We start from the raw sequence: 143660 nt of genomic DNA, 5'->3' as shown, positions 1-143660 counted from the left end.
TTCAATCCCCGGTCTGGGAGGATCCCACATGCCGTGGTGCAGCTAAGCCTGTGCACCACAACTACTGAGCCTACACTCCAGATCCTGCAAGCCACAACTACTGAAGCCCACACACCTAGAGCCCATGCTCCGCAACAAGAAAAGCCACTGCAATGAGAAGCCCATGCCCCGCAACAGAGTAGTCCGTGCTCACTGCAACTAGAGAAAGCCAATGCGCAGCAACAAAGACCCAATGCAACCAATAACTAACTAAATAAATACATAAATAAATTAATTTTTAAAAAACCTCATTGCATTGCAGCATTATTTACAACAGCCAAGATATGGAAACAATCTAAGTGTCCTAAGTGTCCATTCATTCTTTCCTACAGTTGACTAATATTCATTTATCTATCACATCTTTTTTATCCATTCTTACCATTTGTGACAACATGGATGGGACTTGAGGATATTACACGCTAAGTGAAATAAGACAGATAATGGCAAACACTGTATAATATCACTTATATATGGAATCTAAAAAAACAAAAATTAAAAAACCAAGGACTTCCCTGGTGGTGCCATGAATAAGACTCTGTGCTCTGAATAAGATTCTGTGCTCCCAATGCAGGGGGCCTAGGTTCCATCCCTGGTCTGGGAACTGCATTCCACATGCATGCTGCAACTAAGAGTTCACATGCCCCAACTAAGGAGCCCACATGCCATGACTAAGACCCAGCACAACCAAATAAATACATAAATAAATAAATATTAAAAAAAAAAAAACCCCAAGCTCATATATACAGAGACTAGATCGGTGGTTGCCAGAGATGAGGGCTGGGCAAAATGGGTGAAGGAGGCCAAAAAAGTACAAATTTCCAGCTATAAATAAGTCATGGGAATGTAAAGTACAGCATGGTGCTACAGTTAATAATGCAGCACTGCATATTTGAAAGTTGCTAAGAAAGTAAATCTCAAATGCTTTCATCATAGGACTACCCTGGCAGCCCTGGCAGTCCAGTGGTTAAGATTCCATGCTTCCACTGCAGTGGCCATGGGCTTGATCCCTGGTCAGGGAACTAAGATCCCACATGTCTCACGGTCAGAAAAAAGAAAAGAGAAAAAAAAATGTCCTCATCACAAGAAAAAAAGTTATGTAACTATGTATGGTGATGATATTAACTAGACTTATTGTAGTGATTATTTCACAATATATATAAATATCATATCATTGTGTTGTACATCTGTAACTTCTGTGCAGCTTGTGGGATATTATTTCCCTGACCAGGGATTGAACCCAGGCCCTTGGCAATGAAAGCAAGGAGTCTAACCACTGGACCGCCAGGGAATTCCCCATCTGAAACTAATATAATGTTGTATATCAATTATACCTCAATAAAAGATGATTAAGTCCATCTTCTATATAATTTATTTTTATGTCCTTTTCAATTTTATATACAGTTAGTAATTCAAGGACATATATTTTTTTTAATTTCGTACCATAAAACAAAAAGGATGAAGGCTTGGTGGGAGTATCACATGAGCACAGAAAAAAAATTGGTTTCTGTTAGTTGATGATATTTCACATTTGGTGTCAACCTCACCTAGCAGTCTGATCAGATCAACTGCCTTGATCCTATCAATAAAGAAGGCAAAGATAAATCCAGAAGAACCCCATAGGAGAAACTTTAATACATTCTTTCCTTTTCTTAATCCATTTATTACCAACCACCAAATGGCCTTAATATAATGCTAATCCCTTAGGGTCACACCCCGTTTTACTTTTCTTTACCCTCAGGAAAAAGTACCAAGTCCTTCCTGGTACCACAGGGACTAGTGGGGGCCTGCTATTCCTCCACCCACATCTTGGGCGTTGTGCATGGTTCGCTATATCCAGGTACATTGGCCTTTATTTTTTTTCTATACATCCATGGTATCTCCACGTGGGCCCCCCCCACAAGTTCTTTCAAGACTACCCCAGACACACACGGACCACCTGTTCACATGTGCAGACATGCACTCAATCCCACAGGGACTCAGCCATGGAGCACTGTGGTTAAGACCTTGGCATTCAAAATCAGACTGTCAGGCCTCCATTGTGGAATCAGTGGTTTGACCCGGGGAAGGTATCCATGAGGTTCCCGTGTGTGTCACAGGACTCCAAAAACATCCAGCCTCCTGAATTATTAGGAGAGCTTAATGAGGTGATATAGGAGAAGCACATGCACGATCCTGTAGGGCGTGGGGTAAGCACTCATTTGGTAAGGGTGTGCTAAGTAACTGACACTCACCCTTGCAGTTTCAGCCCCACCCTCATCCTAATCCATCACACAGCAACACTGTCACAAGATTTCGTAAAAACAAACGACTAGAAACCCACACTTAACACGATAACAAAGTCATACAAAAAGGCTTTCACAGCAGTCTCTTTCAGGGACTTCCCTTGTGGTTCAGTGGTGAAGACTCCGCGTGTGCTTCCACTGCAGGGCATTTGATCCCTGGTCCAGGAACTAAGATCCCGCATGCCCTGTAGCCTGGCCAAAAGGGGGAAAAAAATCTCTTTCGATCAGGCCAGGTCTTTGTATAGAGTCCATAACATCAAACCCTTTGGGGCCAGAGCAGTTGTCAAAATAACCATCCCCCATTCCTGGAAAAGCATGTACCTATAAATTTTCCCCATGCACAAAGCTTGAGGATAAAACTGGAAAATTTCCTTTTATTCAGGAAACTCACCTCCTCCAGAAGACTGAACTTCAAGCTGGGCTGACGGCTGAGCTGCTTTCTGAACTGGGTTCATCTGATGTGTCTTCCCAAGGCTCCTCCCTTCTATAGTGTCTGGGACGTAATGTATTTAAAAATGTGATTGGATAAAATGTGCCCATTGACGTAATCCTTTGAATGTTCATCCAGCTCCAGGGTTCTAATACGGTATTACATAACACCTCTGGACCTGGGGCACTAGGCTATAGTGAAGCACACTAACATTTCTGCAGTGAGATGTAACAATAGTCACACTAAGGGGAGATATAAAGCTTAGTCTCACATACGTTCTGATCGAGTTTTTTTTTTTTCTAATTTATGGAACACTTCATAAATTTGCATGTTGTCCTTGTGCAGGAGCCAGTTTCAGTATATGTGCTGCTGAAGTGAGCACTGATCAAGTTTTCTTCCAAGTGAGTCTAATACAAACTTGGTAACACTTTCTAATTTTCCAGGATTTGTGGATGGCGAGTGAGGCAGAGAACAAGTCTAATATTCTCTCCTCCTGTGCCAATCCGCAGCTGGTGAGTCACAGGGTGCCCCAGGACTCCAGAGGACAGGTTCCCAGTCCAGCAAAGAAATGGCAGGGGCTGCAACTAAGATCATTTCCGTGGGAAGAGAGAGAGTGGTGCTTATTTTATGTTGAGAAAGTACATCATTTGAGAGACTTAATGTGAGGACTGAGGATGAAGGTGGAGTTATAATGTGCTAAGGCTCCTGGTTTGAAAATCTGGCTGTCAGGGGGGTCGTGTACTGAGGAGGAAGAAAGGCAACTGGAGGAGATTCTTTGAAACTCAGCTTTTGCATTTCCTGACTCACATGGAGTGAGGGACAACCCCACAGAAGATAAGGGAGAGTATGGGAAACAAAAGGATTGTGTTTGACAAGAAAGGCACTTGTGCGGCAGCCTAGTTGTTACCTGTCTGTTCTTTACTGTCAACTGTATCTAGAATCAAATCACTTTTCACCCTCCACTGTCAGGACCCTCAGCCCTGTCAACCAAAATACAATTAACATTCAAGAAGAAAAAGGAGAATTTTATTCAAGCCAAACTGAAGGTTACAACCCAGGAGACAGACTCTCAGAAGTTCTGAGAACCCCTCCACCTGTTAGAAGTCAAAGGCACAGTCAAACAGATCTCAATGTTTTCTGACCTGCTCAGTGTTCCCTGACACTTTTTTAACTATTTCACAGGTAAATTGTTCCCTAGCTGTTTCTGTAATTTTTGACAGAAAACTTTATAGTCAGTATTAATTGCTTTCAGTGATTTGTACAATCTGTAAATATTTTTCAAAGATAATTTGAAGTCCCTATGAAAGTATTGTCACTGAAAGTACAGGTGATATGATAATCCCTTCCCAATAAGGAGATGACATCATGGAATTCCAAACCTTTATCTTGGGTTCAGATGCCCCTTTCCTCACCTGCACAGATGCTGCCTGGGAACACATGGTCCTGACTGCCAATGTTGTTTGGTAAGTGTCTATCTTTTAGGTAACTCTCACATTCACAAGATAATTATGTCACAGAAAATCCAGTTTAAAACACCAATATAAATCAACTTCTTCTCTCTCTCTCTCTCTCTCTCTCTCTATCATGTTTTCTGGGATTGAAACACGAATATATTTTTGTATATAGAAAAAAATTATGCTTCCTGACAACATGTGATACCACCCCCTCTTTGCCCACTGCTTTGATGCCTGGCATCTCTCCTCTTACCTCACAATTACAGCGTTTATGAAATCTTCCTTCATTTTGCTTTGACTAAGATGCTGCACCTGACAGCATTTACTCTAAAGACTTCACACTGCAGGCATGTGCCCAGCAACTAGATAATGATACTGATCTCAAGGCTCTGAGTAATTACCTGAGGTCTGAGCGACACACATTTGGTTTTATTTTCCTGTGAGCCTGTTGTGCTAAATGGTGTCTTTATGATAGAGTTCTGTCCTCAGGAAAAGAGTTAATATTTATCTCCTGTATAGAGACCTGAAAATCTTATCATTCCCCATGTAAGGAAATGACACGTTGCTTTAATAAAAACAGTATGGCTAATGATTGTGGGGTTTGAAAAAAAAATAATCAAAGACGTCAATATTTTAAGATAGTAATATTATCCTGACATATAATGTAACCAGATGTTAAAATGCCTTGCTGTTCACATTTTGTGATTAGCTTCTGGCTCTCTCTACGCTCTAAGATGTATGTTTATCAGTCTAAATAGATGAGAATACAAACCATAAAATAAAATTCTGATGAGAGAACTTGCCCATAGCCAGGTCAACATCCTTCTCTCTGAGAACAGGAGTCACTTAATTTAGAGCCTCCCTTCATTACCCAAACCCTACGAGCAGGGAGATATCAGGATCCTTTCTTGCCATGTATTGCTGAAGTCTTTAAGAGCTGGAATGATGCATAACCACAGCAACTTCCAGATTTACAGCATTTCCTGGCTTCTATTTAAATAAATTTTATTAGTTTGCATACCATGTCTTCGTACCTGTTTGATATTTAAATTAATTTTTTGATGTGTGTTCCAAAAGATTCCCAAATCGTTGCCCTTCTCATAGTTTACTTCACTGTCCTAATGCTATTGCATATTTTTATTCCATTAGTTCTGCCCAAATTTTGTCCTTTCAATCTTAAGTGGTATTTCTGAAATTATAAAAGGTTAAATTGTAACTGTAAAACTATAAATTTCATTGTGAAAAATGTAACAAATCAATATGTGTATAAATTTAAGGTGAATATTCACTTTGACACCCCCTACCCTGCTCCTTTCCACCTTCTCACCTCTCATAGGAAACCCTGCTTCACTTAGTGAGTATCCTTCTGGTGAATTGATATTCAGTCACTAAGATTTCTCTTAGATCACATCTGCTGATTTATGGCTGAGTGAATTCATCTTCTGCATCTCTTATAAAACATACTAATCAATGTTCAAGGGATATGAATGGACATCAGTAATGAGATATGTTCTTCTCCTACTCACCACCCCCTCACCCGACTCCTGCCAGACTCTTTTTATCACTAGTGTCGTAATGTGTTTACCGAGGCACGTCCTCACTCTTAAATGCATGTTGTTCTCTTTCAGTTACTGGAATATGATTGAGATATATTTTACAAAACATTTATTTACTGAATCCTAAACTGCACAATCATTTTGGAAATAAGATTAGAAAAATATATCATATAAAATGTTATGTATTCAGCACGAGAAATGATTTTCAAAACAATTTAAATTTGTGGATGTTTCGTCTCCTTTCATATGTTCTGTCACATGTGGCTACAAGAGGGAACCTGGGAGAGGCCCGGGAAAACAAAGTTTGTTATACTCACAGTTACACTCACAGGTCCTAGAGACACAGTCACTCATGGCAAGAGGAGGCCACATGGGGAGAGCTCCCCAAGGGAGTGGGCTCAGGCAAGTAGTTGGCGGGGACAGAGCGAGGAGGAGGGGAATGAATCTGTGAGCTAGTGCCTTTCTTGAGGTTCAGGGGGAGCAGACAAAAAAGGGTGAAGGTGGATTTCACTGGAAGGTTTGAATGATCCTTGGTGACAGTCAGGGGGGGCAAGAAGGGGAACTTGTGGCAGCAGCCAGCCTTCTCACTGGTTCCCCTGGTAGGATGTTTATGCCCTGTGTGTGAGGATGTTGAGGCAGCAGGAAAATATGAATTTTTACAATTTACAATATAGCAAGCCAATTTTAAAAAAATCTAAAATTTAAATCATTTGACTATTGGTTTTGAGAGAAAAGACAGATGATACAATTTTTTTTTTTTTTGGCCCCTCACTGCAGCCCATGCAGGATCTTAGTTCCCATACCAGCGATTGAACCTGTGTCCCCTGCAGTGGAAGTGCGGTGTCCTAAGCAGTGGACTGCCAGGAAATGCCCAGTATAATTTCTTATTAGAGGAAACTGACTCTAAAATGAAATTTCGGCAATAGTATGTGTACATATGAAACATCCAATGTCCTTTTCAATCTAACTTGGCTTTTTCTGGTTTTTATAAGAAAATCCTATTTTCCAATGTGGTTTTTTCTAAGAATTGCTTATTCATATACATTTCCCCCAAAAGCACTGAGATTATTATCACTTCTTGTTGTTATATATATTTAGATGTTTTCATTGAGCTTTATTTCTTTGTTTTAGGAATATTTCAGCAAGACATTTTAAAAGTGAAAAAAGTTCTATGTTTATAAACACAAATATGCTAACAATGTTGTAAGTCCTCAAGTTTGGTACATGCTTAGTAATACTTTACTCAGCCAAAATTATAATGCTATATGCACTATTTTCCACTAAGAGATTGGATATTCCTTATGTTCAGATCTAGTATTTATTTATTTTCTCTAAGAGTAAATTTGGAAATACAGCTCTAACAACTTAATTAAATCTCCAAATATTTTAATTGCATATATTAAATAAGTCATTTCTCCAAACTAATTCATCAACTTTTATCATGTATAAACGTCTATAGACTTATCATATAAATACCAGGAAACATAAATCATTTGCAAGTTCCTTGGTCTATTCCATTTTGGCTTTTGCCAGTAGCAACCTGTAGTTATTATCCTTTATATATAGTAAGGCAAGTTCTTGTTGTTAAACTGATGCTTTTTTACAAAAATTTGCATTATTTTCATATCAATAGAGGAATTTCAGAAATGTTAACATTTTCATTGGAATTTTATTCAGTAACATACTTCTTACTGTGAATGGATTTATTAACATTGGGAAATTGGCATCCAGGACAACATTTTTCTCTGCTATTATTTAAAATGAATCCTATGAGTTAAATACAGTTTTTGGTTTTCATTCAATGTTCTCCCCATATTACTTCATTTTAACATTGTTTTCCAAAATTTCACTTATTATTTTTGCTTATACATTTCAAGGAGACTGTTATCAATATAAGGGGAAAAAGTCAGCTGTCCTGATTTTTGACTATTCTAAATTATATTATTGATCCTAATAATAATACCTTTATCTCTCAAGTGCAAAACTATTTCAGTTCTTGATCATGGAAACTGAAATTCATCTCACAGCTATTATTCCCGCCATATTGAAATACAATGCCAGGAAGATGGAGACTCAATAAGGTGCTGTCCAGCATAGTGGTTTCGTGTCTTCACAATTTGAAGATGTGCTCATCTTTCATCATCCAATAGTGAAACATCAGAGCATTAGGAAGGAGGAACTGTTCTCATGAGGAAGTCTCCCCTAAAATGTTGTTGAATTTATTTTTTCTTTCTTAATTTTGCATCTCCTATGTTTTCCCATGATGGATAATGTTTTCATGTGACATCTACAGGTCTTATCTAAAACAGTCCAGTTTTGCGTGCCTGCACAAACACTCTTTTCTGTGAAATATACTCTGTACAGACACTGCAGGCGAAATGGTTGCTATTTACCCTTTATCAGTTTTCTGAACAATGAGTTGCTTCCTTAACATCTTCCAGCATTAACTTCTGTAGTTATTTTTATATCATTTAAAGACAAGGTTTACGTGAGTGAAATTTTTGAAGTTACTACGGTACCAAAATTGTGCAGGAGCAGCTTCTTCAGCTGGAATCCTGTCACATCAGTGTTCTACTTTCTTCCTTCCCTTATATGACAAATAGTTTCAAGATTATCTTGGAAAGTTCCTTTCCTAAATGTGAGTGACATTTTTCTTTCCTCCTTGCAAGACACTCTGTTTACTCATACTGGGTCATGTGTTGACTCCATAAAATGGGTGCTAGACTTAGGCATTGTTGTAGGGTTGTCCAAAATTTCCAGATTTTTGTTCAGTAGAAAGGGAAATGAAATACATATCAATTTAAAATCTAATATTATATGAATTAGAATTGATTGCTTTTATCAAATGCAGATTTTAACTTTTAATCCAGTTCTTTAGTTTTTTTGTTTTTGTTTTTGTTTTTTTTGTTTTTTAATTAATTAATTAATTTATTTATTTAATTTATTTATTGGCTGTGCTGGGTCTTCGTTGCTGCACACGGGCTTTCTCTAGTTGCTGCGAGCGGGGGCTACTCTTCATTGTGGTGCACAGGCTCCTCATTGTAGTGGCTTCTCTTGTTGTGGAGCACGGGCCCTAGGTACGTGGGCTTCAATAGTTGTGGCACATGGGCTCAGTAGTTGTGGCTCACAGGCTCTAGAGCACAGGCTCAATAGTTGTGGCGCACGGGCTTAGTTGCTATGTGGTATGTGGAATCTTCCCAGGGCAGGGCTCGAACCTGTGTCCCCTGCATTGGCAGGTGGATTCTTTACCACTGCGCCACCTAGGAAGTCCTCTTTAGTTTTATATTTGCATTTATTTTGTCACACATATAAACACTTTCCCACTTATATTAACATATTTTATTCTAAAATACTCTATCAATACATCACAGTAAAATATGTAGACAATACATAAGGTTTCTTTGTAGGTAGTTTTGTCTCATATTTTGCCCTTAGGGATATACAGTCAAACTTCTGTATTTTTAATTCACTTGAAGTATTTCCTTTGATATAGAGACCACCATTTGGATAGTCAATCATTTTTTAACCTGTGAATTTAGTGCTTTTAAAACACTTACTTTGCTTTACTATCATTTAATGATTATGTGAAATATGTACACTAGTACAAATAAAACACATTAAAAAGTTTTTTTCCTTAAAAGTCTAGCTTTAAATTCTGCCCCATCCTATATAAATATATGTTCTGTGCCTGTATTTTCATTCCTCCATATACTTGGGAAAACTCCAGCACACTCTACACACAGTTTTGTAGCTGGCTTTTCAATGCATCCAGGTCATAACTTCAGGTCAGTGTAGAGATTCTCTGCACTCAATTTACAGATGTAGAAAACTCTGTTGCACAGATGTGCCATGATGCATTCACCCAGATCCCATAAATAGGCATTACATGTTTCCAGGCAGAAACAGAATCTTCAGGGAGTAACCTCTGCATCCATAAACACATACTTAATGCTCATTTAAATTGAGAAATTACATGTTATGCTTAGCACTGGGGGTTACTCGACATGGTGGTGATGGTAACATATTTCTGTTTGTTTGTTCAACTGCCCATTCCTCTGGCTCCAACGAAAATCAATGTCCCATAGATACTGATGTGATGGCTCCTTCAAAGTGGGAAGTGGGAATTATCTTAGTCACTCAGATGGGAGTGGGACTCCTTGGGAACTCATTCCTCCTTTGTCTTTATAACTTCACTTTGCTCACTGGACACAAGGTGAGACCCACAGACTTGATTCTCAATCAACTAGTCTTAGCCAACTCCTTGGTGCTTTTCTCCAGAGGGATCCCTCATACAATGGCAGCTTTTGGATCAAAACATTTCCTGAATGAGGCTGGATGTAACTTTCTCTTCTATTTGCAAAGGGTGGCCAGAGGGATTTGTCTCAGCACTGCTTCCATCCTCAGTGGCTTCCAAGCCAAAAGGCTTTGCCCCAACTTCTCCAGGTGGATGGAACGCAGGATGAGATCACCAAAGTGCGTTGCCTTCCTTTGCTTCCTTTGCTGGATCTTGCATCTTTTGGTAAATATCCTTTTTCTTTTCAACATGGCTAGTCTAACCCACAGTAAAAACTTTAGTATTAATATAAAAGTAAATTATGGATACTGTTCCTCAGTGAATCCAGACGGAATTATAAGGTTTGTAGTTACAGCCATATTCTTCACAATAGACTTCATAAGTTCAGCCCTCATGGTCTGGGCTAGCAGCTCAATGGTCATTTTCCTGCACAGGCACAAGCAGCGAGTCCAACACATTCATAGCCAAAGCCACTCTTCTAGATGTTCTGCTGAGGCCAAAGCCACATGTATCATCTTGATCCTTGTGAGCTCCTTCTTCTCCTTTTACTCACTGTCTTCTCTTTTGACTCTTTTGATGACTCTATTTGTTATTCCAGGCCAGTGGCTGATTGATCTCTCTATATTTTTGTCTTTATGTTTCCCAACATTCAGCCCCTTTGTGCTTATTTGCAGTGATACTCGTGTCAATTTTAAGACCGTTGTCTTATCTTCTAGGCAAGGAAAACACTTGTTGCTAATTTGGTCGTGATCATTTGACTCTATTCTCTACAGGAAATTCAGTTTCTTTCCCTCATCTGTTAATATTTGGTTGAGTAATAATTTTCACATTTTTGATAGGAATGTATATTCTATGTAGACAGGAACAATTAGGTCCTAAAATTCATATTTCTATGAGGTCTAATATTGTGGTAATTATTTACACAATCAAACCAGCTTTTCTAGCTTCATCAAAAAAAATTTCATGAAATTCTGAAATAGTATTCTAGGAAATTTTTTAGTCTGGGAATTTGGACAAAAATCTCCCACCTTGCAGCTTTTTAAAATTATAAATAACAAGAAATTTGCCATTTTAATAATTTTCAAGTATACAATTCAGTGGCATTACATATATTTGCAAACTTTTGCATCTACCACCACTAGGTTTAATAAAAAAAAAATCAAACCAAAAGGAAAATGTGTACCCATTAAGCAATAATACCTCATTCCCCTGTCCAGCCCCTGAAATCTCTACTTTCAGGCTGTACAAGCTTATCTATTCTAGATATTTCTTACAAGTGGAATCATACAATATTTTTCCTTTCACATCTGGTTTTAATTGTTTTTCATGTTTTCAAGATTCATCATGTTGTGGCATGTATCAGAACTTCAACCTTTTTTATGACTGAAAAATATTCCACTGTATGAAAATATCACTTTTTTAAAATCCTTTCATGTGTCAATCCACATTTGAGTTGTTTCCACCTTTAGGCTATTGTGAATAAGGCTGCTATGAACATTGGTGCACACAAATGTGTTTGAGTCCCTGCTTTCAATTCTTTCAGGTGTATCCCCAGGAGTGGCATTGCTGAGTCCAATGGAATTTCTATACTAAGTTTTAGAGGAAAACTGGTTTTCATATTGTTGAACTGTTTTTTACATTGGAGCTTTTTACATTCCCATCAGCAATGTGCGAGTGTTCCACTTTCTCCACAGCTTCATCAATACTTGCTAGTTTCCCTTTTTTCCCATAGTCACCCTGGTAGATGCAGATTGGTATCTCATGGTTTTGAGTAGAATTTCCCTAGTGTACAATGATGTTGACATATTAAGCAATTTAATCCTGTTTTTCGTGATCCTTTTCCTCTTCTAATTTCTTTGGACCTCCCATCAGTATACAAACATGGACTGATACCTACCTTCCTAACAGGAAAACTCCCTTTCATCCACCACCTCCTTAAAGCTTTATCTATTCCATTTCCTGAGGCTCCTTGGCTCCTCTTCCCCACTGCCCATCCCAGTCAGACTTGCAGCCCACATCTTAAATTCCTTCCCTCACAGTGTCTATTCCATTTCCCAAATAAAGTCAGGGAAAGCCATCTTCTCCATGTGAGTAAACTGCACATAGCAAAACTGGTCTCCAACAGGACGTAGACATAACCTATTAGGAAGAGAGCTAGTATATAACATGACTTCAGCTTGTCATTTTGTGATTTTCCTCCCCCCCTTACTCAGCTCAAAAAACGTTTTACCTAACTCCAGTAAGTCTCTTTCTAGAAGGAGCTCCTACCTCAAATCCGATTTCTTCCAGCCCTTAAATAATTTGGAAGTTTCATGCTGTACTCTGTGGATTTCCATGTAGTCACAGCTCAGGGCAGATGAGGATGCTTGAATTCCTGTGTGGGCCTAACAGAAAATGAGATGTGTGCAATGAAGAGGCCTCAGAAATCTGCTTGGGGGGAGTTCCCCAGCAGTCCAGTGATTAAGACTCCACCCTTCCAACGCAGGGGACAAGGGTTCCATCCCTGGTCAGGGAACAAAGATCCCACATGCTGCATTAAAAAAGTCTGAAAAACGTTTTAAAAAAAAAAGGAAAGAAAGAAAAGAAATCTGCATGGGGTCACCAGGGTGTCTGAAAGAAAACTGTGCCTGTTCAGGGTGAGACTTCACAAGGATGCACAGAGAACTGCTGCTAGGGCTGAGAACTGGCTGGAGGTTATGCAGGCTGCACAATGCTGGCAATATTAGAATTCTGACCAGCCAGAGTGGGGATACCTCCCTGAACACTTTAGGTGGCCCCAGAAAGGCTTCACCTAGGAGTCACAGGGTGTCCTAGTATATATGCTCCTACCCTGGTCAGGCAGCATTGCAGCAGCTGGTGGAGGGACAAGGAGGAAATGAGATCAGCAATGATCCCCTAGCTGTATTGCTTTAGGCTTGAGGGTGTCCTACATCCCCACAAGGGTTTCCTACTTTCTCTTCAAGTAATTTACAACTCTCTCTTTTAATAATGGGAGGGGTTATGCCTCAGCAGAATCTACCATTGAATTGTGTTGCTTTTCCAGATACCCTGACTCTGCGAAGACGCGTAGGTGACGGAGGTGGGTGTGGCGGTCCACTGCCAGCCTACCCTGGATCACAGCGGGGCCTCTCTCAGATGGAGTCCTCCCTGCGCTCCACGCTGGGGGAGGTTCAGGGACAGTCTCTCCCTACTCCCCATCCAAAGGATTCTGGATAGCTCTTTTCCTCTAAGAACAGAAGCGCTCCAAGGCAGTGATGCCACGTGTGAGCTGAGGGCGCATCTTGGAGAGGACAGCCTCGCCTAGACACAGTGGGGGTGGGAGGAGAGCCAGGCTGGGACCGTGCCCGTTGTCCGTGGGCTGAGAGCAGGGGGTTGTGGAAGCCGAAGAAGACACCCAGGCGGAGTGGGCACCTCCGTGGGCGTCTGTAAGGGCATTCCCCTGAGGGTTGAGACTCCATCCCTGGCCCCAGAGTCTCCATCTACTGGCTTTTCACCCAAGGGCAGAATCCCGACTTTCACACGCAGCAGCCAGGGGGCGCCAGCCAGGGCCGCGAGAGAAAAGGGTCGCGAGCTGCCCTGAGGACTCTCCGGGCGGGAGAGTGGGGAGCTGCAGGGACGCTCAAAGGGCCTCCAGACCCCGCGGAAGTTCCTGTGTCTACCAGAGTCCTCCTGAGAAGGGTTAACCTGGAGCCCGCCGAAGGTCTTTCCGGGCCCTTCTGGGCTCCAGGCGCGAGGTCTCCACCACTGCTCCAGGACGAAGGTCCTCACTCCTTCCTCTCACTGAGGTCAGGCGCAGACCCAGGCGCCAGCGACAAGTCCGCGCTACCCTCCGGGGGCACAGTCTCAGCTTTTCGCCTACGAAGCCAACTCCCGACTTTTCCAGGCGACCCGCACGAGAGGCACCGACACATCCGCCAATCCAGATACGGTCAGGTCACCAGCCGTTTTGGGGTCAGAGGTCCGGTTCGAAAAAGGTCCCGACGGTCTCCCACGTAGTCCTCCCACGTAGCCCGCGACCACCCGGGTTCCAGTGGGGGGCCCGCGTGTGTCCTCGAACGTCTACGCAAGCCCTGGACCCCAGTGTGTCCGTAGCCGGCCCCTCACCCGGACACTTGCCGGGACGACTTCCGTACCGCCCCCCAGATTAGACCACCGCCCAGACCACAGGGCCCTAACAGGGCCTCCGGGACTCCGAGATCCCGGTGTGGGCGCCCCTTCTGCGTCTGGTGGGCCCGTGGCAACTACGTTACCCCCAATGCCGGGTGACGCGGCCCTTGATGCGCAGCCAATGAATGCCCGGAAGCAGGGCGTTTCCTCGGTCGCACCAGAGGATCTGGGCGGGACTTCCGGCGTTGCTGTGGTGACCGTCACTGTGGCTGCTCCAATGTCCAGCCTCCATCCGACTCCTTCCGCAGCTCGGAGTCCGGCTCGGGGTGAGCAGAGCGAGGAGGCTTTAGGGCAGACGTTGTCCCCACTGCACAGCAGCGAGTCTGCAGGCCCGCGGTGGTAGACGACGATTGTACACGAGTTGCGTCTCTGTCGCCCGCCATACAGGAGGATGTGAGCAAGTCAAACTGATCAGTGATCCCTGGGCTACCACCTCATTACCTGTCATCTTGCAGACCGGGGACTATGACTTGGGTTGGACACACCTGTGCCTAGTGCTGCTTCTCCCCAGCCATGTAAAGTTGAAAAGTGAGCAGAAAGACCACCAAGTGTGGAATGAGCTGGGTTGTCCTCCCTGACCCCTCCTTCCTATACTCTCACTAGATGTAATAGAGTCCATGGCTAATCCCCTGATTTATACACATAGAAGACAGAATTTCATGCATCCAGGAGAATGTAACTAGAGGAGGAAGTGCACAACCTCCCTACCCCCCATTTATATTAAACAACACGTGCCATATAGAATAAAGGGAGGGAAAAAATAATGAAGAGTTTAAAATCAGCATATTAAAATAATTGGGGAGGGGCTTCCCTGGTGCAGTAGTGGTTAAGAATCTGCCTGCCAATGCAGGGGACACGGGTTCCATCCCTGGTCTGGGCGGATCCCACATGCCGCAGAGCAACTAAGTCCGTTTGTCACAACTACTGAGCCTCTGCTCTAGAGCCCACGAGCCTCAACTATTGAGCCCAGGTGCCACAACTACTGAAGCCTGAGCATCTAGAGCGCATGCTCCACAGTAAGAGAAGCCACCACAATGAGAAGCCTGCGCACCACAATGAAGAGTAGCCCCAGCTCTCCACAATTAGAGAAGACCCAGGGGCAGCATTGAAGACCCAATACAGCCAATTAATTAAAAAAATAATTAGGGAGATAAGGAAAGAAAAAGAGCCACCAGAACAAGATGATATGCTGAAAACAAACAACAAAGCAAATGTTCCTGGGGAAGAGGATAAATCTAAAGACAAGAAAAAGGATGAAAAAAATTTTTGATTAGTAGCAAGATACATGATCAGGTTGAGAAGAACACCTAAAAATCAATGGAAGGCCTCCCCTGCAAGTCCTGTGGATAAGACTCCTCGCTCCCAATGCTGGGCGCCCAGTTCGATCCCTGGTCTGGCATGCATGCTGCAACTAAAGACCCTGGAAGCCACAACTAAGACCCAGTGCAACAAAAATAAATAAATGTTAGAAAAAATAATAATACAAATCAATGTAGGGACTTCTGTGGTGGTCCAGTGATTAAGATTCGGCTCTTTTACTGCAGGGGGCATGGGTCCATCCCTTGTCCGGGAACTAATATCCCGTAAGCTGCATTGTGAGCCCTGCCCCCACCCGCCAAAAAAAAGAAAAGAAAAGAAAAAACAAATCAATGGAAATGAAAAAAGAAATAGGAAGCACAAAATAGCTAAAATTTAACCCGCCATACGAAGTTATGTATATTGCTCTAAGTAATGAGTAAAATCTAAGAAATTTGATGAAAGGGAGGAATTATTGTTATATTTATATGTGATAAAGACACCAAAAGTTAAGTAAAAGTGTATTTATCTTTCAGAGATGGTCACTGAAGTATTTAGGGATGCAGGGATACAGATTCTTGGATTTGCTGTAAGAGGAGAAGATTTGAAAGGGTGACAGGATAGGATTATACATAAAATGAGTTTCGCTATGGATTGGGTCTATTGAAGGCTGTGATGGATTCACACAGTTCGTTATTTCATCCTTTTCAATTTTGTAGATGTTTGGTAGCTTCCATAGCATTTAAAATATCTTATTTCAATAATTACCAAATGTTGACAGTTTGTTTTGTGCTACAATTTTTTTCTTTTGTTCTCTAAAGCACCATATATAACCTTAACAATTTTACAAACTGCAAAATCTGCTTAAAACATTGTATCACTCCCATTTTTTCATTGCTAATAGGTATTTGCCATGACTTTTTTTGGGGGGGAGGGGGCACCATTTTTTTTCTTTAGATCTCTATGGGAGTATAATTGCTTTACAATGTTGTGCCATTTTCCACTGTACAACAAAGTGAATCTGCTGTATTTATACATATATTCCCGTATCCCCTCCTTCTTGAGCCTTCCTCACAGCCTCCCTATCCCACATCTCTAGGTCATCACCAAGCATCGAGTTGATCTCCCTGTGCTATGTAGCAGCTTCCCACTAGCCATCTATTTTACATTTAGCAGTGTATATGATGATTCATGTTTTCTTTTGTTTTAAAGATTTATTTTATTATTTATTTATTATTGTCTGCATTAGGTCTTTGTTGCTATGCAGGAGCTTTCTCTAGTTGTGGTGTGTGGGGGCTACTCTTCCTTGTGATGTGACAGTTTCTCACTTCGGTGGCTTCTCTTGCTGTGGAGCACAGGCTGTAGGTGTGCAGGCTTCAGTAGTTGTGCCACATGGGCTCAGTAGTTGTGGCGCACGGGCTTATTTGCTCTGTGGCTTGTGGGATCTTCCCAGCCCAGGAATCGAACACGTGTCCCCTGCATTGGCAGGCAGATTTTTAAACACTGTGCCACCACAGAAGCCCATGGTTCATGTTTTAAAAGCACATACTTTTACATAATTGATCTACTAGCTTTTCATTTTTGTGTTCATATACAAGCATGTAAGTATATGTATTCATTTCAATGGCATGCAGTAGAGTTTTAGTTCTATTTTTTCAATTGTGCCCATATTTCAGAAATTCATTTTCACTCAAACACTAAATTCCTAATATTTTGCATACTATACACCTAAACAATTTCCTACTTCTGTCTCAGTCACTCTCCATTTCTCTCTCTTACCCTCCCCGCCCCACACACACACACTCATAAACACACACACACAATCAAATACTTTGTGTTACTTGCTCTTGTTAATGAATACATTAACATTGTTAATGAATACATATTAAATAACATTAATGTTAATATCTGACTCTACTAAATATGTTACATTTGAAATTTTCAAAAAATCTGGTAGAATTATGTCTCCCATTATATATAATTATTTTTGTCTTTTTATTAGATATTTAGAAATATCATTTACACTGTAAAATCACACATATTTAGCTGACTGCATTTTTTATTATATTTAAGCTTTCCTTCCTTTGTAAGGACCATGTTTTGTCTCTAATTTTATTTAGTCTGCTTTTAAATTCTTCATTTTTTTTCAGTGTTTTCTCATTAATTTTATTGTTTATTTACCTAACTAAACACATTTTCATAAGGAGTTTTTCCTCATATTTTCAAATGATATTTTCATTTATAGCATTTTTTCAAATATAGCATTCTTTCCAGCTAGAAAACCTGTCAAGTGTTGATTTTTTAAACTTGCATTGGTGTCTAATGTAATCTCATTAATATGAATAGAAATTAATTTCATTCTATAACATTTAGCATTTATACAACTGCATTGTATCCCAATATTAAAACTGGATTCATGTATGCCCATAAATATATTCATGATAATATTTTGTCTCTTTGATTGAGTATGCCAGACATTTAATGTTTAAGTAGTGGTCTCCAGCAATATGATTGCATTTTTTTATTGTATATTGGAGTATAGTTCATTTACAGTGGTGTGTTAGTTACTGCATTTCTATACAATTAAAAGTGCTACTGAGATATAACCATAGTATACCAGAAAAAAAAGGAAGAAAGAAAGACAGAAAAGGAAAAGAAAGGAAAAAATAAAAGTCTGTAATTTTTAGGAATATATGTGTTGTACGGTAGTTTATACCCTTAATATACTGCACGTTTATTTATTACCAAGGTCAGGTAGTGAGAGACCAGATGCTTCACCTAAAACACAGACATCTTTTGCTTACCTATTCATGCTTTTACCTATAGTTTTTGTAATTCTAAAAATTGGGAGTCTCTCAAACAATAATCTGGATGTGATGAGCTGGTAACACAAGTTAAAAAATGACCAGAGATTGGAAACCACAGCCACTTAGGTGGATCTTACATTTTTCCAGATTACATCTTTTCCTACCTGGTTGACTGCACTCCTTTCATTTAGGTCTTCTAATACAGAATGCCTTTACATTGCTTTTCCCGGCTTAAGAAAGATGATGAGAAAGATAGTAGATTATGGGACTTAATGTCATACTATCTAAAAGTGAAAGATTAAACACTGGAAAAGAAAATAATATGATACTTTAGAGAACTGAAGTATTTTTGAAACACTTGGAGAGAACAAATTGTTAGCATTCATTAATTAACGAAATAATATAGTACTATAAAGCAAGTAAACTCCAATAAAAAAGACAGATTTTTTAAAAGACCCTTTTAAAATGTTATCATGGAATTTATCAAACAGCTGAAAAATCAACAAGGATAACATAATGAACCACATGGACCCATGACACAGCTTCATTAGAACCTGTTCACACCAATACTTATTCCACAACAACATCTCTTGTTAGAGAAAATCCCAGACACCTTATCACTCTATCCCTAAATACTTCAGTGAACTTCTGTAAAAGTCAAAGATACGTTTACTTAATTTTACAGTATTTTATCACAGGTAAATATAAATGGTAATTCCTTAATATTATCACAGTTCTGAGAGTTTACTAAATATTTACAGTGGTGTGTTTCTATCTGTGTAATGTAGGTGTATATCTAATATAACATGAAAGACACAAAAAGTAAAAAAATATAGATGAATAGAGATATGATTATAGATATAGGAATAGATCAATTCTGAAGGACACACAAGTTCCTGGGAGGGTAGAGAAAATGTCAGATTAGTTCAAGAATGAGATTATCAAGGTACATTGAAAATCTGATTAAATGTCAGAGTAACATTTGTATTTTGACACCTTAAGTAATTGTGATTACTCCTTATTCCAAAACCCCACAATGTTATTGCCACATCCATTCTTACCTAAGATTTTCAATTCCCTGAATGCAAGATAAATGTGGCTTTCATTGGACTAAATGAGAAAGATGGTAAACAGCCTTCCACCATGATACAAACTTAAAGAAACTGTATTAGACACTTCATTTAACACGAGTTTCTCCAGCCCAAAACAACATCAACCAATGTGCACAAACACACAGCAGCAACTTTTTCTCACACAGACCCCAGGTGTCTATTGAGTGGGAGCTCACCTTCTTTATCTTGTTACTCATCATATACCCGAGTCATGAAGCCTCAGAGGGAAGTCTGACAGCATTGGTGTATTTAGTGAGAGGCAAAGTGAGAGAAGTTTTAGAGAGAATATAACCAAAAGGAGAGAGAAATGTGAGGCATCCCTAAAGCAGGTGGACAAGAGTGTGCACAGGCCTCTTGCTTTGCTCATTTCCAGATTGTATGTATTTCTGCTTATCTATCTGTCTATCTGTCTATCTATCCTCTATCAAAATGTTTGCATAAACCAGAGATCCTGGCAATCTTGACATTGCTGAAGTAATTAATCACTCCGGCCTGCACAGACCTGCACTGATCGGTAATAATGACTGAAATTATCCCTAATCATAGAGGTTCTGTGGAAACACAGGGAGAATCCAAACTAAGTGTCCCTTGCTCTCAGATGGTGGGGAGATAAACTGCCCATTGCTCATCTAAAGTTTCTGCTTTCCAACCTCAAAAGACCATTTTTTGTCATTGTTTAAAAACAGGTTATCCTAGATTTCCTGATAAATAATGACAAATAAATTTGAAAGTTGACTAAAGGAAAGCACAATTTACCAAATTTGGATTTGCTTTCAGGACAGTAACTACTGCGGCAGAATACAGGCAAGCCTGCAAAATGGATATTTAAGCCCAAGGGAAAGGTTTGGGGTTCCGTGATCTCATCTCCTTGCTGCAAAATCATTATCATTTCACCTGTAAAACCAGTCACAATGTCTGCAAGGGGAGTTGAGATTATCTCTGGAAAACATCTGGGATTCTGCAAGCCACTGAAAGCTATTAAAAGTTCCTAATAAAGATATCCAGCAGGAATGGCAGGGACATATGGAAGTGAAACTGCTTTTGAAATGAACAAATAAAACTCCTAAACGATTTACAGTACAGCACAGGGAAATATATTCAATATATTGTAATAACCCATAATGGAAAAAAATTTGAAAAAGAATATATATATATAGTATAATATATAAAAGTATGCATAAAGAATGTATTATATATAACTGAATCGCTTTGCTGTATACCTTAAACATTGTAAATCAACTATACTTCAATAAAAAATAAAATTATTAAAAAAATAAAATCCCAATTGCATGCGAGAAGAGGACTCTGACATGTAATGAGTGAGAGAAGGAAGCCAATCACATGCCCACATTTTTTTTAACCATTGAATTTTATGTGTTTAAACAATTTAACATGGTTCATAGTTTCATCATTATATGAAATATTTATATTTCTACAAAGAAAACAAGATATTTTTCATGAAAGTATAGCTTTGATTTCTGCTCCATCCTTTATATGTCTGTGCCTAAATTTTTATTCCTTGCCTACATGGGAAAAATCAGCATACAAGACACACATTACATAGTCCACCTAATTTTCACTTCAGGTTGCATCCAGTTAGGAACTATAGATCAGAGTGTAGAGATCCTCCCCACTCAATTTACAGGTGTGGAACACTTGCTGTGCATTCGGACCATAGTTCATTCATCTGGGTCCTGAAGATAGATATGTAAACTGTTCCCAGGTAGAACTTTCATGAATAGCCTCTCCACCCATAAGCACACATACTTAATGCTCATTTAAATTGAGAAAATACGTGTTAAGTTCAGTACTGGAGGTTACCTTTCTCTTCATTTTGTTGTAAACCTAAAACTACTCTAAAAATTAAAGTCCAACAAGAAAAAGTTAGCCAGCATTCTTTAAATCTTTCATGGATGAGACTCTCAAATAAATGTAAGGCAGAGAGTGATATCAGCAAAATGGCAGAATGAGACCTGACTTCATACCCACCTCCCCCTACAACAACTGGCATCCATCCATGGACAAAAGTGCCTTTGTGGGAGCTGTGGGATCCAGGAAGGTGATTGTGAAATCCGGTGCAGCCCAAGGATGAGAAGACCCATTCTGAGGAGACAGGCGAGCACTCAGGCAGCTGACTTTCCAACCACAGCGCTGGAGACAGACCCCAAAACAGCTCCCTATCCCTGGAGACCCAGCTACAGCCCTGCTCGACTTGGACTCCATCAGCAGCACCACATGCCAAGGGAATGGGAATCTTGCCCACCCATGCATTAGGTACTAGGCTTACAGACCTCAATCCCGGCTGTGAACCCTGAAGTGGCCCATGAACCTTCTCTGGCCCTTCTTAGCTGCTATCCAGGAGTCCTCGGAGAACAATGATTTAGACAATCATCCATGGAGGAGAGGGTCTTGGTAGGACTCTAGGTCCAGAATTAAAATTCCAGTCCACCACTGGAGCAAAAAAAGTGAAGATTGGACCCATTGAAGAGAATAAGAGAAGCGGGTTGACTTTACCTGTGTCACCCCACCCTGAATGTGGTACAGCCAAGTGCCAAGAGAGGCCTTCTCAGTCACAATTTCTCCAGCGAATGACAGTGAGTGAGTGCTGGCTTCCTGAGCTGTCCAGGATGCTGGCCAAGGCAGCTCATTTCTCTTTCGCCTCATTCAGAGCAGAAAGTTGTGAGCTGCAAGCCTAAGGGGTGGTGAGTGGCTGGCAGAACAGCAGTCGGGGCTCAGAACAAAACATGTCAAAGGGACTCAGATCCTCCTAAGGAAGACTGGACTCCATGGCAAGGTGCACTCATGAGCTGCCGGGGATGTCCCAGCTGCACATCCCCCCAACTGGCTTATGGGAAGGCCCTGAAATCCGTGTACCTCACTGACACCCCACCCCGACCCTGTAGCCAGGACCCTGTGCATGTTGTCCATGGCAGCCAGAGTGAGCTTTTGCAGATGGCTAGTGAGTGCACAGAAAGCCAGCCAAAACCTGTATTCCAGCGAGAGACCAGAAACTTAAGCATTTAGCATCATTCTTTGCCTGGCCTGGGAGGCTAGAAAGAAGGCATACAAGCTTAAGAATCTGGCTGCAAAAGGGAGTAAGTAGTGTGGAGCAAGTGTGTGTGTAGAAGGTCTAAGAAAGTCTCAAAATCATGAGCAGTGCTGAGAGAAGGTATTTCCCAAAGTCAGTCAGTAAAGACTGGAAGAGATGACTGCTACTTCAAATGAGAAGATAATGCTAGACTACAACTAACGTGAAAAATCAAGAAAATAGACGCAGCCAAAGGAGCACAATAATTCTCTAGGAACTGACCCCAAAGACAAGGAATCTGTGATTTACCCAATAAAGAATTCAAAATAGCTGTCTTAAGGAAGCTCAGTGAGCTAGAAGAAAAAGCAGAAAGGTAAGATCCCTGGTGGTCTAGTCGTTAGGATTCCGCGCTTTCACTGCTAGGACCCGGGTTCAATCCCTGGTTGGGGAACTGTGATCCCACAAGACATGCAGACAGCTGAAAAAACCAAAACCAAAAAAACAACGAAAAGACAATTCAATAAATTCAGGAAAACAACACATTAAAAAATGGAGGGAACTACCCTGGTGTTCCAGTGGCTAATACTCCACGCTCCCAGTGCAGAGGCCCAAGGTTCGATCCCTGGTCACGGAACTATATCCCACATGCCACAACTAAACCCTGAACAGTTAAATAAATAAATATATAAGTAAATAAAATTTTTTAAATAGGCAATTTAACAAAGAGATCCTTTAAAACATTCTAAATTCTAAAAAAGAAGCCAAGGTAAGGTCCTAAAAAAGAACCAAAGAGAAATTCTAGAGCTGAAGAATACACTAAATGAAATGAAAAAGGCAATAGAGACCATGAACAGCAGAATGGACAAAGCAGAAGAAAGAAAAAAAGAATACTCCTACACCATTGGCGGGACTGATAATTGGTACAGCCACTGTCAAAAACAGCATGCAGGTTCCTCAAAGTTTTTTCTTTTTAATTTTTTGTTATTGAGGTAACATTCGTTTATAACATTATATGATTCATATGTACAATATTATGTTTCTACTTCTGTATACACTACACATGCTCACCACCAAAACTTTAGTTTCCATTTGTCACCATAGAGTAGATCCCCTTTACCCATTTCTCCCTCCCTTCCCCACCCCCACCAATTCCTGTCTGGTAACCACTAATCTGTTCTCTGTATATACACTTCTGGTTTTGTTTGGTTTGCTTTATTCACTTATTTTGCTGGTTGATCTTTGTATTCCAGATTTGAGTGAAATCATATAGCATTGTCTTTCTTCTATCGGACTTATTTCACTTAGTATAATACCCTCAAGTTACATTCATGTTGTCACAAATGGCAATATTTCACATTTGTTAAGGCTGAGTCGTATTCCATTGTATGTATATATACCTCATTTCTTTCCCCATTCATCCATTGATGGGGGCTTAGATTGTTTCCATATCTTGGTTATTGTAAATATTGCTACCATGAAAATAGGGGAGAAAAAGTCTTTTCAGATTAGTGTTTTTCTATTCTTTGCATAAATGTACAAAAGTGACATAGCTAGATGATATTGTAGTATCACTACTAGTCTTAATTTTTTGAGGAATGTCCATGCTGTTTTCCATAGTAGTTGCACCAATTTACATTCCTACCAACACTGCACGAGGGTTTCCTTTTCCCCTTATCCTTGCCAACATTTGTTAATTCTTACCTTTTTTGATAAAAGCATTCTAACAGGCAAGAGATTTTGATTTGCATTTCCTGAATAATTAATGATTTTGGACATTTTTTGATGTGCCTGTTGCCCATCTGTATGTCTTTGGAAAAGTGTCTATTCAGGTCCTCTGCCCATTTTTCAGTAGAGTTGTTTGGTTATCTGTTGCTGAGTTGTATGGGATCTTTATATATTTTGGATATTAACCCCTTGACTGATGTATGATTTGCAAATATCATCTCTTATTGGATAGGTTGTCTTTTCATGTTGCTGATGGTTTCTTTTGCTGTGCAGAAGTATTTTGTTTCATGTAGTCCCATTTGTTTATTTTTGCTTTTGTTTCTGATGCTTATGGTTTCAGGTCTTATATTCAATTCCTTAATCCATTTTGAGTTAATTTTTCTGTAAGGTTCAAGATAGTGGTCTAGTTTCTTTCTTTCTTTTTCTTTTTTTTTCTTTTATTCTTTTTTTTTTCTTTTTGCATGTGGCTCTCCAATTTTCCCAACACAATTTAATTAAGAGACTATTCTTTCTCCATTTGCTCCTTTGTTGTAAATTAATTGTCCATATATGTGTGGGTTTATTTCTGGGCTCTCAATTGTGTTACTAATCTAGTTCTCTTACTAATCTGTTTTTCTGCCAATACCATGCCATTTTGTTTACTATATCTTTTTTAAAATTATTTATTTATTTATTTATTATTTTTGGCTGCGTTCAGTCTTCATTGCTGTACACAGGCTTTCTCTAGTTGCAGAGAGTGAGGGCTACTCTTCATTGTGGTTCATAGGCTTCTCATTGTGTTCGGTTCTCTTGTTGCAGAGCATGGGCTCTATTTGTGCAGGCTTCAGTAGCTGTGGCTCTTGGGCTTTGTTGCTCTGCAGCATGTGGGATCTTCCCGGACCAAGGATCAAATCTGTGTCCCCTGCATTTGCAGGCTGATTCTTGACCACTGCCCCACAATGGAAATCCATGATTACTATATCTTTGTAACATAGTTTGAAATCAAGGAGTGTGATACCTCCAGCTTTGTTCCCTTTTCTCAGGATTGCTTTGGCCATTTGGGGTCTTTAGTGGTTCCATATAAATTTTAGATTTTTTTGTTCCATTTCTGTGAAAAATGTCCTCGGGATTTTGACATGGGTTGCGTTGAATATGTAGATTTCCTGAGATGATATGGACATTTAAACAATGTTAATTTTTCCAATCCATGAGCATCGAATATCTTTACATTTATTTGTGTTCAATTTCTTTCAACACTCTCTTGTACTTTTCAGGGTCTTTCACTTTCTTGGTTAAATTAATTCCTATGTATTTTTATTCCATTTTTGTGTAGCTGTTCAGTTTTCCCAGCACCACTGCTTGAAGAGACTATCTTTTGTCCATTGTATATTCTTGCCTCCTTTGTCATAGATTAATTGCCCAATAGAAGCACGGTTATATTTATGGGCTTTCTATCCTGTTCCATTGATCTGTCTGTTTTTGTGCCAATTTCGGTTACTGTACCTTTGTGGTATAGTCTGAAGTCAGGGAGCCTGATTCCTCCAGCTCCGTTTTTCTTTCTCAAGGTTGCTTTGGCTACTCTGCGTCTTTTGTGTTTCCATACAATCCTAATTCTTAACAAAGAGTTTATGTAACCTTGCACGCTTTTTTGCCTTTAGAAGCCTCCCCCCAATTGGGGGTCTGGCAGAATACAGTTAAAGTACTTCTTGGATCACTACCTCCCATGCTACAGTCCTAACAAACCCCAAATAAACACCTCTTTATTTTAACCAGGTCTCTGTTGTTGGAAATTTTGGTTAGCGCTCCTCACCTTTTTAAAATATTTGCTGAAGTATCATCCTCCCTATCTCCTAGGCTATAGTTCTCAGCTTGAGTAAAACTGTTTTCTATTCCTATCACAGATCGGTTTGTGAATATTTCCATTGACACTAGATAATAAGAGGCTAGTATCATTCTTCTACTTATTAGATCTCAATGTTTTCTGACCTGCTCAGTGTTCCCTGAGACCTTTTAAATATGTCACAGGTAAATTGTTCCCTAGCTGTTTCTGTAATGTTTCATGGAAAAGGTTATAATCAATATTAATTGCTTTCAATGACTTGTGCAATCTGCAAATGCTTTTCAAAGACAATCTCAAGTCCCTATGGAAGTACTGTCACTGAAAGTACAGGTGACATCATAATCACTTCCCAATAAGGAGATGACATCATGGTATTCCAAACCTTTATCTTGCATTCAGATGCCCTTTTCCACACCTGCACAGATGCTGCCTGGAAACACATGGTCCTGACAGCCAGTGTTATTCGGTAAGTGCCTATTTTTAAGATAACTCTCAGATTCACAGGAGAATTATGTCACAGAAAATCCAGTTTAAAACACCAATATAAATCAATTTCTTCTTCTCTCTCTCTCTCTCTCATGTTTTCTGGGATTGGAACACAAATATACTTTTGTATATAGTGAGAAATTATGCTTCCTGAGAACATTTGATGCTACGAACCACTTTGCCTACTGCTTTGCTGACTGGCGTCTCTCCTCTTTTCTCACAATTACACCATCTATGAAATCTTCCTTCATTTTGCTTTGACTAAGATGCTGCACCTCACAGCATTTACTCTAAAGAGTTCACACTGCAGGCATGTGCCCAGCAACTAGATAATGATGCTGATCTCCCAGCTCTGCGTAATTACCTGAGGTCTGAGTGATACGACTGGAATGCACATTTGGTTTTATTTTCCTGTGAGCCTGTTGTGCTAAATGGTGTCTTTATGATAGAGTTCTGTCCTCAGGAAAAAGAGTTAACATTTATCTCCTGTATAGAGACCTGAAAGTCTTATCATTCCCTACGTAAGAGAATGACATGTTGCTTTAATAAGAACATTATGCCTAATGATTGCGGGGTTTGGAAAAGATAAAAAGAATAACCAAAGACTTCAATATCTTGATAGTACTATTACCCTGACATATAATGTAATCAGATGTTAAAATGCCTTGCTATTCACATTTTGTGATTAGCTTTTTGCTCTCTCTACGCTCTAAGATGTATATTTATCAGTCTAAAAAGATGAGAATACAAACCATAAAATAAAATTCTGATGAGAGAACTTGCGCATAGCCAGGTCAACATCCTTCTCTCTGAGAACAGGAGTCACTTAATTTAGAGCCTCCCTTCATTACCCAAACCCTATGAGCAGGGAGATATCAGGATCCTTTCTTGCCATGTATTGCTGAAGTCTTTAAGAGCTGGAATGATGCATAATCACAGCAACTTCCAGATTTACAGCATTTCCTGGCTTTCTATTTATATAAATTTTATTAGTTTGCATACCATGTCTTCTTACCTATTTTATACTTAAATTAATTTTTTGATGTGTGTTCCTAAAGATTCCCAAATCTTTGCCCTTCTCATAGATTACTTCACTGTCCTAATGCTATTGCATATTTTTATTCCATTAGTTCTGCCCAAATTTCTCCTTTCAATCGTAAATGGTGTTTTCCAAATTATAAAAGGTTAAATTGTAATTGTAAGACTGTAAATTTCATTGTGAAATATGTAACAAATCAATATGTGTATTAATTTAAGGTGAATGTTCACTCTGACACCCCCTACCCTGCTCCTTTCCACCTTCTCAACTCTCATAGGAAACCCTGCTTCACTTAGTGAGTATCCCTCTGGCAAATTGATTTTCAGTCACTAAGATTTCTCTTAGATCACATCTGCTGATTTATGGCTGAGTGAATTCATCTTCTGCATCTCTTATAAAACATGCTAATCAATGTTCAAGGGATATGAATGGACATCAGTAATGAGATATGTTCTTCTCCTACTCACCACCCCCTCACCCGACTCCTGCCAGACTCTTTTTATCACTAGTGTTGTAGTGTGTTTACTGAGGCATGTCCTCACACTTAAATACATATTGTTTTCTTTGAGTTACTGAAATATGATTGAGATATATTTTACAAAGCATTTATTTACTGAATCCTAAACTGCACAATCATTTTGGAAATAAGATTAGAAAAATATATCATATAAAATGTTATGTATTCAGCACGAGAAATGATTTTCAAAACAATTTAAATTTGTGGATGTTTTGTCTCCGTTCATATGTTCTGTCACATGTGGCTACAAGAGGGAACCTGGGAGAGGCCCGGGAAAACAAAGTTTGTTATACTCACAGTTACACTCACAGGTCCTAGAGACACAGTCACTCATGGCAAGAGCAGGCCACGTGGGGAGAGCTCCCCAAGGGAGTGGGCTCAGGCAAGCAGCTGGGAAGGACCAAGAGAGGAGGAGGGGGATGAATCTGTGAGTTAGTGCCTCTCTTGAGGTTCAGGGGGGAGTAGACAAGCAAAGGGTGAAGGGGGATTTCACTGGAAGGTTTGAATGATCCTTGGTGACAGTCAGGGGAGGGCAAGAAGGGGAACTTGTGGCAGGGGCCAGCCTTCTCACTGGTGCACCTGGTTCCCCTGGTAGGATGTTTATGTCCTGTGTGTGAGGATGTTGAGGCAGCAGGAAAATATGAATTTTTACAGTTTACCATATAGCAAGCCAATTTTAAAAAAATCTAAAATTTAAATCATTTGGCTATTGGTTTTGAGAGAAAAGAAAGATGATAGAACTTTTTTTTTTCCCCACACACTGCCCCCCATGCAGGATCTTAGTTCTCCAACCAGGAATGGAATCGAGTCCTCTGCAGTGGAAGTACTGTGCCCTAACCAGTGAACTGCCAGGTAATTCCCAATATAATTTTTTCCAAGGGAAACTGACCCTAAAATCAAATTTCAGCAATAGTATGTGTATATATGAAACATTCAATGTCCTTTTCAATGTAACTTGGCTTTTTCAGGTTTTAATGAGAAAATCCTTTTTTATAATGTGTGATTTTTTTCTAAGAACTGCTTATTCCTATACATTTCCCAAAAAAGCATTGAGATTAGAATCACCTCTTGTTATATATATTTAAATGTTTTCATTGAGCTTTATTTCTTTGTTTTATGAATCTTTCAGCAAAAGATATTATAAAAGTGAAAAAAGTTCTAATTTTTATAAACACAAACATGCTAAAAATATTTACGTCCTCAGGTTTGGTACACACTTAGTAACACTTTATTCCGGCAAAATTATACAGATATACTGCATAGTTTTAGCTAAGATTTTAGCTATTCCTTATGTTTAGATCTAGTATTTATTTATTTTCTCTAAGATTAAAGTTGGAATATAGCTGATGCCTTAATTAAATCTCCAAATATTTTAATAGCATATATTAAGTCATTTCTCCAAACTAATTCATCAACTTTTATCATATATAAAAGTCTACAGACTTATTGTATAAATACATGCAGAGTATTGCCAGTAGCAACCTGTAGTTATTATTATACTTTAAACATAGTAAGGCAAGTTCATGTTGTTAAACTGACTTTTTTACACAAAAATTTGTGTTATTTTGATATCAGTAGAGGAACTACAGAAATGTTAAAATTTTATTGGAATTTTATTCAGTAACATACTTCTTAGAGTGATCAGAATTATTAACATTAGAAAATTGGCATCCCTGACAACATTTTTCTCTGCTGTTATTTAAAATGAATCCTATGATTTAAATACAGTTTTTGGTTTTCATTCAATGTTCTGCCCACATTACTTCATTTTAAAATTCTTTTCCAAAATTTCACTTAGGTATTTTTGCTTATACATTTAAGGAGACTGTTGCCTATATAAAGGAAAAAAAGTTGGCAGTCTTGATTTTTGAGTATTCTAAATTATATTATTGATCCTAATAACAATTCCTTTATTTCTCAAGTGTAAAACCACTTTAGTTCTTGATCATGGAAACTGAAATTCATCTCACAGCTATTATTCCCGCCATATTGAAATGACCATGCCGGGAAGATGGTGACTCAGTAAGTTGCTGTCCAGCTTAGTGGTTTTGTGTCTTCACAATTTGAAGATGTCCTCGTCTTTCATCATCCAATACTGAAACATCAGATCATTAGGAAGGACGAATTGTTCTCATGAGGAAGTCTCCCCTAAAACGTTGAATTTATATTGCATTATCTAATTTTGCACCTCTAAACTTTTCCCATAATAGGTAATTTTTTTTTGTGACATCCACAGGTCTTATCTAAAACAGTCCAGTTCTGTGTGCCTGCACAAACACTCTTTTCTGTGAAATATACTCTGTACAGACACTACATGGGAAATGGTTGCTATTTACCCTTTATCAGTTCTCTGAATAATGAGTTGCTTCCTTAATATCTTCCAGCATTGTTTTGTAGTTATTTTTATATCATTTAAAGGCATAGTTTACATGAGTCAACTTTTTGAAGTTACTACTGTACCAAAATCGTGCAGGAGCAGCTTCTTCAGCTGGAATCCTGTCACATCAGTGTTCTACTTTCTTCCTTCCCTTATATGACAAATAGTTTCAACATTAGCTTGGAAAGTTCCTGTCCTAAAATGTGAATAACTTTTTTTTTTCCTCCAGGCAAGACACTCTATTTACTCATACTGGGTCATATGTTGAGTCCATAAACGGGGTTCTAGAATTAGCCATTGTTGTAGAATTGTCTGAGATTTCCAGATTTTACTTCAATGGAAAGGGAAATGAAACATATCAATTTAAAATATAATACTATGTCAGTTAGTATTGATGGTTTCTGTCAAATGATGATTTTAACTTTTATTCAAATTCTTTGGTTTTATACTTGTATTTATTTTGTCTCACATACAAACTTTCCCACTTATATTAACATATTTTATTCCAAAATACACTATCAATACATTATAGTAAAATATGTAGAAAATACATAAGGTTTCTTTGTAGGTAGTTTCACTTTCATATTTTCCCCTTAAGGATATACAGAAAAAATTCTGTATTTTCAATTCACTTGAAGCATTTCCTTTACATATAGAGACCACCAACTAGATATTTAATCCTTTTTTTAACCTGCGAATTTAGTTTTTTAGAACACTTACTTTGCTTTACTATCATTTAATAATTATGTGAAATATGTACACTAGTAAAAATAAAACACATTAAAAAGTATTTTTCCTTAAAAATCTAGCTTTAAATTCTGCCCCATCCTATATAAATATATGTTTTGTGGCTGTATTATCATTCCTCCATATACTTGGGAAAACTCCACCACGCTCTACACACAGTTTTGTAGCTGGCTTTTAAATGCAGAATGTATCCAGGTCATAAATGCAGATCAGTGTAGGGATTCTCTTCACTCAATTTACAGATGTAGAAAACGCTGTTGCACAGGTGTGCAGTAATGCAATCACCCAGATCCTTTAAATAGGCATTACATGTTTCGAAGTAGAACCAGAATCTTCAGGAGTAACCTCTGCACCCAAACATACTTATGCTTCTTTTTAAAAAAAACTTTTGGCCACAAGTTTCAGCATGTGGGATCCTAGTCCCCTGACCAGGGATCAAACCCAAGCCCTTTGCATGGGCAGTGCAGAGTCTTAACCACTAGACTAAGAGGGAAGTCCTTTATTACTCATTTAAATTGGGAAAGTATGAGTTACACTTAGCACTGGAGGTTGCTCAGCATGGTGGTAATGGTAACATACTTCTTTTTGTTTGTTCAACTGCCCATTCCTCTGGCTCCAACGAAAATCAATATCCCATAGATACTGATGTGATGGCTCCTTCAAAGTGGGAAGTGGGAATTATCTTAGTCACTCAGATGGGAGTGGGACTCCTTGGGAACTCATTCCTCCTTTGTCTTTATAACTTCACTTTGCTCACTGGACACAAGGTGAGACCCACAGACTTGATTCTCAATCAACTAGTCTTAGCCAACTCCTTGGTGCTTTTCTCCAGAGGGATCCCTCATACAATGGCAGCTTTTGGATCAAAACATTTCCTGAATGAGGCTGGATGTAACTTTCTCTTCTATTTGCAAAGGGTGGCCAGAGGGATTTGTTTTAGCACTACTTCCATCCTCAGTGGCTTCCAAGCCATTAGACTTTGCCCCAATTTCTCCAGGTGGATGGAACGCAGGATGAGATCACCAAAGTGCGTTGCCTTCCTTTGCTTCCTTTGCTGGGCCTTGCATCTTTTGGTAAATATCGTCATTCTTTTCCAAATGACTAGTACAACTCACAGTAAAAACTTTAGTATGAATGTAAATTATGGATACTGTTCCTCAGTGAATCCAGACGGAATTATAAGGTTTGTAGTTACAGCCATATTCTTCACAATAGACTTTATAAGTTCAGCCCTCATGGTCTGGGCTAGTGGCTCCATGGTCATTTTCCTGCACAGGCACAAGCAGCGAGTCCAACACATTCACAGCAACAGCCATTCTTCTAGATGTTCTGCTGAGGCCAGAGCCACATGTACCATCTTGATCCTTGTGAGCTCCTTCTTCTCCTTTTACTCACTGTCTTCTCTTTTGACTCTTTTGATGACTCTATTTGTTATTCCAGGCCAGTGGCTGATTGATCTCTCTATATTTTTGTCTTTATGTTTCCCAACATTCAGCCCCTTTGTGCTTATTTGCAGTGATACTCGTGTCAATTTTAAGACCGTTGTCTTATCTTCTAGGCAAGGAAAACACTTGTTGCTAATTTGGTCGTGATCATTTGACTCTATTCGCTACAGGAAATTCCATTTCTTTCACTCATCTATTAATATCTGGTTAACTAATAATTTTCATATTCTTGATAGGAAAGTATATTCTATGTAGAAAGGAACATGTAGGTCCTAAAATTCATTTTCGTACAAGAGGTCTAATATTGTGGGTAAATATTTATACAATGAAATCAGCTTGTCTAGTTGGTTCTTGAAATTCTGAAAAAGTCTAATAGGAAATTTTTCAATTTGGACAAAAATCTCTCACTTTGCAGCTTTCTGGTGTCTGTATGTACAGTCGTAACTTATATATAACCAGAAATTTGCCATTTTAATAATTTTCAAGTATAAAATTCAGTGGTATTAAATTTATCTACAATGTTGTGCATCTACCACCAATAGCTTTTTAAAAAAGAATAATCAAACCAAATAGATACTGTGTACCCATTAAGCAATAATCCCCCATTCCCCTTTGTGTCCAAACCCTGGAAATTTCTAATCTACATTCAGTATGTACAAGCTTGCCTATTCTAGATATTTCTTACAAGTAGAATCATACAATATTTTCCCTTTGATGTCTGGCTTTAATTATTTGTCATGTTTTCAAGATTAGTCATGTTGTGGCATGTATCAGAACTTCATTCCTTTTAAGACTGAATAATATTTCATTGTATGCATGTAGCACATTTTAAAAACCCATTGATGTGTTAATGGACACTTGAATTGTTTCCATCATTTGGCTATTGTGAATAAGGCTGCTATGAACATTGGTGCACACAAATGTGTCTGAGTCCCTGATTTCAGCTCTTTCAGGTGTAACCCCAGGAGTGGAATTGCTGAGTCCAGTGGAATTTCTGTAGTGAGTTTTAGAGGAAAACTGGTTTTCATATTGTTAAACTGTTTTTCACATTGCAGCATTTTACGTTCCCATCAGCAACATGCGAGTGTTCCAATGTCTCCACAGCTTCATCGATACTTGTTATTTTCCATTTTTCCCCCATAGTCATCTGGTAGATGAAGACTGGTATCTCATGGTTTTGATTAGAATTCTCCTAGTGTACATGATGTTGACATATTAAATCCTCTTTTTCATGATCCATTCCTCGTCTATTTTCCCCTCTCTTCTGACTTCCCATCAGTGCACAAACATAGACTGATGCCTACTTTCTTAATGGGAAAACTCTCTTTCATCCGCTACCTCCTTAAAGCTTTATGTATTCCATTTCCTGAGACTCCCTGGCTCCTCCTCCTCACTGCCCATCCCAGTCAGGCTTGCAGCTCACATGTTAAATTCTGTCCCTCACAGTGTCTCTTCCATCCCCCAAATAAAGCCAGGAAAAGCCATCTTTCTCCCTGTGAGTAAACTGCACACAGGAAAACCAATCTCCAACAGGATGTAAACATATCCTATTATGAGGAGAGCTAGTATATAATGTGACTTGAGCCTGTCATTTTGGGATTTTACTCCCCCCTTATTCAGCTCAAAAAATATTTTACCTAACTCCAGTAAGTCTCTTTCTAAAAGGGGCTCCTACCTCAAATCTGATTTCTTCCAGCCTTTAATTAATTTGGAAGCTTCATGCTGTACTCTGTGGATTTCCATGTAGTCACAGCTCAGGGCAGAGGAGAAGGCTTGAATTCCTGTGTGGGCCTGACAGATAATGTGAGCAATGAAGATGCCTCAAAAATCTTTATGGGGTCACCAGGGTTTCTGGAAGAAAACTAAACTGTGCCTGTTCAGGGTGAGATTTGACAAGGGTGCACAGAGAACTGCTGCTAGGGCTGAGAACTGGCTGGAGGTTATGCAGGCTGCACAATGCTGGCAATATTTGTATCTTGACCAGCCAGAGTGGGGATACCTCCCTGAACATCTTAGGTGATCAGTGGAGACCCCAGAAAGGCTTCACCTAGGAGTCACAGGGTGTCCTAGTATATATGCTCCTACCCTGGTCAGGCAGCATTGCAGCAGCTGGTGGAGGAGCCAGGAGAAACTGAGAATACCAACGATCCCCTAGCTGTGTTGGTGTAGGCTTCAGGGTGTCCTACTTCCCCACAAAGGTTTCCTACAATCTCTTCAAGTACTTTGCAACTCTCTCTTTTAATAACAGGATGACTCATGCTTCTACAGAATTGACCATTGAATTGTGATGTTTTTCCACACACCCCTACTCTGGGAGGATGCGTAAGTGAGGGGTGGAGTCCACTGCCAGCCTACCCCGTTCAAAACCCGGCCTCGCTCAGGAGTCCTCCCTGCGCTCCACGCTGGGGGAGGTTCAGGGACAGTCTCTCCCTGCTCCCATTCTAAGGAAATCTGGATAGCTCTTTTCCTCTGGGAACAGAAGCGCTTCAAGGCAGCAATGGCACGTGTGATCTGAGGTCGAATCTTGGAGAGGACAGCGTCGCCTAGACAGTGGGGGTGGGAGGAGAGCCAGGCTGGGACAGTGTCCATTGCCCGTGGGCTGACAGTGACTAAGGCAGGGAGCAGGGGGTTGTGGAAGCCGAAGAAGACACCCAGGCGGAGTGGGCACCTCCGTGGGCGTCTGTAAGGGCATTCCCCTGAGGGTTGAGACTCCATCTCTGGCCCCAAAGTCTCCATCTACCGGCTTTTCACCCAAGGGCAGAATCCCGACTTTCACACGCAGCAGCCAGGGGGCGCCAGCCAGGGCCGCGAGAGAAAAGGGTCGCGAGCTGCCCTGAGGGCTTTCCAGGCGGGAGAGTGGGGAGCTGCAGGGACGCTCAAAGGGCCTCCAGACCCCGCAGAGGCTCCTGTGTCCATCAGAATCTTCCTGGGAAGGGTCACCCTGGAGCCCCCCGAAGGCCTCCCCGGCACTTCTGGGCTCCAGGCGCGAGGTCTCCACCACTGCTCCCAGGACGAAGGTCCTCACTCCTTCCTCTCACTGAGGTCAGGCGCAGACCCAGGCGCCAGCGACAAGTCCGCGCTACCCTCCGGGGGCACAGTCTCAGCTTTTCGCCTACGAAGCCAACTCCCGACTTTTCCAGGCGACCCGCACGAGAGGCACCGACACATCCGCCAATCCAGATACGGTCAGGTCACCAGCCGTTTTGGGGTCAGAGGTCCGGTTCGAAAAAGGTCCCGACGGTCTCCCACGTAGTCCTCCCACGTAGCCCGCGACCACCCGGGTTCCAGTGGGGGGCCCGCGTGTGTCCTCGAACGTCTACGCAAGCCCTGGACCCCAGTGTGTCCGTAGCCGGCCCCTCACCCGGACACTTGCCGGGACGACTTCCGTACCGCCCCCCAGATTAGACCACCGCCCAGACCACAGGGCCCTAACAGGGCCTCCGGGACTCCGAGATCCCGGTGTGGGCGCCCCTTCTGCGTCTGGTGGGCCCGTGGCAACTACGTTACCCCCAATGCCGGGTGACGCGGCCCTTGACGCGCAGCCAATGAATGCCCGGAAGCAGGGCGTTTCCTCGGTCGCACCAGAGGATCTGGGCGGGACTTCCGGCGTTGCTGTGGTGACCGTCACTGTGGCTGCTCCAGTGTCCAGCAGCTATCCGAGTCCTTCAGCAGCGCGTCCTCCGTGACCTCTGGTCCCTACACACTCACTAGCTGTAATAGAGCGCATGGCTAATCCCTTACTTTATACACACAGAAGACAGGATTTCGTGCAGCTAGGAGAAAGTAACTATAGAAGGAGGAAGTGCACAACCCTCCTACTCCCCATTATATTAAACAACACATGCCATCTAGAACAAAGGGACGAAAAGAATAATGAAGAAATTAAAATGAACATATTAAAATGATTAGGGAGGGGCTTCCCTGGTGGTGCAGCGGTTAAGAATCCGCCTTCCAATGCAAAGGACTTAGGTTCCAGCCCTGGTCAGGGAATATCCCACATACCTGGAAGCTGCTAAACTCCTGCACTGCAATTACTGAAGCCCCAGGGCCTAAAGCCAATGCTCTGAAACAAGGGAAGCCACCACAAAGAGAAGCCAATGTACCACAATGAAGAGTAGCCCCAGCTCTCCACAACTAGAGAAAGCCTCCACTCAGCCAATTAATTAATTACTTAATTAAAAAATAATTAGGGAGATAAGGAAGGAAAAAGAACCACCGGAAACGATGATATGCTGAAAAGAGACAAACTAAAAAGCAAGAGTAAATGTTCCTGGGGAAGTCTAAAAAGAAGAAAAAGGATGAAAAAAAATTTTTATGATTAGTAGCAAGATACATGATCAGGTTGAGAATAGCACCTAAAAATCAATGGAAGGACTTCCCTGGAGGTCTTGTGCGTAAGACTCTGTGTTCCCAATGCAGGGGGCCGGGTTCAATCCCTGGTCTAGCATGCATGCCGCAACTAAAGACCCTGGAAGCTGCAACTAATACCCACTACAACAAAAATAATAAATAAACATTTAAAAATAATAATAATAGAAATCAATGTATGGGCTTCCTAGGTGGCGCAGAGGTTGAGAATCCGCCTGCCAATGCAGGGGACAAGAGTCCGATCCCAGCTCCAGGAATATCCCACATGCCATGGAGAAACTAAGCCCGTGCACCACAGCTGCTGAGCCTGCCCTTTAGAGCCCGTGAGCCACAACTATTGAGCCCATGTGCTGCAACTACTAAGCCCACGCAACTAGAGCCCATGCTCCACAACAAGAGAAGCCACGGCAATGAGGAGCCCGCGCACCACAGTGAAGAGTAGCCCCCACTCACCGCAACTAAAAAAAAAAAAAAAAAAAGCCTGCACACAGCAAAAAAAAGACCCAACACAGCCAATAAAATAAATAAATAAATAAATAAATAAATAAATAAATAAATAAATAATTTTTTAAAAATCAATGTAGGGACTTCCATGGGGGTCCAGTAGTTAAGACACCAGCCCTTTCACTGCAGGAAGCACAGGTTCCATCCCTGGTCGGGGAACTAATATCTCCTAAGCCAAACTGCGAGGCCAAAAAAAGAAAAGAATTAGAAAAGAAAAAAAAAAATGAATGGAAACATAAAAGAAATAGAAAGCACAAAATAGCTAAGAATTTAACCTGGCATACAGAGATATCTATATTGCTCTAAATAATGACTAAAATCTAAGAAATTTGATGAAAGGGAGGGATTATTGTTATATTTATATGTGATAAAGGCACCACCTATTTAAGTAAAGGTGTCTTTATCTTCCAGAGATAGTCACTGAAGTATTTAGGGATGCAGGAATACAACTTCTTGGATTTGCTTTAAGAGAAGATTTGAAAGGGTGACAGGATAGGATTATACATAAAGTGAGTTTCACTATGGATTGGGTCTGTTGAAGGCTGTGATGGATTCACACAGTTCATTAATTCATCCTTTTCAATTTTGTAGATGTTTGGTAGCTTCCATAGCATTTAAAATATCTTATTTCAATAATTACCAAATATTGACAGTTTGTTTTCTGCTACAGTTTTATTCTTCTGTTATCTAAGGCACCATATAAAACTTCCACAATTTTACAAACTGCAAAATCTGCTTAAAACATTGTATCACTCCCATTTTTTCATTGCTAGTCGGTATTTGCCATGACTCTTTATTGGGGCAGAGGGGGCCCATTTATTTTTCTTTAGATCTCTATTGGAGTATAATTGCTTTATGATGTTGTGCCAGTTTTCACTGTACAACAAAGTGAATCTGCTGTATTTACACATATATCTCCATATCCCCTCCTTCTTGAGCCTCCCTCCCACACTCTCTATCCCACCCCTCTAGGGCATCATCAAGCATCAAGTTGATCTCCCTGTGCTATGTAGCAGCTTCCCACTAGTCATCTATTTTAAATTTGGTAGTGTATATAATGATTTATGTTTTGTTTAAAGATTTATTTTTATTTATTTATTAATTTATTTTTTTGGCTGCATTGGGTCTTTGTTGCTGCCCAAGGCTTTCTCTAGTTGTGGTGAGCAGGGGCTACTCTTCCTTGCAGTACCAGGGTTTCTCATTGCGGTGGCTTCTCTTGTTCTGGAGCATGGGCTCTAGGCGTATGGACTTCAGTAGTTGTGGCAAATGGGCTCCATAGTTGTGGCTCACAGTCTCTAGAATGCAGGCTCAGTAGTTGCGGTAACCTTGCATGCTTTTTTGCCTTTAGAAGTCTCCCCCCATTTGGAGGTCTGGCAGAATACAGTTAAAGTACTTCTTGGATTACTACCTCCCATGCTACAGTCCTAACAAACCCCAAATAAACACCTCTTTATTTTAACCAGGTCTCTGTTGTTGGAAATTTTGGTTAGCACTCCTCAACTCTTTAAAATATTTGCTGAAGTATCATCCTCCCTATCTCCTAGGCTATAGTTCTCAGCTTGAGTAAAACTGTTTTCTATTCCTATCATAGATTGGTTTGTGAATATTTCCATTGACACTAGATAATGAGAGGCTAGTATCATTCTTTTACTTATTAGATCTCAATGTTTTCTGACCTGCTCAGTGTTCCCTGAGACCTTTTAAATATGTCACAAGTAAATTGTTCCCTAGCTGTTTCTGTAATGTTTCATGGAAAAGGTTATAATCAATATTAATTGCTTTCAATGACTTGTGCAATCTGCAAATGCTTTTCAAAGGCAATCTCAAGTCCCTATGGAAGTACTGTCACTGAAAGTACAGGTGACATGATAATCACTTCCCAATAAGGAGATGACATCATGGTATTCCAAACCTTTATCTTGCGTTCAGATGCCCCTTTCCATACCTGCGCAGATGCTGCCTGAGAACACACGGTCCTGACTGCCAATGTTATTTGGTAAGTGTCTATCTTTTAGGTAACTCTCAGATTCACAGGAGAATTATGTAACAGAAAGTCCAGTTTGAAACACCAATATAAATCAACTTCTCTCTCTCTCTCATTTTCTGGGATTGGAACACGAATATACTTTTGTATATAGTGAGAAATTATGCTTCCTGAGAACATTTGATGCTACCACCCCCTTTGCCCACTGCTTTGATGCCTGGCGTCTCTCCTCTTTTCTCACAATTACACCATCTATGAAATCTTCCTTCATTTTGCTTTGACTAAGATGCTGCACCTCACAGCATTTACTCTAAAGAGTTCACACTGCAGGCATGTGCCCAGCAACTAGATAATGATACTGATCTCCCAGCTCTGAGTAATTAGTTGATCTCTGAGTGATAGGGCTGGAACGCACATTTGGTTTTATTATATTTTCTTGTGAGCCTGCTGTGCTAAATGGTGTCTTTATGATAGAATTCTGTCATCAGCAAAAGAATTAACATTTATCTCCTGTATAGAGACCTGAAAGTCTTATCATTCCCCATGTAAGAAAATGACATGTTGCTTTAATAAAAACAGTATGGCTAATGATTGTGGGGTTTGAAAAAAAAAGAATAATCAAAGACTTTAATATCTTAAGATAGTACAATTACCCTGACATGTAATGTAACCAGATGTTAAAATGCCTTGCTATTCACATTCTGTGATAAACTTCTTGCTCTCTCTACACTCTAAGATGTATGTTTATCAGTCTAAAATGATGAGAATAAAAACCATAAAATAAAAATCTGACGAGAGAACTTGTCCATAACCATGTCTACATCCTTCTCTCTGAGAACAGGAGTCACTTAATTTAGAGCCTCCCTTCATTACCCAAACCCTATGAGCAGGGAGATATCAGGATCCTTTCTTGCCATGTATTGCTGAAGTCTTTAAGAGCTGGAATGATGCATAACCACAGCAACTTCCAGATTTACAGCATTTCCTGGCTTTCTATTTACATAAATTTTATTAGTTTGCATACCATGTCTTCTTACCTATTTTATACTTAAATTAATTTTTTGATGTGTGTTCCTAAAGATTCCCAAATCTTTGCCCTTCTCATAGTTTACTTCACTGTCCTAATGCTATTGCATATTTTTATTCCATTAGTTCTGCCCAAATTTTGTCCTTTCAATCTTAAGTGGTGTTTTCCAAATTATAAAAGGTTAAATTGTTATTGTAAAACTGTATATGTCATTGTGAAATATGTAACAAATCAATACATGTATTAATTTAAGGTGAATGTTCACTCTGACACCCCCTACCCTGCTCCTTTCCACCTTCTTACCTTTCATAGGGAACCCTGCTTCACTTAGTGAGTATCCTTCTGGTGAATTGATATTCAGTCACTAAGATTTCTCTTAGATCACATCTGCTGATTTATGGCTGAGTGAATTCATCTTCTGCATCTCTTATAAAACATACTAATCAATGTTCAAGGGATATGAATGGACATCAGTAATGAGATATGTTCTTCTCCTACTCACCACCCCCTCACCCGACTCCTGCCAGACTCTTTTTATCACTAGTGTTGTAGTGTGTTTACTGAGGCATGTCCTCACACTTAAATACATATTGTTCTCTTTGAGCTACTGAAATATGATTGAGATATATTTTACAGAGCATTTATTTACTGAATCCTAAACTGCACAATCATTTTGGAAATAAGATTAGAAAAATATATCATATAAAATGTTATGTATTCAGCACGAGAAATGATTTTCAAAACAATTTAAATTTGTGGATGTTTTGTCTCCGTTCATATGTTCTGTCACATGTGGCTACAAGAGGGAACCTGGGAGAGGCCCGGGAAAACAAAGTTTGTTATACTCACAGTTACACTCACAGGTCCTAGAGACACAGTCACTCATGGCAAGAGGAGGCCACATGGGGAGAGCTCCCCAAGGGAGTGGGCTCAGGCAAGCAGCTGGGAAGGACCAAGAGAGGAGGAGGGGGATGAATCTGTGAGTTAGTGCCTCTCTTGAGGTTCAGGGGGGAGTAGACAAGCAAAGGGTGAAGGGGGATTTCACTGGAAGGTTTGAATGATCCTTGGTGACAGTCGGGGAGGGCAAGAAGGGGAACTTGTGGCAGGGGCCAGCCTTCTCACTGGTGCACCTGGTTCCCCTGGTGGCATGTTTATGTCCTGTGTGTGAGGATGTTGAGGCAGCAGGAAAATATGAATTTTTACAGTTTACCATATAGCAAGCCAATTTTTTAAAAATCTAAAATTTAAATCATTTGACTATTGGTTTTGAGAGAAAAGACAGATGATACAATTTTTTTTTTTTTTTTTTTTTTTTTTTTTTTTTGCTACACACTGCAGCCCACGCAGGATCTTAGTTTCCATACCAGGGATCGAACCTGTGTCCTCTGCAGTGGAAGTGCAGTGTCCTAAGCAGTGGACTGCCAGGAAATGCTCAGTATAATTTCTTATTAGAGAAAACTGACTGTAAAGTGAAATTTCAGCAATAGTATGTGTATATATGAAACATTCAATGTCCTTTTCAGTGTAACTTGGCCTTTTATGGTTTTTATGAGAAAATCCTATTTTCCAATGTGGTCTTTTTCTAAGAATTGCTTATTCATATACATTTCCCCCAAAAGCACTGAGATTATTATCACTTCTTGTTGTTATATATTTAAATGTTTTCATTGAGCTTTATTTCTTTGTTTTAGGAATATTTCAGCAAAAGATATTATAAAAGTGAAAAAAGTTCTACATTTTATAAACACAAATATGCTAAAAATGTTTTAAGTCCTCAAGTTTGGTACATACTTAGTAATACTTCACTCAGAGAAAATTATAATGCTATACTGCACTATTTTTAGCTAAGAGATTAGGTATTCCTTATGTTTAGATCTGGTATTTATTTTCTCTAAGAGTAAAGTTGGAAATATAGCTCCAATGCCTTAATTAAATCTCCAAATATTTTAATTGCATATATTAAATAAGTCATTTATCCAAACTAATTCATCAACTTTTATCATGTATAAACGTCTATAGACTTATCATATAAATACCTGCAAACACACATAATTTGCAAGTTCCTTGGTCTATTCCATTTTGGCTTTTGCCAGTAGCAACCTGTAGTTATTATATTTTATACATAGTAAGGCAAGTTCATGTTGTTAAACTGATTTTTTTTTACAAAAATTTGTGTAATCTTGATATCAGTAGAGGAACTTCAGAAGGTTAATATTTTCATTGGAATTTTATTCAATAATATACTTCTTAATGTGCATGTAATTATTAACACTGGGAAATTGGCATCCATGACAACATTTTTCTCTTCTGTTATTTAAGATGAATCCTATGAGTTAAATACAGTTTTTAGTTTTCATTCAATGTTCTCCCCACATTACTTCATTTTAATATTGTTTTCCAAAATTTCACTTATTATTTTTGCTTATACATTTCAAGGAGACTGTTACTTATATAAAGGAAAAAAGTTGGCTGTCTTGATTTTTGACTATTCTAAATTATATTATTGATCCTAATAATAATACCTTTATCTCTCAAGTGCAAAACTATTTCAGTTCTTGATCATGGAAACTGAAATTCATCTCACAGCTATTATTCCCGCCATATTGAAATACAATGCCAGGAAGATGGAGACTCAGTAAGGTGCTGTCCAGCATAGTGGTTTCGTGTCTTCACAATTTGAAGATGTGCTCATCTTTCATCATCCAATAGTGAAACATCAGAGCATTAGGAAGGAGGAACTGTTCTCATGAGGAAGTCTCCCCTAAAATGTTGTTGAATTTATTTTTTCTTACTTAATTTTGCATCTCCTATGTTTTCCCATGATGGATAATATTTTCATGTGACACCTACAGGTCTTATCTAAAACAGTCCAGTTTTGCGTGCCTGCACAAACACTCTTTTCTGTGAAATATACTCTGTACAGACACTGCAGGCGAAATGGTTGCTATTTACCCTTTATCAGTTTTCTGAACAATGAGTTGCTTCCTTAACATCTTCCAGCATTAACTTCTGCAGTTATTTTTATATCATTTAAAGACAAGGTTTACGTGAGTGAAATTTTTGAAGTTACTACGGTACCAAAATTGTGCAGGAGCAGCTTCTTCAGCTGGAATCCTTTCACATCAGTGTTCTACTTTCTTCCTTCCCTTATATGAGAAGTAGCTTCAGGATTATCTTGGAAAGTTCCTTTCCTAAATGTGAGTGACATTTTTCTTTCCTCCTTGCAAGACACTCTGTTTACTCATACTGGGTCATATGTTGACTCCGTAAAATGGGTGCTAGACTTAGGCATTGTTGTAGGGTTATCCAAAATTTCCAGATTTTTGTTCAATAGAAAGGGAAATGAAATACATATCAATTTAAAATCTAATATTATATGAGTTAATATTGATTGCTTTTATCAAATGCAGATTTTAACTTTTATTCAAGTTCTTTAGTTTTATATTTACATTTATTTTGTCACATATACAAACACTTTCCCATTTATATTAACATATTTTATTCCAAAATACTCTATCAATACATTACAGTAAAATATGTAGACAATACATAAGGTTTCTTTGTAGGTAGTTTTGTCTCATATTTTGCCCTTAGGGATATACAGTCAAACTTCTGTATTTTTAATTCACTTGAAGTATTTCCTTTGATATAGAGACCACCATTTGGATAGTCAATCATTTTTTAACCTGTGAATTTAGTGCTTTTAAAACACTTACTTTGCTTTACTGTCATTTAATGATTATGTGAAATATGTACACTAGTACAAATAAAACACATTAAAAAGTTCTTTTCCTTAAAAGTCTAGCTTTAAATTCTGCCCCATCCTATATAAATATATGTTCTGTGCCTGTATTTTTCATTCCTCCATATACTTGGGAAAACTCCAGCACACTCTACATACAGTTTTGTAGCTGGCTTTTCAATGCATCCAGGTCATAACTTCAGGTCAGTGTAGAGATTCTCTGCACTCAATTTACAGATGTAGAAAACTCTGTTGCACAGATGTGCCATGATGCATTCACCCAGATCCCATAAATAGGCATTACATGTTTCCAGGCAGAAACAGAATCTTCAGGGAGTAACCTCTGCATCCATAAACACATACTTAATGCTCATTTAAGTTGAGAAATTACATGTTATGCTTAGCACTGGGGGTTACTCGACATGGTGGTGATGGTAACATATTTCTGTTTGTTTGTTCAACTGCCCATTCCTCTGGCTCCAACGAAAATCAATGTCCCATAGATACTGATGTGATGGCTCCTTCAAAGTGGGAAGTGGGAATTATCTTAGTCACTCAGATGGGAGTGGGACTCCTTGGGAACTCATTCCTCCTTTGTCTTTATAACTTCACTTTGCTCACTGGACACAAGGTGAGACCCACAGACTTGATTCTCAATCAACTAGTCTTAGCCAACTCCTTGGTGCTTTTCTCCAGAGGGATCCCTCATACAATGGCAGCTTTTGGATCAAAACATTTCCTGAATGAGGCTGGATGTAACTTTCTCTTCTATTTGCAAAGGGTGGCCAGAGGGATTTGTTTTAGCACTGCTTCCATCCTCAGTGGCTTCCAAGCCATTAGACTTTGCCCCAATTTCTCTAGGTGGATGGAACACAGGATGAGATCACCAAAGTGCGTTGCCTTCCTTTGCTTCCTTTGCTGGATCTTGCATCTTTTGGTAAATATCGTTATTCTTTTCCAAATGACTAGTACAACTCACAGTGAAAACTTTAGTACTAATATGAAAGTAAATTATGGATACTGTTCCTCAGTGAATCCAGACAGAATTACAAGTTTTGTAGTTACAGCCATATTCTTCACAACAGACTTCATAAGTTCAGCCCTCATGGTCTGGGCTAGTGGCTCCATGGTCATTTTCCTCCACAGGCACAAGCAGCGGGTCCAACACATTCACAGCAACAGCCATTCTTCTAGACGTTCTGCTGAAGCCAGAGCCACATGTACCATCTTGATCCTTGTGAGCTCATTCTTCTCCTTTTACTCACTGTCTTCTCTTTTGTCTATTTGGATGACTCTATTTGTTATTCCAGGCCAGTGGCTGATTGATCTCTCTATATTTTTGTCTTTATGTTTCCCAACATTCAGCCCCTTTGTGCTTATTTGCAGTGATACTCGTGTCACTTGTAAGACAGTTGTTTTATCTTCTAGGCAAGGAAAACACTTGCTAATTTGGCTGTGACCATTTGACTCTATTCCCTACAGGAAGTTCTATTTCTTTCCCTCATCTATTAATATTTGAATGACTGATAATTTTCATATTCTTGATAGGAAAGTATATTCTATGTAGACAGGAACAATTAGGTCCTAAAATTCATATTTCTATAAGAGGTCTAATATTGTGGTAATTATTTGTACAATCAAGCCAGCTTTTCTAGCTTCATCTAAAAAACAAGTTCATGGGACTTCCTAGGTGGCACAGTGGTAAAGAATCTGCCTGCCAATGCAGGGGACATGGGTTCAAGCCCTGCCCTGGGAAGATTCCACATGCCACGGAGCAACTAAGCCTGAGTGCCACAACTATTGAGCCTGTGCTCTAGAGCCCGTGGGCCACAACTATTGAGCCCATGTGCCTCAACTTTTGAAGCCCACGCACCTAGAGCCTGTGCTCCAAAACAAGAGAAGCCACTACAATGAGGAGCCTGCGCACCACAATGAAGAGTAGCCCCCACTCGCAGCAACTAGAAAAAGCCCGTGTGCAGCAACAAAGACCCAACGCAGCCAATTAAAAAAAAAAAAAAAGTTCATGACATTCTGAAATAGTCTACTAGTAAATTTTTTAATTTTGGAATTTGGACAAAAGTCTCTCACTTTGCAGCTTTTTAAAATTATATATAACAGGAAATTTGCCATTTTAATAATTTTCAAGTATAAAATTCAGCGGCATTAAATATATTTGCAAACTTTTGCATCGACCACCACTAGCTTTAATAAAAAAATCAAACCAAATGGAAAATGTGTACCCATTAAGCAATAAGCCCCCATTCCCCTCTGTGTCCAGCCCCTGGTAATCTCTACTTTCAGGCTGTACAACCTTGCCTATTCTAGATATTTCTTACAAATGTAATCATACAGTATTTTTCCTTTCACATCTGGCTTTAATTGTTTTTCATGTTTTCAAGATTCATCATGTAGTGGCATGTATCAGAACTTCATTCCTTTTTATGACTAAATAATATTCCATTGTTTGAATGTACCACATTTTAAAAATCCATTTGTGTGTTAATAGACATTTGAGTTGTTTCCACCTTGTGGCTATTGTGAATAACGCTGCTATGAACATTGGTGCACACAAATGTGTTTGAGTCCCTGCTTTCAATTCTTTCAGGTGTATCCCCAGGAGTGGAATTGCTGAGTCCAGTGGAATTTCTGTAGTAAGTTTTAGAGGAAAACTGGTTTTCATATTGTTAAACTGTTTTTCACATTGCAGCATTTTACATTCCCATCATCAATGTGTGAGTGTTCTACTTTCTCCACACTTCATCAATACTTTTTATTTTCCCTTTTTTCCCAATAGTCACTCTGGTAGATGCAGATTAGCAACTCATGGTTTTGATTAGAATTTCCCTAGTGTACAATGATGTTGACATATTAAGTAATTTAATCTGTTTTTCATGATCCTTTTCCTCCCCTATTTTCTTTGGACAGCCCATCAGTGTACAAACATGCAGTGATATATAATTTCCTAACAGGAATACTCCCTTTCATCCACCACCTCCTTAAAGTTTTATCTATTCCATTTCCTGAGGCCCCTTGGCTCCTCTTCCCAGTCAGGGACTGCCCATCCCAGTCAGGCTTGCAGCCCACATCTTAAATTCCTTCCCTCACAGTGTCTATTCCATTCCCCGAAGAAAGTCAGAGGAAGCCATCTTTCTCCCTGAGTAAACTACACATAGCAAAATCAATCTACAACAGATGTTGACATATCCTATTAGGAAGAGAGGTAGTATGACTTGAGCCTTTCATTTTGGGACTTTCCTCCCCCCTTATTCAGCTCAAAAAACTTTTTACCTAACTCCAGTAAGTCTCTTTCTAGAAGGAGCTCCTACCTCAAATCCAATTTCTTCCAGCCTTTAAATAATTTGGAAACATCACACTGTACTCCATGGATTTCCATCTGGTCAGAGCTCAGGAAAGAGGAGGAGGCTTGAATTCCTGTGTGAGCCTGACAGAAAATGGGATGTGAGCAATGAAGACACCTCAGAAATCTGCTAGGGGTGACTTCCCGGGGGGCTAGTGATTAAGACTCCACCCTTCCAAGTGAGGGGACATAGGTTCCATCCCTGGTCGGGGAACTAAGATCCCACATGCTGCATTTAATAAATAAATGAATAAATAAACAAACATCTGAAAAACATAAAAAAGTAAGAAAGAATAAAAGAAACAAAGAAAGAAAAGGAATCTGCATGGGGTCACCAGGGTGTATGGAAGAAAACTGTGCCTGTTCAGGGTAAGACTTGACAAGGATGCACAGAGAACTGCTGCTAGGGCTGAGAACTGGCTGGAGGTTGTGCAGACTTCACAATGCTAGCAATATTAGAATTCTGACCAGACAGGAGAGGGTTCAAGATGGCAGAGTAGGAGGACGTGTGCTCACTCCCTCTTGCAAGAGCACCAGAATTACAACTAACTACTGAACAGTCATCAATAGAAAGACACTGGAACTCACCAAAAAAGACACCCACATCCAGAGACAAAGGAGAAGCCACAGTAAGACAGTAGGAGGGGCGCAATCGTGTTAAAATCAAATCCCATAAATGCTGGGTGGGTAACTCACAAACTGGAGAACAGCTATACCACAGAAGTCCACCCACTAAAGTGAGGGTTCTGAGCCCCATGTCAGGCTTCCCAACCTGGGGGTTCAGCAATGGGGGGAGGAATCCCCAGAGAATCAGACATTGAAAGCCAGCAGGATTTGATTGCAGGACCTTCATAGGACTGGGGAAACGGAGATTCCACTCCTGGAGGGCATACAAAAAATAGTATGCTCACCAGGGCCCAGGGGGAAGGAGAAGTGACCCCATAGGAGATTGAACCAGATCTACCTGCTGGTGTTGGATGCTTGCCTGAGGAGGTGGGGGGGGGGGGAGCTGTGGTTCACCAAAGAGACAGGGACACTGGCGGCAGGGATTCTGGTAAGTGCTCTTTGGTGTGAGCCCTCCCAGAGTCCACCATTAGCTGCACCAAAGAGCCTGTAAGCTGCAGTGCTGGGTAGCCTCAGGCCAAACAACCAACAAGCTGGGAACACAGCCCCACCCATTGGCAGACAAGCAGATTAAAGTTTTACTGAGCTCCGCCCACCCATCCCAACCCACCATCAGTCCCTCCCATCAGGAAGCATGCAGGAGCCTCCTAGATAGCTTCCTCCACAAGAGGGCAGAGAGCAGTATCAGCAGCATTTTGTTCTGTGGAACTGAAAACCACAGCCACAGAAAGATAGAGAAAATGAAAAGGCAGAGGACTTTGTACCAGATGAAGGGACAAGATAAAACACCAGAAAAACAACTCAATGAAGAGGAGATAGGCAACCTTCCAGAAAAAGAATTCAGAATAATGATGGCGAAGATGATCCAGGACTGTTAAAAAGGACTGGATGCAAAGATCGAAAAGCTGCAAGAATAGTTTACCAAACACCTAGAAGAATTAAAGAACAAACAGAGATATGCAACACAATAACAGAAATGAAAAATACACTAGAAGGAACCAATAGCAGATTAACGGAGGCAGAAGGGCGAATAAGTGACCTGGAAGACAGAATGGTGATAATCACTGATGCAGAAGAGAATACAGAGGACTTCCTAGGTGGCGCAGTGGGTAAGAATCTGCCTGCCAATTCAGGGGACACGGGTTGAATCCCTGCCCCAGGAAGATACCACATGCCATGGAGCAACTAAGCCTGTGCGCCACAACTATTGAGCCTGCGCTCTAGAGCCCATGAGCCACAACTATTGAGCCCAGGTGCCACAACTACTGAAGCCCACTTGCCTGGAGCCCATGCTCTGCAACAAGAGAGGCCACCTCAATGAGAAGCCCGTGCACCACAAGGAAGAGTAGCCCTCACTCGCTGCAACTAGAGAAAGCCCGTGTGCAGCAACGAAGACCCAACACAGCCAATAAAATAAATAAATAAATAAATAAATAAATAAAATAAATTTAAAAAAAAAGAGAGAGAATACAGAAAAAAGAATGAAAAGAACTGAAGACAGCCTAAGAGACCTCTGGGACAACATTAAATGCACCAATATTCACATTATACGGGTCCCAGAAGGAGAAGAGAGAGAGAAAGGACCCAAGAAAATATTGAAAGAGATTGTAGTCAAAAACGTCTCTAAAATGGGAAAGGAAATAGCCACCCAAGTCCAGGAAGCACAGAGAGTCCCAGGCAGGATAAACCCAAGGAGGAACACACCAAGACACATACTAGTTAAACTGACAATAATTAAAAACAGAGAAAAGTTATTAAAAGCAACAAGGGAAAAATGACAAATAACATACAAGGGAACTCCCATAAGGTTAACAACTGATTTCTCAGTAGAAACTCTGCAAGCCAGAAGGGAGTGGAATGATATATTTAAAGTGATGAAAGGGAAGAAACTACAAGCAAGAATACTCTTCCCAGCAAGGATCTCATTCAGATTCAACAGAGAAATCAAAAGCTTTACAGACAAGCAAAAGTTAAGAGAATTCAGCACCACCAAATCAGCCCTACAACAAATGCTAAAGGAATTTCTCTAAGTGGGAAACATAAGAGAAGAAAAGGACCTACAAAAACAAAAACAAAACTATTAAGAAAATGGTAATAGGAACATACATATCGATAATTACCTTGAATGTAATGGACTAAATGCACCAACCAAAAGACACAGACTGGCTGAATGGATACAAAAACAAGACCCATCCAACTGTAAAATAGATAGCTAGTGGGAAGTTGCTGTATAACAAAAGGAGATCAACTTGATGATGGGTGATGCCTTAGAGGCCCAGGACAGGGAGGAGGGGAGGGAGTCACGGGAAGGAGGGTATATGGGGATATATGTATAAATACAGCTGATTCACTTTGGTGTACCTCAAAAACTGGTACAAGAGTGTGAAGCAAATATATTCCAATAAAGAGCTTAAAAACAAAAAACAAAAAACAAAAAAACAAGATCCATATATATGCTGTCTACAAGAGACCCACTCCAGACCTAGGGACACATACAGATTGAAAGTGAGGGGATGGAAAAAGATATTCTATGCAAATGGAAATCAAAAGAAAGCTGGAGTAGTGATACTCATATCAGATAGACTTTAAAATAAAAAATGTTGCAAGAGACAAGAAAGGACACTACATAAAGATCAAGGGATCAATCCAAGAAGAAGAGATAACAATTATAAATATATATGCACCCAATATAGGAGCACCTCAATACATAAGGCAAATGCTAAAAACTATGAAAGAGGAAATCGACAGTAACACAATCATAGTGGGGGACTTTAACACCCCACTTACACCAATGGACAGATCATCCAGACAGAAAATTAATAAGGAAACACAAGTTTTAAATGACACAATAAATCAGCTTGATTTAACAGATATTTATAGGACATTACATCCAAAAACAGCAGATTACATGTTCTTCTCAAGTGCACATGAAACATTCTCCAGGATAGATCACATTTTGGGTCATAAATCAAGCACTGGTAAATTTAAGAAAATTGAAATCGTATCAAGCATCTTTTCCAACCACAACGCTATGAGATTAGAAATCAATTACAGGAAAAAAAAACTGTAAAAAACAGAAACACACGGAGGCTAAACAATATGCTACTAAATAACCAACAGATCACTGAAGAAATCAAAGAGGAAATCAAAAAATACCTAGAGACAAATGACAATGAAAACACACGATCCAAAACCTATGGGAAGCAGCAAAAGCAGTTCTAAGAGGGAAGTTTATAGCCATACAATCCTACCTCAAGAAACAAGAAACATCCCAAATAAACAATCTAACCTTACACCTAAAGAAACTAGAGAGAGAAGAGCAAACAAAACCCAAAGTTAGTAGACAGAGAGAAATCATAAAGATCAGAGCAGAAATAAATGAAATAGAAACAAAGAAAACAATAGCAAAAATCAATAAAACTAAAAGCTGGTTCTTTGAGAAGATAAATAAAATTGATAAACCTCTAGCAAGACTCATCAAGAAAAAGAGGGAGAGGACTCAAATCAATAAAATTAGAAATGAAACAGGAGAAGTTACAACAGACACCACAGAAATAAAAAGCACCATAAGAGACTACTACAAGCAACTATATGCCAATAAAATGGACAACTTGGATGAAATGGACAGATTCTTAGAAAGGTATAACCTTTCAAGACTGAATCAGGAAGAAATAGAAAATATGAACAGACCAATCACAAGTCATGAAATTGAAACTGTGATTACAAATCTTCCAACAAACAAAAGTCCAGGGCCAGATAGATTCACAGGTGAATTTTATCAAACATTTAGAGAAGAGCTAACATCCATCCTTCTCAAGCTCCTCCAAAAAATTGCAGAGGAAGGAACACTCCCAAACTCATTCTATGAGGCCCCCATCACTCTGATACCAAAACCAGACAAAGATACTACAAAAAAAGAAAATTGCAGACCAATATTACTGATGAATTTAGATGCAAAAATCCTCAACAAAATACTAGCCAACAGAATCCAACAACACGTTAAAAGGATCATACACCATGATCAAGTGGGGTTTATCCCTGGAATACAAGGATTCTTCAATATACGCAAATCAATCAATGTGATACACCATATTAAGAAATTGAAGGAGAAAAACCACGTGATCATCTCAATAGATGCAGAAAAAGTTTTTGACAAAATGCAACACCTATTTATGATAAAAACTCTCCAGAAGGTGGGCATAGAGGCAACCTACCTCAACATAATAAAGGCCATATACGGGGGCTTCCTAGGTGGCGCAGTGGTTAAGAATCCGCATGCCAATGCAGAGGTCACGGGTTCGATCCCAGCTCCAGGAAGATCCCACATGCCACGGAGCAACTAAGCCCATGTGCCAAAAAATAAATAAATAAATAAAATACATGTCTATTAAAAAAAAAAAAAAGGCCATATACGAAAAACCCACAGCAAACATCATTCTCAATGGTGAAAAATTGAAAGCATTCCCTCTAAGATTAGGAATAAGACAAAGATGTCCATTCTCACCACTACTATTTAACACAGTTTGAAAGTCATTGCCACAGCAATCAGAGAAGAAAAAGAAATAAAAGGAATCCAAATTGGAAAAGAAGTAAAACTGTCACTGTTCACGGATGACATGATACTGTACATAGAAAATCCTAAAGATGCCACCAGAAAACTACTTGAGCTAATCAATGAATTTGGTAAAGTAGCAGGATACAAAATTAACACACAGAAATCTCTTGCATTTCTATACACTAAAAATGAAAGATCAGAAAGAGAAATTAAGGAAACAATCCCATTCACCATTGCAACAAAAAGAATAAAATACCTAGAAATAAACCTAACTACAGGTAAAAGACCTGTACTCAGAAAACTATGAGACACTAATGAAAGCAATCAAAGACGACACAAACAGATGGAGAAATATGCCATGTTCTTGGATTGGAAGAATCAACATTGTGAAAATGATTATACTACCCAAAGCAACTTACAGATTCAATGCAATCCCTATCAAATTACCAATGGCATTTTTCACAGAACTAGAACAAGAAATTTTACAGTTTGTATGGAAATGCAAAAGACTCCGAATAGCCAAAACAATCTTGAGAAGGAAAGACAGAGTTGGTGGAATCAGGCTTCCTGAGTTCAAACTACACTACAAGGCTAAAGTGATCAAGACAGTATAGTACTGGCACAAAAACAGAAATATAGATCAATGGAACAGGCTAGAAAGCCCAGAGATAAACTATGGTCAACTAATCTATGACAAAGGAGGCAAGGATATACAATGGAGAAAAGGCAGCCTCTTCAATAAGTGGTGCTGGGAAAACTGGACAGCTACATATTAAAGCATGAAATTAGAACACTCCCTAACACCATACACAAAAATAAACTCAAAATGGATAAAAGACCTAAATGTAAGGCCAGACACTATAAAACTCCTAGAGGAAAACATAGGAAGAACACTCTTCGACGTAAGTAACAGCAAGATCTTTTTTGACCCACCTCCTAGAGTAATGGAAATAAAAACAAAAATAAATAAGTGGGACTTAATGAAACTTCAAAGCCTCTGCAGAGCAAAGGAAACTATAGGCAAGATGAGAAGACAACTCTCATAATGGGAGAAAATATTTGCAAATGAATCAACAGACAAAGGATTAATTTCCAAAATACATAAACAGTTCATGCAACTCAACATCAAAAAAACAAAGAACCCAATCAAAAAGACCTAAATCAAACAACCCAATCAAAAAGGCAGAAGACCTAAATAGGCATTTCTCCAAAGAAGACATACGGATGGCCAAGATGCACATGAAAAGCTGCTCAACATCACTAATTATTTGAGAAATGCAAATCAAAACTACAATGAGATAATACCTCACACCGGTCAGAATGGGCATCATCAGAAAATCTGCAAACAGTAAATGCTGGAGAGGGTGTAGAGAAAAGGGAATGCTCTTGCACTGTGGGTAGGAATATAAATTGATACAGCCACTATGGAGAACAGTATGGAGGTTCCTTGCAAAACTAAAAATAGTGTTACCATATGACCCAGCAATCCCACTACTGGGCATATACCCAGAGAACACCATAATTCAAAAAGACACATGCACTCCAATGTTCATTGAGGCACTATTTACAATAGCCAGGACATGGAAGCAACCAATTGTCCATCAACAGATGAATGGATAAAAAAGATGTGGTACATACATACAATGGAATATTACTCAGCTGTAAAAAGCAATGAAACTGGGACATTTTTAGAGACATGGATGGACCTAGAGAGTGTTATATAGAGTGAAGTGAGTCAGAAAGAGAAAAACAAATATATATTAACACACATATGCGGAATATAGAAAAATGGTACAAACCAACCGGTTTGCAAGGCAGAAATAGAGACACAGATGTAGAGAAAAAACACATGGACACCAAGTGGGGAAAGCAGAGAGGGTTGGGGGGAGGGGGTTTAACTGGGAGATTGGGATACCAAATTGTACATTCTAAATATATGCAGTTTACTGCATGTTAACTGTATCTCAATAAAAGTTCTTTAAAAAAAGAAAAACAAGAATCCTGACCAGCCAGAGTGAGGATACCTCCCTGAACACCTTAGGTGGTCAGTGGAGACCCCAGAAAGGCTTCACCTAGGAGCGACAGGCTGGCTCTCCTAGTATATATGCTGCTAACCTGGTCAGGCAGCATTGCAGCAGCTGGTGGAGAAGCCAGGAGGAACTATAAGTATCAATTATTCCCTAGCTGTGTTCGCTTAGGCTTGAGGGTGTCCTATTTCTCCACAAAGGTTTCCTACTCTCTTCAAGTAATTTACAACTCTCTCTTTTAATAATGGGATGAGTTATGCTTCAACAGAATCCACCATTGAATTCTGTTGCTTTTCCAGACACCCTGACTCGGTGGCGCGGGTGGGGGGGTCCACTGTCAGTCTACCCCGTCCACGGCGGGGCCTCCCTCAGGAGTACCCAGGCCTAGGCGCAGGCTGATCTATGCTCCACCCTGTGCTCTTCGCTGGGGGGCAGTTCAGCGACAGTCTATCCCTGCTTCCGCTTTCCAAAGGAACTTCGTTAGTTCCTTTTCTCCAGGAAGAGACGCACTTCAAGACGACTATGGCACGTGTGATCTGAGGTCACATCTTGGAGATGACAGCGGCGTCTAGACATAGTGGGCGTGGGAAGAGGGACAGGGTGGAACTCCAGATCCTACAGTGCCCGTTGCCAGTGGGGTGACAGTGACTAAGGCGGGGGGGGGGGCGCGGAAGCCGGTGGAGACACCCACACGGAGTGGACACCTCCGTGGGCGTCTTTAAGGGCATTCCCCTGGGGGCTGAGACTCCATCCCTGGCCCCAAAGTCTCCATTCGTCCCCTTTTCCCGCAAGGGCTGAATTCCGACTTTCACACGCAGCAGCAAGGGGGCGCCAGCCAGGGCCGCCAGAGAAAAGGGTCGCGAGCTGTCCTGAGGGCTTTCCAGGTGGGAGAGTGGGGAGCTGCAGGGACGCTCAAAGGGCCCGAAGACACCGTGGACCCTCCTGTGTCCATCAGAATCCTCCTGGGAAGGGTCACCCTGGAGCCCCCCGAAGGCCTCCTCGGTCCCTCTGGGGCTCCAGGCGCGAGGTCTCCACCGCTCGTGCCAGGAAGAAGGTCCTCACTCCTTCCTCTCACAGAGGTCAGGCGCAGACTCAGGCGCCAGCGACAAGTCCGCGCTACCCTCCGGGGACCGAGTCCCCTCATGACGCTCCCGAGGCAGATTCTCAACTTTTCGCCTACGAAGTCAACTCGCGACCTTTTCAGGCGACCCTCTAGGAGGCGCAGCCAAACCTGCCAACCCAGATCCGGTCAGGTCACAAGCCCGTTTTGAGGTCAGGGGTCGGAGAGAGGTGGAAGCGGCTCTCACACCAGAGAGGGAACTCAGGACGTTTCGCAAAAGGTGCCGACGGCGTCTTCCCCCAACCCCCGCGCCTGGGGAGACCTCCCACGTAGCCCGCTACCAGCCGGGTCCGCGTAGAGGTTCCCAGGTGGGGTCGAAGCGTCGCCAGCTCCTCACCCGGACACATCCCGGAGCAACCTTCGTACCGCCCCACAGGATAGACCGCCGCCCGGACCACAGGGCCCTAACACGGCCTCAGGGACTCCGCGATCCTAGTGTGGGGCGCCCCCTCTGTGGCAGGTGTGGCTTTGGGAACTACGCTACCCACAATGCCAGGGGCCGGGGACCAAGGCGTGCAGCCAATGAACGCCCGGAAGCAGGGCGTTTCCTGGTTCCCACCAGAGGATCTGGGCGGGACTTCCGGCGTGCTGTGGTGGCGGTCACTGTGGCTCCTTCCGTGTCCAGCCGCGACCCGAGCCCTTTAGCAGCGCGGAGTCAGGCCCGGGGTGACCAGAGCGAGGAGGCTCTCGAGGCGATGTTGTCCCCACCGCACAGCGGCGAGTCTTCAGGCCTGCGGCCGTAGATGACGATTGTACACGAGTCCCGAGTCTGTGGCCCGCCTCTTAAGACCCCTTCCTTCCGGACTCTGATGGCGGCGGCGACTCAGAGGGACCCGCCTCAGGTAAACGCTCGTCCTCCGGGCCCTCACCGCCCTCACTCCACCAGACACTGAAGCCCCGCACTCTACTCGGTATAAATCCCTGCACTCTACTCGGTATAAATCCCTGCATCCAGAACAGTGAGGATCTCATGGGTGGAGTCCTCATATCTGAAAACCAGTGTGATGAGATATTCGGAGTGTTACAGGCAGAGGGACCGGCTTATGTAAAGTGGTGGAGGGGCGATCGAGCCAGAATCATTCCCACTTGGAATGACAAGGTGAGAAGTTTTACTTTTAATCACAGGACGCTGGAAGCCATGGAGGGTTGTGAATAGAAGACACACATGGTGTGAGTTAGGCTTTTCAAGTTTTCCACAAGTTGGTCAGAGTAAAAACAGACTGTAAAGGGGATGAAAACACTGAGGCACAGGGAGGTTGAGTCTCAAGATAACAGTTGTAAGAGCACTAAGGACTGAGGCTCAGAGAGAATGCAATCATCCCAGGTCACCTTGCTCCAGTGCTGGACAGGGGTACAGGGAGGCCTGAGCCTCCTGAGCCTGCCATGGTTACATCCCTCTAATGACCTCCCTCTTCCCACAGACTCCCATGACTACAGAAGTGCTTATGGACTGTACAAAGGTGAGTGGAAGATAGTCCAGGCCCTCAATGGTCCTGACCCCACCCTTTGTCTCTGGGATTGTGTCCTGGGATTCTTCCAGTCCATGGACCTGAGGACCCTGAGGAAACCCCAAGCTCACAGTTGGTTGTCTCTTGGAGGCACAATTTGGGACTCTAGGGGAATTGCCTGACCAGAAGGCATATGCCCTAATGCCAGGCTCAGAGTTTAGATGGCGTCTCCCTGCCTGCATACCTGTTGTTGGTATGGGCAGACACGGTGATCTTGATACCATGAGAAGAGAGCAGGTATCTGTGGCCCCAGGGCCTGATATTTCCTCTAAGGTGGGGACATTGGAAGGAAGATGAACAGAGGATAGATGTCTGGGTGAAGGAACTTGGGGTCATAGGAGAGAAGTTGATCATGGAATGATCTGTCCTCACCTTGGCAGGGCTGTGTGACCTTTGAGGATGTGGCCATTTACTTCTCACAGGACGAGTGGGGGCTCCTTGATGAGACTCAGAGATGCCTGTACCACAAGGTTATGCTGGAGAACTTTGCACTTACAGCCTCGATAGGTAAGGCCTTCACCTCTGGGTCCTAGTCTCTATCTTATCTTCTGTCCTCCAGAGGCAGCTCTGTCCTTTCCACAGACAGACCATGGGCTCTGCTAACTTCTGCACTTTCTTGACGTATGTGCTGTGGGTACCAGTGCTGAGCTGTGTGCACTGACCCACCCCAAGTAGTTCTAAGTCCTGCTTACAGGGAAGGATCTAGGATTTAGAAGTCTTGCAGTCAGCCTAAAACAAAGCATTTACCTTGTTTGCCCTCACCCTGGAAAGATGAATGTGTCCAGATCCGTGACACCTGGTGTCCCAGTTCTGATTAAGTCAGTAATTTTAATAATACATATAATTAATATTTAACAATATGTATATATGACATAATTTTTAGTGATGTTAGGTATGGGGTCCTGATGGATGGAACTACAGTATTATAGTAATCCACCATGAGGCACCTTTATTTATTCCATATTTAAGAACAGGCATAATTGGGCTCTAGAATGGAAAAGCAGTGAGGATAATCACCCCTTTATTTATTAGATTTTCTGTAACAAGTTTTAATCCTTGAAGGCCCTGTTTTAACATACATTGGGCTATATTAACTATTTTAACTGGGTGGCCTGTGAGGTACCATTTTATTAAGTCAATTTGTGTCAAAGACTTATGTTAATTTAAATTTATTATTCAGCATGTTAGAACAGCTGTGCCCAATATGGGATATTTGGGGTAACAGATGCTATGACATTGAAAAGTTTAGGAAAAGTTACAGTTCAAGTGAGACATACCTATTTTTCTCTGTTTTGTATTTAGTTACATTCCTAAGAGTATACAGTTATGATGTGTAAAAGTAGTAGAATCCCGGACTTCCTTGGCAGTCCTGTGGTTGAGACTGTGCTTCCACTGCAGCGGTCATGGGTTCAATCCCTGGTCCGGAAATTAAGATCCCGCATGCTGCATGGCCAAAAAAGTAGTGGAATCCTCACATATAATTTGAGCCCCACTAATGATTATGTTTATGAAGTTTGACCATTGGTCCCTTTTAGTAAATGTTAAAGGTTATTTATTCATTTATTTATTTATTTATTTATTTATTTATGTTTAAACCATTTTGTTGAGGAATGATTGACATATGAAAAGGTGCACATATTTCCTCGATACAGCTCAATAAGTGTGGGAATAAGTATACATCCTTGAAACCATCTCCACCATCAAGACCATAAACATAGCCACTACCTTTCCCCCCTTTATTATTATTATCATCATTATTAATTTGTGTGTGTGTGTGTGTGTGTGTATGTGTGTGTGTTAAGAACACTTAGGTTGCTTCCATATCTTAGCTATTGTAAATAATGCTGCAATGAACAGAGGGGTGCATATATCTTTTCAAATTAGTGTCTGTTTTCTTCAGAGAGGTACCCAGAAGTGGAATTGCTGGATTGTATGGTAGTTCTATTTTTAACTTTTTGAGGAGTCTCCATATTGTTTTGCATAATGGCTGCAACAACTTACATTCCCACCAGTAGTGCACAAGGGTTTCCTTTTCTCCACATCCTCACCAACACGTTTTTTTTGTTGTTGTTCATTTGGTAACAGCCATTCTGAGAGGTGATATCTCATGTGGTTTGATTTGCATTTCCTTGATGATTAGTGATGTTGAGCATTGTTTCACGTTTCTGTTGGCCATCTGTATGTCTTCTTTGGGAAAATGTCCATTCACATTCTCTGGTCATTTTTTAATTGGGTTGTTTGTTTGCTTGTTTTTATATTGAGTTTGCATGTAAGTTTTTAACCCATTTTGAGTTGTTTTTGTGTATGGTGTAAGGTAAGGGTCCAATTTCATTCTTTTGTATGTAGATATCCAGTTTTCCCAGCACCATTTATTAAACAGGTTACTCTTTTCTATTTTGTATTCTTGGCCCTCTTGTCAAACATTAGTTGACCATATGTGCAAAGGGTTATTTCTGTGCTCGCTGTTCTGTTCCATTGGTCTATGTGTCTGTTTTTATGCCAGTGCTATACTATTTTGATATTATAGCTTTGTAATATATAATTTGAAATCAAGAAGTGTGATGCCTCTAGCTTTGTTCTTCTTGCCCAAGAATGCCTTGGCTATTCAGGGTCTTTTGTGGTTCCATATGAATCTTAGGATTGTTTTTTCTGCTTTGGTGAAAAATGCCATTGGAATTTTGAAAAGGGCTGCACTGAGCCTATAGACTGCTTTGGGTAGTATTTTTAAGAATATTAATTTTGCCAATCCATGAACAGAGGATATCTTTCCATTTATTTGTGTCTTTAATATTTTTCATCAGTGTTTTATAGTTTTCAGTGTAAATATATTTCACCTCCTTGTTTAAATCTATTCCTGAGGGTGTTTTTTGTTTGTTTGGTTTGGTTTGGTTTGATTTGTTTTTTGCCATCGTAAAAGGAATTGGTTCTTAGTTTCTTTTTTGCATAGTTTGTTTTTAGGGTATAGAAATGCAACTGATTTTTGTATGTTGATTTTGTATCCTGCAACTTCACTGAATTTGTTTATTCTAATGTGTTTTTGGTGTAGTCTTCACGGTTTTCTCTATGTAAGATTATGTAATCCACAAAGAGATGATTTTATGTCTTCCTTTCTGGTTTGGATGGCTTTATTTCTTTTTCTTACCCAGTTACTCTGCTTTGCACTTCTAGTACTGTGTTGAATAGAGGTTGTGAGAGTGGTTAACTTTGTTATGTTCCTGATCTTTGCAAAAAAGCTTTCAGCTTTTCACCATTGGGTATGATCTTGGTTGTGGGCTTGTCATATATGGCCTTTATTATGTTGTATATTCTTTCTGTATCAAGTTTGTTGAGAGTCTGTATGTGAAAGGATGTTAAACTTTGGAATATGCTTTTTCTGTATCTCTTGAGATGACTATCTGATTTTTTATCCTTTTTCTGTTAATATGGTATATCACATTTATTGTGTTTGTTGTAACATCTTTGCATCCCAAGGGTAAATCCCAGTTGAACATGTTGTATGAGCCTTTTAATGTGCTATTGAGTTTGGTTTACTGTATTTTGTTGAGGATTTTTGCATCTATGTTCATCAAGGATACTGGCCTTTGGTTTTCTTGTGTTGTAGTGTTCTTATCTGACTTTAGTGTAAGGGTGATACTAGCTTTGTAAAATGAGTTTTGATGTGTTCCCTCCTCTTCAGTGTTTTGGCACTATAAACCAAATGGATCTAACAGACATATATAAACATGGCCACTGTTTCCCTAGCCATGAAGGTTTTTTAAGATGTCAAAACATCATATTATACAGAAAGTTAAAAAAAGAAAACATGATTAATACTCTCCCACCATAATCATCATGATTCACAAATATTTCTCTTCTTTCAGTTTGTTTGCATGGAGCAGAGAATAAAGAGACACCTTCTGAGCAAAATGTTTCTCTAGAAGCTCTGTCACAGGTCAGGACTCCAAAGGTAGGTCCATTCAGCCAGAAGGCTCACCCCTGTGAGAAATGTGTTGCAATCCTGAAAGACATTTTGCACCTGGGTGACCTACCTGGGCAGAGACCATACTTGATTGGGGCATGTGCAAACCTACAACAGCTTCAGAAGCATTGCAGTGCAGAGAAAAGTGATGTGGATAGAGAATCATTTGTAAAGAGCCACATAGTCCATGTATCAGGGCATCCCTTCACCTGTAGGAAGGTTGGAGAGGACTTCTCAGCCACTTTGGGTCTTCTCCATCACCAGATCACTCCCACCAGTGAGAAACCCAACAAAATCACCAAGTGCAGAGAGGCCTTTCATGGTAGAAAAAGTCATTACAAGTTGCATGAATGTGAGAAAGCATCCAGCCACAAACACAGTCTTGTTTACCACCCAAGAGTCTCTACTAGGAAAAGAGTTTATGAGTCTAGCAAATATGGGAAAGCCTTCCTCTGTAAGTACTCACTGGTTCGGCTGCAGAGAGTCCACACTGGAGAAAGGCCTTACGAGTGCAGTGCATGTGGAAAATCTTTTAGGCAAAGAGCCACCCTCATTATACACCAGAGAGTTCACACTGGAGAAAGGCCTTATAAATGTGGTGAGTGTGGAAAATCCTTTAGTCAGTGCTCCAATCTTATTGAACACTGCAGAACTCACAGTGGAGAAAGGCCTTATGAGTGTGAGGAATGTGGAAAAGCCTTTGGGTGCAAATCCAATCTTGTTCGGCACCAGAGAACCCACACTGGAGAAAAGCCTTATGAGTGCAGCGAATGTGGGAAATTCTTTAGACAAAGCTTCACCCTTGTTCAACACCGGAGAATTCACACCACCGCAAGACCTTATGTATGTGTCCAGTGTGGGAAATCCTTTAGCCAAAGAGCCACTCTCATTAGACACCAGAGAGTTCACACTCGTGAAAGGCCTTATGAGTGTGGGGAATGTGGGAAAGCCTTTGGATCCAAATCCAAACTCGATCGGCATAACAGAAGTCACACTGGAGAAAGGCCTTATGAGTGTGCTGAATGTGGAAAATCTTTCAGACAAAGCTACAGCCTTGTTGAACACCAGCGAATTCACAGTAGAACAAGGCCCTTTGAGTGTGGCCAGTGTGGGAAGTCCTTTAGCAGAAGAGCCATCTTCACCAAACACCAGAGAATTCACACTGGAGAAAGGCCTTATAAATGTGATGAGTGTGGGAAATCCTTTAGTCGAAGCACCAGCCTTATTCAGCACTGCAGTATTCACACTGGAGCAAGGCCTTATGAGTGTGGGCAGTGTGGGAAATCCTTTAGGCAAAAGTCTGTTCTCATTCAACACCAGGTAGTTCATACTGGAGAAAGGCCTTATGAATGTGGTAAATGTGGCAAATCCTTTAGCCAACGCTCCAGCCTCAATCTCCACCGAAAATTTCACACCAGGGAGAGACCCCATGAACGCAGGAAGTATGGAAAATCCTTTACTCCAAACAGCTAACACTGTTTAGTACCAGGAAGCCCACACTTTGAGAAAAGCCTTAGACCTGAAGGAATGTGCTGTCTCCTTGTTCATTATAACAGCACTGGACAGCTTTCATGAGGGAGCCATCTGCCTGAAATTGAACCCCACACCTGCAAACATCCCACATCCATCGGGATGAAATTCCCCATGAGTTCCAGGCATCTGTGAGGCTTACAGGAGCTATGTTGAATGTTCTAAACTCCCCAGGGCCCTTGTCAGAGTTACACCGCTGCAGTTTTTCTGGTAGAATCCATCTCACCTCTCCTACCTTGTGCAGTATTTCCTCAGCCACCCTGATGTGCTAACACAATGCAAATGTCTGTGCTCTCTCCCATTCCCTGGAGGAAATCTTGAGTCATCTGTGCCCTTACATTTTCCTATTTCCATTTGATTAAGTATGAATCTGACCCTTCATCTAAATTGTTGGTTTTACATGACACTTGTGGTTGATTTTCCTGCCTCCAAGTCACCAACTGGTAATTGCCACCCCACCCCACTTCCCCACCATTGCTCTGGTTTGTGCAGCAATAAAGGTCTTAGTGTTTAATCTACCTTTAATCTTTGGGGTTGTATTCACTATTGAGGGGCAGGTGGGAAACAGAATTGGCCTGTTTTTATGAAGGGATGAACAGCTTTCATGGGCCCTCAGCTTCGTGTGCCTCAACAGGGACATTACAATGACAGGAGAGTAGTTTTCATTCCAGTTTTGGCCTAATTTGGATTGCTTCCCAAGATTTCCTAGGAACTAAAGCAGTGCTTTGTGGCCCTAATGTGTGTTTGGTAAGCCTGCGTATTATGTGATCACAGGTTCCCTGAGGAGGGGTCACTGGTTTTGGCAAGCTCCAGGGCCTTTGGGACAGCCATGAATTTGTTCCCATATTCCCAGAGGGTGTCCTATAATGCCCAGCACTATTGATGGGAAGCTTTTCACCAGATTCTACAAAGGAGACAAGTGTCCTGATGTTCTGTGGACTGGAATCCCTCCTCAGACTACAAGAGCCAGGTTTCAACCATAATTGGTACTGAAATCCTGGGTAGGATTCATGGTCAGTGGAAGAGCCTGCAGTAGATTAAATGGAGTGTGCCTCTTCTAATGTGTATCCGTAAATCTTCCAGTGACTATGGTTCTGAGGAATCATAGCCCCTCCAGAGCTGTGTACCTCCTATAGCTGATCATTGTCAGCAAATAATCTAAAAGTTTTGTGAATTTCCGTTCTTTCTGGGCTGGTCACCTCAAGCCCGTTGCTATAAAGGCAGAGAAATGAGAACAGAGAATGGAGATTCTGTTGTCCAGGGATGTGGCTTTTGTGGTCCAGCCAGTGGTCCTCTTGTACCAGACTGCAGCAGCCTTCATTGCTTGCCAGTATTTCCTGCACTGATTCAGGGCTGCCCTTCCCCAGGAATGGGAAAAAATAGAGCGGAGTCAGTACTAAGTTGTTAAACCTCCTGATTTCCAGAAAGAGTAGGAGGACCAGACTTTTTATTTATTTTTTTTTCTGAGCCATTTTTTTAGAAACTTTATTGAGGCATAATTGACATGCAGTAACCCATACATATTTAAGGTGTATAGTTTGAAAATTTTTGCCATACATATAAGGCCATAAAACCATCAGAATCATGATAATGAACATAACCATGATTTACCTCATGCCCCTTTTCACTCTCTCGTCCTTCCCAAGCCTGCAGGAGTCCAGTGATTTACTACCTTCAACAGTAAATTAGTTTGCATCATCTAGAATTTTACTTGAATTATAGTGTTTGCTGTTTTTTAAAAAATATTTTTCGTACTGCCTAATTATTTTGAAATTCATCAATGTTACTTGTATGAATAGTTCATTTTTTTTATTGTTGAGTAGTATTTTTCTCTATGGATATGCTACTATGTGTTTATCCACCCGTCTGCTCATGGGCAGTTGTGTTGTTTCCAGTTTGGTGGTGTTAGAAATAAAGCTGCAATGAACATAGGCATACAGTTCTTTATATGAATATGTGTTTTAGTTTTCTCGTGCCTATACTTCAGAGTATGTGAATGTTTCAATATTTAAGAAATGGCCAAATTGTGATCTAAACTGGTTGGACCCATCTGTGTTCCCACCAACAGTATATGAGAGCTCCTGTTCCTCCACATCCTGCCAATACTCAGTATTGTCAGTCTATTTAATTTTAGCTGTTTTAATAGGGACGTAATGGCATCTCACTGTGATTTTAATTGTAGTTCTCTGATATTTCATGATGTCGAGCATTTTTTTCCTGTTTATTTGCCACTTGTATGTCTTCTTTAATGACTGTTAATACCAGTTGCTTGTCTTGAAATGGATTTTGGCTGATGTTTCCCTTTTCGTTAATAAATAAAAGACATATGTCTAACAAAGATGTGTTGGAACTTCACTCATTCTTCAGCAGTGATGTGTCACCTTTACTAAAAGGCAGTATTGTTTTTGAATACTATCAGAATATTTCCTCAATTTTTTGGTGCTATTCACAGTATATTATACTGAGTATAACACTCGCTGAGGCCATGTACTTTCAAGCATTATCTACCTTCTTAACATATTCTGCACCACTTTCCTAAGCCTAGCCATTTAGTCAAATAAACAAGGCCCGTTTTTTTAGTTTTTCAGTTTCTTTGGTGTATGTATGCCTATCCTGGCCAAGTTCAAGTTGACAAAAGGGTCTCACTAAACATGGATTTGGGAAGAGTGTGCAGTAGCACAATATTGTATTCCCACCACACTGCTACAGTGATCACAAGTAATTTCAGGAGTATATATGAGTAAAACATAGTAAAATAATTTGGAAGTGATAACTCGAGTATTTATTATATTTACTTTGTAAAATAACTTTATTGAAGTAACATAATAGTCTTCTAATAAATTGTGTATCTTTAAAGTGTGTGATGTGTTCTGATACATGCTTAAAACCCTGAAACCAAAAGTTTCCTCCGCCCTTTGTAGGACCCTTCCCCTTGGCTTGGGGGAAAGAGCAAAGGTGCCAGGCCTTAGAACAGACCAGGGATCCCAGCCCCCTGGAGGGACCAAGGCCCTCGCTTTCCCCAGAGTCAGGTTGGGCGTCATTGAACCTGTGAGGCGGATGCCAGGAGGGGGTGGTGGATCGAGGCCTGACCAGAGCCAGTCTGACATTCCAGATCAGGGGGTGGGTGTGCGCTGTGGGAATAGAGGCTACCCGACTGCCCGGGTCCCCCTGCTTGCCTAGGACCCACCCCCAGCTTGTCACTCCACTTTAATTTTCTACCAGGAATCCCTCCCCTTACCTCACCTTGCTATTTATTGCTGTAATTTATTGTACTCAAGTATGCTGCATAACAGACCTGGGGGGGTGGGCAGGTGGGGAGTAGGGAGGATCCCCAGGGCTCCCGCCCACTTAGCGGCCTGGTGGGGCCAGGTGCTCAGGGGAGCCTCTCTGCCCCGCAACCCATCACTTGCTTTCCCCCTCCACCGTTGGGGAATCCCAGGTGGGGCCCTGACCCTTTCACAAATATTGATACCTCGAGGGGGAGGGGGAGGGATAGGGTTTAGTTGTTTTCTTTAACTGGAACTGGAAGAGGGATCAAGTTCTGCTACACGCCCTTCCCAGGAAGAGGGGACCGTGATTGCACTCCTGTACTGGCCACCGCCACTAACAGTCATCACACTGAGGTCATGGCCCTCGAGAGTTTGGATAAATTCAGGTAAAAGCTGCAGATACGCAGCCCTCAATGTCATAGTAAAGCCGTTCACCGATCTCGCCATTCAGAAGCCTGCAGGCTTAATGCACAGTGACAAGAAACTGTTATGTTATGATCTTTTCATTAAAAGATTGATTGAAACAAAAATTTCCTCTGCCCTTTTTAATCCATCCCGCCTAATATAAAATTGATAGGACATATTCTACCCTTTGTAAGGGGCATTTTCAAATACATACGTGAAATGAATGTTATGAAGCCCCGTGACCCCATCATTATTGATCAAGTCATGGCCATTCTTGTTTCATCTGTCCCCAAATTTTTTTTTTTTTTTTTTTTTGGCTGCCTTGGGTCTCCGTTGCTACCCACCGGCTTTCTCTAGCTGTGGAGAGCGGGGGCTACTCTTCCTTACTGTGCGTGGGCTTCTCAGTGCTGTGGCTTCTCTTTTTGAGGCACCCAGACTCCAGGCGCAGGGGCTTCAGAATTTGTGGTGCGAGGCTCAGTAGTTGTGGCTCCCCAGCTCTAGAGCGCAGGTTGGGTAGTTGTGGTGCACGGACTTAGTTGCTCTGCAGCATGTGGGATTTTCTGGGACCAGGGATCAAACCCCTGTCCCCTGCATCGGCAGGCAGATCCTTAACCACTGTGCCACCAGGGAAATCCCTGTCCTCATGCATATTGCTGGGTTGTTTTACTTATAATCCCAACATCTTGTTCAAAGCCTAATCTCTTCAGAATGTAATTCCAAAATAACTTTTCCTAATAACTTTTTCAGACAAAATTTTTAGGGGTTATAAAATATATTGTCGGTGCTCAGGTTTGTTCGGTTTCTTTTCTTCAATTTTCCAAAAAACTATGTTTGTTCTTTAAGACTGTCAGATCCAAAATGGATCTTTATAACTTTTAGGAGATGTATCTGGGAAGTCTCAATCCACATATCAATCACTTCATTTTTTAAAATTCATGGACCATTCATTCGTTGAAGTTGCTCAGTCATTTGCCCATCAGAATTTGCCATGTTCTGGATTTGTTGTGTGTGTGTGTGTTCTCTGCCCTGGGCTCTGCGGTGCACGGTCCTTCCAGCGTCCAGGTCCGCGCTGGAAAAAGCACCCGCTGGGGGCTCCCAGTCAGTCAGCCCAGCGCCCTGGAGGACCGAACCACTCTCACCACCCCAGCTCGGACTTCCGCTGCGCCAAGAAGCTCACCCCACCCGGTTCCCCGGAACTTACGATCTTGTCCACAAAACGTGCCCCCTCCCCGGGGCCCCGGAGCCCCAGCTCAGAACAAGTCTAATGATCCCGTCAGACATCCTTTCCTGGAGCTTCTGCCAGAATTTGACACTAACACTAATATCCTCACATCAGCAAGGACAAATAATAATAAATGCGCTCTTTTCATTTAAAAAGCTCAAAACAAAACACTACAAAAACAAAAAAACCCAGCATGTGAAGCCGGTTATCCTACCGCAGTGAGAACGCGGAGTCCTAACCACTGGACCGCCAGGGAATTCCCCTATTCTCTTACTTTGGACACCCCCCCCCCCCCCACCTCCCGCTTGCAAACGCAGTGACAATCCTAGTATTGCTCTGGGCCCGGGGGCTTGGGCGAGGGGCTGAGGGCCTGCTACCACCGTACACACTTAAGTAGGACTCAAATCGTAAATGGGGGTGGGAGCGCATTCCTTCCGAGATCGCGGCTTACCCCCTTGCAGTCAGGTACCTGTTTCTTCTATACCTGAGCCCCAGAATTGTTCTGCCTCTCTCCGTACACTGGGAAAAAGATGCCCCCCACCCCACTCCCCGCACCGCACCCGGGGCACCAGGGTCCGCCTAGAACACGTGCGAGTAATCCGGACGCTTCGCGCTGCCGCGTCCGCCCCGCGCTGCACCTCCGCGCCGGCTGTACCAGCCAGCAGCTCCCGCCTGCTCCTCCCCCAAATACCCAAAGAAGGAAGTGCCCAAATTAGGTAGCGCCCAAAAGAAGGCTACGTAGTCAGGTTTTACGGACTTCCCTTGCTGTCTTGGGGGAGGTCATCCCCGAATTCCCCCACTCTGGGGGATCCACGAGACCTAACTCCCCATTGCTTAAACGCTCCCATGATAGGGGGCCAGAAGCAGACGAGAGGCAGGGGCTGAGAGAGCTGCGGGGGCGGCAAAGGGGCCGTAGAGGTGCCCTGGCCCGCGAGTCATCCCTCCAGCGCCGCGATGGTTTACCCCAGTGACGTGCGGGCTCCTTCATAACAGGCTGTTACTAAAGCGTGGAGGCAGAGCTGCACGCTCCCTGCTTCTGGTTTGCTCTCTGGGCAGGCGCGGACCCCTAGGCGCCGGCCTGCTGGCCAGGGGCAACGCTCCGCCCCCCGGCTCCGCCCCGCGGGCTTCCACCCACAGCCATCCTGAATTCTTTGGGATTCAGCAACAGCTACCGCGTGGCGTCATCCCGCTACTGCAGCGCCTCCCGGGCCGGAGACAGTTTCTCCTGCTGTCACTCCCTGGCCGACTCCTCCGGCACCGGCTCTCCCGACCATGCGCAAGAAGGCTGGGCTCGCGGGGCCCGCCGCTTGGGGTCCCTCCTTCGCCGGGGAGGGAGGCTGCCCCGGCCGGAGCAGCGCGGTTCAGAGCGCCCGCCCGCGCGCTGTGGCTGGTGCCCGGCGGGAGGCGAGCAGACGTGCCAGGCGGAGACTCGCTCCCTGGAGCCCGGCTCCCCGGGGAGGCGGCAGAAAGTGGGCGTCCTCCCTCCGCGGGCAGCAGGCGGGCGCGGCGGGGAGGAGGGGAAGCGGGTGGGTGTGCTAGGCGGTCCACTGATGGGAAGCAAGTGCAGCCCGGAGACTCTGGAGGGGCTCCTGCGTCAGTGCAGAAGTCGAGTACGTTTATCGCAACCCCCTTTCGAGCGAGGGATGCTGAGGGAATAATGCGAACGCCCTCGCAGGCTGGAAGAGAAAGGCAGTGCGCGGCAGAATTCTTAGGAGGAAAGGGGAAACCTTCCGTTCGGGACGAGGGGACAGAATTCTTGGGAGGAAAGGGGAGACTTTCCATCCAAGACGAGGAGCATATAAAAAGCAACCAGCAGTCCATAGCAGGACTGTTTCTCTTCCCTCCCTCGCTCTGCTGCAGGTGGCACTGAGAACTCGGCTCGCCCCACCTGTGTCCAGAACCTGCAAGCCCCCCTCAGCTTTCCCCTTCTCTTTCCTTCTAGGACTTGCGCACAGACCTGGCCGTCTCCGGTGCCAACCACATCCCAAGGGTGACTGCCATCCGGACCAGACCAGACCTGCAGTGGCTGGTACGGCCCACCCAGGTCTTCTTGACTACCCCATCAGATGAGATTCCGCACCTATACGGAGTTCTTCCGGCCGGGGCGGGGCTTATTCCATGACGACCATGGCAGGAGGCAGAGCTCAGGGCATTGGCAGGAAGGGCATGGTGGAACAGATGAGGACCTGGTGGGCACCTTCTCTCTGTAGGGAGGCTGGGGTGGCAGCATGGGAGGAAATGAGGAGCACGGTGGATAGAATGAGGCCACTGATGGAATTCAGGACACATCCTAAACAGGGAACCCTGGCTCAAAGTTTTTCCATCCCAAGTCAGACTCTGATACTTCCAGCTCAAGAAGGAGCCTAATAGTTTATTCTCTAATAGGTTCCTATCTCATGCTTGTAGACTGGGCTCTTCTTTGTCTTGCTGAGGACCTTGTAAAAAAGAAAAATTTTCATATCTATTTTAATATTTTTGTTTGGTATGTTTATTTTCTTAAACAATGTCTTTTTATGGTCCTATAGTTGATTTACAATGTGTTAGTTTCTGGTGTATTGAATCACTTTGTTGTACATATATTAAAATAGATATGAAAAAATATGTAAAATATATACATATATTTTATAAAATTATATATATAAAACATATTCTCTTTCAGATTCTTTTCCACTATAAGTTGTTACAGGATATTGAATATGGTTCCCTATGTTATACAATAACTCCTGTTGGTTATCTCTTTTATATATAGCGATATGTATTTGTTAATCCCATACTCCTAATTTATATACATCTTTATCCATTCCTCTATAGATGGACACTTGGGTTGCTTCCATGTCTTGGCTATTGTTTACAGTGCTGTTATAAACATTGGGGTGCATGTATCTTTTCCAATTAGAGTTTTCTCTGGACATATGCCCAGGAATAGGACTGCTGGATCATATGGTAGCTCTATTTTTAGTTTTGTAAGGAATCGCCATACTGTTCCCCATAGTAGCTCCACCAATTTACATTCCCACCAACAATATAGGGGAGTTCCTTTTTCTCCACACCCTCTCCAGCATGTATTACTTGTAGACTTTTTGATGATGGGCATTCAGACCGTTGTGAGGTTAGCACCTCATTGTAAGTTTGATTTGCCTTTCTCTAATAATTAGCGATGTTGAACATCTTTTCATGTCCCTGTTGGCCATCTGTATATCTTCTTTGGAGAAATTTCTTTTTTTTTTTCTTTTTTGTTTTTTGTTTTTTGGCCACGCCACACAGTTTCTGGGATCTTAGTTCCCAGACCAGGGATAAAACCTGGGCCACAGCAGTGAAATCGCCAGGTCCTAACCACTGGACCACCAGGGAATTCCCATTTTGTCCATTATTCAATTGGGTTGTTTGTTTTTTTTATACCGAGCTGTATGAACTGTTTTTATATTTTGGGAATTAAGCCCTTGTTGGTCACATTGTTTGCAGATGTTTTCTCCCAGTCTGTAGGTTGTCCTTTTCATTTTGTTTATGGTTTCTTTTGCTGTACAAAAGCTTCTAAGTTTCGTTAGGTCCCATTTGTTTACTTTTGCTTTTCTTTCATCTTGGGAGACTGCCCTAAGAAATCATTGCTACAGGGACTTCCTAGGTGGCACAGTGGTTAAGAATCTGCCTGCCAGTGCAGGGGACATGCTTTGGGCCCTGCCCCAGGAAGATACCACATACCATGGAGCAACTAAGCCCATGCACCACAACTATTGAGCCTGTGATCTGGAGCCCGTGAGCCACAACTATTGAGCCCATGTGCCACAACTACTGAAGCCCCCACTCCTAGAGCCCATATGCTGCAGCAAGAGAAGCCACTACAATGAGAAGCCAGAGCACCACAATGAAGAGTAGCCCCTGCTCACCACAACTAAAGAAAGCCCTCGCGCAGCAATGAAGACCCAACACAGCCAATAAAAAAATAAGTCCAATAAATAAATTAATTAATTTAAAAAAAATCATTGCTACAATATATGTCAAAGCATGTTTTGCCTATGTTCTCTTCTAGCAGTTTTATGGTGTCATGCCTTATATTTAAGTCTTTAAGCCATTTTGAGTGTGTTTTTGTGCATGGTGTGAAGGAGTGTTCTAACTTCATTGATTTACATGTGGCTGTCCAGCTTTCCCAACACAACTTGCTGAAGAGACTGTCTTTTCTTCATTGTATATTCTTGCCTCCTTTGTTGAAGATTGATTGTAGGGGTATGGGTTTATTTCTGGGCTGTGTGTTCTGTTCCATTGATCTATATGTCTGTTTTTGTGCCGATACTATGCTGTTTTGATTACTGTAGCTTTGTAGTAGTGTCTTAAGTCTGGAAGAGTTATGCTTCCAGCTTTGTTCTTTTTCTGAGGGTCTTATTTTAATGTAAGTCACACCCAGCTGCAACTGTAGGTCAGATATGGCTTCACAGAAGTGCCAGGAAGCTGAGAAGCTGCAGAGTCAGTTTCACTGGGGGTGGTGCATGGCCATGATGGCAGACACTGTTACTCAATGTTGCTCTTTCAAAGTTATTTTTCTAGATGTCCCCAGAAGAAAAGAATGGGAGCTGGCAATTCACTCCAAGCAGGATAAATCCTATGGGTCACTCCTTTTTCAAATTTAAGGGGAACAGAAAAGGGAAGAAAGGAAGGGAGGGAGGGAGGGAGGGAGACAAAAAACTTTTAAGGGGAAAGCTGGAGATTGGGCATAAGTGAGCAGGGTCCTGAGTATAGAGGAGATAGACCAACTGCAAGATGGGAAGCCTGCTCTGTGGACTAATATTGTCAACTTGCTGTTCAGATTTTATCTCTTCCATTGACTAGCTGTGTGGTCTTGGGCATGTTACTTAATCTCTCTATGCCTTCATTTCCCCATCTGTAAAATGGGGATATTCAGAGTACTTCCCTCATCAAGTTTGGAGGAATACCTGTGCTGACAGATGTAGGACATTTAAAAAAGCAACAAGCATGCAGTTAGATTTAATAAACATTAGCTACTATCCTTACTATGGAGAGCCCTGTTGTGTGACATTTATTTATTTATTTATTTATTTATTTATTTGTCAGCACTGCCCGGCTTACGGGGTCTCAGTTCCCTGACCAGGGATTAAACCCAGGCCATGGCAATGAAAGCCCAGAATCCTAACCACAAGGCCACCGGGGAACTCCCTTGTGTGACTTTTTAAATGAAACTAAAGTCAATGACAATATGAGATCCTCTACAATCTCTCCCTCATCATGCCCCATAAAGCCAAATGTGCTACTAATTTGGAAATAGCTTGCCTGTTGAGCACAGAATCTATCGTTTTAACTTGTTCTCATCCGCAGAAGGTGTTCCAATTCATTATTAGCTTCTTGGCAGTTAAAGCACAGGCCTTTCCTGGTGTTGGTAATAGTGCCTAATAAACACCATCACTTGAGGACTCACCCACTGAGTGAAACAAGTCCCTGTTCTGGGCATCATCAGCTGCAGAATCTTCTCTCCCTTTCCCCTCAGTGGCCCAGCATCATCTCATTGAGGGCGAGCTGCTCCAACCACTATGGCTGGTCTAAGATTGTGAGCATGCGCACAGCCACCTCCTTTCCTCTCTACTCCCTGGGCTCCCACCCACACAGCCTCTCTCCCACCTCATCTCTCTCTCAGTGGGGTGAGTGTCTGCAGGATTCATGAGTCTAAAAAAGGCACTGTTGGGGCATCCCTGGTGGTCCAGTAGTTAAGACTCCAAGCTCCCAATGCAAGGGACCGGGTTCAATACCTGGTTGGAGAACTAGATCCCTCATGCATGCCGCAACTAAGAGTTTGCATGCCACAACTAAAAAAGATTACACAGGCAGCAACTAAGGCCCAGTACACCTGAAATAAATAAATAAATATTTTTTAAACATTTTTAAATGTTTAAAAAAAATGCACTGTTGAAAACTTGAAAAGTTTCCCAGAAAATGCCTGTATGTTCCACCTCCCCCATAGCTACTTTACTCCTGGGTTAGTATCAGTACTATTTTATTATCATGAGGCAACTCTGAGAACAGGGACAGATCACTTAGAACACACACATGCACACACCCACAGATGCCTTGAAAGTGTAGAAAAGGTAGACTCTACCTTAATAAAGCTGAGTATATGAAAATGTGAGTATGAAAACAGATGATTTGAGTGGTGATTAACCATCTTTTAAAAATTTACTTCCTGGGACTTCTCTGGTGGTCCAGTGAGTAAGACTCCATGCTCCCAGTGCAGGGGGCCTGGGTTCGATCCCTGGTTGTGGAACTAGATCCTACCTGCATGCAACAACTAAGACCCTGTGCAGCCTAAATAAATATTTTTAAAAATTAAAAAAAAAACTTATTTCCTATCCGAGGTCTGTATTTGAGATTTAATTAAGCAGCCTCTATCAGTGCATTTGACATCTGATTTCTAATATGGGACTTCCTCTGATCCCATCTCTGTTTCCTCAGAAATACCAAGTGTCAGTTACCACCAGAATTGCTGAGTTGAATTTCTTGACCCAAGGTGGTCTACTCTAATGCGGTCAAGCGTTAGGTGCTCAGCATGCTGGGTTCTCTTCTGGGCCCAAGGCCTGCTTTCCCCGGCATGGAACAGCTGAGGGAGCAGCCAGCCTAGGGGGACGCAGCCATGAGGCTTCGCTGGCCATGGTACAGTCACAGCTGTCTTGGTTCTTCCTTGACAGGAGGGGGCAAAGGCACGGATGGAGGCCTGGAGTCATCCATGAAGGACACTGAGTTTCACAGGCAAGGGCTCCCACTGCCCCACATATGCATGGTGGCATTCAGAAAAGGCAGGGCACAGCAGTGGGACAGGACAGGCCCCTCTGTCAAGGGCTTTGGAAACATAGGATTGCAGGCCCACTGCTGTTATTCATGGTCTGATTTCCCAAACCTGGTCTTTTCTCTTCAACTTCATCAACATTTCCCACCAACCCTATCCCTCATGTCATCTGAGGAACATTTAGCTCTGAAATGTGGCTTCTGCCCAAATCAGTCATTCATTCAACAAATACTTGTCCTGCAGGCTGAGCAGTGCTCCAGGTAAGGACCTGCATTGTCCTTGTCCTCTCCAAGCCTGTGGTCTAGGCTAAAGCATTTGGGTAAGGGCAGGGCAGAGTGAAGATCACTGAAGCATCCCAAACTCCTAATTTATCTCCCCCAACCCCTTTAACCATAGCTTTGTTTTCTATGTCTGTGAGTCCGTTTTGTAAATAAGTTCATTTATATCATATTTTTTAAGATTCCACATATAAATGATATCATATGGCATTTGTCTTTCTCTGACTTACTTCACTTAGCATGATCATCTCTAGTTTCATCCATGTTGCTGCAAATGACATTACTTCATTCTTTTTTTTTTTTATGGCTGAGGAATATTCCATTGTGTATATATTGTCTTCTGGCTTTCTTTTCTTTTCTTTTCTTTTTTTTTTTGTTGGGGGGGAACCTTTATTGAGATACAGTTAACATACAATAAACTGCATATATTTAGAGCACACAATTTGGTGTCCCAATCTCCCAATTCATTCCCCCCCAACCCTCCCTGCTTTCCCCACTTGGTGTTCATATGTTTGTTCTCTACATCTGTGTCTCTATTTCCATTTTCTGGCTTTCTTGATGGAATGCTCCTGAGGTTTTCTTTCTAGAATGCTTTACAAGTGTTTTGGCCAGTAGAAGAGAAAGGTCTTCAACACCTTTCAAAGAGCAGCTAAGAAAAAGTACCTAGTTTACTAGTTATGGGAGCCCATCTGCTCTGGTAGTTGCCAGTGACAGAAAATGCAAACCAGCAACATGAGCACCCAGCCTCAGGCCTCACATTCTTTCAGGCTCTGCAGCATTTGGGTAAACTGCCAAGTTTATCAGTTGATTCTAAATGACGCAGAGTTTGAGAACCATAACTCTAGGCCATTCACAGTGACAAGCTCACCATCACTAAGAGAAAACACAGTTGGAAAGCTATTGCAATGCCAGAAATAATTCAACTTAATACAGACTAGCCAAAACCAGGAAATACAGCAAATGTCATGCAGTTGACTAGCCCAGCCTTCTTACGTGTTTTCTCTCCAAATAAATTATCTGAGATCAGTAGGGACACCGGAGGCATCTTCCCCCACAGCAAGTTATAATTGACAGATTCCTCTAATAGAAATGTTTCCATTCATTCTGGAAAAATTATTTTCTCTATTTTTTTTTGTGGTTTTCAGCTCCAGTCCAGGAAATGTTTACGTTTACAATAAATCATCCAGAAAAGAAAGTTGCATGTTATGCATATCTCTGCAAGATTTCCACTGTCCCCTCTATCAACCAGAATTCTTGTTCAAACAATGCACTGATGGCCTAACAAATCTGTTATAAAGAATGAATTGATTTATGTCCTATTCCTCTAGACCAGTACTAGTTATGTGATTCCCTTAGGAAAAGTAAATAAAATTGACTCCAATTGTTTCCTTATTTCACGGAACTCTATTTTCAAAAGGGGTTCCATGTCTATACATCCAAAATTTAGAAAACTGTGATCTTCATTGCCAACTCATTTTTGGCATAGTAAGTTTTCCAAGTGTTCAACAGTCTAAGGTGTAGATCTATTTGTACATTCTGAACATTATATTATTTTTTATTTTTCTTTTTTGTACTTTATAACTTCTGAAGTATATTAAACGTTTAGTAAGTTATGTCTACATACAATTTTTAAATACTTTAAAAACATTTTTATAAAATGTATTTTAAGTATATTCTTCTAATTAGAGCTGCTTGCCCTATCACTCCCAATTGATAAAGGACCTCTATTTTTCTGTGATATATTGACGTAATTTCCTCTCTTTTTTTTTTTTTGGCCCATGGGCTTAGTTGCTCCATGGCATGTGGGATCTTCCTGGAGCAGGGATCAAACCCATGTCCTCTGCATTGGCAAGCGGATTCTTAACCACTGTGCCACCTAGGAAGCCCAATTTCCTCTTTATCAGCTAGTAATATGAGACTTTGCCCTTCCTTGCCCCCAATTATGTATAATCTGGTCATATTCTTCCAAGTTAACTTTTGGGATTGGAGTCATGTGGGGAGAGGTTTGAGGTGAAAGAGTCCATTGTGAACAGCATGGAGCTTCAACTGAGGATGGACAACTCAGCAAAAGGCCTGAATGAAAGTAGGATTCAACAGTGCACCTGTTTAGGCCTGTAGCTCTCCTTCTGGAAAAAGATTCAAATACAAATTTAGTTACTTTAATAGATACAGAGCTATGTAGATTACCTATTGTTTCTTGAGTCAGTATTGGCAATTTGTGCCTTTTAAGGACTTTGTCCGTTTTATTTACACAACTGAATTTACCAGCATAAAAGAATTAATAATATTTCCTCACTATCCTTTTAATACCTGTAGAATCTGCAGTGATGTCACCTCCCACATTACTGGTAGTCGAAAATTGTGTATTTCCCTTTTTCTTCTGATCTGCTTCGGCAGAGGTTTATTAATTTTATTCATTTTTAAAGCTTTGAGTTTCACTAATATTCTCTGTAGTGTTTTAAAAATTGTATTCATATTTGGTTTGATATGTATTAATTTCTTTTGCTTTCTCTGGATTTCTTTTCTTTTCCCAGTTTCTAAAAGTGGAATCTAAAGTCCTTGATTTCAGACCTTTATTATTTTTCTCTATAAGTGTTAAAAACGGGAAAAATTTCCCCTGAAAGAAAACACCAATAAACTGCTCCCTGCCAGGGCTGCTCCAACCCAGCTGCCCTTCCAAGGCACTCTCCAGGGAGTGCCACTGGTCCTGGCCTGCTCCAGAACAAGCAGCTGTCCTCCTTTTATTTCATCCTAATGTGAATACTTTAATAATGGGTCAAAGGCTTAGTATTTCTATAAAGATCTTTGTAGATGTTATTTATAAGATTAAGAAGGATTGCTTCTATCCTTAGTTTGATACCTAAGTGTAATAGCTATGAATGATATGCAAATTGAAACTTAAAAAATCCCATTCACAATGTCATCAGATGTAGAAAATACCTGGGGATGTTTAAGTTACACAAGACTTATAAACATAAAACTAAAAAACACTGCTAATAAAAATTAAGATCTATATAAAAGCAGATGTATCATGTTTATGGATTGGGATGCTTAGTATTTCTTTCTAAATTGAAGACTAAATGCAATTTCAGTCAAAATCCCAGTAGGTTTTAGGGATGTACAAATTGACAAGTGGATTCTAAAATTCTTATGGAAAGGCAAAGGACCAAGAACTGCCATAACAACTTTGAAAAAGAAAGTCCAAGGAGTACAAGACTTTGATTTCAAGGCATATTATAAAAACAAATTATTCAACACATGAAACTATTGGCCATAAATAAAGGAGATAAATGCAACAGAAGAGAAAGTCCAGAAATAAACATACACATATGATTGATCTTCAATGAAGAAACAAAAGCAATTCAGTGGCGAAGGTATTTAAGTCAATATCATTGCAGAAAAAAAATTACTGCAGCAATTCAGTATCCATGTTTTAAAAAAGAATTTCTAGAGAACATGAGTAGGCAGGGTTTGGTTTGAGGGGTTTGGGGTCCTGTTTCCGCCACCACCCCTTGGGGCCAGGGTGGAGCTGATATTCCGGATCCAGAGAGACTGCGGTGCCCAAGAGGCTGCCTCTGAAGAAGGCTGTCATTTCCACAGGCCAGAAGGGGAGCTCAGTGCGTTCCAGTGTGTGAGACTCAGCGCCCCTCTCCCACTCCCCGCAGGCTTTCCTCCCGCCATGGCTGAACTAATCCAGAAGAAGCTACAAGGAGAGGTGGAGAAATATCAACAGCTACAGAAAAACTTGAGTAAATCCATGTCAGGTAGGCAGAAACTAGAGGCACAACTAACAGAAAATAACATCGTGAAGGAGGAACAGGCCTTGCTGGATGGGTCCAACGTGGTCTTTAAACTCCTGGGTCTTGTGCTGGTCAAACAGGAGCTGGGAGAAGCTCGGGCAACAGTGGGGAAAAGGCTGGACTACATCACAGCTGAGATTAAGCGATAGGAATCCCAGCTCTGGGACCTAGAGTGGCAGTCAGAGCAACAGAGGGAGACCCTTGCTCAGCTGCAGCAGAAGTCCCAGTGGGCCCAGGTGGCAAAGGCAGGGGCTCCTGGGAAGGCCTGACCCCGTCCTGGGGGGAAGGGGAGGGGACGGAATGAGGCAGCTGTAGGGTCTACACTGTAGCTAATAAAATGTGAAAATCCCTGGCCGTTTTCTGACCGGCCACTTCTATAGTAATTGTCTCCATCCATTCCCCTGGTCCCTTCCATTTCATATGTTTATCACCTGCATTACTCCCTCAGGTTCAGATTCTTGCACTGGAATCTGTGTGTGGCAAAGCAACCCCTCTTTCTTGAGACTAAAATCTGAAATGTCTCAAACCTAATTCTTGCCTGTGTATGCAACCCTTAACTCTCCCTTATCTTGGCTGGAAACATGAAGACGGCATTTACAACACAATAATTTTAGGGAAAGTGAGTTTAATTGAAGAACTCACAATTCTATAATCCCAGAATGAAACATGGTCATGACCCTCCTTTGCTATGATTTCTTGTCATCCTCAAAATAGCCTTGGCATCTTAGTTCTTTTTAGTCTTTCTTCCTAGAATTTGTTTGACTATAGCTTAAACTGATTTCAAATTCCAGCACATAATGAGCTGTAATATTGTAAGGCCTCCAAGTTTGTACATTGTCCACAATGTTGTTCTTCCATTTCTTTGTCCTAAAATTGTTTCTTACAAATTCAGAGCTGGGGGTGTTCTTCAAGCTGATCAGTTTAATTGGGTGGCTAGTACTTGATATGGGTTTGTAACAAGTAAGGAGAAAAATGTAAGAGCAAATAAAGGGACCAGGGATGGAGACGTTGCTGGGGAGGAATAAACCATTCTGAGGGGAAAAAAAAAGTTTCCAATAATGAAATGAAAATGAATCGTTTACATCAATAAAAAACCTAAACTGTAAAAGTTAGAGAAGGCACAAGAGGGCAGACAGCAGAATCAAGCAGTATCAGCACTATTTCATCTTGTGGAACTGAAAATCACAGCCACAGAAAGAGAAAATGAAAAGGCAAAAGACTTTGTACCAGATGAAGGGACAAGATAAAACACCAGAAAAACAACTAAATAAAGAGGAGATAGGCACTCTTCCGGAAAAAGAATTCAGAATAATGATGGTGAAGATGATCCAGGACTTTGAAAAAAGACTGGATGCAAAGATCGAAAAGCTGCAAGAAAAGTTTACCAAAGACCTAGAAGAATTAAAGAACAAACAAACAGAGATATGCAACACAATAATGGAAATGAAAAATACACTGGAAGGAACCAATAGCAGATTAACTGAGGCAGAAGGATGAATAAGTGACCTGGAAGACAAAATGGTGATAATCACTGATGCGGAAAAGAATAAAGAAAAAAGAATGAAAAGAACTGAAGACAGCCTAAGAGACCTCTGGGACAACATTAAACGCACCAACATTCGCATTATAGGGGTCCCAGAAGGAGAAGAGAGAGAGAAAGGACCTGAGAAAATACTGGAAGAGATTATAGTTGAAAACTTCCCTCACATGGGAAAGGAAATAGCTACCCAAGTCCATGAAGCGCAGAGAGTCCCAGGCAGGATAAACCCAAGCAGAAACACGCCAAGACATACAGTAGTCAAATTGACAAAAATTAAAGACAGAGAAAAGTTATTAAAAGCAACAAGGGAAGAACAACAAATAACATACAAGGGAACTCCCACCAGGTTAACAGCTGATTTCTCAGCAGAAACTCTACAAGCCAGAAGGGAGTGGCACGATATGATTAAAATGATGAAAGGGAAGAACCTACAACCAAGAATACTCTACCCAGCAAGGATCTCATTCAGATTCGAGGGAGAAATCAAAAGCTTTACAGACAAGCAACAGCTGGGGGAGTTCAGCACCACCAAACCAGCCTTACAACGGGTGCTGAAGGAACTTCTCTAGGTGGGAGGCATAGGAAAAGAGAAGGACCTACAAAAACAAACCCAAAACGATTAAGAGAATGGTAATAGGAACATACATATCGATAATCACCTTGAATGTGGGTGGACTGGATGCGCCAACCGAGGGACACAGACTGGCTGGGTGCATGCAGGAATGGGACCCACGTATAGGCTGTCTCCAGGGGACCCAATTCAGACCTGGGGATGCATGCAGACTGAGAGCGAGGGGATGGAAAGGGATGTTCCGTGCAGATGGAGGTCGGAGGAGGGCTGGAGTAGCAATACTCGTATCAGATAAAATAGACTTTAAAATAAAAAATGTTACAAGAGACAAGGAAGGACACTACATAAAGATTGAGGGATCAATCCAAGAAGAAGAGATAACAATTATAAATATGTATGCGCCCAGTATGGGAGCACCTCAATACATAGGGCAGGTGCTGACAACTATGAAAGAGGAAATTGACAGTAACACAATCATAGTGGGGGACTTTAACACCCCACTTACACCAATGGACAGATCATCCAGACAGAAAATTAATAAGGAAACACAAGTTTTAAATGACACAATATATCAGCTGGATTTAATAGATATCTATAGGACATTACATCCATAAACAGCGGATTACACATTCTTCTCAAGTGCACATGGGACATTCTCCAGGATAGATCAACAAAAAAAAAAAAGTTACAGAAGGAAAAATTCGGTCTTTAAATTTGGGAAATATTTTTCATTTACAACAACAAAAGCATAAACAGTGGAATAAACGGACCAATTAAACTCCATTAAAATTAAGAAATTCTTCTCTGGAAATGACAAGACCAATTCTGGAAGAATGTATTGAGAAATATTTCCACTAAAGGACCTTAATCAAAAATCTATGAAGAAATGTCAAAACTCAGTAATTAAGATGACAATTCATATGGACAGAAATTTCAAAAAACCAAATATGAATAGAAATTATCACGTGCAAAACCACTCAGCACTGTCATTAGAAAAATGCAAGTTGAAATCACTAGGTATCACTATCCACCTACAACATCCCAATAGAATCTTGGGTTCTGCTGCTTCTGGTGAGTCTGTAACAAGATACTACCACTCTAGAAAAGTTTAACTGGCCCAACATGAATTAAACATTCACCTACTCTATGTGCTGCTAGATATTAATTCAAGAAAAACATAAGTCCAGAAGGCATTTCCCCAATGTGAACTTCCTTGTTTTTTATGAACTAGGAGCTGCCTATAAAGAACTACACTGAAGGTTTTTCTCTAGTGTGGATTCCCTGGTGGGCAATAAGACTTCTTCTGTAGACAAAGGCTTCTCCACATCCACTGCACATATAAGGCCTTTCTCCAGTGTGGATTCTCTGGTGGACAACAAGACTTCTTCTGTACACAAAGGCTTCTCCACATCTACTGCACATATGTGGCCTTTCCCCAGTGTGGATTCTCTGGTGCTCAAGAAGACTTGTTTTGTAACTGAAAGGCTTCCCACATTCATTGCAATTAAAAGGCTTTTCTCCAGTGTGGACTGTTCGGTGCCGAACAAGCGTATACTTGAGCTTAAAGGCTTTCCCACATTCATTACACTCATAGGGTCTTTCTCCAGTGTGAATTCTCTGGTGCTCAACAAGTTTAATTTTGACCTTGAAAGCTTTCCCACATTCACTGCACTCATAAGGCCTTTCTGCAGTGTGAACATTCTGGTGTTTACTGAGGGCAGAGCTGCTTGTAAAGAACTTCCCACATTTACATCCATAAGCCTTTTCTCCAGTATGAATTCTCTTATGCACAACAAGACTTCCTTTGTAGACATAGGCTTTCCCACATTCACTGCACATATAGGGCTTTTCTCCAGTGTGGATTCGTTGGTGATCAAGAAGCCTTTTTTTAAAGACAAAGGACTTTCCACATCTGCTACACCCATAAGGCCTTTCACCAGTGTGGATTCTCTGGTGCAAAAGTTTATTTTTATAAAGGAAGGACTTCCCATATTCACTGCTCTTATGTGGATTTTCTCCAGCATGGACTTTTTGATGCTTAACAAGTGTACCCTTTCGGAGAAAGGCTTTCCCACATTGATTACACTCATAGGGTCTTTTTCCAGTGTGGATTCTCTGGTGCTCAACAAGTTTATATTTGTGGGCAAAGACTTTCCCACAATTAGAGCACTCATAAAGCCTTTTTCCTGCGTGAACCTTTCTATGGCGAATAAGACTGGAGCTGTCACAGTCACTACACTCATAGGGTTTTTCTCCAGTGTGAACTCTCAGGTGCTCCGTGAATTTATACTTATTGAAGGCTTTGCCACATTCGCTGCACTCACAACAACCTTGCCGAGGGTGAGGGACTGCCCTGCTCTGCCTACTTCTACATGGATGCTCTCCATGGTGGGAAGGCTGGTGCTGGGGAAAGCCCAGGCTGCCTAGGAAACACTTCTCAACCTCTCTGCATGTGAATATACTGTCAGGTAAAAAGACTTTGCAGTTTGTCACAGGCACGGTGCTATTCTCCTTCCTTCTGAGATGTTTCTCTCCACTGGGTTGCTCCTGGTGGTGCCGTAGGTGAGAACTGAACATTTTCCCATGAGCCCCAGAAGAGGATGGTTTCAGCCCAGGATGCACTCCTTGGTGCTCGGCCAGGGACAAAACATCTTTCTCTACCGGGGCACATGTATCTGAAGTAAGAGTCTTCAGGATAGATGGGTCTGGACTTGGAATCCTGTTTTGTGTCATTTGTCCTACAGAAAAACACAGTTCAGAAGCAGCCTCCTCAGTATCTGCTCCACGCCAACACCCTGAAAACACAAAAATGCTGATAACGTGTATGGAGACTTTGGTGGGACAAGAGCCCATTACAAACCTGAGCATGACACACGTAGGAATAAGTCCATGGGTTTGTTACCAAAACAGGGGAGGAAGGGTCAAGTGGTAGAAGGGGATACTGTGCAATACTGGGCCTCTGATGATCACAGAACCCAAAATGTCTCAAATCAGCAAGAGCACAGCATACAGGATATGGCACTGTGCCAGGAGGAGAGGCCAGAACAACCCACTCCTCGGCCAGTGGCTTTCAGCCGGACTTTCTGGTGCTGACAAGTGTCAGCTCCGTAGAATGTGTGTCTAAATCCAGGAAAATGAAATTACACCTGACTGCCTGGTGTTCAAAGACAATATAAGTAAACATGCACCTCTCATAACACATTAAGGATATACACATATAATATACAAAATACGTAAAATAGGAGAACATTGCAGGGAGAGGGAAAGGAGAGATGTGGAGAACCCTAAGGTAGAAAACAGAGGAGTCAGAAATCACAGTAGAAATGAAATGTGGGCAAGTGTCAAAATGGGGAGGAAAGAAAGAAAAGAAAAAAGTATGACCATGATGAGTGTTGGCACTGAAAGAGGAGCAAGCAAAGGACACATCCCTGTAGGATGAGGACTCATTGGTGATATAATGCCTTCCTACAGCCCCTACTCGCCAGGCCCAGGATCCAGTTAACCCTCTTCCTAGGACTAGAGAGCTGCCTACCTCCTCAGGCATCCAGGGCTGCCTCCACCCCTCAGCTTAGGTGGGGTGACTATGAAACCTACCAGATTAACGTCCTTAGAGGAAAATAGGGCAGTTACGAGAAAGACACTGGCCCACAGTGAACCAAACAATAACATTTCCAGGAAAAATATTTATTAGTAGAAGCACTTGAGGAGAATCTTGCAAAAATAATGTAGTGTGGACCACAAATGCTGACCATGTAAGTGTCTGTGACTCCTGACACAGACAGTGCACAGGAAAGGAGGCGGCAGAACCGAGACACAGACCTTCCACACAGCTGAACAGTCAACACACCAAGCGGTGGCAAAGCTAAGTGGCATCAGTCAGGCAGATGTCAAGCCTCTGAGACCAAAACCTTCTGTGAAAGGTTTCAGGGCATATGGTACAGAGCTGACCACACACAGGGTGGGGAAATGCAGCTCAAAGGCCAGGGAATCGGGGAAGTAAGCAGTGTCCAAGGTCCAGGCTGGGAAGGAAGGAGGGAGCCATGCAGAGAGAAGGGTGTAGTCCAGTGCAGAGCGACGGTGGGAACATGAGTCCTTACCCAGGGAGGCTATGAGTGACAGATTCTCCAGCATCACATCACAGTACAGGAGTCTCTGAGCATCATTAAGGAGCCCCCACTCCTCCTGGGAGAAGGACACAGCCACATCCTCAAAGATCACATGGCCCTGTCATGAGGGGGATAGAGGAGTTCACAGCGGCCTCTATCACCAGGACCCCCAAGTCACGGCCATCCACCCCGGTGACCCAGCTCAGAGGAGACACCAGGTCCTAACCTGCTAGCATTACATCATTCAGTTAACAACAGAGAGGGAGAAAGGCAGTCTCCAGATGCTGAGGTTGCCATACAGACCCCCAGCCACTGTCCTCAGAGTCAGCTCTCCTGGAGTCACACAGATCACACCAGACACTAAGACCCATGTGCTCAGCCTCGTGAGTAAACCCTGGGATCGAGGGTGCTGAGTCCATCCTCACACTCCCTGCCTCTCCATCACCCAGCCCTGAAGGGTCACAGCTCCCTCATGGGCCTGACTATGACCCCCACCTCTCCCCCACCCCCACCACCTCCGCCCCAGGCCTTCAGCATCTCACTGTGTTCCCCATGTGCCACCCAGCACACGGCAACCAGGCAAACACCACCAGCACACAGTGTTTCCCCAGGCCTCTGTGGGACTTGCTGCTAGAGGCAGTCCCAGCACTGCTTTCCATCCCCCTACCTGGCCCTGCTGCCTGTTCCCACGTCCGCACCCAGACCTTGTGTGGCAGTTGGATGCCCGAAGCCTTCTTCCTCCTCAGTGTTGCACACCACTCACCCCTTCCTCTCTCTCTGCTCCTCTCATTCCAAGCCCAGCCCCACTGCCCCCACCACAGCCCAAGAGACTTTGATCTGAGCTCATTTACTCAAGCTAATCTGTCATCCAGTCTCACACTCTTCACGCTCCATTAACAATAATCACAAACTGAGTGTGTTGAGAGGACACAAAACACCAAGCTTTACCTTAGTGTCATCTGACCTCCATTCCTGCTCTCCCTCTCAATAAATATCTTATCCACCCCTTAGAATCCACCACCAGAATCTCCACCTGAGGCCACTCCCACCCCCCACACTCATGGTCACTGCACTGCCTCATCTGTCTTAGTGACGATAGCCACCCCTGTCCAGGTGCCCAGGGAGGTGAGCCAGTCCTCAGAGAACACTTCCTCACCCTAACCTTCATGGCACCAACACATGACCTGAGGACCTTGAGTCCAACTTGGTCCACATGCCACCACCTGTTTGGGAGTATCTTAAAACCTGAACCCCCCCTTCCCTGATCTCCACGTGTGTGTTTCTAGTTGCCTGGTTGACACCTCCCGTGAGACACCTCTGCAATATCTCAGACTCAGCACGATGACGTGGAACTCTGGACAGTCCTTCTATTCATTACTCCTACTTCTGACTTCCCGTCTCAGTCTCAGACATGGTGTCCCCACCATCACCTAAAGGCAAACATGCTATGGTCATGTCAGACTACTCTCTCTCACCTTGTACAGCAGAACACCAACCAGCTCCTCAGGCTGCCATCCCAGGAATGACTCCTTCCCTCAGTCTTTACCAGCCCACCTCATGGGTCCTGCAGTTCCCTCAACACTCCCCACTCAGTCTCACCTCCAGGCACGTGGACAGGTTGGCTCCTGTGCCCAAGGACACCTGACCTTCTCCACTGCACACATGAAGTTGTACCTCAGTACAACTTCATGGCTCCTGTGCCTGAGGTGACCCCAGGGCACAGAACTAAGGACCAAAAATCCAGGATAACACTTTTTCCTATATATGTATGTCAGGACCAGGGGTAGGGATGATGACTGGGTAGATAGTGGGGCATCTTCCACTTACCTGTCCAGGGACCATAAATACTGCAACTACTTTGGGAACCTATGAAAAGAAGGAGAATGTGATATAAAGGTGATCATGGTAAGGATGTAAAGGCTGAGCTGTTTCCTCCCTTCCTTTTCCTGGAGATAAGTGATCTCAGGCTGACCTCTGACTACAAATCCTTAGTCTTCAGAGTTACAACTTGACAACTCTATGGCCATGAACAAAGACTCAACCTCCCTGAGACTCAGTGTCTTCATGTGTAAAACAGCAACACTTAGGATGTCTATCTCATAATGTTGTGTAAACATCAAATGCATTAGTACTTGTTCTGTGCTAAGAAATAGTTTATAAAAGAACACAGGATTAACATTTCTACAAATGTTTTGGAAAATTAGGTGTTTCTTTCACGTCTTCAAGATCTTTCTGAGAGCAACTATTGCTTTTCCACCACCCATAATCTGATCTTAGGACATCAACTGAGTGCCCTATGACTCAATCCTATTATTACAGTTCCAGAAACTAGTAACAGAATCCACAGGTTTAAGGACTCAGTCCTGTAAACTGCCATTTTTCAGAAGTCATTTCCAACCCCTGGTGCCCAGGCGACCAGTACTTCTGTCGCACTTGGTTACCAATTCAGGGTTTCCCATGAACCCCTCCTCAGTTTTGATAATTTGCTAAAATGACCCACAGTTAGGAAACACTTTTCTTACTTTTTCTGATTTACTGTAATGCATACAACTTAGGAACAGCCAAATGGAAGAGATGTCTAGGTCAGGGTCAGGGGGTAGAGGACAGCAGGGGGTTTCCAGGCCCTTTCAGTACATGCCACCCTCCCAGCACTTCCATCATTTCAATGTGTTCACCAATCAGAAGGAACCTTGGATTTCATTGTTCAGTAGTTTTTATACCTAATCATCAGCTCTCCTCCGATCCTTGGGAGGTGCCAGGCAGGTCTGGGAGTTGAAACTTCTAATCACTTGGTTTTTCTGGAGAGCAGTTCCATCCTGAGGATATCTGGAGAATCCACCCTAAGTCACTTCATTATAATAAATTTCCATGTGATAAAAGGGGCTAGTTGTGAATAACAAAAAACAGTCCTAATTCCCACACAGTTCTAAGCGGTTCAGAGCTCCATGTGAAGAACCCAAGACAAAACCTAAACATATATAATATATATTATTATAGAACAGATATATATTCTCACTTTAAGCAGTTATTACCTGCTTACACAAGATTAACTTGTTAAATCTGTACATTTTTAACCTTGTAGTTTCCTGTGAGAGCTGAAGCACCTGTGCCCTTGATTGGGCATGGGCTGCTCCACCAGCATGGCTGACCTTTTTCTGGCTCCACAGGGAGCGGGCAGTTAGCTGAGTGTTCAGAGCAGTGAATTTACACAACCTCACAACTCCTCCATCTCCATCCCAGGCAAGGCTCCTTACTCCTTATGTCCTTTCTTCCCCAAAAGCCCTGTAACCATAGGACCCTCCCATCTTCAGACAGCCTCAGAAAGTCCCACCCACTCTGCCCTGCTCTCCAGCCCCAGCTCTCTCTTCTTTCATCTCAGGTCCCCGCTCACAGAAAAGTGACAAGACTTTCCCTCCTAAATTTGAGATCCAGACTTCGCCGGAGTCCAGCACATGGGCATCTCTGAGCCAGAGACCTCCTCCCCCAGTTTCAGATTACAGACACCAGCAGCAGGTATGTTACCAATTGGCCCAGACTGTTGACTCCTCCTTTTTTTTTTTTTTTTGGCTGCCCCACGCAGCTTTCAGGATCTTTCTTAGTTCCTCTGCCAGGGATTGAATTCAGGGCCATGGCAGTGAGGGCACCAAGTGCTAACCACTGGACTGTCAGGACACTCCCTCCAAAATCAAATTTTAATCCCTCCCTGACGTGTCTTTCAGATCCTCAGCCAAAAGAAAACCTTTATTGTCGTTTACTCTGTCCTTTTGCTCAGAACAACATTCACTGCCAATTATCTCTCAGGTTTCTTAGGAACCTTATTATCTGTATTCCTTTGTAAGAAAATTAATAAACAGAAATCTCAATTAGAGTTGGCACACCAGAACGGTTAGTCCTCACTGACCTGAGACAACAGTATCCAAAAGGTAGAAGAAAGATTCTTCTTTCCTGGAAAGGACTCGGCCAATGAAAAGCTATGGACTGTTTGGTGACTACAGCCCTTCTAACTTCCTTCTATAATCTCTATAAAAGTGTTAGTTCACCATAGCTGCACAAGCAAGTTGCAATTCCCTGATGATCCTGAAAAAAAACCCAAATGGGGGCAGTCTAATTGTTTCAGGTCAACAATTTCCATAATCACCATTCTGGTCCAGAAACCACCTTACTCTGTGGAGTGGAATGCACTAGGCTTTCCCAGGTCTCCCTGCCTCCACCCTCATCACCCCCTCCCCAGTCTATTCTCCCCTGAACAGCCTTTGAAATACTTTAAAACTCGAACTCAGAGCGTCGTCCTGATTTATTCTCAACCCTCCATAGCTCCCAGAATGCTGACTGTTGGCCCAGCTGACCCAGACTGTTAACTCCTCCTTAAATGCCTGTCCCTGCAGAAAGGACTGGTACCCGAGGTTTCCCGCATGCTCTGGCTCCTGCGAATCTCCAGGATTTGCACGTGCTGGGCCCACGGCCTTTAACACTCTTCGCACTTCACCACACAGCCTGTCAGAAATGGGGCCACCACACACGCACACCGAAAGTTCTGGAGACACGGGCCTGAACCGCAGTGCCCTGAGCAGGAGACCCTCACTAGGGGCTTGAGGATTTGGGTCAGGATCTGGGGGGCGGAACAGTCACCTGGGCCGGGTCCTCTAGCACGTCGGTTGCCATAGGACCCTGAGGGCGCAGCGGGATAATGGTGGAAACCTGGGCCGAAAATTCCGGAATGAGGTTCCGCAGCCCGCTCACTCCAGGGGAGTGTGGATGGAGTCCCCTCGGGCTCTTTCCAGTTTCCGTTACCTCGGCTCCACCCAGTGACCTAGAGCCTTGGGTCCTTCAGACGCTGCAAATGCCTCCAAACAGCCGCCAACAGAAAGACGCCGGAACTCCCACCTCCTCCTAGTTCACAATCCCGGAAGAGCCCCTGTTAGGGGCCTCCACTGGTGCGGAGAAGGTGGCCGGTCCGCACACAGTCTTCTGGGAAATGTAGTCGCCTTCACGCCACCCATTGAGGTGCGGATGAAACCCACCCACAACCTGCAGGGCACTAATGGGTTAAGTCCGTTGGGAAGCACAAATTAGAAACACTTCAGGGGACTTCCCCGGCGGTCCAGGGGGTAAGTCTCCCCACTTCCACTGCAGGGGGCGTGGGTTCCACCCCTAGTCCGGGAACTATGATCCCGCATGCTGCGCGACAGGGACAGACAAAAAAAGTATTTACATCACCTGGAACTAACAGAGGCTTGTAAATCAACTATATTAAAAAAAAAAAAAAAAAAAAAAAAAAAAGACCCAGCAAAGCCTATACCTATAATCTTTATAAAATTCTGATTTAACTCGCATTTCTCAGCATAAAACTTGATATAGGATTAGAAAAAATGCATTCCAGTTGTGAAAAGACTGAGACAAGCCACAGTCCTTGTTTTTGTTTCTTTATGAAAATCTTGGAAGAATTTTCAAGTAACAACAATCAAGTCAATAAGATATTGAAATGAAAAAGGGAATTATATGCAACAAAATATGTTGGTGTGCTTCATTATTGGCTAAGATAATAACGATATAAAATCAGATAAGTTTAGTCTATCGTTGATACTGTCCACCTAAGTAAACCAGAGAGGCAGTAATCAAGCACAACACATTTACTTGGGATCAGAGAACTGCAATTAGGGACACGCATTCAAGTAGCAACCCAAAAGGTGTTCTGCTAGGGAGTAAAAGTCAGGGGCTTTTAAGTGCAAAAAGAGGTTTGTATTACACAATTTTAATTGGAGTTGGAGGCAGAAGCTAGTCTTGGTTGAACAGGATTGTGTACTCAGGCTATCACTAGAGGGAAGTAATAGTCCATTACTGTGACAAGTTGCAGGTGTAGGTGTTCTTACAGAGACCTTGGAATATTTGCAGGTTGGCCAAGATCAAAGTTCATGATTTCACCAGCTTGGAAGGTGCAGGATGTACACTAATTAACAGCCTCCCAGCTCCATGTTAAAACCCCTTGGCATAAGTGACTCCATTTTATTTCACATTTCACAACACTATTAATTTGGCATGCCTTACAAGAGTTCTCAAAGCAAATATAAAAATTGTCACAGCATAAGCACAAACTATACGATTGTAGCAGGCTTCTTTCATTTAAAAAATTAAAATTGAAACAATAAAACACTTTAAGATGATATTGAACAACCTGTAATTTTCTAAAATTATTTATTTATTTATTTATTTATTGGGTTCGTTGGGTCTTCCTTGCTGTGTGCAGGTTTTCTCTAGTCGCAGAGAGCAGGGGCTACTCTTCGTTGCAGTGCGTGGGCTTCTCATTGCGGTAGCTTCTCTTGTTGTGGAGCATGGGCTCTAAGCTCGCAGGCTTCAGTAGTTGTGGCACATGGGCTCATTAGTTGTGGCTTATGGGCTCTGGAGCGCAGGCTCAGAAGTTGTGGTGCAAGGGCTTAGTTGCTCCACAGCACATGGGGTCTTCCTGGACCAGGGATCGAACCCATGTCCCCCGCATTAGCAGGCGGATTCTTAACCATTGTGACCAGGGAAGCCCTGAACCACCTATAATTTTTAAAGAGTTAATATATAAATAAAAAATTCAATAAGTGCTACAATTTTTTTAAATATTACAAATTAAAAAGAGGAGGGTTTAAAACCTGAGAAGGCAACTTTTTTTTTTTTTTTTGGCTGCACTGCCCAGCTTGTGTGATCTTAGTTCCCTGCCCAGGGATTGAACTCAGGGCCACAGCCAAGTCCTAACCACTGGACGACCAGGGAACTCGTGAAGGCAACTTTCTTGTATGCTACTTGAGACCAGAATTACAAAAGTCAAACAGCATTTTTTTCAAGAACTTTTATTTATTTATTTTTTTCATTTATAACTTTTTTTGGGGGGGTCAAGAACTTTTATTGAGATACAATTGACATACAATAAACTGCATATATTTAAAGTGTACAATTTGATTTTTTTTCTTATTAGTAATGTATACATGGCAATCCCAATCTCCCAATTCATCCCACCCCCCCCCACTTTCCCCACTTGGTGCCCATATGTTTGTTCTCTACATCTGTGTCTCTATTTCTGCCTTGCAAACCAGTTGTTTTGTACCATTTTTCTATGTTCTGCATATATGCATTAATATACGATATTTGTTTTTCTCTTTCTGACTCACTTCACTCTGTATGACACTCTCTGTGTCCATCCATGACTCTACAAGTGTCCCAATTTCATTCCGTTTTACAGCTGGGTAATATTCCAATATATATATGTACCATATCTTCTTTATGCATTCATCTGTTGATGGACATTTAGGTTGCGTCCATGTCCTGGCTATTGTAAATAGTGCTGCAATGAACACTAGTGTGCATGTGTCTTTTTGAATTATGGTGTTCTCTGGGTATATGCCCAGTAGTTGGATTGCTGGGTCATATGGTAACTCTACTTTTAGCTTTTCAAGGAACCTCCATACTGTTCTCCATAATGGCTGTATCAATTTACATTCCCACCAACAGTGCAAGAGTGTTCCCTTTTCTCCACACCCTCTCCAGCACTTACTGTGTGCATATTTTCTGATGATGCTGATTCTAACCGGTGTGAGGTGATACCTCATGGTAGTTTTGATTTTCATTTCTCTTAATAATTAGTAATGTTGAGCAGCTTTTCATGTGCCTCTTGGACATCCATGTGTCTTCTTTGGAGAAATGCCTACTTAGATCTTCTGCCCATTTTTTGATTGGGTTCTTTGTTTTTTTGATATTGAGCTGGATGAACTGTTTATATATTTTGGAGATTAATCCTTTGTCTGTTGATTCATTTCCAAATCTTTTCTGCCATTCTGAGGGTTGTCTTCTCGTCTTGCTTATAGTTTCCTTTGCTTATCCTTGCCTCCTTTGTCATAGATTAGTTGACCATAGTTTATCTCTCGGCTTTCTATCCTGTACAAACAGCATTTTTAAAAACAAAATAACCTTATTTTCCATCAGGAAAATACAAATGAAAAAAAACTAAACAAATTGGTGAAATGCAATACATCTGACATTACCAAATGTTGCTAAAACTGAAAAAATTATTAAATATGATAAACTATCATTGGGTATATATTAAAATTATTTTGCAGAAGAGTTTGGTATTATATAGTAACTATAAACCTATGTCCTTCTGTTCAAAAAATACTTTCTGTTGATATATACACTACATAAGCCAGTGTATCAACCAGGGAACATCTGAGGTATTTTTAGAAAGCATTGCTACAATTGCCAAAAACATGAAAAAAGATGCCAAGAAATAAAAATTTCAAGAATAGAATGTAAAATTGAATTTGAAAAATTCAAGCCATGAGGGACATCCCTGGCTGTCCAGTCATTAAGTCTCTGCACTTCCAATGCAGGGGATGCAGGTTTAATCCCTGTCTGGGCAACTAAGATCCCACATGCTGCATAGTGTGGGAAAAACAAAATTCAGGCCATAAAATACAAAGATGTAAAACGAACAAAGAAACAAAAAACAAACCAAAAAATACTCTTGATACACATGTGTAAAAGAAAATCTCACATTAATTAATGAACTGGGAAGCAACTAGTCTAGAAAACAGAAAGGAGCTCCAAAGGGCAATTCAGAACGCACAGATTATTTAGAGAAAAATGCTTGAGAATAAGACAGTCCTAGTAGGCAATAGCAGGGTTTCACTTTTTATATAAGGCAGAGGAAAGTTTTGGAGCTAGGTCATGAGAAACTAAAGCTGTGCAGGCATATTCTAATTGGCTAAAGATCATGAGAGGATTTCACTGGTGGGTTGGAATGTCACTAGGTCACAGTGTTAACAAGTCCAAGCTCACTCTGCTCGCTGCATGACAGGCCAATTAATCAGAGACAAGGTGTTGAGGCAAGGAATACTACTTTATTTAGAAAGGCAGCAGACTGAGAGGATGGCAGACTAGTGTCTCAAAATAACCATCTTATTGGGGTCTGGATGTCAGTTTTTTTATAGAAGGGAGAGGGGGAGGCAATGAGGAAGTAAAGTAAAAAGGCATAAGTTTTGCAAATATCCCCTAGAAAGGTCAGCCTCAGAAAAGGGATGTGTTAATTTCTTCTTTCTTGCAGCCATCCATAGGTGGACAAGTTCAGGATGCTTCCCTGAACAAAGGCACTTTGTTTTGACATTGAGGCAGAGGGGCAGGGTTCCCTGAGGTGGGCCATTATGTATAGACAGTATCCTTTTAATGAACAAAAGCAGCCAGAAGCAAAGGTTAAACTAAAAGAAACAGATCAAACAAGTAGTCAGATTTGGCTCCTCCGTGTTACAACAGGTGAGGACAAGAAGGGGAGATTTAGTTGGGGCCATAGGCTCATCGCTCTGGTGTACCCAGTCACCTGGGCAGGGTGCTCACAGCCAGCCTGTGGGGATGCTGAGGCAGCAGAATAGGAAGCTTAAAAAATTTACAATGCATTATGTCCACTTGTTATGTTATGAGTATCTTCAAGGACAAGACGCAGAAAACACAACAGGATCGTCTCCTTTAGGAATATCCCATGCCTTGCCTCCTTCATTAGAGGCTCAGGAAGTTCCTTTGACAGCTTGTCTTCAGGCCTCTAGGCCCCAGGCTCCTAGAAGGAGCAGAGACACACTCTCCTGCACGGATGCAGAACAAGAACTACATTACTCACAAGTGCCACAACTACAGAAGCCAGCTTGCCGCAAAGACCCAGCGCCGATGGATGGATGGATGGATGGATGGATGGATGGATGGATGGATGGATGGATGGATGGATGGATGGGTGGGTGGGTGGGTGGGTGGGTGGGTGTATGGACAGGTAGACAGACAGACATAAAATTTTTTAAATGTTTTAAAAAAGAACTACACTACCCAGAAGGCTGTGCTACGCGGGATGGCTGTGAGCGCCGCACTGAGGACATCACGGAAAAGGGCGTTGCTGGCTCGCGCTGTCAGGGGTCGGACTTCCTGCGCCGGAGAAGCGGGCTTTTCTTTCTGGTGAGGCTGGTGTGTCCCCACCTGCGGTGAGCTTTTCCCGGGACATAGGGACGGAGCGGGAAAGACAGCAAGGCGGGCCCACCTGCGCCTCTGTACCGCCTGGGGAGGGTCGGCGAAGCGCACCGCGCCCGCCGCTCCCCGGCGCCCTCGCGCGGCCCGGCGCTCCCCGCGGGGCGATGGCGGCGCTGGTGACCCCGGCGCAGGTGAGTGGACGGCGCGCCGGGCCACGCCCGCTCCGTCCCCACCCACGTGGCCGGGGCGCGCTGGTGCAGCCTGGCTGTGTCCGGGGACTCGTCGCCGTGTCCTCTCCAGGCCGTGGTGTGTCGGAGCCTCGGGATGCGGTCGCTGTGCTCCGGGTGCGAATGTAGGTTGGGGGCTTCCTGCGGAGGGTCCCGTGTCTGTCCGTCAGCGGGACGCTGTGTGGAAGGGCGAGAGGTGGCTCCCAGACTCCCCCGGACGCCACGCGCCTGGCGTGGAAGGCCCCGCAGGGAGGAGTCAGGCCGCAGAGTCTGGAGACCCTTCTGTGAGGTGCGGCCGCGCCCCTTCCCGAGCCGAGGACCTTGAGCAACTTCCCCTGCTGCCCTTGTGCGTTTGTTTTTTCCGTTGGCTGCGCTGTGAGGTATGCGGGATCCTAGTTCCTGTACCGAGGATGGAAGCTGTGCCCCTGAATTGGGAGCGCAGAGTCTTAACCGCTGGACCGCCAGAGAAGTCCCTGTCCTTGGCTTTTGTATGAAAGTTCCTCCAGCTGGGTTGAGGGAACTAGAAAAGGCAGGTGGGTGCCGTGTATCCCCCAGTGTCCAGCACGGTCCAGGGAGCATCACTCTGTTTCTTTGCACTGACGTGCCTCCTGAGCCTTTGTTGATCTTCGAGGCTCATGCCTGGGGGAATCTGACCCTTGGGTTTCCCTGTTCTGTACCTGCTGGGGTGAGGAAGAGGCAGGAGTAGCCGCAGCAACTTGGCTAGGACAGAAAAGGTGTCGGGACAGGCAGGGTGCCCAGAAGGGCGAGGAGTTTGTTTCAGTTTACAGCCAGTGGAACTGGCTTCCACTAACAGTCGTGAGTCTTTTCCTGTTTGAGGTTCAGTTATATATGGTCAGCGACTGCAGTGTGCAGGAGTGTGGTGTCCGCTGGGACAGGAAAACACAAGCGGTCCTGAATAACTCCATAGCCGTCGCCCTGAGTACCCTCATCAAGTCCTGAGCGCTGTCAGGACTTGTCTTATTTGTTAATTTCCCACCCACTTGGCTCCCTTCCTCACTTTATTTCAGACTCACTCCAGTGAGGTCCTGAAAGAGGCTTTCCCTGGTGCCCCATCTAAAGCAGGCTCTCTTCAGTCCTCTCACTCTCAATTTTTTTTTCACTCTATTTTTTGACTTTAGAATCTTTGGATCCCTGTGACATTGTCTTGCTCATTTATTTAGTTCTTTGTTTAGCATCTCTTTCCAGTCTTAAAGTGTGAGCGCCTGTTGCTGCTCAAGACCTAGGATGACAGCCTGAGCTTGTAACAGGTACTCAACAAGTGGTTCAGTGATTGAAAGGGTCTTCACCTCAGGTGCTCGCATCACATTTATAATAAATACAGTCTTTCTCCCGACTATAGCCCACAGGGTCTACTTGGTCTGCCCCCTGTTTAACTCCATCTCTCTTTCCCTCCATGTGTCCCTCACTCACCACACACAGCCAGGAGGTCCTGAACTTGCAACACTCCTGCCCAGTTTGCAGCTTTTGCCCCTGCACTCTCCTCTGTCTGGGGCCCTGTTCCCAGCTCTCTGCAGGGCTGTCACTCCCCACTCTTCCTGTTCATCAGTGTCACCTCTTAGGATAGTCTTTTCCTGGCTGTTTTATAATAATTCTGGCTAAGTTACCCCTGCCCCCACCTGCCAATCTTCTGGCAATTCTGTTCCCGCTTTTACTGAATGTTCAATTCCCACTTCTGCTCCTTAAATTTGAGGTTGTGGGTGACTTTCTAGAGCTGCCTGGGCCTCAGTCCTCTGGCTGTGACACGGAGGTGGCAATGGCATTTACCTCGTGGACTGCGGGAGGATTAGTGAAAGTCACAAAATACATTGAACACTTAACTGTGCAGGCAGTCCAGCATCTGCCATGTAACATTTTCTCTTTAGTTCTCCAACTGCCTGGTGAAGTGGGACTGATTATTGTATTGATGCAGAAATCAAGGCTTAGAGAAATGATGGGGTGTCCTTCCCATGGTCACACCTCCAACAATGTCAGATTCCAGAGTCTTCATTCAAGCCCTGCAAGTCTGGCTCCAGAGCAAGGAATCTTTGAGTGTGAAGCCCAGGGCGAGTGCACCCAGGCTGCGAGGACCAGGGAGGCTCAGCTGCTGCCCGTTGCTGTCCGCGTTGTTGGAATTATCACCATGATCTTTCTTCCCAGCGCACTGACCATCTGCCCCCGTCCTCCTGGAACACCGACCGTTGTCTCTGTCATCCCCAGTGGCTTCCTTCACGGGAGGCTTTCCTCTCAGCCACAGCTGCATTATGTCCCAAGGTTGTATCTGCTTCCCCTTGAGCCCAACACAGAACTTGGGGATCAGGAGGCCTCAGTGATTCAAGCCTGGGTCTCTCTACACCTTCACCAGCAGCAGAGTGACGGGATTGATCTCACTCAAGTGCACAAGGCCAACATCACTACCTGTGTCTGACTCTCCAGGTGGTGGTGACCTTCAAGGATGTGGCCATGACCTTTACCCCAGAGGAGTGGGGACAGCTGGACCTGGACCAGAGGACCCTGTACTGGGAGTTGATGCTGGAGACCTGTGGGCTCCTGGTCTCACTGGGTAAGTGCTCAGCTCTCAGGCCTGTGAGGGTCCCCGGGCTCCTCCTTTTTTCTTTTTTTTTTTAAGCTCTTTATTGGAATATAATTGCTTTACACTCTTGTACCAGCTTATGAGGTACACCAAAATGAATCAGCTGTGTTTATACACATATCCCCATATCCCCTCCCTCCCGCGACTCCCCCCCACCCTCCCCGTCCCAGCCCTCTAAGGCATCACCCATCATTGAATTGATCTCCCTTTGTTATACACAAACTTCCCACTAGCTATCTATTTTACAGTTAGTAGTGTATGTACATATGTCTGTGCTACTCTCTCACTTCGTCCCAGCTTCCATTTTGCCCCCCACCCCCCAAACTCCGTGTCCTCCAGTCCATTCTCTACATCTGCATCCTTATTCTTCTCCTGTCACTGGGTTCATCAGTACCATTTTTTTTTTTTTTAGATTCCATATATATGAATTAGCTTACAACATTTGTTTTTCTCTTTCTGGCTTACTTCACTCTGACATACTCTAGGTCTATCCACCTCATTACATATAGCTGCATTTCATTTCTTTTTATGGCTGAGTAATATTCCATTGTATATATATGCCACACCTTCTTTATCCATTCATTTGTTGATGGGCATTTAGGTTGCTTCCATGTACTGGCTATTGTAAATAGTGCTGCAATAAACATTACAGTACATGTTTCTTTTTGGATTATGGTTTTCCCTGGGTATATGCCCAGTAGTGGATCATATGGTAGTTCTATCTGTAGTTTTTTAAGGAACCTCCAAACTGCTTTCCATAGTGGCTGTACCAACTTACATTCCCACCAACAGTGCAGGAGAGTTCCCTTTTCTCCACACCCTCTCCAACATTTGTTGTTTCTAGGTTTTTTGATGATGGCCATTCTGATCAGTGTGAGGTGATACCTCATTGTGGCTTTGACTTGCATATCGCTGATTAGTGATGTTGAGCATCTTTTCATGTGTTTGTTGGCCATCTGTATGTCTTCTTTGGAGAAATGTGTATTTAGGTCTTCCGCCCATTTGTGGATTGGGTTATTTGCTCTTTTGGTATTAAGCTGCATGAGCTGCTTGTATATTTTGGAGATTAAGCCTTTGTCTGTTGTTTCGTTGGCAAGTATTTTCTCCCATTCTGAGGGTTGCCTTCTTGTCTTGTTTATGGTTTCTTTTGCTGTGCAAAAGTTTTTAAGTTTCATGAGGTCCCATTTGTTTACTCTTGATTTTATTTCCATTATTCTAGGAGGGGGGTCAAAAAGGATCTTGCTTTGATGGATGTCATAGAGTGTTCTGCCTATGCTTTCTTCTAGGAGTTTTATTGTGTCTGGCCTTACATGTAGGTCTTTAATCCAATTGGAGTTTATTTTTGTGTATGGTGTTAGGAAGTGTTCTAATTTCATTCTTTTATATGTTGCTGTCCAATTTTCCCAGCACCACTTATTGAAGAGGCTGTCTTTTTTCCATTGTATATTCTTGCCTCCTTTGTCAAAGATACGGTGCCCATATGTGCTTGGGTTTACCTCTGAGTTCTCTATTCTGTTCCATTGGTCTTCCTTTCTATTTTTGTGCCAGTACCATACTGTCTTGATCACTGTGGCCTTGTAGTATAGTTTGAAGTCAGGAAGCCTAATTCCACCAACTCCGTCTTTCCTTCTCAAGATTGCTTTGGCTATTCAGGGTCTTTTGCATTTCCATACAAATCGTAAGATTTCTTGTTCTAGTTCTGTGAAAAATGCCATTGGTGATTTGATAGGGATTGCACTGAATCTGTAAATTGCTTTGGGTAGGATAGTCATTTTCACAATGTTGATTCTTCCATTCCAAGAACATGGTATGTCCCTCCATCTGTTTGTGTCATCTTTGATTTCTTTCATCAGTGTCTTATAGTTTTCTGCATACAGGTCTTTTGCCTCCTTAGGCAGGTTTATTCCTAGGTATTTTATTCTTTTTGTTGCAATGGTAAATGGGAGAGTTTCCTCAATTTCTCTTTCTCCTCTTTCATTGTTAGTGTATGGGAATGCAAGAGATTTCAGTGCATTAATTTTGTATGCTGCTACTTTACTAAACTCATCAATTAGTGCTAGCAGTTTTCTGGTAGAGTCTTTAGGGTTTTCTATGTGTAATATCATGTCATCTGCAAAGAGTGACAATTTTACTTCTTTTCCGATTTGGATTCCTTTTATTTCATTTTCTTCTCTGATTGCTGTGGCTAAAACTTCCAAAACTATGTTGAATAATAATGGTGAGAGTGGACACCCTTGTCTTGCTCCTGTTCTTCGAGGGAATTCTTTCAGTTTTTCCCCATTTAGAATGATGTTGGCTTTTGGTTTCTCATATATGGCTTTTATTATGTTGAGGTAATTTCCTTCTATGCCCATTTTCTGGAGAGTTTTTATCATAAATGGATGTTGAATTTTGTCAAAAGCTTTTTCTGCATCTATTGAGATTATCATATGGTTTTTATCCTTCAATTTGCTGATATGATATATCACGTTGATTGATTTGCATATATTGAAGAATCCTTGCATCCCAGGGATAAACCCCATTTGATCATGGTGTATGATTTTTTTAACATGCTGTTGGATTCTGTTAGCTAGTATTTTGTTGAGGACTTTTGCATCTATATTCATCAGTGATATTGGCCTGTAATTTTCTTTTTTTATGACATCTTTGCCTGGTTTTGGTATGAGGGTGATGGTGGCCTCATAGAATGAGTTTGGGAGTGTTTCTCCTTCTGCTATATTTTGAAAGAGTTTGAGAAGGATAGGTGTTAGCTCTTCTCTAAATGTTTGATAGAATTCGCCTGTGAAGCCATCTGGCCCTGGGCTTTTGTTTGTTGGGAGATTTTTAATAACAGTCTCAATTTCTATACTTGTGATTGGTCTGTTCATATTTTCTATTTCTTTCTGGTTCAGTCTTGGAAGATTGTATTTTTCTAAGAATGTATCCATTTCTTCCAGCTTATCCAATTTATTGGCATATAATTGCTTGTAGTAGTCTCTCATGGTCTTTTGTATTTCTGTGGTGTCAGTTGTTACTTCTCATTTTTCATTTCTAATTCTGTTGATTTGCATCTTCTCCCTTTTTTCCTGATGAGTCTAGCTAATGGTTTATCAATTTTGTTTATCTTCTCAAAGAACCAGCTTTTAGTTTCATTAATCTTTGCTATTGTTTCCTTCCTTTCTTTTTCATTTACTTCTGATCTGATCTTTATGATTTCTTTCCTTCTGCTCATTTTGGGGTTTCTTTGTTCTTCTTTCTCTAATTGTTTTAGGTGTAATGTTAGGTTGTTTAGTCAATATTTTTCTTGTTTCTTAAGGTAAGACTGTATGGCTATAAACTTCCCTCTTAGAACTGCTTTTGCTGCATCCCATAGGTTTTGGGTTGTTGTGTTTTCACTGTCATTTGTTTGTAGATATTTTTTGATTTCCTCTTTCATTTCTTTAGTGATTTCTTGGTTGTTTAATAGCATATTGTTTAGCCTCCATGTGTTTGTATTTTTTACACTTTTTTTCCTGTAACTGATATCTAGTCTCATGACTGTGGTCAGAGAAGATGCTTGATATGATGTCAATTTTCTTGAATTTACCAAGGCTTTATATGTGACCCAAGATGTGATCTATCCTGGAAAATGTTCCGTGTGCACTGTAGTTTTTGGATGGAATGTCCTATTATTATTCTGTAGTTTATTCTGTATTTTTTGGATGGAATGTCCTATAAATATCCATTAAGTCGAGATGGTCTAATGTGTCATTTAAAACTTGTGTGTCCTTATTTATTTTCTGTTTGGATGATCTGTCCATTGATGTTAGTGGGGTGTTAAAGTCTCCTACTGTTATTGTCTTACTGTCGGTGTCCCCTTTTATGGCTGTTAGCATTTGCCTTATGTATTGAGGTGCTCCTATGTTGGGTGCATAGATATTTACCATTGTTATATGTTCTTCTTGGATGGATCCCTTGATCATTATGTAGTGTCCTTCCTTGTCTCTTGTAATAGTCTTTACTTTAAAGTCTAATTTATCTGATATGAGTATTGCTCCTCCAGCTTTCTTTTGACTTCCATTTGCATGGAATATCTTTTTCCATCTCTTTACTTTCAGTTTATATGTATCGCTTGGTCTGAAGTGGGTTTCTTGTAGGCAGCATATATAAGGGTCTTGTTTTTGTATCCATTCAGCCAGTCTGTGTCTGTTGGTTGGAGCATTTAATCCATTTACATTTAAGGTGATTATTGACATGTGTGTTCCTATTACCATTTTCTTAATTGTTTTGGGTTTATTTCTGTAGGTCTTTTCCTTCTCTTGTGTTTCCTACTTAGAAAAGTTCCTTTAGCAATTGTTGTAAGGCTGGTTTGGTGGTGCTGAATTCTCTTAATTTTTGCTTGTCTGTAAAGTTTTTGATTTCTCTGTCAAATCTGAATGAAATTCTTGCTGGGTAGAGTATTCTTGGCTGTAGGTTTTTCTCTTTCAGGACTTTCAGTATATCCTGCCATTCCCTTCTGGCCTGCAGAGTTTCTGCAGAAAGATCAGCTGTTATCCTTATGGGTTTTCCCTTATATGTTGTTTGTTGCTTTTCTCTTGCTGCTTTTAATATTTTTTCTTTGTGTTTAATTGTCATTGGTTTGATTAATATGTGCCTTGGTGTATTGCTCCTTGGGTTTATTTTGTATGGGACTCTCTGAGCTTCTTGGACTTGATTAATTATTTCCTTTCCCATGCTGGGGAAGTTTTCCACTATAACCTCTTCAGATATTTTCTCAGACCCCCTTTTTTTCTTCTTCTTCTTCTGGGATGCCTATGATTTGAATGTTGGTGCACTTAATGTTGTTACCAAGGTCTCTGAGACTGTCTTCCATACTTGTTATTCTTTTTTCTCTTTCCTGCTCTGTGATAGTTATTTCCCCCATTCTATCTTCCAACTCACTTATTCGTTCTTCTGCCTCAGTTATTCTGCTGTTTATACCATCTAGAGTATTTTTAATTTCAGTTATTTTGTTGTCCATTACTGTTTGTTTGCTCTTTAGTTCTTTTGAGTCCTTATTAACTGTTTCCTGTATTTTCTGTATTTTGTTATCAAGATTTTGTATCATCTTTACTATCATTACTCTGAATTCTTTTTTCAGGCAATTTTCCTATTTCCTCCTCATTTATTTGGTCTTCTGGGTTTTTTTCCTGCTCCTTTGCCTGCATGGTGTTTCTAAGTTTTCTCATAGTAGTGCAAACTTCAGAGGTTGCTTGTCCTGGCAATAAAGGGGTTTAAAGAAGACTGTCCAAGCCCCAGACTAATGGCAGAGTGTTGAGTCAAACAAATACTAAGTCAAGGAAACACATACAAATGCTGAATCCAGTAGAACATAAGGCACTAGAAAGACCTGACAGAAGAACCCCAGTATGCTATCAGACAATCAAAGAGAAAACCAACAGAAATTCAAAACCAAAACAGAACAAAACAAAAACAAAAACAAAGAAACAAACAAAAAAATCCACCACACACACACAAACACAAATCCAGGGAGATTTTGAAAGCTAGGATCAAATATAATAAAGAGCAAGAGTACCACCAGACAGACTGAAGATTCTCAGAATGAAATCAGACAATTATACTTAGAACTAAGATAAAGACAAAACCTAATAATAAATACCAAAGCAGTGTGTCATCTGGAGAATAAAGCAAGGAAACAGAGCAGACCGATAATATTGCTTATAAGTATATTAAAATAAAATAAACTAAAAAAAGGATAGAAGGCAGGGCAACAGAAGAGTGCAGTGGGACTGGAAATATGAAAAGAAAAAGAAAGAAATAGAAATATATAAAAGATAGAGATGAAAAGAAGGTAGGAGAGATAGCACTACAAAAAACTTAGCTAGAAATAGAAATATATAAAAAGGCTAAAAATACAAATAGAATAAAAAATATGTTATAAAACGTGTAGATCCCTTAGGACTAAGATTGTAATTAATTAAAAAAAAAAAAAAAAAAACTAGAACTGACCCCAGAATGCACCAGATCAATAGAATTAATATTAATATTTCTGTTTCCTTGGAGTCTCAGCTGTAAGTGTCCTTCTACCTGCCTTGGGCTTTTTGTATTATTCTGCGACCAGCAGAGCTTCCTTTATTGTTTGTCTGTAAGCGCTGGTGTGTGGGGAGAGAGAGGGTACAATAGTGGCTCCTTCCCTTGGGAGTGAATGAGCAATGGCTCCCTGCCTGGGTCACGGCGGCTTGGGCAGCGAGCAACTCCAACCACGGCTCCTCACCCAACTACAACTCTGCTGGGGCTCCCTGCCTGGGTCATGGCAGCTCAGTCGGCCATGGCGATGCCTGTTGCAGAGGGATGCTGGTGGCTCAGGTGTAAACAGAATGTCTCCAGAGCTGGGCCACTCTGCGGCCTTTTGGCTCTCAGCTGCAGGCACTCTAGGCCAGCCCCACCCGGGGACCTTTGTTATCCCTGAGTGAGTTAGCTAGGCCCACAAGGGTCATTCCTTTGTCCGTCGCAGGTGCTGAGAGAGAGGCTACACCCACGGCTCCTCCCCTCTGCTTGTGAGTCAGCGGTATCCAGCCGCCCCTATGGCTGCACAGCTTTCCGTGGTAGGCACTCTCACCTCCAGATTTCTTCCCTCCTATCCTCTCAGTCTGTCTCCCCACTGCCAACAATGTTTCTCACCCTGAACTGGTTCTCCAGTTCTCCGGTTCCCACGTTCCAGCTCCCAGACCCCCTGTTCAGCTGTGAATCGATGTCTCAGTCCAGGCACGCTGAGCCGTGGTGCAGACCATCTGTGTTTTTCTCCCTCTTTCCCATCTGCCACAGCTCAGCCACTTTACCCTCTTTGAACAGTCCTAAATGCCTCCCTTCTGACCCAGGGAAATTCCCCATTGGAGAAGGGGTTTCCCCATCAGATAAGGGACATTTCCCCAAATTCAGTAATCTCCCCTCTGTTTCAGATCCCCCCATCCAAGGGTGTGGGACCCGTCCCTATCCTTTCTTCTCCTCTTCTTCCTCCTTTTTTTTTTTGTCCCTCTGTCCTACCCAGTTATGTCGGGATCTTTGCAGTCCTTTCTGGTGTCTGAGGTCATTTGCTGGTGTTCAGCTGGTTCTCTGTGGGAAGTATTGAGTCTTTTGGTGTATTCCTGATGCATCTGTAGAGAGGGATGCAATCTACGTCCTTCTACTTCACTGCCATCTTTCTGCCACCCTCCTCCTTATTTCTGGGCTAATTAAGGTCACAGGAGTCACCTTTCCTCCTCCCCACAGGCCCTGCAGTTGTCTAGTCCCTTCTCCTCCTGCCCAGTCTCCCTGTGTCAGTAGCAGGGATTGGTGTAATAGAAACAATGTCCTTCTGACCACCAGCCCTCTTTCCAGTGCCCAGCACCCTCAGGCCTCAGTCTGAGGTCCCTGTTCCAGATTCCATGGCAGGGAAGCTGACTGGCACAGCCTGGTGGGGTCAGGTGTCCCCACAGCCCTGTTAGTCGGGCTGTTCTCAGAAGAGAGGGTGAGTCATGCAGACCCCTACATGGCATTTGTCATCAGTGCCACCCAGGGATCTTCCTAAACAGCACAGTGTTGGTTCAAAGGCCCCTGGTGTCTGTGTGATCCTCACATGTTTCCTGTGGCCTGGGCAGATGACTACGTGGCAATACTTGGAGAGCTGGGGAAAGATTCCCCAGGCAGCTGTATATGCTCTGAATCATCACACAGCAAATAGGACTGTTTGTCCCATAGACTGGATTGATGTGTCCAGGAATCAAGGGATGTTGTCTTTTTTTTTTTTTTTTTAATTTAAAGCCTGCGTACTTTTGTTTTGTTTTTAAATATTTATTTATTTATTTGATTGGGCCCCATCTTAGTTGTGGCAGGCAGGCTCCTTAGTTGCAGCATGCACGTGGGATATAGTTCCCTGACCAGGGATCAAACCTGGGCCCCCCTGCATTGACAGCATGGAGTCTTATCCACTGTGCCACCAGGGAGGTCCAAAAGGGGTGGATATGGGAGTGGCACCACTGAGAGTTATCTATAGAGAGGCACTAGGGAAAATTTTTGTTTCCTGTCCTCATGAAGCACCAGTTGTGTGGAGTTCTTAGTTCCAAATGGAGGAGTGTTTCCACTACTGCAGTGGAATGATTCTGTTGTCCTGGAAAGGAACACTTCCGGTCTGCACTCGGTGCTACTTGTGCTTCTGAAGCAACAGGCAAAGTAAGAGTTACTGTGCTGGCTCTGGTGATTGAGTCTGATTATCAGGGGCAGGTTGGACTGTACTTTCTGCTGCTACTTGCACAAAGGAAGTGTGTGGCTGGAATGCAGAGCTCCCTTAAGGTGTCTTATCATGATCTATGGTAAAATCAGTGAGAAACTATCACCACCTACTTCAGGCAGGACAACTCATGGCCCAGACGCTTCAGGAAAGAATGCTTTGGTCACCCCACCAGGGAATAAAAAGTACCATTTGAGGTGCTGCTGAGGGCAAAAGGAACATGGACTAGGTTGCAGAAGAGGTACACATTAATTAGCTCATGTGACCATTTACAGAAATGAGGATAGTAATCTATAATGTTGTATTTCTTCCTTACTTTAACATGAATGTATGTGTATAGCCAATATCTTTTTCTTCCTTCTTTCATCCCCTTATCATTTAACAGAAGATGTGTTGACTTTACATCACAGTATTTAAGTATTATTAAATTTATATCATAGTATTTGGTTATAGGATATCAAGAAGAGTGACTGTTACTGGGAAATCTGCATCCTTTCTGTTGAGTTATTGTATTTTTGGTTGTACACAGGATGCTTGTATCACGACCTTGCTATTATCTTTATTTGGAGATAAGGAATGGTTTAAGTTTGTATAGTGCCAAGTTGACAAGAGGTGGACTCGTGATGATTAATTGTGTACCTCAACGTGACTAGGCTGTGATACCTAAATATTGTTTAAATATCAGTGTATATTTCCCTGTGAATTTTTTTAATGGACTAAATACTTATATTTTTATTTGTAATTTTTAAATTTATAGACCAAACATATTCGAAAAGAATGGACTCAACTTAATGGCATATTGTGTCTTAATAAAGTAGAAAAATAAGACTAAGCCAAACTAAACAAGACTTACATTCACTATTATACTGGAAATTTTAATAAAACTAGACTTCAATATTGAGATGGAGATTATAGTCACTATAATGAGGCAATACAAAGAAATAAAATTATTCATACTGTTAAGGAAAAAATAAAACTGATGTATGGAGAAAATTCTATCGGATCTACAAGCAAAACATAACCAAAAATAAATATATACAATGGAATACTACTCAGCCATAAAAAAGAATGAAAATTTTGCCATTTGCAACAACATGGATGGACTTGGAGGGTATTACACTAAGTGAAATAAGTGAGATAGAGAAAGACAAATATTGTATGATGTCACTTACATGTGGAATCTTAAAAATACAACAAACTAGTGAACATAACAGAAACGAAGCGGACTACAGCTACAGAGAACAAACTAGTGGTTACCTGTGAGGAAAGGGAAGGGGGGAGGGGCAACATAAGGGTAGAGGAACAAGAGGTACAAACGACTAGGTATAAAATAAGTTACAAGGATATATTGTACAGCACAGGGAATATAGTCAATATTCTATAACTATAAATGGAGTATAACCTTTAAAAATTGTGAATCACTATATTGTACTCCTGTAATTTATATATTGTACATCAACTATACTTCAATAAAAAATAAATAAATAACCAAAAAAAAAATCTGCTAGAACTGAGTATCTGAAGCTTGAAGAATTCAAGATCCGTATGGAATAAACCATCCTATTTCTTTGCAATAGCAATAAACAGTTGAGAAATCCAAACCACCACCCCACCCCCACCCCTGCCGCCCTGCCCCAAATCTCTGTGTTGAAATATACCAGGGACATGTTTTAATCAGGCACTGTGAGACATGCAGACATGGAAATTATTATGATGAGGAAGGACATTTACACAGTTCCCTAGAAACAGGAGGCACAGCATGTCATATTGGGTCACATAACAAATGACCAGGGTTGTTCAGGAGGCAGAAGGTCAAGAAGAGCATGGCTCATAGCCTTGAAAAATTTTGGCAGACTCTGGGCTACAGAGGCCATCCCTAGCTGCCACTGAGAAGAGGACACTCACCCAATATGAGGCATCCTTATGGCATCTGAGAACTTCCAGCCACCAGGATGTGATAAGTGAATATCTCTTCTTCATAAATCACCCAGTTTGTGGTGTTTTGTTACAGCAGACCTATAAGACTAAGACAGACAGTGTGAAATTTTCAGCGGGCTCTGGTCTGGAAGGGTGGACCCTAGTTGTCCTGTATGTGGCTCTGGGGTAGTGTAGGGCAGGGAGGATTATGGGTTTGGTGTGTGAGTGTGATAAGGTTATGGTTGGGGGTGCAGACTCCAGATTGGTTGCTCTGTATATAATGAGCATGCTCACAGGGGAGGGATTTGTTAACCTCCAGGAATTATCTAGCCCTGGGAAGGACAGCCTCTCCAGGAATAAGGCCCCAAAGGCCAGAGTAGGAAAAATACAAAAAAATTAGAAAATATAGTCAATATAATTAAAATTTAGAATACCATCAGATGTAGAAAATACTTGGAGGAATACAGAATATGCAAGAAGGGTAAATAGAGACTTTTTAAAGTCAGAGGAAAAACTGAAGGCCTAAGTAAAAAGAGAGATATATCTCACATTTACTGATTGGAATACTCAGTATTTCCTTCTGAATTGATCTGTGTGTTAAGTGACATCCAAATCAAAATCTCAGTAAGCTCTTTAATAGAAATTGAGAAGTGGATTCTAAAATTCATATGCAAGTGCAGAGGACCAAGAATAGCCAAAACAACTTGGAAACAAAAGAAGAAAGTTGGAGAAGTACATGAAGTTGATGTCAATACTAATTTTTTAAAAATTAATCAACACATGAAAGTGCTAGGGTAAATGCAAATAGATAAATGTAATGGAATAGAAAGTCTAGAAATAAACATACACACAACTGATCAGTTGTTTTTCAGCAAAGAAACAAAAGCAATTTAGTGTAAAAAGAATAATCTGTTAGAGCAATATGCTGTAGCAATTGGATATACATGTTTTTAAAAAGTTTATTAAATAACTATGGATCATAGACATATACAGAAAAACCTAAAACTGCAAGTCACAGAATAAAACAAGAACACTTATGTTCTGACCTTGTGTGGAAGTCAGATGCCCTAAGCCCTCCTCCTCTTCAGTGTTGCATGTGCTGACTCTACACCAGTCACACCTTTTTTCTGTCTACCTCTTTGTCATCCAAAACCTAGTCCCAGCTCTCCCAACACAGCCCAGGAGACTCCCAGCTGACCTCATTTACTGTTTTTTCTTTTCCATTATGGTCTATTACAAGATACTGAATATAGTTCCCTGTGCTATATATACATCAGGACCTTTTTGTTTATTTTATATATAGTAGTTTGTACCTGCCAATCCCAAACTCCTAATTTATCCCTCCCCCACCTGCTTTCCCCTTTGTAACCATAAACTTGTTTCCTACATCTGTGAGTCTGTTTCTGTTTTGTAAATAAGCTCATTTGTATATTTTATATTCCACATGTAAGTGATATTATATGGTATTTGTCTTTCTCTGTCTGACTTACTTCACTCAGTATGATAATCTCTAGATCCATCCGCGTTGCTGTAAGTGGCAACGTTTCATTCTTTTTTATAGCTGAGTAATATTCCAATATTCATATATATATATATTTTCCATTTTCTTTATCCATTCGTCTGTCAGTGTACATTTAGGCTGTTTCCATGTCTTGGCTATTGTAAAAAGCACTGCTATGAACATTGGGGTGCATGTTATCTTTTCCAGTTTGAATTTTTTCTGGCTATATGCCCAGGAGGGGGATTTCTAGATCATATGGTAACTCTACTTTTAGTTTTTTAAGGAACCTCTGTAATGTTTCCCATAGTGGCTGCACCAATTGGCATTCCCACCAGTGTTGGAGGGTTCCCTTTTATGCACACCCTCTCCAGCATTTATTATTTGTAGACTTTTTAATGATAGCCATTCTGACTGGTGTGAGGTGATACATCATTGTAGTTTTGATATGCATTTCTCTAATAATTAGTGATGTTGAGAGCAACTTTTTCATGTGCCTAGGTGCCATCTGTATGTCTTCTTTGGAGAAATGTCTATTTAGGTCTTCTGCCCATTTTTTGATTGGGTTTTTTTGTGTGTGTTATTGAGTTGTATGAGCTGTTTGTAAATTTTGGAAATTAAGCCCTTGTTGATCACCTTCTTTGCAAATATTTTCTCCCAGTTTGTAGGTTGTCTTTTCATTTTGTTTACGGTTTCCTTTGTTGTGCAAAAGCTTATAAGTTTGATTAGGTACCATTTGTTTATTTTTGCTTTTACTTCTTTTGCCTTGGAAGACTGACCTAAGAAAACATTGCTATGGTTTATGTCAGAGAATGTTTTTCCTATGTTCTCCTCTAGTTTTAAGGTGTCATGCCTTGTATTGAAGTGTAGATAGATAGATAGAGATGATGATGTACAATATTGTATGTTTCAGCTGTACAGCATAGTGATTCATAATTTTTAAAGGTTATACTCCATTTATAGTTATTATAAAATGTTGGTTATATTCTTTTTGTTATACAGTATATCTTTGTAGCTTATTTATTTTATACATAGTAGTTTGTACCTCTTAATCCCCTGCCCCTGTCTTACCCCTCCCCTCTTCCTTCTCCCCTCTGGCAACCACTAGTTTGTTCTCTTTATCTGTGAGACTCTTTTTTGTTATATTCACTAGTTTATTTTTTAGATTCTACATATAAGTGATATCATACAGTATTTGTCTCTCTGTCTGACTTATCTCACTTAGTATAATGCCCTCCAACTCCATCCACATTGCTGCAAATGGCAAATTTCCATTCTTTTTTATGGCTGAGTAATATTCCACTGTGTATATATACACAGCACATCTTTATCCACTTCACCTGTTGATGGGCACTGAGGTGGCTTCCATATCTTGGCAATTATAAATAATGCTGCTATGAATACTGGGGTGCATGTATCTTTTTGAATTAGTGGGTTTTTTTGTTTTTGTTTTTTCTGATATATACCCAGGAGTGGAATTGCTGGGTCAAATGTAGTTCTATTTTTAGATTTTTGAGAAACCATCATACTGTTTCCCACAGTGGCCACAATTTACATTCCCACCAACAGTGTCAAGGGATCCCTTACCAGGGCATATTCTTAAGTGAAAAATTATGGTCCAGAATGGTGTATGAAATATACCATGTTTTTTGACTCTAGTAGAAGAGTATAAATATAGGGACAGAGGTTTAACAGATTGGAAGAACAGGAATGAAAGTGATGAAATGTTCTTGTGTTATAGTTTTGAGTTTGTACAAATTTAAGTATTTTCCATGAAGTTTAAACAATGCTCAATCAAAATGGAATTTAAAAATCCACATCAAAAGTAAAATGGAAGAAAAAGTGAGAGAAATTCTGTGTTGCCTTGATGGTGTATCCAGGATAAAGACAGTGGCTTTAAAACCCAGAGGGATATCAACTATACCCCAATATAAAAATTAAAAAAACAAAACAAAAAAACAGAGGGGTAAAGCCACACACCTGAGTACAACTACAACTAGAGGAATCTGAATAAGATCAGATGATAGTATCAACGTCAATGTTGTTGTGATATCATAAGATAGTCTTACTATTTGGGAAACTGGGTAAAGTACACACAGGATCTCTCTGCTTTCTTTCTTTCATTTATATTTTGGCTGTGCCACGAGGCTTGTGGGATCTAAGTTCCCCAACCAGGGATTGAACCTGGTCCACAGCAGTGAAAGCGCCAAATCCTAACCATTAGATCACCAGGGAAGTCCCTCTCTGCATTCTTACCATTGCATATGAATCACTGACTTTCACAATAAATATTTCAATTAAAAAATCCAAGGGAGGGAATTCCCTGGCAGTCTAGTGGTTAGGGGGTATTCTCCAAGATCTTATTGAATATTTGTATGAAGTTGTCATTTCCATCTGGAGAGATCCTCATGGATTGTGAACAGTGTTCCTTCTCTGGGTTGGGGACTTAGGGAGGAGGAGTGTAGTGTATCAAAGTCATTATTAACTTTAGACACACATTCAAAATATTCATAGGAAACATTATGATTTTTATAATACTATTTGAGGTTGAAGTAAAAAATATCACCAGTGTGATGAAAATAGGTTAGGAAACTAACAAATGAAGCAAAATAAGGGACAAAGGAAAGAACCAGGATTCGAGATAAGAATCACAAGATGAATTAAATAACAAAGACATATGTCAATAGAATTTACTGTGGGAATTTGGGAGTTTGCATAAATCTGAGAGCCTAACAACCATGACATTGCTGGGGTTATGGATCAACCCACTCTTAATGACCCCCAGTGAGTCACAGGCAGTAATGATTGATAACTTCCCCTGATCATAGAGATTCTGCCAGGACACAGGATGAGTCTAAGTTAAAAGCCCTGTTTTCACTGAGTGTGGGGTGATTCAGTTCTTCTGAGAGGGTGTCTGATCCAAATTTTTATTTTCTGTTTAAGAAAATTATCTTACAAATGGGACATGTCATTGACATGAAAATTACAGTAAGGCAAAGATGATAGATATAGAGAGATAGATGATAGATATACAGGTAGATGATAGATAAATGATAGAAGAATGCATTCATCTTAATAGGTGAGGAACAGAAGCTGAGGCCCTAGGAAGGCAGAGAGTGTTGATTGGTATGATAAAGAGAACATCCAGATACTTGAGAGGCAATGAACAGCCTTCCACCAAGGATAAAAATTTAGAGACACATCATTAAAGTCTCCATGACACAACATGCCCCTGATCAACAGGTACCACAGACACTAAGCATCTACTCAGAGCAGGAGCTCGTCTTCTTCATCTTATTACCCACAACCTACCTAATCTTGAAGCCTCTACAGTGAACCCTGTTTATGGTCGGTATGTTTACTGAGAAGCCAGTGAGACAAGTTTCAAAACAATACAACTGAGGGGTGAGGGGAGGTGTCAGGCACTCCTGATACATGCTGATGAGAGGCAACATGCCTCTGGTTTTCTCAGAAAATGCCTTTCCTGTTTTTATGGCTTTGTTCTTATCTGTCTGTCTATATCTGTGTATCTATAGATATAACCTATCTAAGGTTTTTCCTCTTTTATTGTCCTAACCTCAGGAATTGAAATTTAAGATTAGTTAATCTTGGGTTTCCTGAGGTAAATGTTTTCTGACAATCAGATACCTGAAAAGAAGAGATACTTACCAACCAAATGTGTATTTGTTCCCAGAACAAGGACTGCCATGGCAGCATCTGTGAGTCTGCAATGGGGACACATAAGCCTGAGATAAAGGCTTAGAACCCCACGATGTCATCTGCTCCATGGACGTGATTACCATGTCAACTGTAAGTGCACTGACAGTATCTGCATAGGGAGAGGAGAGAAACTGAAAAACATTTGGGACTGTGTAACTACCAAGAGCTATTAAAAGTGCTTAATGAAATAGATATCCATGAGGAGTGGCAGAAATTGATAGCAGAAAACTGGTTTTTGAAATAATCAAAATCCTACTGGAATGTGAGGAGGAAAAAAAAAATCTGATATCTCATAAGTGAGAGAAGGAAACCACTAATTTGCCTATTGGGGATTTTTAGTAGATTTAAAGGCCTCTCAGAAAACATATTTTCTTCCCAGAACTCTGAGCACTGATGATAATAAAACTAAAGGAAAAGGCAGGATGAGGAGAGTTAGAAAGTATAGCCACGGTTGTGCAAATGAACGTTAAGTGTGTGTTGTCATTTTGTTCCGTACTTTATGATGTCAGTATGTACCACATGGGAGATTTCACCAGCGTTCCAGTGGTTAAGACTCCGTGCTTCCACTTCAGGGGGCGTAGGTTTGATCCCTGGTCTGGAAACTAAGATTCCACATGCTGCGCAGTGAGGCCAAAAAAAAGGGGGAAGAAAAGTACCATACGTGTTTCAGACATGTTTCTAGAAATACAGAATATATCAGTGCACAACAGTAAATACATATTTCCCTACTGGAACTTACTCTGTGTTTGACAGAAAAATATAATAAGCAGTTCATCTATGACATTAAGTTGCATCATGCAATAGGTGACGGGGTCCTAAGGAAGTAAGGACAGCAAACAGGTGATGAAAAAATTAAGAGTTTATGATGGGTTGAGGGACTACATTTGGACTCAGTAAAGATGAAAACTGAGGACATATTTTAGGTGGTTTATTTATTCCTTTCCAGTTGCTACATATTCATTACTTTGCCTTACTGAATGAAAGTGGAACTCCAGATACTGAATAAGAGAACAATGAGCAGCTGTCGTCCTTTTATTCTAATGGGAATATGTTAGTAATGGTTCAAAAGAATAGTATTTCTAATAGCTCTTTGTAGATGTTATTTATAAGATTAAGAAGGCTCGCTTCTATCCATGGTTTCTCTCTTAGTGTACTAGCACTAAGCAACTCACAAATAAAAACAATTTTTCAATTCTCATTCACAATATTATCAGATATAGAAAATACATATGTAAGACCTATAAGCAGAAATCTTAAAACACTGCTCTGAAAAATTAAATAAGATATAAATAAAAGGAAATGTTCATGTTTATGGATTGGGACACTCAGTGTTTCTTTCTACATTGAAGATTAGGGGACTTCCCTGGTGGTCCATTGGTTAGAACTCAGCGCTATCACTGCTGTGGCCCGGGTTCAATCCCTGGTTGGGGAACTAAGATCCTGCAAGCTGTGCAGAGCGACCAAAAAATAAAAATAAAATTAAATTGAAGACTAAATGCAATCCCTGTCAAACTCATAGTAGAATTTTTTGTGCTGTATAAACTGAAAAGTGGATTCTAAACTCCAAGTGGAAAGGCAAAGAACCAAGAAAGGTCATAATGACTTTGGAAAAAAAAAAGAGAGTCAAAGGAGTACAACACAACCTTGATTTCAAGACACATAAAAACAAATATGTCAATACATGAAAATACTGGCATAAATAAAGTAGATAAATGCAACAGAATAGAAATGCCAGAAATAAACATATACATAAATGACTGAGCTTTGATGAAGATACTAAAGCAATTCAGGGGAAAAGTTATAATCTTTTAAATCAATATCACTGCAGCAATTGGATATCCATATTTTTTAAAGTAACTTCCACAATTAACTGAAAATGATTCATTTACATCAATAAAAACCCTGAACCATAAAAGTTACAGGAGGAAACAAGGGAAAAAGTGTAAGAATAAATGGACAAATTAGACTACACTAAAATAAAAAACTTTTTCTGTGGAAAAGCGATTGAAAAGACAAGACCAATTCTGGAAGAATGTATTGCTAAGTATTTCCATTAGAGGATCTTAATAATCCATGGAGAAATGCCAAAACTCAGTAATTAGAATGACAAATCAAATGAACAGAAATTTCAATAACAATATATGGTTGGAAATTAACACACTGAATACCACTCAGCATCATGTCACTAGGGAAATGAAAATTAAAATCACTTGATACCACTATACACCTATGGTGTCACTAAAATTAGAAAGCTTGAACATACCAAGTGTTGGTGAGAATGGAAAGAACGGGAACTTGGGTTCTGGTGCTTCTGGCGAGATGGTAAAAGGATACTACCACTTTAGAAAAGTTTGGCTGACCCCACATAAGTTAAACATTCACCTACTCTATGACACAGGAATTGTGCTGCTAGATATTAACTCAAGTGAAGGAAAGCATACGTCCACAAGGCATTTCCCCGGTGTGAACTTGCCTCTTTTTTATGAGCTTGGAGCTGCATACAAAGAACTACACTCATAAGGCCTTTCTCCAGTGTGGATTCTCTGGTGGACAATAAGACTTGTTCTGTAACTGTATGGCTTCCCACATTGGCTGCACTGAAAAGGCTTTACTCCAGTGTGGATTCTCTGGTGGACAACAAGGCTTGTTTTGTTACTGTAGGGCTTCCCACATTCACCACACTGAAAAGGCTTTGCTCTAGTGTGGACATTTTGGTGGCTAACAAGTGTATTCTTTAGCTTGAAGGCTTTCCCACATTCATTACACTCATAGGGTCTTTCTCCAGTGTGGATTCTCAGGTGCTCAGCAAGTCTGATTTTCCTCTTGAAAGCTTTCCCACATTCACTGCACTCATAACGCCTTTGTGCAGTGTGAATATTCTGGTGTTTGTTGAGGGCAAAGCTGCTTATAAAGAAGTTCCCACATTTCTTACAGCCATAAAGTTTTTCTCCGTTATGAATTCTCTGGTGGACAATAAGACTTTTTTTGTTGACGTAGGCTTTCCCACACTCACTGCACATATAAGGCCTTTCTCCAGTGTGGGTTCTCTGGTGGATAATAAGACTTGTTTTATAACTGAAGGACTTCCCACATTCAGTGCACTTAAAAGGCTTTTCTCCAGTGTGGATCCTCTGGTGCACAAGAAGTTTATTTCTATAAAGGAAGAGCTTCCCACATTCACTGCATTTATGAGGTTTCTCTCCAGTGTGGACTTTTTGGTGTTGGACAAGTGAATCCTTGCGGGCATAGGCCTTCCCACATTCATTACACTCATAAGGTCTTTCTCCAGTGTGAACTCTTTGGTGCTGAACAAGTTTACATTTGTAGATGAAGACTTTCCCACATTTACTGCAATCAAAAGGTTTTTCTCCTGTGTGAACTCTCCGATGATGAGAAAGACCCCCTCTGAGTCTAAAGAACTTCCCGCAGTCACTGCACTCATAAGGTTTTTCTCCAGTGTGAACTCTCAGGTGCTCTGTGAATTTATACTTCTTATTAAAGGTTTTGCCACATTCGCTGCACTCATAGGGCCCTTGCCCAGGGTGAGAGACCTCCCTGATCTGCCTGCTTCTACGTGGATGCTCTCCATGGTGGGAGGGCTGGTGCTGGGGAAAGCCCAGGCTGCCTAGGAAACACTTCTCAACCTCTCTGCATGTGAACATATTGTCGGGTAAAAAGACTTTGCAGTTCGTCACAAGCAAGGCCCCGTTCTCCCTTCTGAGGTGTTTCTCTCCACCGGGCTGCTTCTGGTGGTGCCGTAGGTGAGAACTGAACGTTTTCCCATAAGCCCCAGAAAAGGATGGTTTCAGCCCAGGATGCACTCCTTGGTGCTCGGCCAGGGACAAAACATCTTTCTCTACCGGGGCACACGTATCTGAAGTAAGAGTCTTCAGGATAGATGGGTCTGGACTTGGAATCCTGTTTTGTGTCATTTGTCCTACAGAAAAACACAGTTCAGAAGCAGCCTCCTCAGTATCTGCTCCACGCCAACACCCTGAAAACATAAAAATGCTGATAACGTGTGTGGAGACTTTGGTGGGACAAGAGCCCATTACAAACCTGAGCATGACACACGTAGGAATAAGTCCATGGGTTTATTATCAAAACAGGGGAGGAAGGGTCAAGTGGTAGAAGGGGATACTGTGCAATACTGGGCCTCTGATGATCACAGAACCCAAAATGTCTCAAACCAGCAAGAGCACAGCATACAGGATATGGCACTGTGCCAGGAGGAGAGGCCAGAACAACCCACTCCTCGGCCAGTGGCTTTCAGCCGGACTTTCTGGTGCTGACAAGTGTCAGCTCCGTAGAATGTGTGTCTAAATCCAGGAAAATGAAATTACACCTGACTGCCTGGTGTTCAGACAATATAAGTAAACATGCACCTCTCATAACACATTAAGGATATACACATATAATATACAAAATACGTAAAATAGGAGAACATTGCAGGGAGAGGGAAAGGAGAGATGTGGAGAACCCTAAGGTAGAAAACAGAGGAGTCAGAAATCACAGTAGAAATGAAATGTGGGCAAGTGTCAAAATGGGGAGGAAAGAAAGAAAAGAAAAAAGTATGACCATGATGAGTGTTGGCACTGAAAGAGGAGCAAGCAAAGGACATATCCCTGTAGGATGAGAACTCATTGGTGATATAATGCCTTCCTACAGCCCCTACTCACCAGGCCCAGGATCCAGTTAACCCTCTTCCTAGGACTAGAGAGCTGCCTACCTCCTCAGGCATCCAGGGCTGCCTCCACCCCTCAGCTTAGGTGGGGTGACTATGAAACCTACCAGATTAACGTCCTTAGAGGAGAAGGGCAGTTACAAGAAAGACACTGGCCCACAGTGAACCAAACAATAACATTTCCAGGAAAAATATTTATTAGTAGAAGCACTTGAGGAGAATCTTGCAAAATGTAGTGTGGACCACAAATGCTGACCATGTAAGTGTCTGTGACTCCTGACACAGACAGTGCACAGGAAAGGAGCAGGCAGAACTGAGACACAGACCTTCCACGCAGCTGAACAGTCAACACACCAAGCGGTGGCAAAGCTAAGTGGCATCAGTCAGGCAGATGTCAAGCCTCTGAGACCAAAGCCTTCTGTGAAAGGTTTCAGGGCACATGGTACAGGGCAGGCCACACACAGGTGGGGGAATGCAGCTCAAAGGCCGGGGAATCGGGGAAGTAAGCAGTGTCCAAGGTCCAGGCTGGGAAGGAAGGAGGGAGCCATGCAGAGAGAGGGGCGGAGTCCGGTGCAGGGCAACGGTGGGAACATGGGTCCTTACCCAGGGAGGCTATGAGTGACAGGTTCTCCAGCATCACATCACAGTACAGGAGTCTCTGAGCATCGTTAAGGAGCCCCCACTCCTCCTGGGAGAAGGACACAGCCACATCCTCAAAGATCACATGGCCCTGTCATGAGGGGGACAGGTGAGTTCACAGCAGTCTCTGTCACCAGGACCCCCGGGTCATGGCCATCCACCCCAGTGACCCAGCTTAGAGGAGACACCAGGTCCTGATGCCACAGGAACTGCTAGCATTATGTCATTCAGTTACAACAGAGAGGGAGATAGGTATTCTCCCAGATGCTCTGGGGCTGCCAGCCAGACCCCCGGCCACTGTCCTCAGAGTCAGCTCTCCTGGGGTCACACAGATCACGCCAGACACAATGACCCGTGTGCTGAGCCCCGTGAGTAAACCCTGGGGATGATGGTGCTGAGTCCATCCTCACACTCCCTCCCTCTCCATCACCCAGCCCTGAAGGGTCACAGCTCCCTCATGGGCCTGACTATGACCCCTCCCCTTCCCCCACCCCTGCCACCTCCGCCCCAGGCCTTCATCATCTGTGTTCCCCACGTGCCACGCAGCACACGGCAACCAGGCAAACACCACCAGCACGTGGTGCTTCCCCAGGCCTCTGCAGGACCCACTGCTAGAGGTGGTCCCAGCACTGCTTTCCATCCCCCTACCTGGCCCTGCTGCCTGTTCCCACGTCCGCACCCAGACCTCGTGTGGCAGTCGGATGTCCAGAGCCCTCTTCCTCCTCAGTGTTGCACACCACTCACCCCTTCCTCTCTCTGCTCCTCTCATTCCAAGCCCAGCCCCACTGCCCCCACCACAGCTCAAGACCCTTCCCAGCTGCACTCATCTGCCCTCAGCTGCTCTGTCGTCCTGTCTCACACTCTTCAGTCTCCAAACACAGTTATCATAAGACTCTGAGCCTGAGGAGAGGAAACAATGCCCCAGGTCTTACCTTAGTGTCATCTGACCTCCATTCCTGCTTTCCCTCTCAATCCACAGCCTATCCATCCCTTAGAATCCTGTGCCACCAGGAGGACCTCCACCTGAGGCCATCCCACCCCCCACACTCATGGTCCCTGCACTGCCTCATCCGTCTTAGTGACGATAGCCACCCCTGCCCAGGTGCCCAAGGAGGAGAGCCAGTCCTCCGAGAACACCTCCCCACCCTACAACCTTCATGGCACCAACACATGAACCGAGGGCCTTGAGTCCAACATGGTCCACATGCCACCACCTGCTTAGGAGTATCGTCAAACCTGAACACCCCCTTCTCTGACCTCCAGGTGTGCGTTTCTAGTTGCCCAGCTGACACCTCCCTTGAGACACCTCTGCAATATCTCAGACTCAGCACGAGGACACGGAACTCTGGACAGTCCTTCTGTTCATTACTCCTACTTCTGAGTTCCCGTCTCAGTCTCAGACATGGCGTCCCCACCGTCACCTAAAGGTAAATATGCTGTGGTCATGAGTAGTCTGACATCAGACTAGTCTCTCACCCTGTACAGCAGAACACCATCCAGCTCCTCAGGCTGCCATCCCAGGAATGACTCCTGCCTTCAGGCTTTATCAGCCCACCTCATGGGTCCTGCAGTTCCCTCAAGACTCCCCACTCAGTCTCACCTCCAGGCACATGGACAGGCTGGCTCCTGTGCCAGAGGACATTTCACCACTTGACCTTCTCCACTGCACACATGGGGACACCTCAGTACAACTTCTGGCTCTGATATGGTCCTGTGCCTGAGGTGACCCCAGGGCCCTGGGATAAGTACCAACAATCCTAGGATAACACTTTTTCCTATATCTGTGTGTTAGGACCAGGGGTAAGGATGACAACTGGGTAGGTACTGGGGCTTCTTCCACTTACCTGTCCAGGGACCATAAACGTTGCTGCTACCACTCGAGCCTGTGAAAAGAGGGAGAATCTAAGACAAAGGTGATCATGGTGAGGGTGTAAAGGCTGAGCTGTTTCCTCCCTTCCTTTTCCTGGAGATGAGTGATCTCAGGCTGACCTCTGACCTCAGATCCTCAGTCTTCAGAGCTATAACTTGACAACTGGATAGCCTTAGACAAAACAACTTCTTTGAGTCTCAGTGTCTTCATGTGTAAAACGGCAACACTTAGGATGTCTATCTTATGTTCTATAAATATCAAATGCATTATTGCCTCTCCCAAGCTAAGATTAAACTATTAAAGAACACAGGATTAAGATATCTATAAATGTTTTTGAAAATTATGTTTTTCTTACATGTCTTTCAAGGCTTTCTGAGACAAGGTATCTGTTTTCAACCACCACTTACTCTGATTTTATGACACCATCATGGTGCCCTACAACTCATTCCTATTAGTGTATTACTGAAATTAGTGCTGGAGTCCACAGACTTAAGGGCTCAGTCCCATAAACTGACCTCTTTTCATAATCCAGTTCCGATCCCTGGTCCCCAGGCTACTAGGACTTCTGTCCCACTTGGCTACAAATTTAGAGTTTCCCATGAACCCCTCTTCAGTTTTGATAATTTGATAAAAATGACCCACAATCTTTAGGAAAACACCTTTTTTTTACTTCTGCTGGCTTACTGTAATGGATACGACTTAGGGACAGTCAAATGGAAGAGACGCTTAGGTCTAGGTAGTAGTGGTGGAGGCAGCAGGGGGTTTCCAGGCCCTTTCAGTACATGTCAAACTGCAGCACTTCCATCATTTCAATATGTTCACCAATCGTGAGGCTCCTTGAATCTTATTCTTCAGCAATTTTTATACCTTATCTCCAGTTCCCCTCTGATCCTTGGGATGTCCACATGGGGCTGAAAGTTTAGTCTTCCTTTCCTACTGACCAGGCCTATCCTGAGGCTATCTAGGGGACCCACTCTAAGTCACCTCATTATAATAAACTCCTGTGTGATAAAAGGGGCTAGTTCTGAGTAACAAAAAACAGTCCTAAATCCAGGATATTCCAAGGGGTTCAGAGCTCTATGTGAAGAGCCTAAGACAAAACCTAAACATATGTAGATTATTGTAGCATATTCTCATTTTATGCAGTTAGTACTTGCTTGCACAAGATTATTGTGTTAAATCTATACATTTTTAACCTTGTACTTTTCTGGGAGAGCTGAGGCACCTGTGCCCTTGGCTGGGCCTGGGCTTAACTCACTGGTCAGCATGGCTCACTTATTTCTGGCTCTACAAGGAACAGACAGTTAGCTGACTCTTCATAGCAGTGAATCTATACAACCTCACACCTCCTTCTCCTTCTCCATCTCCATCCCAGACAAGGCTCCTTACTCCTTATACCCTTGCTTCCCCAGAAAGCCCTGGAAAATCCCACCCACTCTGCCCTGCCCTGCAGCCCCAGCTCTCTCTTCTTTCATCTCAGGTCCCCTTTCACAGAAAAGTGACAAGACTTTCCCTCCTAAATTTGAGTCCAGGACTTAGTCTGTCACCACATGGACATCACTGAGCCAGCGACCTCCTCCCTCAATCCCAGACTACAGATTCCAGCAGCTCCTATGTTACTTCAACCCTGGAATCTCAGAAACAGCATGTCTGAGATCCAACTTCGAATCTCTCCTTAAAACTGACTTCTCACATCAGTTGCTGGTCTCAAGTCTTCCAGATGCTCAGCCAAAAGAAAACCTTTATTGTCCTTTACTCTGTCTTTAGCTCAGAGCCACATTCACAGCACCAGGAAATCCTGCCTATTATCCTTAAGGTTCATTAGGAATCTTATTGACACCTCAGTTAGAGTTGGCACACCGTAAGGGGGAGCCCTCACTGACCTGAGACAATAACAGAATCCAAAAGGATGAACACTCTTTCCTGGAAAGGACTCCGCCAATGAAAAGCCATGGACTGTTTGGTGACTGTAGCCCTTGTAACTTCCTTCTTTAATCTCTATAAAAGTGTTAGTTCACCATGGTTGTACACCCTGTTTGCAATTCCCCCATGATCCCAAAAGAAAAAGAAAAGCCTATTTGTTTCAGGTCAACAACTTCCACAGCCACTACTCTGGTCCAGAAACCACCTTACTCTGTGGAGTCGAATGCACCAGGCTTTCCCAGGTCTCCCTGCCTCCACCCTCATCACCCTCTCCCGAGTCTGTTCTCCCCTGAGCAGCCTTTGAAATACTTTAAAGCTCTACTCAGGGACTCCCTAGGTGGCACAGTGGGTAAGAATCTGTCTGCCAATGCAGGAGACATGGGTTCGATCCCTGCCCCAGGAGGATACCACATGCCGCGGAGCAACTGAGTCCGTGTGCCACAACTACTGAGCCTGTGCTCTAGAGCCCATGAGCCACAACTGTTGAGCCCATGTGCCACAACCACTGAAGCCCACGCGCCTAGAGCCCGTGCTTGGCAACAGGAGAGGCCACCACAATGGGAAGCCCACGCAATGCAAGGAAGAGCAGCCTCTGCTCACGGCAACTAGAGAAAGCCCGTGTGCAGACCCAACACAGCCAATAAAATAAATAAATAAATTTAAAGCTCTACTCAGAGCGTCATCCTGATTTATTCACAACCCTCCATGGCTCCCAGAATGCTGACTGTTGGCCCAGCTGACCCAGACTGTTAACTCCTCCTTAAATGCCTGTCCCTGCAGAAAGGACTGGTACCCGAGGTTTCCCGCATGCTCTGGCTCCTGCGAATCTCCAGGATTTGCACGTGCTGGGCCCACGGCCATTAACACTCTCCGCACTTCACCACACAGCCTGTCAGAAATAGGGCTACCACACACGCACACCGAAAGTTCTGGAGACACGGGCCTGAACCGCAGTGCCCTGAGCAGGAGACCCTCACTGGGGGCTTGAGGATTTGGGTCAGGATCTGGGGGGCGGAACAGTCACCTGGGCTGGGTCCTGAAGCGCGTCGGTTGCCATAGGACCCTGCGGGCGCAGCGGTGTCAGGAGACGCGTGGGATAATGGCGGAGACCTCGGCTGAGAATCCCGGAAGCTGGTTCCGCAACCCGCTCACTCCAGGGCCGTGTGGGCGGTGTTCCCCCCGGGCTCTTTTCAGTTTCTTTAAGCTTGGCTCCACCCAGTGACCTAGAGCCTCGGGTCCCGCAGACGGCTGCTAAAGCCGCCAAGAAACTGCAGTCTGAAAGACGCCGGAAGTTCCGCCCCGTCGTTTCATAAGCCCGGAAGAGCCTTAGTTTGGGGCCTTCATTGATGCAGAGAAAAAGAACTGTTCGTGCACTGACTCCTGGGTAATGTAGTTCCTCTCGGTTCTGGTTTTGATGTAAAAGACCTCAGGGAATTAATGCACCGTGTCCCTGAGGGAAATACAAATTAAAAATACATCAAAGTAGAACCAGCAAAGCCTTTATGTATAATCTTTACAAAAATCTGATTTAACTCTCATTTCTCAACATAAAAGTTTATACAAAATTAACAAAAAAGCATTCTAGTTGTGAAAAGGCTGAGAGTAGCCACAGTCCTTACTTGTTTTGTTTTGTTTTGTTTTGTCTTATAAAAATCTTGGAAGAATTTTCAAGTAAGGAAAAATCAAGTCAATAAGATTTTGGAACAAAAAATTAGGAAGGGAACAACCATGCAACAAAGTATCTGTTTCTTCATTATTGGCTAACAGAGTAAGTATTTAAATTAGATAACGAAGTCTGTCCTTGTTACTGTGGATCTAAGTAAACCCGCGAGGCACTAATCAAGCATGACACATTTGTTTGGGATCAAAGATTTGCAGTTAGGGACACACATTTAAGTAGCAACCCAAAATGTGTCCTGCTAGGAAATAAAAGTCAGGACCTTTTCATGGCAAAGGGAAGTTTTCGTTACAAAGAATTTTAATTGGAGTTGGAGGCAGAAGCTAGTCTTTGTTGAACAGGGTTGAGTGCTAAGGCTATCACTAGCGGGAGGTATAAACCCATTATTGTAGCAAGTTCCCAGCATTCTTGCAGAGTCTTTGGAATATTTGCAGGTTGGCCCAGATCAAAGTTCATGATTTCACCTGATGGGCAGGTGCAGGAAAGCCACAAATTAATAGCCTCCCAGCTCCAGGTTAAAATCGCTTGACATGTGACTCCCTTTTATTTCACATTTCACAGCACTATTAATTTGGCATTCCTTGCAGGACTTCTCAACCCGTATGTAAAAATGATCACAGCATATACACAAACTATATGATAATAGCAGGCTTCTTTTATTTAAAAAAAATCATAAAAATTGAAATAAGAAGAGAGCACTTAAGATATTGAGCCAGTTATACTTTTTAAGTGTAATAAGTAAATTCAATAAGTACTACAAATTAATGAGAGAAATATTTGAAACCCGTGAAGGCAAAATTCTTGTATGCCACTTGAGATTAGATTACAAAAAGGAAACCGAATTTTCTAAAAGTAAAAGAACGATATTTTCCATCAGGAAAATGCAAATACAAACGAACCCAATCAGATTGATGAGACTCAGTAAGTCTGATGTTACTAAATGTTGGTAACACTGAAGATATTAGTAAATATCATAAACTGGCATTGGGTAGCCATTAAAATTCTTTTGCTGTAGTGTTTAGTATTATACAGTTAGTTTAAACCTCTGTCCCCTCATGCAAAAAGTACCTTCTATTGATATATGCACTACATAAACCAGTATAGCAATCAAGGAACATTTCAGATAGCTCTAAGTAGCATTGCTATACCTGCCAAAAACAAGAAAAAAAGAAGCAAAGACATAAAAAATTCAAGCGTAGAATATAAAATTGAATTTTAAAAATTTAGACCATACAAATAGATTTTTTTTTTTAAAGGAAAAAAATCTTGACATGTGTGTTGAAAGAAAATTCCAGAGACCTTAATTTGGGGATCTGGTTGGCTGTTATGTAGCAATTCATAAACTGGAAATCATCCAGTCTAGAAAACGGGAAGAGCTATTCAGAATTCACAGATTACTTAAGATTACTTAGACAAAAATACTTGGGGACAAGGAATTCATACTAGGCAATTGCTGATTGGTCATAGCAGGGTTAACTCTCCTTATATGGGGCACAGGGAAGTTTTGGAACTAAGGTGTGAAAAACTAAAGCTAAGCAGGCATATTCTGATTGGCTGGCCTTAGGTTTCCACTTCTGACAGGGCCAGATACTTACAAGAAATAGAAATTGAAGTAGGTTCCAGCATGTGGACTTGAGTTGTAGCATGAACCACTCTATCTTGGGATTAGTTTAGATATTTTAACATGTGACAAGGGAAAAATAAAAATAAAATCACAAACATTATATTGTTTTTTGGCTTTTATGAATAAAGCTAATATTTTTGTGACTATTTCCACAGAAGTGTTTCTGAAATATATGATTCAATTTTTCTTAAGGATATACCCACAAGTGAAATTACTGTGTCATATAATATGTATATGTATTCCATCTCGAAAGAATACAACTGTATTTTCTAAAGTTATCTACTGATTTCAATTTATTATAATTATTATTTATTTATTTATTTATTTATTTATTTATTTATTTATTTGACTGCACAGTGTGTGGGTTCTTAGTTCCCTGACCAGGGATCCAACCCACGCCCCCTGCACTGGAGGTGCAGAGTCTGAACCACTGGACCTCCAGGGAAGTCAGTTTCTATTCCCTCAGGAAATATATGAGAGTGGAAACTGTTTCACATCTTTATCAATTTGGTACTATCCATTCTTGAATTCTAGTCATTCAAATGAGTGTGTAGCAGTACCTTGCCATGGCTTTAAATGGTGTTTACAATGGTGATTAATGACAAGGAGTGTATTTTCATTTTATTATTTAGCCTTTATACTTCTTTGGTGATGTATACCTTCAAAACTTTTGTAAATACTTTAAATTGTGTTATTTTTTATTACTGTTATAAGGAGTATTTACAAATTGAGAATCACAGTCATATATCATATATATTTCTTGCAAATATAGTTCCCCAAGTTGTGACTTGAGTTTTCACTTTCTTAACTTCTCTTGAACAGAAAAGTTTTATTTTTAATTAAGCTTCAAATAATCAATTTATTTTCTTTGGTTGATGATCTTTCTGTCTTTTTAAGTAGAGATCACCATCGTGCCAGGCCCTGGCCCGCTCTGGAGCAGCACTGTATAGCTTTGTGCTTATACATTACAGATGCCAGACACAACCAACCTGGGTCTCCAGTTTGGTTCAGCTGCTCATCATATCCCTGCCTTTCAGCAAGTACATTTATCAACCTGAGCCTTGATTTCATCCTATGGAAAATGATGCCTGTGAGGCACCTGCTTCATGGGGACGCTGTGAGGAAAATCCGAAATAGAACCATTTAGGGCAAGACCCACAGGAGGAGATGCCTAATACTGTAAGATGAAGATGCATACCACGTTGCTGAAAAGGAGACCAAAGTATGTGTACACAAGTACAGCCATGAGCTGACTAGATGTGTGCCACAGCAGGCTTCAGACCCCAAGGGAACTCCTGCCTCTGGGGTCTGTGGGAAGCTCCTCGGTGTGGCCTCCTTGGGGGCCTGGTTGTTTCTTACTCACATCAAGGTCCAGTGTGGGTCAGCATGGAGCTCTGGACAGCACAGTTGTTCAGGGACCCAGGTGCCTTCTCCTGTCACCATCTGGCTTTAAGTTTGCTCTGGCATTGTCCAGGTTGCATAGGGGAAATGAGAGAGGAGGGCAGAAGTCATAACTGCTTGCACACAAACATCCCTTCTACTCACATTCCATTTAGAGGAGGCCACACCTGGCTGCCAGGACTGGGATGTGTGGTTTATCTGTGTTCCTGAGGAGGAGAGAAAATGGGCTTGGTTTACAATCCTGTGTAGCATGGGGAATGTGAAGCCTGCCTTGCAGGAGGTTTTTTCTAATTAACCTAATTTATTGGATCTGAAATATGCTGTGCATCAGTCAGTTACTTATTTATTTATTTATTTATTATAAACAATTTTTTGGCCATGCTGAGTGGCTTGAGGGATTTTAGTTCCCCAACCAGAATCGAACCTGTGCCCCCTGCAGTGGAAGCTCAGAGTCCTAAGCACTGGACTGGCAGTGAATTCCCTATTTTTCTAAAATTAATTATTTATTTATGGGCTGCATTGGGTCTTCCTTGCTGCAAGTCTTCCTTCCTGTGCACAGGCTTTCTCTAGTTGTGGCGAGCGGGGGCCACTGTTGTGGTGCACGGGCTTCTCACTGCAGTGGCTTCTCTTGTTGTGGAGCACAGGATCTAGGCTCACCAGCTTCAGTAGTTGTGGCACGCAGGCTCAATAGTTGTGGCTCGAGGGCTCTAGAGCACAGGCTCAATAGTTGTGGCACATGTGCCTAGGTGCTCTGTGGCATGTGGGATCTTTCCAAACCAGGGATTGAACCCATGTGCCCTGCATTGGCAGGAGGATTCTTAACCACTGCACCACCAAGGAAGTCCTCCCCCTATTTTTTTAATTGAAGTAAAGTTATTTTACAATGTTGTGTTAGTTTCAGGTATACAGCAAAGTGGTTCATTTATATATATGTATATACCATACATGCATACGTATATATATGCACATATGTGTATATATACATATATATACACATATATATATATTTGGATTCTTTTCCGTTATAGGTTATTACAAGATATTGAATATAGTCCATGTGCTACGACTAACTACTGTTTAAAAATTCTCGCTTTTCTCCTGACAGAGTAATTATTTCTGTGGCTTTGGGTTGCTTGAGGATTAATGAGATAAGGCAGAGAAATGCAGGGAACAGTGCCTTCTTCATAGGATGTGGATCAACAAAAATAAGCTGTTCATATTTTCCATGTAATTATCTGAATCATAATAAATAATAGTGATATCATACATTTTCTTATAGATTGTCTTCACGACTTAGGAGAAAAGGAATATTTCTTCCCCTTGAAATTACTCTCTCTACCATACTCTGCATCCACCCTTTTCCACATTCTTCATTTTAGTCATCCTCCCCTTTGTCCATCAGATTCTCAGAGGCTTTTTCTTGCATTCTATTTCCCTGGCCTTTGTGCCGGAGAAATACCAATATGCTATTTGGCCTAGTCTCTCCATCTGACTGTAGAGGAAGCTGGGGCCATCAAATGAGTGGACTGGCTTCCTGCCATGTTGTGGCCTCTCCCCTCTTCGTCACTCTTCATGCTGCTCGGCCAGCCGGTAGGTGTCTGTCCAGCCCTAACTCAGATCTTGAGTCTGTTCTAAATGCTCTCCCATCTCCTTTTCCAGGTTCTCCTCTTGAATGTCTCAAACCACCTTGACCTCATCATGAATAACAGATTATTTTACCCAATTTCACCGAATAGTCCTGTCATCCAAACAAGTCTGAAATACTGATGCGGCCTTTAGTCATAATACTCCACGCACAGTGCTGAGAAGTTGTGGCTGCATCACATAAGCCTGTTCTGCTGTCTGGGTGTCTCTCTTTTGCAACTTGGTTCCAAAATACTTGGTTCCAATCTTATGAGTGTTTCTATCCAGGTACCAACTTGCCATGCATCTTTTTTTTTTAATATTGTATTTATCTTTATTTTTTATTTTTTGACTTCATCAAGTCTTAGTTGTGGCATGTGGGATCTTCGTTGAGGCATGTGGGAACTTTCGTGGCAGCATGCAGGCTTCTCTCTAATTGTGGTGTGCGGGTTTTTTCTCTCTAGTTGTGGTGTGCTGGGTTTTTTTTTTTCTTTTTTTCTCTCTCTACTTGTGGTGCTTGGGCTCCAAAGCACCTGTGCTCTCTAGTTGTGGCTAGCGGGCTTAGTTTCTCCATGGCATGTGGGATCTTAGTTCCCTAACCACAGATCGAACCGGCATCCCTGGCATTGAAAGGTGGATTCTTTATCGCTGGACCACGAGGAAAGTCCCAAGCATCTTTTATCTATTGTCCTCATTCCCTGATGATTGTTGGATAGTTGATTATTTTATAAGCTGTTGAAATATTTGTACTTACTTCTATTGCTATTTCTGCATTTCTTAGCTGGAAATCCTCCATAAAGAAGACTTTTCCATAATTTTCTATTTGGCTACCTCAAAATACAGTTTGTACAGGAAAGGGCTAGATCTGTGACTTCCTTAGTGGCACAGTGGTTAAGAATCCTCTTGCCAATGCAGGAGACATGGGTTCCATCCCTGGCCCGGGAAGATCCCACATGCCCCGAGGAGCAATTAAGCCCATGCACCACAACTACTGACCTTGCGCTCTAGAGCCCACATGCCACAACTACTGAGCCCATGCACAATAACTACTGAAGCCCGTGTGCCTAGAGCCCACAACAAGAGAAGCCACCACACTGAGAAGCCTGCACACCGCAAAGAGTAGCCCCCACTCGCTGCAACGAGAGAAAGCCCGCCAGCAGCAACAAAGACCAAATGCAGCCAAAAAAAGAAAAGAAAAGAAAAGGGCTAGATCTGTTCACCCTTTAGCAATTTTCAGGATAATTATTTGGAGCACTAACATCATCCTCAAACAATAACAAATGTTTCTCTCTTGGGGATAAGATGCCCCTGTTGCACACATGCTCAGACTGTGGTCATGGCAGCCAATGTCCTAGTAGGCAATAGCAGTTGGTCCAGTTGCTTTTTTTTTCAGATGTGTCATTTTTAAAAATTAATTGTATTTGTCTTAGTCTATTCAAAACTGCTATAAGAAAATACCATAGATTGGGTGGCTTATAAACAACAGACATTTATTTCCCACAGTACTGGAAGCTGCGAGTCCAATCTCAAGGTGCTGGCAGACACAGTGTCTGGTGAAAGCCCACATCCTGGTTCATAGACAGCCTCCTTCATGCTATGTCCTCACATGACGGGAAGGGATGGGGACTTTCTGGGGCCTCTTTTATTTTTTATTTTTTTAAACTTTTAGAAAATGTATTTATTTATTTATTGGCTGTGTTGGGTCTTCATTGTGGTACGCAGACTTCTCATTTCGGTGGCTTCTCTTGTTTCAGAGCATGGGCTTTAGGTACGCAGGCTTCAGTAGTTGTGTCTCGCAGGCTCTAGAGCGCAGTCTCAGTAGTTGTGGCAAACAGGCTTTGTTGCTCCACGGCACATGGGACCTTCCTAGACCAGGGATTGTACCCATGTCCCTTGCATAGGCAGGCAGATTCCTAACCAGTGCACCACCAGGGAAGTCCCTGGGGCCTCTTTTATAAGGACGCTAATTCCATTCATGAGAGTAGAGCCCTCATGAGCTAACCACTTCTCAGTTCCTTATTTCCTAATACCATCACGTCAGGCATTAGGTTTTGAACATATGAATTGAGGAAGACACAAATGTTGAGACCATAGCAGTATCTATTTCAGGAAATTGAGTTAGAAATATTTAATGGAAAAAATAGGTGGGCTAGGGACTTCCATGGTGGTCCAGTGGTTAAGACTTTGCTTTCCAGTGCAGGGGGTGCAGGTTGATCCCTGGATAGGGAGCTAAGATGCCCCACCCCTCTGGACCACAAAAACAAAAATAAAAAAAAACCCATATGTATAAAAACAGTTGATTGAACCTGGTGTACCCCCCAAAAAAATAAAAACCCATAAAACAGAAGCAAATGTGTGTATGGAAACAGATGATTGAACCTGATGTACCCCCAAAAAAATAAAAAAAACAGAAGCAACATTGTAACAAATTCAGGGACTCCCTGGTGGTCCAGTGGTTAAGACTCTGCACTTCCACTGCAGTGGGCATGGTTTTGATCTCTGCTCAGGGAACCAAGATTCTGCATGCTGTGAGGTGGGCTCCCCATCCCCCCAAAAAATTGTAACAAATTCAATAAAAGACTTTAAAAAAGGGTCCACATCCTCCCCCCCCAAAAAACCTTTAAAAAAATAGCTGGGCTTGCTGGGGTTTCAACACAAATACTGACACGTACCCATGCAGAAAAGAATTATTTTGTATGGGAAACAGGCAGATACCAAATCATCTACTTCCTTATAGGCCTCCTTACTGCTGTCATCCATTTCCCCTGTCATGATCCTGGCTGAAATTTTTTCTTTCTTATCTCTTTGTTACTGACCAGGGTTCTTGTCCTCCTTAATCAATAGAAATTGATCAGAGGCTAGACAAGAAATTCAGGCAAGGCTTTAGTGGGTCTCCTGCTACATGCAGCGCTAGGGAGGGAAAGCAAGTAACAGTTTCCCTTGCTTGCTCTCTGAGGTGGGGGTGAACTGGTCCCTTAAATGGGATGAGGGTAGGTGCCGAACCGTAGGTTGGAATGGAGGGGTGGCTTAGGTGGTCTGCCTACCCCCTTGGTGGTGCTTTGTGTAGGGCTTATTCACAGTACTTTGCTTTTGCTCTTGACACTTCAGAAGTGGCAGTTGGGTTTTTGGCCTTTTGTATCTTGCTGTTCATAATTTTCCCTAACTGCACATGTACCCAGTTATTTTTAGTCCCTTATAGTTTCTTTGTATCTGTTGCTTAAGACATTTGTCCAGGTGCAAGCACTGCAGCGAAGAGTCCCAGGTCCCAGGTCCCAGCCTGTCTCACCTTGAATGCATATACTGAAGCCTACAAAATTATCTCTGAAGTTTCGATCCATAGGAAGTTGGAGGATAATACGATAATATTTGTTGGTTGCCAACTATTGAAAGCAGGCATTTTGTGACTTAGTGACATTGCAATGTGTGTGTTAAGGTTTTTCTTTGGATTCCTACTTGCTGAATGTAGTCTACAATATAATGTCTCCCCTTAAAGGGATTATGTTTTCAAAAAACAGGAAGGACAGAATAAATATGAAGATATTTGGATAATAACATAAACTTAAATTTATAATTTATGTTAAAGCACTTTCACTTTTTGTAAAATAAATCTTCTGCATATGTTCCAAACATACTTTTGAGGAACTTCATAAAATTATTTAAACATTTATAGAAAGCAAAGTTTTTCTATTGTCCACCTGTTTAAGGGACACTCAACCTCTTCTTCCACAACATCTCAGTAATGGACATGTGTGAAGTCCTTTCTCTCTTGACGCTGAGCAAATGCACTGAAACTCACAAAACTGATTGTAAAACTGTAGTCTGCATGTATTTGAACAGTAGCAAGATAATGTTTATTAGTTCACATCTATGACTGTAGGTACTTTGTATCTGAGTGATATCATGATATGCCGGGAGCCGACTCAACCAAGCAGGAGGAGAGCTCAGAGAGAGAAACAGAGTGAGAGAGAGAAACAGAGAGGGAGGGCCCCTAGACAAGGTCAGGGGGAGTACACAGGCCAATGTCATGAGGGGATTTCACTGGTGCATAGGAATGTTGCTAGGTCACAAGAGAGGACAAATAGGGGAGCTTGTGTCAGGGGCCACAGCCTCATCACTCTGGTACCCAGTCACCTGAGTGGGGTGCTCACAGACTGTGGGGATGGTGAGGCAGCAGAATAAGAAGTTTAAAAAGTCTACCATACAGTATGCCCACTTGCTCAGTTAGGAGCATGTTAAATGACAAGATATAGAAAACACAACAGAGAAACCGGCATGCGGCCCCTTTAGAAACAGCCAATGCGTCGCCTCCTTCGTTGAAGCCTCTGCAGGCCCTTTGCCAGCTACAGCCTAGGCCTCTGGACCATTGGCACGTACAAGGAGCAGAGACTCCCTCCCCTGGACGGTGCAGGACAAAAACTACATTACCCGGAAGGCGATGCTACGCGGGATGGCTGCGATCGCCGGACTGATGACGTCACAGAAAAGGGGCGCTGCTGGCCTCGTTGTCAGGGGCGGGACTTCCTGCGTCGCCCGGGAGGCCGTTTGTTGGTGGTGGGGTGGTTCGGTTTCTATCTTAGGTGACTTCTACCCGGGTCGTTGGGAGTGAGCGGGGAGGACAGCAAGGCGGGCCCACCTGCGCCTCTGTACCGCCTGGGGAGGGTCGGCGAAGCGCACCGCGCCCCCCGCTCCCCGGCGCCCTCGCGCGGCCCGGCGCTCCCCGCGGGGCGATGGCGGCGCTGGTGACCCCGGCGCAGGTGAGTGGACGGCGCGCCGGGCCACGCCCGCTCCGTCCCCACCCACGTGGCCGGGGCGCGCTGGTGCAGCCTGGCTGTGTCCGGGGACTCGTCGCCGTGTCCTCTCCAGGCCGTGGTGTGTCGGAGCCTCGGGATGCGGTCGCTGTGCTCCGGGTGCGAATGTAGGTTGGGGGCTTCCTGCGGAGGGTCCCGTGTCTGTCCGTCAGCGGGACACTGTGTGGAAGGGCGAGAGGTGGCTCCCAGACTCCCCCGGACGCCACGCGCCTGGCGTGGAAGGCCCCGCAGGGAGGAGTCAGGCCGCAGAGTCTGGAGACCCTTCTGTGAGGTGCGGCCGCGCCCCTTCCCGAGCCGAGGACCTTGAGCAACTTCCCCTGCTGCCCTTGTGCGTTTGTTTTTTCCGTTGGCTGCGCTGTGAGGAATGCGGGATCCTAGTTCCTGTACCGAGGATGGAAGCTGTGCCCCTGAATTGGGAGCGCAGAGTCTTAACCGCTGGACCGCCAGAGAAGTCCCTGTCCTTGGCTTTTGTATGAAAGTTCCTCCAGCTGGGTTGAGGGAACTAGAAAAGGCAGGTGGGTGCCGTGTATCCCCCAGTGTCCAGCACGGTCCAGGGAGCATCACTCTGTTTCTTTGCACTGACGTGCCTCCTGAGCCTTTGTTGATCTTCGAGGCTCATGCCTGGGGGAATCTGACCCTTGGGTTTCCCTGTCCTGTACCTGCTGGGGTGAGGAAGAGGCAGGAGTAGCCCGCAGCAACTTGGCTAGGACAGAAAAGGTGTCGGGACAGGCAGGGTGCCCAGAAGGGCGAGGAGTTTATGTTTCAGTTTACAGCCTGGAACTGGCTTCCACTAACAGTCGTGAGTCTTTTCCTGTTTGAGGTTCAGTTATATATGGTCAGCGACTGCAGTGTGCAGGAGTGTGGTGTCCGCTGGGACAGGAAAACACAAGCGGTCCTGAATAACTCCATAGCCGTCGCCCTGAGTACCCTCATCAAGTCCTGAGCGCTGTCAGGACTTGTCTTATTTGTTAATTTCCCACCCACTTGGCTCCCTTCCTCACTGGTGCCCCATCTGAAGCAGGCTGTAGCCTCTTTAGTCTTCTCGCTCTATTTTCTTGACTTTGGAACCTTTAGGTCCCTCTGACATTGCTTTGCTCTTTTATTTAGTTGCTTGTTTTGCATCTCATTCCAGCCCTAGAACGTGAGCGCCTGTTGCTGCTCTCTACCAAGACCTAGAACAGCCTGGCTTCTAAAAGGTGCCCAATAAATCGTTAAATGAAGGAATGGGTCCTCCTACTCCTACTCCCATTATACTTAAAATAAACACAACCTACTGCACCGTGACTTCCCCCATGCCTCTTCCCCTACCCTTCTTCCCTTACTGCACTCGGCCAGAAGGTCCTGAACTTGCAAACTTCCTGCCCAATTTTCAGCTTTTCCCCCTGCACGCTCCTTTGTCTGGGGCCCTGTTCCCAGCTCTCTGCAGGGCTGTCACTCCCCACTCTTCCTGTGCATCAGTGTGACCTCTTAGGATAGTCTTTTCCTGGCTGTTTTAATTCTGGCTCCCACTGCCCATCTTTTGGCAACTCTGTGCTGTCTTCTGCTGGGTGGATGTTCAATTCCCACTTCTGTGGCCCCCCCACCCCCGCCCCTTTTTTTCCCCTACTGTGCAACACAGCTTGTAGGATATTAGTTCCCTGACCAGAGATTGAACCTGGGGCCTCATCAGTGAAAGCGTGGAGTCCTAACCACTGGACCACCAGGGAATTCCCCCACTTCTGTTCCTTAAATTAGAGATTGTGGATGATTTTCTAGAACTGCCTGAGCCTCAGTCCTCTGGCTGACATGGAGGTGACGATGGCATTTACCTCATGGACTGTGGGAGGATTAGTGAAAGTCACAAAATACATTGAACACTTAACTGTGCAGGCAGTCCAGCATCTGCCAAGTAACATTTTCTCTTTAGTTCTCCAACTGCCTGGTGAAATGGGACTGATTATTGTATTGATGCAGAAATCGAGGCTTAGAGAAATGATGGGATGTCCTCCCCATGGTCACACCGCCAACAAGTGTCAGATTCGAGTCTTGATTCAAGCCCTGCAAGTCTGGCTCCAGAGCAAGGAATCTTTGAGTGTGAAGCCCAGGGTGGGTGCACCCAGGCTGTGAGGACCAGGGAGGCTCAGCTGCTGCCCGTTGCTGTCCGCGTTGTTGGAATTATCACCATGATCTTTCTTCCCAGCGCACTGACCATCTGCCCCCGTCCTCCTGGAACACCGATCGTTGTCTCTGTCATCCCCAGTGGCTTCCTTCACGGGAGGTTTTCCCCTCAGCCACAGCTGCATTATGTCCCAAGGTTGCATCTGCTTCCCCTTGAGCCCAACACAGAACTTGGGGATCAGGAGGCCTCAGTGATTCAAGCCTGGGTCTCTCTACACCTTCACCAGCAGCAGAGTGACAGGTTTGATCCCACTCAAGTGCACAAGACCAACACCACTACCTGTGTCTGACTCTCCAGGTGGTGGTGACCTTCAAGGATGTGGCCGTGACCTTTACCCAGGAGGAGTGGGGACAGCTGGACCTGGACCAGAGGACCCTGTACCGGGAGGTGATGCTGGAGACCTGTGGGCTCCTGGTCTCACTGGGTAAGTGCTCAGCTCTCAGGCCTGTGAGGGACCCCAGGCTCCTCATTTCTGGGCTGATCAAGGTCACAGGAGTCACCTTTGCTCCTCCCCATAGGCCCTGCAGTTGTCTGGTCCCTTCTCCTCCTGCCTGGTCTCCCTGTGTCAGTAGCAGGGATTGGTGTAATAGAAACAATGTCCTCCTGACCACCAGCCCTATTCCCAGTGCCTAGCACCCTCGGGCCTCAGTCTGAGGTCCCTGTTCCAGATTCCACGGCAGGGAAGCCGACTGGCCCAGCCTGGTGGAGTCAAATGTCCCCATAGCCCAGTTAGCAGGGCTGTTCTCAGAAGAGAGGATGAGTCAAGCAGACCCCTACATGGCATTTGTCATCAGTGCCACCCAGGGATCTTCCTAAACAGCACAGTGTTGGTTCAAAGGCCCCTGGTGTCTGTGTGATCCTCACATGTTTCCTGTGGCCTGGGCCGTGATCCTCCAGTGGGCAGGAGATCACTTAGAAGGTGCACAGGAATGTCATGAAATGCCCTGGGTGGACATTGTACAAAACCCAGTCCTTCCACCTTCTCTGTCTGTCATGCTGATTATTGTCAAGAGAAGGTCTCAGATCAGTGCGAGTGAGTATGCCATGGCCCGCTTTGTGGCTAGTTTTTCTTTTCAACAGAGGGACCGGCTTCTGGCTCACAGTCCTGAGCCACCCGCATGAACATGGCAGGATGTGGATGCCATTATTTCCACTTCATTGTTGTGTTTTTTTGTTTTTATTTGTTTTTTAATTTTTGTTGGGGTATTCCCCGGGTCCCATGGCTGTGTGTGAAAGTGGCGTGTGCCTGTGCAGGGCTGGCTTCCACTGATGAGGTCCAAGGGCAGTGGAGTTGTGTAGATAAACAGCACCACTCTCTACAGCAGTTGTGGCCCAGGAGTGGTGTTTGTGCCGTTGGTTTCCTGGTCATAAATCAACATTTTCTTTACTTTGGGAACCACTGCATTCATGGTCTTGTTTCTGTCATGACGTCCCAGACAGGATGGAGGGGTTTCATTCTTCTCATCAAAAACCTACATCCTGGGCTTCCTAGGTGGCACGGTGGTTGAGAATCTGCCTGCCAATGCATGGGACACGGGTTCGATCCCTGCTCCAGGAAAATCCCGCGTGCCACAGAGAAACTAAGCCCGTACGCCACAACTATTGAGCCAGTGCTTTAGAGCCCGTGAGCCACAACTGTTGAGCCCATGTGCTGCAGCTACTGAAGCCCACGCGCCTGGAGCCTGTGTTCTGCAACAAGAGAAGCCACGGCAGTGACTGCACACCGCAGCGAAGAGTAGCCCCCACTCACCGCAACTAAAAAGAAAGCTCGCGCACAGCAAAAAAGACCCAACACAGCCAATAAAATAAATAAATAAATAAATTTATAAAAAGAAAAAAAAAAACCTACATCCTATTTCTTTCTCCATCCCTAGGGCATCCAGTTCCCAAACCGGAGTTGATCCACCTGCTGGAGCATGGGCAGGAGCTGTGGACAGTAACGAGAGGCCTCCCACATAGCAGGTGCCCAGGTAGGAGCCAATAGTGCTGGGCAGGTGGGTTCACGGCAGCCTTCAGAATGCATGGGCACTGGTGCCTCTGAGCTGTTGTGTGAAAGCCTTTGTGGGGTCTGGTGGTTTCTCTCACATTAGAGTATAGTGTGCGTCAGCTGGCCAGCTCGGGACCACACCATTATTTAGCGACCCAGGCACCTTTTTTTTTTTAATGTTTATTCTCTCAATTTTTTTTTAATTGAAGTACAGTTGATTTACAATGTTGTGCTAATTTCTGCTGTACAGCAAAGTGACTCAGTTGTACATGTATATACATTCTATTTTTATATTCTTTTCCATTATGGTTTAGCCCCAGGAATTGCATATAGTTCCCTGAGCTGTACAGTAGGACCTTGTTGTTTATCCATTCTCTGTATAATAGTTTGCCTCTGCTAATCCCAAACCCCCAATCCATCCCTCCCCTACCCGCTCCACCTTGGCAACCACAAGTCTGTTCTCTATGTCTGTGAGTCTGTTTCTGTTTTATAGATAAGTTCGTTTGTGCCATATTTTAGATTCCACATGATTGATATACTATGGTATTTGTCTTTCTCTTTCTGACTTTCTTCATTAGCATGATCATCTCTAGTTGTATCTAGAGACCCAGGCACCTTCTGACGTAAACGTGTCGCTCTAGGGTTGGTCTGACATGATCCAGCAGGTGGAGGGGAAGCGGTGAGAGGAAGGGGAGAGGTCACACCCGGATGCACATATACTTTACTGCCCTGTATCCCATGGGCAGGAACTAGGCATTTGGCGGCAGCTGGGTGCTCAGGACTGAAGAGTGTGGTTCAGCTCTGGGCCCAAGGAGAAGAGCCAAGGGGCTTAGTTTGTATGGTCTCTGTGTACTCTACTCACCCTGCTCTCAGGAAGTCAGAGTGAGGCTAGTTTCCATGTGAGTGGGTTTGAAGGTGTAATGAGATAATGTGGGAAACTGCCTAGTACAGTGCCCTGTCTACAGAGAGGGTCGACCAAGGTCAGCTCTCACTGTATCCATATAGTTGTATTAATCATAGTTAGTGGTGGTATCACACATTTTTCCCTGGACTTCTAGACTCAGAGGAAAAGGGGCGTTTCTTCCCCGTGAAGTTGTGATCGACACTATACACTGCATTGAACTCTTTTCCACCTTCTCCGTTCGTTTATCCACCCTCCTGTCTGTTCATTAGATACTCAGAAGCAACCCCTTGCACTGTATCTTCCTGTCTCTCTTGCCCTAAAGAACACTAAGCAGATGTCTGATGTTTTCAGCCCCACATCTGTGCTGCTGATTGCAGCTGGAATAATCCACTATGAGTCTCGGTCTCTCGTCTCTGTTGGTCCTTCAGGCTTCTCAGCCCTCCTGTGTCTTTGGCCAGCCGCACCACTGACACTCTGTTCCACACGCCACCTCATCCCCCATTTCTTTAATCCCAGATCTCCACTTACGTGTCTCAGAAGCCCCTCAAGCTCATCATGCCTTCGAAAACCCTGGTGATCCTTCCCACCCCTCCCCCATGCCCCATGCTGAGAACATCCTGCCATCTAAGCAGGTTGGAAGATTGGCAACACCTCAGCCAGCATCTCTGTCTCCATGAAACCCAACATCCGTCCATCCCCAGGCCTGCCCGTTTGAGGGTATCCATGTGTCCTGAGTCCACCACCAGCACCCTAGTCCCAGCTTTCATCTGTTTTTGCCTGGATGGTGCCAGAGATTTCTGCCAGGTCTCCCCACATTTGTTCTCTACCAGCTCCTGCAGCCACTCAGACACCCTCTGCATCTCTGCCTCTTCCTTAGTCGCTGCCGCCTTCACTATAATCAGTGTCATAAAAATAAAGGCTATGTCCTTCTTGCTCCCAAGCCCTTAAAGACTTCTTTATTTCACACATGTGGTTTCCCCTCTTACAGTCTGTGGACGATGTCTTAGATCGTGTCGAGTTCGTCCGCTAGAGCCTCCGTTATGCCTTGGCCTTCTCAGGGAATTTTTTCTTCACTTATTTTCTGACTTGTCTATCTTCATTTCCTCTCTAACCAACATAAAAATGTACTCAAGTTGCTTGTGCTTGGAGGAAAAACAAAACAAACACAAATGCTTTCAGGTCTGTAATAGCCCACAACTTGTGTTGACAACTCTTGAAAGAGTTGTCTCATTTTGGAAATGATGGACAGTTGTCCTGTGCTGTATGAGGGGGTGGGTTCCAGTGCCCCCGCAGATACCAACATCCGTGGATGCTGAGGTCCCTTTCGGTGGGCTGTCCCCCTCCCTATGCATGGTTCCACATCTGCAGATTCAGTCAACTGCAGATTGTGTGATATTTTGATCCGAGCTTGGTTGATTCCAGGGGATGCAGAACCCACAGATACAAAGGGCTGAAATCAAGTATAAGTGGACCTGTGGGTTTCAGACCCGTGTTATTCAAGGATTGACTCTATATACTTGACTTACATACCTTTTGTTTTTAAAATCTACTTAATTTTTGTATATTGGACGTGTACAGTGATATACATAAATCCTTCATAATCAGCTTCACTTTTTCTTTTTTTAATTTTTCTTTTTTTAAATTTTATTGAAGTATAGTTTATTTAGAATGTTGTATTAATTTCTTTTTTTTCCCTCTTTATAAGTTTATTTATTTATTGGCTGTGTTGGGTCTTCGTTGCTGTGTGTGGGCTTTCTGTAGTTGCAGTGAGCAGGGGCTACTCTTCGTTGTGGTGCATGGGCTCCTCATTGCCATGGCTTCTCTTGTTATGGAGCACGGGCTCTAGGTGCATGGGCTTCAGTAGTTGCAGCACATGGGCTCAATAGTTGTGGCGCATGGGCTTTGTTGCTCTGTGGCATGTGGGATCTTCCTGGAGCAGGGATCGAACCCATGTCCCCTGCATTGGCAGGCGGATTCTTAATCACTGCGCCACCTAGGAGGCCAGTAGAATGTTGTGTTAATTTCTGCTGTATAGCAAAGTGATTCATTTATACATATATATGTATATATAATATATATTCTTTTTTATTTTCTTTTCCATTATGGTTTATCCCGGGATATTGAATGTAGTTCTCTGTGTTACACATTGGGACCTTGTTTATCCATCCTACATGTAATAGTTTGCATGTGCTAACCCCAAACTCCCAATCCAGCTCTCCCCACCACTCCCCTTGGCTACCACAAGTCTGTTCTCTATGTCTGTGAGTCTGTTTCTGTTTCATAGGTAAGTTCATCTGTGTCTTTTTTTTACTTTCCACATATAAGTGATATTATATGGTGTTTGTCTTTCTCTGTCTGACTGACTTCACTCAGTTTGACAATCTCTAGGTCCATCCATGTTCCTGCAAATGGCATTATTTCATTCCTTTTTATGGCTGAGTAGTATTCCATTGTGTATATGTACCACATCTTCTTTATCCCTTCCTTTGTAAATGGACACTTAGGTTGCTTCCATGTCTTGACTATCGTGAATAGTGCTGCTGTGAACATAGGGATGCATGTAGCTTTTCGAATTAGAGTTTTGTCTGAATATATGCCCAGGAGTGGGAAATCAGCTTCACTTTTTACATATGTATAAACTGAAGTATCCTCCACCTCACCCAAAATTTAGACTATTTCTAGGACTGTGGCAGGTGCCTGGTGCCCCATCCTTGTCAATAGCTCCTCCTGCAGTGGTACCCACACTTCACACTCTATCATGTGAATAGGTTTTATTGTTCTTTTTCTTTTTGGGGAGTGGGTGTGCCTTGAACAACAGAAATTAATTGTCTCAGTTCTAGAGGCCAGGTGTCAGCAGGGTTGGGTCCTACGGAGACCACTCTCTTTGGCCTGTAGAACAAGATGGCTTGTTCTTGCTGATGGTATTGCAGTCATCCTAACTGCCCAGTACAGCAATAAGAAGAATAATATTAGACTTCAGAGAATCAGAGCCAAAAGGAAGTTTGTGTACATAGAGGTTTATTCTATCGATTTGGCTTCATGTGATGGTGAGGGCTGAGCGATGTTGAAATCTGCAGGGCAGGCCAGGAATGTGGATGAATAGATGCTTGCGGTCTTGAGTCTAGAGGCAAAATCCCTTCCTTCCCAGGACATCTCAGTCTTTCCTCTCTCTCTCTTTTTTTTTTAAATATTTATTTTATTTATGTATTTGGTTGCTCCGAGTCTTAGTGGCGGCCGGGGGGCTCCTTAGTTGTGGTATGTGAATTCTTAGTTGTGGCATTCATATGGGATCTCATTCCCTGACCAGGGATTGAACCCAGGCCCCCTACATTGGAAGCGCAGAATCTTAACCACTGCACCACCAGGGAAGTCCCTCAGCCTTCTAATTGATCAGATGTGGTCCACCCACATTATGAAGGGTAGCCTGCTTTTCTCAAAGTTTGATGATTTCAATGTCAGTCATATCTAAAAAGCATCTCACAGCAACGTCCAGAATGGTGTTTGGACAAACAGCTTGGCACAATAACTAAGCCAAGCTGACATGTAAAATTAACCACCACAAATACACTACGTCAAGATCTGTGCTGAGAGCTTTACAGGCATTTCGCATTTAACCCTCATGACAGCTAGAGAAACAGAGTCCTCTAGTCTCTCAGGTGAGGAAATTATGACTTAAAGAAGAAAGGAGGACTTTCCCTGGCTGTCCAGTGGATAGGACTCTGCGCTTCCACTGCAGGGGGCACAGATTTGATCCCTGGTCGGGGAACTAGGATCCCACAAGCCTTGCCTCGAACTGAGGCATTCTGGCTACAGAGCTTTCCCTGCTAACACCACACTAGCACCTTTCAAGAGAGCAGAAACTTGTCTGTCGTACCATTTGCCTTTGTGTGGCCCTCCACCCCTTTTCTTCTGAGATTTTTATTCTCTTCTTACTGTAACCGCCCCTTCAGTGTGGCCTTCACCAGGACTTTGGTGCCATTTTCTTCTTGTGAATCTTTTTTTGCTGTGCCGCAAGGCTTCTGGGATCTTAGTTACCTCACCAGGGATTGAACCCGGGCCCCCTGCAGCGGAAGTGCAGAGTCCTAACCGCTGGACAGCCAGGGAATTCCCTTTTTTTTTCTTTTTTTTAAATAGTATTTTCAGTGTTTTATTTATCAACCACTTATATAGCACTTATTACTTCCCAGGCCATTTTCTAGGCACTTTTTTTTTTAACTGAAGTATAGTTCATTTACAGTGTTGTGTTTCAGGTGTATAGTAAAGTTATTCAGTTATATATATATGTATATACATATATTCATTTTTATATATATACATATATACGTAACTGAATATGTATATGTATATATGTATATATAAATATATAACGTATATACACATATATATATTCATTTTCAGATTCATTTCCCTTATAGGTTATTACAAGCTATTGAGTAAAGATCCCTGTGCTATACAGTAGGTCCTTGTTGTTTATCTGTTTTATATACAGTAGCATGTATCTGCTAATCCCAAACTCCTAATTTATCTTTTCCTTCCCCACCCCCTTTCCCCTTTGGTAACCATAAGTTTGTTTTCTATGTCTGTGAGTCTTTTTCTGTTTTGTAAATAAGTTCATTTGTATCATTTTTTTATTTTTTATTTTATTTACTTTTTAAATAAATTTATTTACTTATTTTTTTCATAAATTTATTTACTTATTTATTTAATTGGCTGTGTTGGGTCTTCTTTGCTGCACATGGGCTTTTTCTAGTTGCAGAGAGTGGGGGCTACTCTTCATTGTGGTGCGCATCCTTCTCATTGCGGTGGCCTCTTGCTGCAGAGCACGGGCTCTAGGCATGTCGGCTTCAGTAGTTGCGGCACATGGGCTCCATAGTTGTGGCTCAGGGGCTCTAGAGCACAGGCTCAGTAGTTGTGGTGCACGGGCTTAGTTGCTCCATGGCATGTGGTATCTTCCTGGGGCAGGGATCAAACCTGTGTCCTCTGCATTGGCAGGCAGATTCTTACCCACTGCGCCACCTAGGAAGTCCTATTTACTTATTTATTGACTATGTTGGGTCTTCGTTGCTGCACGTGGGCTTTCTCTAGCTGCAGTGAGTGGGGGCTTCTCCTCATTGTGATGTGCAGGCTTCTCATTGCAGTGGCTTCTCTTGTTGCAGAGCACGGGCTTCAGTAGTTGTGGCTTGTGGGCTCTAGAGTGCAGGCTCAGTAGTTGTGGCGCACAGGCTTAGTTGCTCCACAGCATGTGGGATCTTCCCAGACCAGGGATCAAACCCATGTCCCCAGCATTGGCAGGTGGATTCTTAA

The 143660-nt window shown here is 42.5% G+C and overlaps 7 protein-coding genes, 1 long non-coding RNA gene and 1 pseudogene across 15 annotated transcripts in view; 6 read left to right on the top strand and 3 right to left on the bottom strand.

Moving 5' to 3' along the window:
- Positions 1 to 9857: 9857 nt before the first annotated feature.
- On the top strand, positions 9858 to 14565 carry LOC130843043 (uncharacterized). Its single transcript, XM_057719710.1, has 3 exons — positions 9858 to 10771; positions 13526 to 14047; positions 14148 to 14565. The coding sequence occupies exons 1-3, from the start codon at positions 9858 to 9860 to the stop codon at positions 14563 to 14565; spliced, it is 1854 nt and encodes a 617-aa protein (XP_057575693.1).
- A 17260-nt stretch (positions 14566 to 31825) lies between these two features.
- LOC130843042 (vomeronasal type-1 receptor 1-like) lies at positions 31826 to 32767 on the top strand. The gene has a single exon (XM_057719709.1). The coding sequence runs from the start codon at positions 31826 to 31828 to the stop codon at positions 32765 to 32767; it is 942 nt and encodes a 313-aa protein (XP_057575692.1).
- Positions 32768 to 44759: 11992 nt separating this feature from the next.
- On the top strand, positions 44760 to 45704 carry LOC130843041 (vomeronasal type-1 receptor 1-like). The gene has a single exon (XM_057719708.1). The coding sequence runs from the start codon at positions 44760 to 44762 to the stop codon at positions 45702 to 45704; it is 945 nt and encodes a 314-aa protein (XP_057575691.1).
- Positions 45705 to 56521: 10817 nt separating this feature from the next.
- LOC130843059 (zinc finger protein 416-like) lies at positions 56522 to 65387 on the top strand. 6 transcript variants are annotated; one of them, XM_057719724.1, is made up of 5 exons: positions 56522 to 56771; positions 57351 to 57389; positions 57818 to 57944; positions 61298 to 61383; positions 64572 to 65387. In XM_057719724.1, exons 1-5 carry the CDS (start codon positions 56673 to 56675, stop codon positions 64587 to 64589), a joined length of 369 nt encoding a protein of 122 aa, XP_057575707.1. In that variant the 5' UTR covers positions 56522 to 56672; the 3' UTR covers positions 64590 to 65387. The 6 variants fall into 6 exon arrangements, with proteins under 6 accessions (XP_057575707.1, XP_057575705.1, XP_057575706.1 ...); XM_057719722.1 differs by having other exon boundaries at positions 62952 to 65387; XM_057719723.1 differs by lacking the exon at positions 64572 to 65387 and adding an exon at positions 62436 to 62563.
- Positions 65388 to 78562: 13175 nt separating this feature from the next.
- Positions 78563 to 78952, top strand: LOC130843067 (prefoldin subunit 6-like; annotated as a pseudogene).
- A 2505-nt stretch (positions 78953 to 81457) lies between these two features.
- On the bottom strand, positions 81458 to 89603 carry LOC130843062 (zinc finger protein OZF-like). Its single transcript, XM_057719725.1, has 5 exons — positions 89530 to 89603; positions 87621 to 87726; positions 86728 to 86766; positions 84892 to 85018; positions 81458 to 83532 (listed from the first exon to the last, which is right to left on the bottom strand). The coding sequence occupies exons 3-5, from the start codon at positions 86740 to 86742 to the stop codon at positions 82043 to 82045; spliced, it is 1632 nt and encodes a 543-aa protein (XP_057575708.1). The 5' UTR covers positions 86743 to 86766; positions 87621 to 87726; positions 89530 to 89603; the 3' UTR covers positions 81458 to 82042.
- A 14488-nt stretch (positions 89604 to 104091) lies between these two features.
- Positions 104092 to 114691, bottom strand: LOC130843068 (uncharacterized). Its single transcript, XR_009050697.1, has 3 exons — positions 113007 to 114691; positions 107828 to 107946; positions 104092 to 104810 (listed from the first exon to the last, which is right to left on the bottom strand). It is a non-coding gene; the product is annotated as an uncharacterized LOC130843068 (long non-coding RNA).
- A 90-nt stretch (positions 114692 to 114781) lies between these two features.
- Positions 114782 to 120380, bottom strand: LOC130843063 (zinc finger protein OZF-like). 2 transcript variants are annotated; one of them, XM_057719726.1, is made up of 3 exons: positions 120225 to 120380; positions 118345 to 118471; positions 114782 to 117051 (listed from the first exon to the last, which is right to left on the bottom strand). In XM_057719726.1, exons 1-3 carry the CDS (start codon positions 120237 to 120239, stop codon positions 115538 to 115540), a joined length of 1656 nt encoding a protein of 551 aa, XP_057575709.1. In that variant the 5' UTR covers positions 120240 to 120380; the 3' UTR covers positions 114782 to 115537. The 2 variants fall into 2 exon arrangements, with proteins under 2 accessions (XP_057575709.1, XP_057575710.1); XM_057719727.1 differs by lacking the exon at positions 120225 to 120380 and adding an exon at positions 119638 to 119787.
- Positions 120381 to 133036: 12656 nt separating this feature from the next.
- The window catches only part of ZNF550 (zinc finger protein 550), a 13709-nt gene continuing 3085 nt past the window's right edge, over positions 133037 to 143660 (top strand). Inside the window, exons 1-3 of one of the 2 annotated variants that reach the window (XM_057719731.1) lie at positions 133037 to 133253; positions 135763 to 135889; positions 137340 to 137435. In XM_057719731.1, coding sequence (XP_057575714.1) covers positions 133227 to 133253; positions 135763 to 135889; positions 137340 to 137435 — 250 coding nt within the window. In that variant the 5' untranslated portion in view covers positions 133037 to 133226. Of the gene's footprint in view, positions 133254 to 135762; positions 135890 to 137339; positions 137436 to 142609 lie in introns of those variants that run through there. The other variant, XM_057719732.1, reaches the window with a different exon arrangement.

Source organism: Hippopotamus amphibius, unplaced genomic scaffold (assembly GCF_030028045.1).
Source record: "Hippopotamus amphibius kiboko isolate mHipAmp2 unplaced genomic scaffold, mHipAmp2.hap2 H_1, whole genome shotgun sequence".
In the NCBI taxonomy this organism is placed as follows: Eukaryota; Metazoa; Chordata; class Mammalia; order Artiodactyla; family Hippopotamidae; genus Hippopotamus; species Hippopotamus amphibius.
Note: the sequence above shows the minus strand (reverse complement) of the source record. Positions and strands in the feature narration are given on the sequence as shown.

What these genes read in the sequence shown, in the direction of transcription:
- LOC130843043 (XM_057719710.1), top strand. Translation starts at nt 9,858, where the DNA reads ATGGCTCCTTCAAAGTGGGAAGTGGGAATTATCTTAGTCACTCAGATG. An exon ending in ACCGTTGTCTTATCTTCTAG is followed by an intron (nt 10,772 to 13,525) that starts GCAAGGAAAACA and finishes CCCTGGCCCCAG; the next exon opens with AGTCTCCATCTACTGGCTTT. An exon ending in AGGTCCCGACGGTCTCCCAC is followed by an intron (nt 14,048 to 14,147) that starts GTAGTCCTCCCA and finishes GTGTGTCCGTAG; the next exon opens with CCGGCCCCTCACCCGGACAC.
- LOC130843042 (XM_057719709.1), top strand. Translation starts at nt 31,826, where the DNA reads ATGGCTCCTTCAAAGTGGGAAGTGGGAATTATCTTAGTCACTCAGATG.
- LOC130843041 (XM_057719708.1), top strand. Translation starts at nt 44,760, where the DNA reads ATGGCTCCTTCAAAGTGGGAAGTGGGAATTATCTTAGTCACTCAGATG.
- LOC130843059 (XM_057719719.1), top strand. Translation starts at nt 56,673, where the DNA reads ATGACGATTGTACACGAGTCCCGAGTCTGTGGCCCGCCTCTTAAGACC. An exon ending in CTCAGAGGGACCCGCCTCAG is followed by an intron (nt 56,772 to 57,350) that starts GTAAACGCTCGT and finishes CTCTTCCCACAG; the next exon opens with ACTCCCATGACTACAGAAGT. An exon ending in TGCACTTACAGCCTCGATAG is followed by an intron (nt 57,945 to 61,297) that starts GTAAGGCCTTCA and finishes CTCTTCTTTCAG; the next exon opens with TTTGTTTGCATGGAGCAGAG.
- LOC130843062 (XM_057719725.1), bottom strand. An exon ending in GTCACTCATAGCCTCCCTGG is followed by an intron (nt 83,533 to 84,891) that starts GTAAGGACTCAT and finishes GTTTTTCTGTAG; the next exon opens with GACAAATGACACAAAACAGG.
- LOC130843063 (XM_057719726.1), bottom strand. An exon ending in GTCACTCATAGCCTCCCTGG is followed by an intron (nt 117,052 to 118,344) that starts GTAAGGACCCAT and finishes TTATGTTTTCAG; the next exon opens with GGTGTTGGCGTGGAGCAGAT.